The sequence below is a fragment of the Poecile atricapillus genome, chromosome 8 (assembly GCF_030490865.1).
Source record: "Poecile atricapillus isolate bPoeAtr1 chromosome 8, bPoeAtr1.hap1, whole genome shotgun sequence".
NCBI lineage: Eukaryota > Metazoa > Chordata > Aves > Passeriformes > Paridae > Poecile > Poecile atricapillus.
The window spans coordinates 17,357,085-17,482,738 of NC_081256.1; the positions used below are offsets into that span (position 1 = coordinate 17,357,085).

General features: G+C 50.1%; 6 protein-coding genes across 14 annotated transcripts; 3 read left to right on the forward strand and 3 right to left on the reverse strand.

Moving 5' to 3' along the window:
- Positions 1–38,647: 38,647 nt before the first annotated feature.
- On the forward strand, positions 38,648–61,886 carry MASP1 (MBL associated serine protease 1). 3 transcript variants are annotated; one of them, XM_058843631.1, is made up of 12 exons: positions 38,648–38,902; positions 41,309–41,534; positions 48,170–48,347; positions 48,609–48,740; positions 49,192–49,388; positions 49,673–49,820; positions 50,317–50,435; positions 51,293–51,371; positions 55,665–55,802; positions 56,778–56,852; positions 59,311–60,043; positions 61,324–61,886. In XM_058843631.1, the coding sequence occupies exons 1-12, from the start codon at positions 38,898–38,900 to the stop codon at positions 61,550–61,552; spliced, it is 2,259 nt and encodes a 752-aa protein (XP_058699614.1). In that variant the 5' UTR covers positions 38,648–38,897; the 3' UTR covers positions 61,553–61,886. The 3 variants fall into 3 exon arrangements, with proteins under 3 accessions (XP_058699614.1, XP_058699615.1, XP_058699616.1); XM_058843632.1 differs by having other exon boundaries at positions 38,649–38,902; positions 59,311–61,886; XM_058843633.1 differs by lacking the exons at positions 55,665–55,802; positions 56,778–56,852; positions 59,311–60,043; positions 61,324–61,886 and adding an exon at positions 53,007–53,548 and having other exon boundaries at positions 38,772–38,902.
- A 4,523-nt stretch (positions 61,887–66,409) lies between these two features.
- Positions 66,410–68,720, reverse strand: LOC131581424 (receptor-transporting protein 1-like). The gene is made up of 2 exons (XM_058843642.1): positions 68,609–68,720; positions 66,410–67,543 (listed from the first exon to the last, which is right to left on the reverse strand). The coding sequence occupies exons 1-2, from the start codon at positions 68,710–68,712 to the stop codon at positions 66,697–66,699; spliced, it is 951 nt and encodes a 316-aa protein (XP_058699625.1). The 5' UTR covers positions 68,713–68,720; the 3' UTR covers positions 66,410–66,696.
- Positions 68,721–75,820: 7,100 nt separating this feature from the next.
- PDCD1 (programmed cell death 1) lies at positions 75,821–89,452 on the reverse strand. 2 transcript variants are annotated; one of them, XM_058843644.1, is made up of 7 exons: positions 89,329–89,452; positions 88,555–88,680; positions 82,674–82,769; positions 78,531–78,863; positions 78,091–78,252; positions 77,491–77,525; positions 75,821–76,668 (listed from the first exon to the last, which is right to left on the reverse strand). In XM_058843644.1, the coding sequence occupies exons 3-7, from the start codon at positions 82,735–82,737 to the stop codon at positions 76,450–76,452; spliced, it is 813 nt and encodes a 270-aa protein (XP_058699627.1). In that variant the 5' UTR covers positions 82,738–82,769; positions 88,555–88,680; positions 89,329–89,452; the 3' UTR covers positions 75,821–76,449. The 2 variants fall into 2 exon arrangements, with proteins under 2 accessions (XP_058699627.1, XP_058699626.1); XM_058843643.1 differs by lacking the exons at positions 82,674–82,769; positions 88,555–88,680; positions 89,329–89,452 and adding an exon at positions 80,877–81,224.
- DYNLT2B (dynein light chain Tctex-type 2B) lies at positions 85,440–90,545 on the forward strand. The gene is made up of 5 exons (XM_058843645.1): positions 85,440–85,597; positions 86,058–86,191; positions 87,776–87,845; positions 89,432–89,495; positions 90,096–90,545. The coding sequence occupies exons 1-5, from the start codon at positions 85,530–85,532 to the stop codon at positions 90,141–90,143; spliced, it is 384 nt and encodes a 127-aa protein (XP_058699628.1). The 5' UTR covers positions 85,440–85,529; the 3' UTR covers positions 90,144–90,545.
- Positions 90,546–92,971: 2,426 nt separating this feature from the next.
- On the forward strand, positions 92,972–112,453 carry PCYT1A (phosphate cytidylyltransferase 1A, choline). 5 transcript variants are annotated; one of them, XM_058843634.1, is made up of 9 exons: positions 92,972–93,121; positions 99,790–99,930; positions 102,643–102,742; positions 104,236–104,352; positions 106,285–106,436; positions 107,219–107,297; positions 108,007–108,149; positions 109,157–109,345; positions 109,916–112,453. In XM_058843634.1, the coding sequence occupies exons 2-9, from the start codon at positions 99,814–99,816 to the stop codon at positions 110,120–110,122; spliced, it is 1,104 nt and encodes a 367-aa protein (XP_058699617.1). In that variant the 5' UTR covers positions 92,972–93,121; positions 99,790–99,813; the 3' UTR covers positions 110,123–112,453. The 5 variants fall into 5 exon arrangements, with proteins under 5 accessions (XP_058699617.1, XP_058699622.1, XP_058699618.1 ...); XM_058843639.1 differs by lacking the exon at positions 92,972–93,121 and adding an exon at positions 93,801–93,890; XM_058843635.1 differs by lacking the exon at positions 92,972–93,121 and adding an exon at positions 95,675–96,970.
- A 1,013-nt stretch (positions 112,454–113,466) lies between these two features.
- SLC51A (solute carrier family 51 subunit alpha) lies at positions 113,467–121,145 on the reverse strand. Of its 2 annotated transcripts, XM_058843641.1 has the most exons (10): positions 119,394–121,145; positions 116,030–116,751; positions 115,736–115,830; positions 115,196–115,350; positions 115,006–115,079; positions 114,777–114,935; positions 114,535–114,646; positions 114,287–114,433; positions 113,982–114,087; positions 113,467–113,857 (listed from the first exon to the last, which is right to left on the reverse strand). In XM_058843641.1, exons 2-10 carry the CDS (start codon positions 116,062–116,064, stop codon positions 113,721–113,723), a joined length of 1,020 nt encoding a protein of 339 aa, XP_058699624.1. In that variant the 5' UTR covers positions 116,065–116,751; positions 119,394–121,145; the 3' UTR covers positions 113,467–113,720. The 2 variants fall into 2 exon arrangements, with proteins under 2 accessions (XP_058699624.1, XP_058699623.1); XM_058843640.1 differs by having other exon boundaries at positions 116,030–121,145.
- Between the last annotated feature and the right edge of the window lie 4,509 nt (positions 121,146–125,654).

A 125,654-nucleotide genomic window follows, 5' to 3' on the forward strand; every position in this document is an offset into this window, starting at 1 on the left:
TCCCCCTGAGGGGCACCTAAAGGATATTTGCTCACTGGTTCACTGACATACAGGCCTGCTGAAAATTGGGCAGCTGGACAATTTTATCCTCAACAAAAAAAAGATGAATCTGAGAGGTGGGTCCTTCCCACAACAAGGGCTTTAGAAAGCACCCAGCTTCACTCGTGTTCTGTCCAAGGAGCAGGGCATAGCCATGATACACACCCATATATCATGCCTCCTTGAATCCTGTAAGAGACAAGGACTGAGTGTTCTGGATGGAAAGGCAGATAAGGATTTGCATCTTCAAAACTGTCAACAACTAGCAAAACTTCAGGTGTGGTACAGGAGAGCAGGACCTCTCCAGAGAAATACACAGACCCAGGAGCAAGGCACAGAGCCCCCTTCCTGCAGAGCAGGTACTGTGGTGAACCAGTTCCTCAGCCACTTTTTCCCAAGCATTGCTCAAAAGAAGAAAGAAAGCCCCTTTTGTTGGTGGGATACCCATCTGGGAGGTGTGCCAGTTTTGCCTTGGCCTTCAGGGAGTTTCTTAGCATTGGTGAGCATTTGAAGTTCTTAGATACCTTTTTGATGTTGGGTCTTCATTTCTATGGGTTTCCAGCCTCTCTCCTTTGTGTAGCCCTTTCAGACTATAAATGTTTCAGAGCAGGAAGTGTCTTTTATTATGTACAGCACCTAGCACCACAGAGCCCACTTGATGATGCCATCAAAAGCCCTGCTACATACCAGCAAGGGCAAAGAGGATGCTGAATCAAAGCAGCTCTCATTAGCAAGCCAGGCAGGGAATGCTGGAGGAACTGCCACACTTCGTGACACGCTGCATATGCACCCAAGAAGTCAAGAGCTCTTTTCAAAGCTTCCTGACGTCCCCCTGTGATCTGCTTGCAGGATGCTAACAGGGCCAGCAGGGAAGCGATGTCTGACAGACACAGTTTCTGATTGCTGTTGTAACCTAGAGTGCATCAGTAGAATTGGGCCCTGGGTCCATCTCTCGGTGTTTGTCCATGCTCAGCATCTTCATGTTGCTGTGACAGAGCCTCCCCTCCTAGGTAATCTTGGAAAGTTGTGGTGACTTTGGCTTAGTCTTTGGGAAGTCGTTCTGGGGAGTGTAAAGGGAAGAATCCCGTAAGCAATTAGCAGGAGGAACACGTGCATTGCAGATGGTTAATCTGCCTGCTTTCATGTGAACAAAGGAGAAGTCCCTTGAATGAAAGGAAACGGGTAACTTTAATGCAGGCTACAGTAAATGCAAATTAACTCCACAAATAAAGAAGCTTTTCTTCTTGGAGCCAAGAAAACATTTCTCAAAGTCTGTATTTTAAATATACAATAATCTCTTTTATACCTCAGAAAGCTGTCCCTGCCTTGAGCAGTCTGATATCTTCCTTGCAGACAGTAATCAGTCCATCACCAGTGCTCAAGGATGAATATTAATATTTGATTGTTCTTTTTGTATCCTGGCACATCCACTTGCAGGGCTGGAACCAGACTGACTTCTCCTGCAGCCTGCAACCTGCCTGGCCTCAGGTTTAGGCTGGAGTTCAAGAAGGGGTTTCACATCAAGTTCTGGAACATCCAAAGACCTTGGCATAGACCTGCTGCCCTCCTAAGCACTAGGGTGTATCAGTTTCAATCCACTGATCCATGATGCTGTAAAGACCCCGTACCAATTCAGCTTGCTCCAGGGAGCTCATCCCTTTGGAGGGGCTGTGCACCTCTTTGAGAGCACCTCAAGGTGCTCCAGGACAGCCTGAGAGCCAGGCAGAGGCAACAGCTTTAATCTGAGACAAACAGAAAGTTTGGGGCATTTCTTCAGCAAGGGTGCCCATGGCAGTTATGAGCAGCACTGCTGTGCTCTTCCTTCACAGCAGCACAGAGGCAGAAAGGTGCCTTAGTGAACACTCTTGGGCTGAGATCAAATTCTCTTGAGGAAGGAAAATGGCAAGGGGCACAGCAGCCCGCTGCAGCTGCGAGAGCCAGGTCTGTCAGGCTTCCTAGCCCCTTCAAGCACAACAGATTTGTAAGTCAGTGAAGCTGGTGGCGTTTGCGAGGATTTGGTTGCAGATGGAGCAAAGAAAATCCATCCCAGGAGCAAGCATTTGCAATGAGAAGCAGAGTGTGTGAGAGACAGGGAGGAGGGATCACAGTGGGGGTAGAGGAAAGGACACAATGCAGAAGATTACTTTAATTTCCTTCTCCTTCAGGCTCTTTATTAACACCCAGCCAGATCTCTCTCTCTGGCTGTTGCAGCAGTGGTAGGAGCCAGGCTAAATGTGATGGCAGAGGGGTGCAAATCAGGGGAAGAGAGACCAAAGCATCTACACATCCTGCTTCTCTCCCAGCAGCCATGGGATCAGATGGGGCTGGAGGGGACATGGGAAAAAAAGACCAGTGACAAGCTTCTGTTTCTTGTGACCAATTCAAGTGACCTGCTGCAAGCACAAACCTGAGAGGTGCTAATATGTGAAGATGTAATTTTCTGGTCAGTCCACACCTGCTCAAGTCTGTACATCACCTACTGCCAGCACGGCTGTGCCAGTCCAGCAGCCACTTGCCTCCAAGGCTTGCCTGCAAGGTGGCACTCATGGCCTGATCCTGAGCTGGACACACAGGCAGGGAGGGAGGAGAAAGCCTACAGAAGCTCTGGCTGATTCTGGGGCTTAAGTCCATCCTGAGGCTGTAGAAAAGGGGATGTTGTACAGAAAACAGCAGCCAGTTTCAGCCCTCAGGTACAGAGCTGCTGCTTCTCCCTTGGCTTCCTAGAGATGTTCATGTGGACCAGCTGAACCTTGGAGTGTCATGCTGCCAAAGGGCTGTCAGTCCCCCCTGCTGAAGCTTTTAAAACTTCAGGCCATTTCCAGAGAGGAAGAGATCCTAGAGAAGTGAAGTCCCCACAAATGTTGTGAGCTAGTAGATGTGACTAAGCTGAGGAGGGGCTCCTGCTATTTTTTCCACCAAGGCAGAGCAGCTGGAGCTCAGCCCCTTGGTCCACAACAGAGAATACACACATATACACAGAGAGACGAGCACACAGGCACAGAGCCAAGCTGGGATGCACTTTAGGCAGATTTCACATCTTTCTGGATGCCAGAGAGTGCAATTGTGAGAGATGGAGGCACAGGAAAGATGGCTTGATACGTGCTCAAAGACAGCTCTAAGTCATTTCCAAGATAAGAACACATATAAGTGAAATAAAGCCAGGACTGAGGGAGATGATAAGGAGAGGGAACACTTTCCAGCTCTCCTTGAGGTGCCTCAGCGGGTGGGCAACTGAGCAAGTGCCTGGAAGCCTCCACTCCGTCAGGGGCATGGAAAGTTAAAGCACCACCAGCGAGACAGGCCCTGGAGTATTAGTGCTAATAGCCATCTCAGCCAAATTAATTCAAATTGCGTTCAGCCAACCATGAAAGCGTTGTTGGTGGCAGCGCTTCCCCATCCGCTCACATTTTCGTGAAGTAATTAAAGCCATTAGAATGTAAACCAGCTCTTTTGGCTTGGGAAGGAAAGAAAGCAGGAAGGGAAAAGGGAAGCTGAATGACAGCTTAGCTAATTCAGCTAATATTCCCACTATTTCCGTATATACTGATTAGTTCCCATTCTCCAGCCATTTCCATACCGATGCAAAGGCTCGGGTCCTCTGCAGAGGTTCCTACATATCCATGCAGCAGCACACCCTGACCCCAGCTCAGCATCCCCCTCATGGAAGATGCTGGCAATTGGGCTTTCTTTCTACCAGCCCTCACCCCTCAAGCATTCACATCCCAGGATGCAACTCTGTCTTCTCCCCCAGCAGGAATCTGTGGAAGGAGGAGAGATAGCAAACAGGCTTTGTGCTCAGAGGAAAGAAACCCTGCCATGAACCTCTAAACAAATGGACATAAGCAGTAGATTTCAGACAACCACAGCACTCTGGAAAGTCATTTAATGTCTGAAAAATCCTGCACATGACATTCAGCTGGGACATAAATTGCCTCAAGTGATGAAGCTACTTTTTCAGTGTCTATTTATTGGGCAAGCAAAGGGAAGCAGCATTGTGGATGGGCAGAGCTGGTACCTGGGGCTTAGTTCTGGGCCTGCATGCCAGAGGGCAGGAAAAGTTCAGGGCCAGCAGGACCTGCAGTGAGGGTGGTTTTGTGGCAAGTCCAGGTTAGACAGAAATGAGCTTGAAAGTAGAGAGGCAAAAGATGTCCAGCAAGGTGCAGAGGGCTGCAGGGGAGAGATAAAAATGGCAATGCCAGGAGGAAATCCGGCTGGACCTCAAGGTTAGTTGTCAGCTGTATCTAAGCTGTATCAGCTGGTCTCAACTGATGCCACTGTGGCTGGGCCAGTGCCCAGGACCCTGTGATCCTCCCTGGACAGTGGCTGGGAGCTGCTGTGTCCATGTGCATCCAGGGCAGATGCTGCCTGCTGGGCTGGCCCTGCCTAGGGACGTCTCACACTATCCTGCTTAGATAGGGGTGGAAAAGCTCTGTTCACTGGTTACAGCAGCAACTGTCCTGCTGCTCATACAGCTTTTTCCTACCTTCCCACCACCTTCACCCTCACCATCCCTGCTGAGGCAGCCCTGTGCCATGGCAGGTGTCTCAGGGTTGCAGTGAGGACATGGGCAGCACAAGCTCTCAGTGAAGCCAGAAAAGCAGGACTAGCCCCACATATTTTCTGTGTGGGCTAGAGCCATGCACAAAGTGCTGTGATGGACAAAGAGGGCACAGTACAGTCATTCCAATACCTGGAGAGAAGTTCTTTGTGGAGGTGCTCTGCCTGTCTCTGGCTCTGTAGTGTTTCCCTCAGCAGCCTGCCTCTGCTCCGTGTAGGCCATGCAGGGGTGTGGGTATTCTGACATTTATTTTCAAGGCAGAGGAGTTCAAGAGCATCTGAGGGACATATTTTTTCTGTGAACAACAGTATATTTTGTCTGTGAACAACAACAGAGTAATTCCCTCTTTGGAAGGACCTTGAAGGAGACCAAGGGGCAAGTAATTTTGGATGCAGCAGCTATCTGGGGGCTCTTCTGAGCTCAGCCTGTGCTTTATTGGACCATCTCTCCCTTGGTGGACTTTTCTCAACATTTCAGAGCTAAAAGCCTGGCAGCATCATGCAGTCTACAGGACCCAGAATGATTTAAGTAGTTAGGCCTGTGATCTCTCACACTGGCAGGTTGGAGCATTAGAATGAGTTCAACCTTCCCAAGGGATCAGTCTACCTGAAGGATGATTTGCCCACAGACAAGCTGGGCTAGGAGCCTTGTGAGCACTGCTGCAACCAGCTCAGCCAGCTGACTTTGCATAGGATTGACCTAGGAGCACCTACATGGATTGTCCTGTGTGCCAGACACAGCAATGGGTGGCTGTGGAAGGCTGCTGGAACTGAGTGAATGCAGCTCAATGACAGGATAGGGACTGAGAAAAGTACTCTTTATCCATATACCTGGACAGCAAATAAAAAATCCATTCAGGAAGCAAAGAAGCAAATTTACTTCTAGGATTACCGAGATAGCAGGTACTAGTGCAAAATCAAAGGGGTTTGCCCAAGAAATACAATATTATTGATCCTGAGGGGAACAGGGAGTGCCTGTAGTGCAGTCTTGAAACTGAGGTTCCCACCAGCAGCTGCTCTCGCACACATGCCCCAGAGATCTTGGAGTAAGAAGCACGGGGAAGCAGCAGGAGGAGGAAGGAGCTGCATTTAACTGGCAGATCTTTGTAGTGGAATTCCATTCCCAACTCCCCCAGCACAGCCCCACTGCTGCTCCCACAAAGTGTGCCTCGAGGAGCACAGCACAATGCATCCATCGGCCAGGCTTCATCCCACCTGGGCCTCCTGCCGCGATGTGGCGAGCAGCACTTTGAATCAGGCAACATTAAAATAAGAGAGATCCATTTTTCCATTGACATCAGCAAAAGAAAAAAAAAAATTAAAAAAAAAAAAAAAAAAAAAAAAAAAAAAAAGAGAAGAAGAAAAAAGAAGAAGATGACACCAATTGAACCCAATGGGCTAAATAGCATCTTTCACTCAGTTTTCTATGGGCTCACAAAACTAAGGGAGAAAATTGAAATCTGTCTCTTTCTGTCTCCTTTTCTTCCTTTTCTTGTAATAATTCCTGGTATGCAAGGCCTTGTGCCAGGGCTGGTATTGTGGGTGATGAATCCTGAGTCAGGCGGCGGGGAGGTTTCTGTCCTATCAGCGCACGCTTGCCATGGTTTGGGATAATGTGCCTGCGGCTTGTCAGGTGCTGATGGGGAGCAGGAGGGGTGGGGGGATGAATGCATTTTTGATTGCTATAATTGCCACAGATTGGGTGCTTGAGAGGAGCTAATTAACAAGGAGGCTATGGGCGGATTATACTTGCAGAACAGAATCCCATGCAGATCCTTTCCCTTTGTGCCACATGTATGAGATCATTGGTAGGTGATTATGGCTGTGAATACGGTGCTAATTTACTTTGCACGTCTGACGAAAATCCTGTACATAATAAAACGCGGAGGCAACTCAAAGTAGCCCAGTTCAGAGGGGAAGGACGGCCTTGCTGTTAAAACACTGAACCCAGAGCTAAGCTCCTGAGGTCTCCTGCTTTCCCTGAGTAACCGCGGGGGTGTGACAGCTCTTCTCCCTGCCTCAGTTTCCCTCTGTACCAAAGGGAGAAGGTACTGTGGATGTTTGCGAGGCACTGTGCACCCTGTCAGGGAAGATGCTGTAAAGGAAAGAACAGAAATATCATCATACCACGGGAGCAGATCAGACAGCGCAGCAAAAATAGCAGCCAGAAAGCTGTGCACTTGGAAAAAATACACATCTTCGTGAGGATTCTTGCTTTCAGAAGAAAGGAATGTAAGCAGTAGCTCCAGCTGTTTCTGCAGCCTCGGGATTAGGAAGAACTGACCACCCTGGTCTCGCCTCTCTAACCTTATCTTACCATCATGTCTCCTACATTCTCACAGGCTTCCTGGTGCCCTGAGGGAAAAAAAGGATCAAAGGTTTCTCCTTAAACATAGCCCTCATCCAGCTGGAGATGTTTGGGCTGGGGTTTAACCCAGGCTCTGACTTCGGGGCAAGGCTACATTTGTTTTCCCCTCTGGTACCTGGGCACTCATAGTGCCTGAAAATCAGGAATTATCCTGTAGATTCTGTGCCAACACACAGCTGGAACATCACCAGCTAGGCAGGGAGAAGAGTTACTGGCAATGGATGCTGAGCATCCATCCATCCATCCATCCATCCATCCATCCATCCATCCATCCACATCCATCCACCCACCCATCCCTCTCTTTGTCCCTGCAGGTTTTAAGAACTGGTTAACCTACAATACCCATCTTTATTTGGAGAGCTGGTGAAGGGTTTCCCCAGGGTCCTTTCACTGCTGTCAGTGCTGGTGGGAGTTAGACTGGACAAGCCTGCAGGGCTTTGGTTTTTCCAAGCAGGAACACTTTGCTGGGAGTCAGGCAGCTTGATTAAGTACTGGTAGACTTTTTTAGAAAGTTGCAGTATTCCTCACAAATAAATCACATCTTTACATTCAAAAATGGAAGTGATATTTATAGTATTGGATAATTTTCACTTGAAATATTTTCTGCATTTTTCAATGGAATTTTTTTTTGGTGGGGGGGCATTAAAGTCAGCATTTTCAGAGGAAAGGAAACAAAACCATTTTCCAACCTTTTTTCCTTTAAAGTCAGCATTTTGGATTCCAAATTATGTAGAGGGGTTTAGACCTTTTCCTTCCTCAGATCATTTTAGCATAGTCTTTTTTTATTAAGGCTACTGTTTCCATAATAATGGCTACCCGTTGATTCCAAAATGAAAATATCACTTGCAGATCTCCTAATAGGAATACAGTATTTCATAATATTTCCTTAGTTTTATTTCATTTTGTGCTTATTTACTGTGCTCTGGATGTTAACTCCTAGAAAACAAAACTCCACAGCCAGCCTTCTCCTACAGTCAAGAACTACTCACCTAAATTTTACATTTAAATTAATCAAGACCAAGAGAGAAACCAATCTGTCTGCAGGTTTAAAAATACTTTCAATGTTGGACTCATTTCAACAACAGGAAAGGGTTTTCTTCCAGGAAAAAAAGCTCTTTAAAAATGGATTTCCACTTCTGTCGTGACTGAATTTGAGGAGAACAATCCATGAATGAGAAAGAATTGTTCTGCTGAGGGAAGAGGCTGCTGCCTATTAGCAATCTGGGCTGCTGGAATCCAGGGAGATAAACTGGAGAGGAAATACTTCATTTATTGAGAGACAGAATTGACTGTGAATGCTTTCAGACAAGGTAACAATTGAACCTTGCTTCTGTAGAGCTCCTCTGTTCCTACAGGGATGAGCACAGAACTTCTGTGGACTGTGTCTCACTGCAGAAAGGAAGAGTAGCCTAAAACATGAAATACAGAGAAAGGAAAATGCAGCCAGGATAAAACCCTATTCTGAGAAGGAACTCCAGTTTCTTGCCAAAGCAGCCATTTGTGATACTCTGGTCCAGGTCTGAGTTTTACTGCTGTCCATTTTCTGACAATGTCTCAACCCCAGGTTTTGCTTTGGACCACTTCAAACAATGTCCCTCATTGTGCTAAAGTTTCTCTCTTTCAACAAACCCTCCATTCTTCTTCCATCCCCTTAGCAAAATATTTTCCATCCTTCCACGTCAAACTCTGGATATTTGCCTTTGGAAAGTTGGAGAGTGGAGCAGATGGAAGGCAGGGATCAAACCCAAAACCATGGAGTCACTTCCAAAGACAAAGTGGTGGGAAGTTCAGTGGGACAGGGGAAATGGGTAGAAAGAGGACACTTAAGAGGATGGCATAAGGGTGTTGGCCTTTTTTAATCACTCACATTGAAACATTGGCATGATTTTCCCTAATTTCTATGCAAAATACATATCTCTGGTGCTGAGGAGAGACAGGTTGTCACAGATGTGGAACAAGCAAGGTAGAGATACTGGCAGAGCGCACTGCTAAAGGATCAACATTAGCATATTGGCATTTGGGCTGAGGCCTTATCTTGGGCTGACTTCTGAATGAAAAGTAATTCCAGGTACTCTCCTTCTCCTGGAGCAGTCAGTTATTTTATTATTAAGACAGACTGACTTCTGTCCTGTTGAGCTCTGCTTTCCCCCACTGAATGACCAGAGAGGCCAAGTCCTGCTTGGGGAGAGAAGGGGGCAATGGTGGAGGCCCAGCCCTGTCTCCCACAGCAGTGGCAGGTACTGAGGCACGGGGGTGGCTGATAAGGGACAGAAGGGGAGCAGAAGAAAGGCCCAGTGACGAATTTGGCACAGGCAGAAGTGCTATCCAGGCAGGCAGGCTGGCAGTGCTGGAGTGCACAGCCCAGATAACAAAGACTTGTCCCCCTGTGACCACCTCCCCCACGATGTCAGGGTGCTGCTGTCCCCTCCGTCACTGCCCCACATCCCCATCCCCAGACATGGCTCCTGGGGGAGGCCAAACTGCTGCTCCAGCTCTGGGTCCCTCTCTCCAGCCCCCCGTCATGTGTAGACAACATTTCTCCCTGCTGACAGCTCTCCCTGGGAGATTCTGCTTCTACAAAGGGCTCTTGTCCCTCCCATCTTTAAATAGAGTCCCATTAAATAGTATAAAGTATTTATTGGCCAATGGGTAAAATGAGCAGGTTTCTTTATGCCTGCAATGATCATTAATGAAACTTTAGGGTCCCTGTTGGGACCATGGAGCAGAATAAATGACCTCCTGCTAGTCATCATCTCCCTGGCTTCTAGGACCAGAAATGATCCAGCTTCATTTAAGGAAAATCAGATTAAAAACAGATTAAAGTAAAAGCACCTCATGCCCCTGTTCTGATTTAACTGTGATGAAAAACAGACCATGGAGTAACTTTATAATGGGAGGAAGCTCATTTAAATATTCCCCTCCCAACAGAAAGAGATTTAAGAATTAAATGAATGAGGAGATTTTCCTTTTAATGAGATTAGCCTTTTATAATTGTTCATTATGGACCACTCTAGAGATTTGGAAGAAAAAAAGTTATACAACGTACCTGGAAAACACTGCATTAGAAACCAGCCAACCCTGCCCCTTCACCATCAGTTCCAAAAAGTGAAATTCAAACTAGTTTCTACTTACAAATCACTCATCTCAAGTGGCTCCAGCTCCTCCAGATCCTCTCTGCAATTACTGGCTTTGTAAAGAAAGTGAAACAGAGGTTTGAGATTAGCAAGCCTTAATACATTTGCTAAAAATTCTCCCCTTTTCCCATGGAAACACATTTATTTTTGACTGTCAGCTGTCTGGCAAAGCCATGTGATTTCATTTCATCTTTCCAAAATTCAGTCCTACCTAAAATAAAGGCTGGACAGAGCCGCCCCTTCTGGCTTGGAAATGCTGGCCCAATTCAGAGGCACTGTGGGGAGGTTAGACCAGAAGTTTTGTGTCTGAACTTGAAGTATTTGACTCTGAAGTCCCAGCTTTGGACTGTAGAATAATACCAGAGTGAGGACACATACACATGTATTATTTCATCCGTCTCTGACTGTGATTTATGTTTAATGTCAGGCTCTTTTAGATGAGCTGAAACTAATACTCATGGCAGGATTTGCTGACAAAATGGGACTGAGCAGCTGTTTGCTCCATTCCTGTTGACAGCACCAAGCAGCAAAGGAGATCAATGGCTCTCTTTGTTTTCTTCATGTGCTGAGTATTCACAGCAATCAAAGTCTTGCTCCTTCTCCTTATCTCTTCACCTGCAGTGGCTGCAATGGACGGGCATTTGGCCATGCTGGTACACAGGGCTGCAGGATGCATTTGCACCTTTCCCACTGGGGCCCCTAGATGCCTTTCCCATCTGTTCCATTACGGTATGAAAAGTTACTAAATGCAGGAAAATACTCTATTCCCAATTTGGCTGCCTGGGAACTGGCCATGTCCTGCTCTCCCTGCAGTCAGAGGGGAGATATGCACTTCCAGAGGATGTTCTGCTCCACTCCAGGAAGGAGTTTCAAGGCAGATGGGATGATGATGTGGCAGGACACCACTTTCTCTTGTCCTCTCCTGCAGGACCAGCTCAGAGCAGGCTCCTCATTGTCAAGGCCTGAGGTCCAGAAAGCTGGATCAGGTTTTGAGAAGGCACAGTCGAGTGCAACCACACAGTGCAACCACTGGCTGTGGCACTGGGAGCTCAGGCTGGGTGACCACAGCCATGCCCTGGAATGCTCACAGGGAATGGCCAAACCAGCTCACCAAGGCCATCAGCCATTTGGCACTTGGCAGTGGTCAATGTCTCAGTGGCTGCTTACCAGGCTGCCAGAGCTGCTCAGCCCATTTCTGTCAAATCATTTGGTTCTCAAGGCAATATTTTATTCCAGTGTCATTTTGTTATCGGAAGTCAAGTCCATTTCTAGAGCCATCAGTAATAGTTTACTTTGATTTATACTTCTTTTCCATATTTTCAATGGCAGACTGTTTTCAAAGGATCTCTGCTACCCACTGACTGCATTCCCCTGCAAATCTGTGATGGTACCAGAACCAGGCAGAAAGGGAAAAGCCTATTAATGAATCCAACCTCTCATTCCCATCCACCCACCATCAGATACTGTGTGCTCCCTTCCATCTCATCAGGGCTTTGGAGATAAAGAGGAACTCAGCCTAACTTTGGCCTTGAATGCATACAAATAGGCTTTATGTTAATATTTGCAAATAGCTTCTCGGAGGAGCAAGACATTTCCCAAGCTTCCCATCTTCTGGGGTTCTCCAGGCAATGGAGTGGGACAGATGCAGTCATCAGCACAGACCAGGGATGAGGGCAGAGACAGAATCACAAATATTCTGCTTAAATCACCCAGCTGATGGAAAATTTAGAAGCCCTGTGAGGTCTTGGCACTCCAGAGCACTCTGTGGGCAGCCTCCTTAGTGGGCCTGGGCAATATTATCTGCTGAATCAAGGGGGTGTTTTTGTTGAAAACCAGACCTTCAGGAGGACCAGAGCTATTTGAGAATTCAGGTCAACGCATCAAAGAGTCTTGGTGAAAACAAAAGGATCGTGTTTTGAGACAGAATGTCTAAACATATTCTCTATCTTTCTTCCCCCATTACAAAGTAATTTTTTTTTTCTTCAAAAATTGCCCTAATTTTCTGGAGACACTATAACAAAACACAGACCAAGAAATCCATCTGTGCAGGACAGAGTGAAGATGGGGGCTGAGTGGAACCCACATTTTCCTATCTTTGCTTTTACACAGGGAACACGGAGGGCTCAGTGAGAAGGGGCTGCTCTCATAAAGAACTAAAATAACCCCTTTTATCTCACCCAGATCATTCTCCACAGACAGACACTGACCTTCCCATGCTGTTAGTGAGACGCTTCCTCCCCTGGAGCAGGTAAGGATGGAGTAGCTGGGACAACATCCTGTCAAACACTCCTGTAGCTAAGCCTCCAGGGTGTGCATACAGGCTGTTTGGAGGCTCCAGATCACCTTTTGTTTCTGGCAAAGAGAAGGAATTGTCATGTTCATTGCTGGGTTGGCAGTGTCCTGCCCCCTGCCCTGCTCCCTTAGCTGGCTGCCTGGTGACCGACACCTCTGCTGGCCCCAGCCCCATTGCATGGCAAAGGAGAGCCTTTCACTCCTCCCATGCTGTCACCCTGGCACCATCTACCCCTGCCAGAGACGTGGAAATAAAAATAATAAACAAAGCAACCAACACGGCATGTGGAGGCTAATGTACCATAATGCTCTGAAACACAGGCAGCTGCTGCCTCACGCTGAGCACAGAGGATGTGTTTGAAAAATGTATCTTCCTCTGACAGCAGTTATTTCAACATTATCTTTCTCTTTTTTTACTTCAAATAAGACATTTGCTTTCCCCCAGCTCTGAATCTCCATATAGAGAAGAGCAGAGGGCAATGGGGAAAGGCAGGGAAATTACACTTTTTAACATAGCCTAGGCTGGTGGGATTTAAATCATGAGAAAACAAATGGAATTTAACTGCCTGGCTGAAGTCACATTCATGTTGTGGGTATTTATGGCAATCATCACTAACAACAGGAAGAGATTAGATGTTGCTGAGAGCCTGAGTGCTGTCTGGGGAGCAGGGACTGACTCTGTCAATGTGTGTGATCTTAAAAGCAAGGACGGGATGTGTGCCTGTACACACACATCCCTGCAGGTACCCAGGTGTGTGGGGGATTGTGCTTCGTCCCTGTGCTCAGTGGCCATTCCAGAAAGGCCTTTACTGGGCAACATCAATTTCACACTTTAATCTCAACTTCCACCTGAGATTTGATGAAGAAAAGGGAGCTCATTTTATTGGAACTGGCAGAGAGTGACTACAAGATTAACTCCAAATGTAGATGTGGGTGTACATTAAACGTCTCCACCAGCAGAGACGTGTGCTCATTTTCTAGCTAAGAGTGAGTCTAAATAGGAACTGTAATGGATATGGAGAGGCTTTTGAGACTGGAAAGGCAGTTTATCTCAGATCTCAGAGCAAGCTGTTTGTCTAGTTGACACATGCAAACAGTGCTTAGGGTTTGCAAAGTGTTGTACAGTCAGAGAACCTCACCTCTAGCAGCTGCCCCAGGAGCCAGGTGAGCACACAGCATCTTGTCCCTGTCCCCATGCTTGGAATGGGTCAAGACCCAGATTGCCCTTTCCCTGCAAAGTAGATTTGGCCAGGAATGCAGCAGCTCCCAAATACTGACTGCTGGTATTTTACTAACCTGAGCATGTGTCCCCAGCCAGCTGAGCAGAACCCTAACAGCTCAGTTCCCCAACAAAACCATCTCATCCTTACTCTAGGAAAACAAACCACAAACAGCCAGAACCACTGAATTGTTCCAAAGGATAAAATTCACTCAGAAATACCCCTTTTCCAATTCCCAAGCAAACATGTCCATGTTAATAAAGCAAAGTGCTCTCACCCAGAACAGCTCCAGCAGGAAAAAGCATTTTAATGGACTGACTGGGAGGGAAAATTGACTTGCAAGAAGAAGAGTCCTGGCTGGGTCCCCTGAGCCTGGGCAGGGGCACGGTTTAGAGACCTGTTTTAATCAAATTGCTTTTAAAGAGCAGAAAGGGAAAAGCTCTCTGACAAATTTGACCTTTGGGCACCTCAGAGATGAAGGCACAAAATGTATGATATACTGGCTCAGAGGAAAGAAAACAGGGTGGGAATAGGAGTCTCATTTTGGGAGTGGAAAGTAAAGGAGGGAAGAGGACAGACAGATCATTTGCTGGCTGGTGGTGTTGGATTCAAACCCATCTCAAGGTTCCAAATGGGACCCATAGGTCATCCCCAGTGGGAGCAGCATCAGCCAGCTCCCTGCTATGATCTTACTCCATGCTTGGGTTTATTTGTGTTGGAGGTTCTGCAAGGAAAGACAGCCCTGAGAACTCACTGCACCCGGGGGGAGCCAAACAAAATAATTAGCAACAATGTCAATGAAAATAAATTAAACATGCACCAAAGGAATGGGAAATCTCCACTGCCCACCTCTGCCCCCTGCACAGCACTTCACAGTGGGGAGGTTGGAGACAGTGGCTGGTTTAAAACTCTCTGGTGCAATGTGGATATGGAAATCCCAGAGGCACCAAGCACATCTGCCCAGATGGGAAAATCAGAAGTTACAGCACTTGGGTGGTATGATAAGTCATTTTTTGCACCCCAAAAAACAACTCTATTGTGGGAGGAATGTGTCAGTTGTAATTTTGCAACTTAATGAAATAAATCAACCAGATGGAAAGATGATATGAAGATGAGCCCACACAGTCTCGTGGGAACACAAAGGCCACATGAAGCCAGCTGCTGGGAAATCAAGATCTTGTCTGGAAGACTTGGGAGCCCCCTTTGTGGTAATGACAATGAATTTCCCAAGTGAGGAAGCATCTTTGAACTTTCTCCAGACACTGGGGCTGAGGTTTCAGGAACACATGGCCACAGAGCCTCAAAAGGGCAGTGATACCAGGGGACTGTGGATAGTGTTCTGCTCCTCACCTGCTGGGATGTCTCCTAAGGGGAGCAAGACCTGAAAACCTAGGAGGCTGAAATTTGTAGGATGAGCAGGGAGCAGCAGCAGGAAAATCCATGCAGAAAGGTTGGGAGAAATGGCATGGCTTAACTCTGCAAAGCCGAGGAGACACTGCTGTCAACTGAGTAAACCCAGACCTGAAGAGTCAGAGTAAGATTTGGCAAACTGCTGTCACATAAAGGAGGAAGAAAATGCATGGTAGTTAAATAAGGAGCACCTTTCCACAGCAAAAGCCCAAGACAGAACATAGTTTGGCCAAGGAAATGGAATGCTGCCATCCTAAAATAAAACCCAAATGTCCACAGCACCCAGCACTGCAGAGAGGAGACTTTACAGCAGCAAATTGATTTCCAGAGGCTCCCTCATTAATTTTCATGGCACCCAGAATGTGGTTTTAGAACAAGCAGAATTATTAATGTTCAAAGTTACCCAAGCACTGTCAGGAGCACAAGGCCCTCTGAGAGTCAAAGCAGGGCTGACAAACTGAGGAAGAAAAAGCCAGAATTGAGAAAATGCATTCTTCAGGGTTCAGAGGGGCTTGTCCTTGGAGGCAGGCAGAGGGAGAAAAGCAGGAACCTTGGAGAAAAGGTCCTGTGCTCCCTTGATAGCTCTGCTGTTTGGAAGGAATAAAATATAACAGACACTTAGCTTTTAAAAGGAGAGAAAATTGTCTAATTGCACTAATTCAGGGCTGCCCTGCTTCTGAGCCACCCTGGACTTTCAGGGAGTGGGACAGCAGGCACTTAAGGAGGGCAAAATATTCATAAGGGGTAGAGCTCACCACTTGCTGGCAGCACTGCTCTTGCTCTTGAAATCACATCTGAGCTTCAGTGACATTCCAGCTAATTAACAAGAAAGCCAGCCCAAGTCTCCCTGATTGAAGTATTGGTCCTGGACAGACGTAAATCAGTATCCCAAAACCCTCCTAAATTATCTCCTGGCTCACAGGGGAGGGAGGATGGGAGCCTTATAGATGCAAAGGTATCTCTGTCTAGCTTTCCTTCTCCTGTTTTTGCACACAGAGCCTCATTCCCAGGCACCTCAGTGCTTCTGGGCTGCCCCATGCCCACAGCCTCCTCCTGCCTGCCCCCAGCTATTCCTAATCCCAGCCACTTCTTTGCATCTCCAAACACAAGACCCAGCCATGGCGAGCTGAAGGATTTTGCTGTGCCAGGGGATACTCTTTGGCTGGCACCACATCGCCTCTGATCTCGCCCTGTTGGAGCAAGAGAAAATAAGTACCATTTGTTAACATGCCAATCGTTCTTTACACTGGCTGATTAAAAAATAATTACCCGCAGCCATTATTGAGCACTCTTGCAAATGAGCTGTGGGAAGCTGTGACCGTGTGCTTAGCACACAGTGTGTTTTGCTTGTTTCAATATTATTTTAATTAAGTATCTGGGTAAAAGGCCTTTCTAATGTAACTTTCTTTTCATAAGAAGAGAGCGGGGCTCCGTGCTTGGCTGAGCGGTGACGGACTGCTAGAGCCCGGCATCGCTCCAGGCTGCTCCCACTCTGGTGACACAGTGGGACACGCTGCTCATTGGAATTCGAGAGGACTAATCTTAGGCAGACCCATGATGGGAAGAGAGCTCTCTTTACCCTAGGGACATGGACACAGCATGAGCTGTGATAGCTCTGACAGCTCATCACCCTGAGACCAACCAGCCTGGACCACCTGGTTTGGTCTGGGATGTGGACAGGATGGAGATGGTGACTCAGGACATCCTCTGTGGATGAGGGACTTTGGGCCACCTCTCCTGCTGGCACATGGGACCAGAGGAGAGCTGGGCCCCTCAGCCAGGCGAGAGGAGAGGATCTCAGGCAGAAGAGCTCTGTGGGAGCTTCATCCCACAACAGGACCACACACCTCCAGCACAGCTCCATTTGCCAGGGACTTCTTTTTATTCTTTCCACAAAAGATTTTGCAAAGGGAAAAACAGAAGAGGTGGAGGAAAACCCACGTGTTCTGGTCGCCCATCCACCTCCTGTAGCTGCCTTTGTGCATGACTCAAAGCAGTCACATCAGACAATTCCACCTCTTTCTTATTTACATGTTTTCCACTTTCTGCATCCCAGCTGGAGCTGTAGTTAGCAGAGCACATGGCCACCATCCATTATTTTGGGGGGTGTTTGCTCTTTCACATCAGCTTACATTCTTTCACGTAACATTTAAGCTGCAGCACTGGTATCAATTGTCTGTTGTTTGCAAGCAAATTAACCCAACAAACAAATTTCAGATCCTCAGCTGGTGTAGAATGAACATGACACTGGAGAAATTGAATTACTGCACAGGTTCAAGCAGCACAAAACAGCCCTAGAACTTCTTCTTGATCTTTCTCTTATCAGGTGAAATTCCCTCTCCAGATATTTCTAGTGGGATAAAAAGAAGACCCTGAGCAGGTGCACTCTGAAGTCCCTCTCAGACCTGGCAACAGGGAATTGAAGTTGTTGCTGAGGCCTGGGTTGGGTCCCAGTGACAGGTTCTGTTTCAGGGGATGCAAAACCTGGGGATAAATGAGATTATTCAACACAAAAGGACATTTTTTCACAATGATAGTGATTAGCCATTGGAATAATCTTCTCAGTGGCAGATTCCTCATCACTGGGCACTTTTAACATTCAGCCGGAGACAGAGCCAGGCCATCTTGTCTGGGCTGTGGACGTTGGACCAGATAATCCCTGAGGTTCCTTCCCTGGTATTCTCTGATTCTGTGAAGTTGTGGAGAAAGGTGCAGCCACAATATAACAGACTCTCATCACTTGGTGAGCTTGCAGCAGGACGGATAAATGATCTCTGACTGATTCTTTCAGAGTGAGACCAGTCATGTTCTACTCCTGGGGCAACACAGCAATAACACGGCTTTTTGATCAAATGGACACTTAACATTTCCCCAGACAATTCCTCTCTGTGAGTTGAGAAGTGCAGTAATTCCAATAGACACTCCAGCAACCTGAAACCCTGAGCTTCAGACTTTGAACAGACTAAATAAAAATCAGAGGGCTTTTCTCTTGCTTCAACAAAAACATATGTTCTCACCAGACGTTTTTGATGGGAAAAAAATAACACATTTCCCAAACAGCTCTAGTTACTGCCGGCAACTTCATTTCCCATCTCAGGCACTGCTGTGGCAGGAATGTAAAAAGCAGAATTGATTAGACCAGATTAGGCTAGATAGGGAGCCTGGTGATGAAAAGCTGCTGCTGCTCTCTTTGCGTCCATTCTGGGCCATTAGCAACCTCCATCCCTGTCACCGAGGGATGCTGCCCCATTGCTGAATTCTGCTCTAAGTAGCTATTCCATGTCTCTCAATTTCTCCCTGCAGTCTCTGTTTTCAATCACATTTTGCTCCCATGTGTCCTTCCCCCACTAGAGGTGGAGCTCCAAAAAAATGGCAAGGAATTTCTGTACATACAATTTGGCAACACACTTTGAGATCCCTTGGGATAAAGATTGCTAGATTGGTCCACTTTACTATCACAAGGATGATGATGACTATCCATTTTCCCCTGAAAGCCTTTTTTGTTGGTTTTTTTTTCTATTTTTTTCCTTTTCTTTTAATGCAATAACACTTCCTTGTAGCTTCCCCAGGGAAATCGATCTTTCCAGTGTAGCTTCACACTAGGTCACCTACAGCTTATTTGCACCCTATCAAATAAGCTGGAAAGAGCCATTTTACCAGCCCCTCCTGTCTTCAAGATAAAACTACTATATCTTATTTGCCAGTGCATTAAGCTGGCTGAGAGTGGAGCAGGTTGTGGATGCAGTGCAGTTTGCACTAACTCTCTCCTTTTTTTTCTTTTTTTTTTTTTTTTCCCTTTCCTTGGATAATTTCACGGTCCATTAGTTTCCTGTAGCTGCTTCCCACAAACACACGCGCATCACCATGGTGTACGAGCTTCCCTCTCACTGCCACAGGCACCGGGCAGAATACACACGTAGCTGCCACACTTGCTCCAGGGGCACGGGAAAAGCAGCTCAGCCGTGTCCAGGGCGGTGCAGAGCAGGATCCCCAGGGATGCTGATCTCCGGAGCACACGGAGGTGAGGAAGGGCTGAGCTGAGTGAGCTGAGTCCTCAGTGGGTGAGGACTGGTCCAGACTGACACTGTCCCAGCACACTGTGCTTTACCTGACACCCACCTGGCACCCACTGCATAGAAAATGGGAGAAGGATTAGAGGGGGTTTTCCCACCACTGTTTTCGCACCATCCAGCCCTTCAGCTGCAGCAGGAGCTGGAGCATCCCATCACAATCCCTGGCCAGAGCAACCTCTGGGCTGCCCCAGCTCACCCTGAGAAGGCAACAAACAGGTCCAGGGCACCACAGCCCTTGCAAAGAGAGCAGCTGAAGCCTCATTAAGACTCCTGCTCTGGAAGACACAGTTTTATGTCTCTTATTTTTAAATCACCTGGAGAAAAAAATAAACAAAACCTGTGCATGAGGATTTTGCAGCTGCATTTCACTGTTCAGCTCTCAAACATGCAGATTTGGGGAACCACTTGCCAACAGTGAAGTCTGTGCTCAGAAGATGTGAGTCTGCATTTTCAGGGAGAGACTTCCCTGTCCCTCATGGAAAGGCTGGAGGCAGCAGAGTGAGCAGCCCCCTGGACAGGTGTGGAGGGGACTGATGAGATTGGTGTCGCTCCAAAACAACAGCTTTTACTTGGAGTTCACTTTCTCCCTCTGACAACTGAACTTAGGGAAGAAAAAAAAAAAAACGGGGCCAGAGCAGTGAATCCTTCAGGGAAAGGATAAAAATAAACAAAAAAAAAACCAAAAAACCACTCCAAACAACCCTCAACAAAACAAAGGAAGGGAGGGGGGAGATCTGATGGGTCTAACACACAAAGAAATGTTATTCACAGGCATTATTGATTAAGTTTTCCTCACCAACACATACATAAATACTTATCTCTCAAATGAATAAGAGGTTCTGTAATGCTGGAGGGAAGGAGGAAAAAGATTATTGAAAACATGAGGGTCAGAGAAGCATCCGGCTGCAACAGATGCACAGAGAAGATAAACGAAGATGTCTTTGTCAACACATTGGTCTGCCAAAGACCAAATGTGATAGAAGGCAGAGACTTTCAGGTACTGGAAACCGTGCTTGGAGTTTGATAACAATGAAATAGAGACCATGGAGCAGATCCTCACCCGGGCTAAATCAGTGCCAGAAGCCTCATCACAGGGCAGCCACATTTATTTACACCACCTGAGCATCCTGCTGGATCTGGACAACGCAGCCCATTAGCAGCAGGGCAGAAGCAGAGATTTATGACAACCTCTGTAGGGCACAGGAGAAAAGAGAAGAGCAGCAATGAATGAGATCAAAGGAGAAACAGAGGAGCGGTGGCTCTGGCCCCAAACCTGCCTGACACCCTGGGAACCCTCCCTCCCCAGCACTGCCTTGCCTGCTGCCACACGGTGGAGCACACAGCTGTTCCTGGGATGGTTGGGACATCGAGGGACTGTGCCAGATCCAGGGACACCAGACCTGGCCCATGAGCCACCCCAGTGTCACGTGTGGCACCGTGCAAACCAGGGCTGGGACCCACACACCCCCCTCAAATGAGAGGGAGCAGAGGAAGGTTTGGTGCTGAGCATTTGGGGATGTCAGCCCAGAAGCTCTTGAGCCAGCTGTAGGCTATGAAAGACCATCAGGATAATCTGTTCTGGCATCCAGCATCCCCATGGGATGCATCCTGCCTGGAATTCATGTCTCCATCACCATGGCTTTCTCTCTGGACTGCAGGATTGTCTCAGGGATATTTCCAACCCACTCAGCACAGCTCAGGTTTTACCTTTCTACAGCTACATCTCTGCATCTGCCACCATGCAGGGCAGAAATGCCTGGACCATACAGGCAGGATTTTTGTTGAATAGGACATTTCAGTGGGCGTGTCAATAATGAAGTTAAGAAGTCAGCTTCCCCCAGCACAGTGATTTAGCAAAGGGGTGCTGGGCTTGCAGAGGTGCATGAGTGCAGGATTGAGGGTGCATGTGCAGCTGGAGACACGACAGTTCTTCCAGAACTGGTGCTGGTGCTTCAGGTCCTGGCCATCAGGTCTACCCAGCTGTTCCCAAAATCAGGTCCCCCCCAAGCTCTCCCAGCAGGTCTGCGGATTTTGCTGTTATTACACACAGACACACAAACACACACACACACAGACACACACAGAGGGTGCTCTGCCCTCTTTTGTGGCAGCAGCCACAGACAGGCACTGGTCTGTCTAAGGTCCCCTACTCATCTTCTCGTACCTCAGCTCCTCTGTCTGTGAGCAGGAACACAAGGTCACAGGTTTGCTGCGACACCTGCCAGTAGAAGAAAGGAAAAAAACAAACTTCAGGTCCTCTCCTGTTCCTCCAGCACAGGCAGCAAAGGCGGCGTTACCCCGAGGAGTGGAAGCTCAGGAGCTGGAGCAGGGCAGCCTCTAGTGGCTGCAAGCCAGGAAATGCGGTCCCAAACCCGTGTGGAGGGATGTTTGCTCCCCACAGCATCCACCTGTGCTGCGTATTGCCCCATAGCCCAGAAATATGGGTCCTTGGGCTCCCCCTCCCTCTTTTACCTTCCTGCCTCCCTGCTGCCACAGCCACCTCTCAGGTGCCACTTCCTGCTCCTCCAAACACCTCTGACCCCCTGCTCTGCCCAAGCAGCCAGAGGTGCCAAGAGACACGTCCCAGACCTCACAGATGTGCCACCCATGTCCACAGCAGCTGTAGCATGCCTGGAAATTGTTCCATCCCCAGCAGAGATTTGTCCATGCAGCTGATTGTGGGTAGCTGTTGGATCTGCAGCTGTCCAAGTGCTGGAGCTGGCTGTGACAGTGAATCCATCCAAATTCATTAATGTTCCATTTGGAGAAGCCTGGCCTTTTCTCCTGCAGGGAGCTCTGGCCCTAGGGGATGCCCAGGGGCCTGCACTGCGTGGGGAAGTTCTCCTCAGGAGCTCTGCTGACCAGTCCTAATCCAAACACTGCATCTATGGCCAGAATCACAAACGCCTCCTTTGCTGGCTTGAACTCCCTCTGTCAACAAAGCTTTGTCTTCCAGGTCAAAGATTCATGGTCTAAAGTCATCCCCGGCCTTCAGCTTCCCCTCCCCCAGGATTTAAAAATGACTAGAACAACCAAGCAGGACAAAAATTCTCCTCCAACAGCCTTTTGGCTTCACCTCAGCATATCCTCACTCCCTGCCTCATCCCAGCTTTACTGGTGAGTCAGAGCTCTCCATTTAATACCTGAGCACTGGGGCAGGGATCAGGAAGGCAAACAGGAATCAGGGTGTTTGTGGGACATATCAAAGGACAGACACCCAGACAGACAAACATAAATCTGCAGATAAGGAATAATGGGAGTTATTTGCAACAAATAACAAATGTTGGACAAAACATTTTCCTGACCATGTTTTTCAGGGTGTGAGTGGCAAAGGAGCACAGCATCAGTGCAATAGGCTGCCTGACTGCTGGCTGCCAACTCTGCAAGCAATTTAAACACAGCTTATGTCAACACATTTCTAAAATGAAAAAGGGGTGGGGAGGGAAACCAAGCAAAGAGGTGATACTTCTGATATTTAAGATGCATGCACCTGTTCCCATTGCAGCTGCTGAGGAACCCATCTGCCATCAACCTGCCCCACTGTGCTTCCATTGGAGAGCTCAGTCTGTGACGTAAAATTCAGGGGCATGGCAAGGGTATATCAAAAGTAGAAGCAAGGAAATCCCTTGAGGACTGGTAAATCACTTTCATGAGTGCAAGATTTTCCTCCCCACCTGTGGCTTTGTCTGTTTCACCAGGAGATGCAGTCTCCTAGCTAAGCAGCACAGCAGCCATGCAGAGCATCAGAGACTTTGCTGCTGCTCTGGACATCACATGGAAAGCTCTCAACTGCATCAGAGCCAGGCTTTGTAGCTCCCAGATACTCAATATTTAAGTTAAGGAATGAACAGCTCCTAGCCTACACGTTTATGCAGATTGTCATTTCTTAATGAGAAGGAGATGCTCATTAGTGGGTGTCTACAGAGGAGACCCTAATCCTACACAGTGTCTCCTACTTAAAAACAGGAGTCAGACAAACTCAGCTTTGAGATACTGAAAAGAGAGTGAAGTTGATCATTGGTTGGGACTGGATTGTTACAGGGCCGAGAGCATCTCCTGTTACAGGTTTATAGTCCAGACAAGCTGGGCTGCATCTGTGGAACATGGATCACTTGGCCAGAAGCAGTCAGGGAGCATTGACATATCAGACTAATTTTTGCTTCCTCCTGCTGAATATCACCTTGTTTCTTTTGACTGTTTCTCCCTGTTTTTGGAGGGGGCAAAAGAATGGCTAGAATTTCCCCCAGCGACTGCTGGGATTATTTCTTAAACCCCAGCTCCTTCTTGTTGCTAATTTGTAACTATCCTGTTCTGAAATAATCTCTGCTCTCAAAGGTGAGACACTTTGGAGTGACAGGTGACAGCCACGCACCTCAGAAAATGCATCATAGGCAAGTTAAGGCAGGACAATGCCCAAAACAGCACTGAACAAGTTATGGGGGAGGAGTTGAAAGCAAGACAGGAACGAGATAAAGCCTTTCATCCCCTGCGTTCACCAAGACATTTGTCCCTTCTTCATTGAAGCAGGTCTCCTCTGGCCAGCAGCACCTGCACCAAAGGACCCGAGTCCAGCTTCTCCTGGACAGTGTGGATGAGGACAGCAGCTGAGTGGAGTGGGAGGTGTTTTCAGCCAGACTTTTGCCTCCAGGAACACTCAACATTGTCTGTGCTGGCTCCTCAACACCAAGGCAAAGGCAAAATTGATGGCTGTGCTTCTGAATGGGATTTAAACATTAATAATGAAGAGGGGACACATCTCTGCAAGGCACATTAGCAGCCATCCAGGGCTTCACTTGGCTTAGATGGTTACAAAATGGTGTGTGTAACACCAGGGTCCTCTTGTGATGGGCATCCACCTGTCAGGAGTGGGATGGAGATGTGAGAGAGCCTGGCAGAATCTTACCTCAGCTGTACCACATGGATCCTGTCTCTCCTTCACTCCCTTCCCTTTAAGCCACAGTGGGTTGAGGTATTTGGTTTTTCAAGAGCATGGAAAGATTGTGTTAGACCCACACCTCTCCTGATGTTGCACTGCTTTCCATCTCACACACACAGATTACTTAATATATCCCTAGAATTTCCTGTCCTTCTGAGGCTGTGTGTTTGGCTGTTTAAAGGCATGGATATATTTGTCTTGATCAAAGCAGTAGAGGGACCAGTGCAGATTTGTTTCCATCAGATCAGCTGGCAAAGCCATTCAGAGGAAGAGCGGGAATTGCATCCAATTCACCCCATTCATCTGAAAACAGCATGGGGGCACAATAAAATCAGAAATTCACTGGACAGAGGGTCTGGCAGCTCCCACAACATCTTCCCCTGACGTCAGCACCGAGACCTTCACCCATTCAGTGAGACAAACAACCCACGCACCCTGTTCCCCTGTTCCCAGCAAGTTCAAGCTGCAGAGATGCTGCAGACAAATGAGCTCCCCATGAGGCTGGTTTGGTCACAATCAGCTCACACATCCAACACCTTGGTGTCCCCAGACACTGAGACACATTCATTATCTGTACTGAATTGTGGCAGAGGTGTTCAAAGGCAAGGCCTCCTGGCCTGAATCTGACAAAGTGTCCTCTGAGTTCTCCTTACTCATTTTCTGGTCGCTGAGCTTCTGAAGTCAATCTCAGGCCACAATTTTCAAGCTGTGTTCTATGATTATGAGGCATAAAATATCCTTTTTTTTTTTACTCAAAGCTTAGAGTAACAAGAATCTGTCTGAATCCAGATTCCAAAGCTTTGGAACAAATGCCCATTCTTGCAAACATCACAATAAAATTATGTGAGCAAGCGATACTTGAAATAACACCCAATTTATCTTCCTATTTCCCCTGTGTGATTATGGCTTTCATTTTGCTGGGGTAAAGAACCTTGAAAACAAATGAGTCAGTTTGATTTTTGTTTCATGGAGGAGTTCATTTCCTGGCTCCTTTGCTCACTTGCGACTTTCAGCTGACGGTCTGCAGTTCTCTGAAAAATTGAAAGACTTTTGAAATTTTGGGCTCTGTGGGACAGGAGGGTGAGTTCCCAGAAACCACTTGCCACCCTCCAATTCTGCAGTGGCATTCCAGTGCCTGTGGCACCTGAAGCAAAGGAGCACTGCCCTCCCACCTTTCCTTCCCAAAACATTCCCACTGCTGAACTCAACACAAGAGATGACTGAGAGCCTCAAACTCTAGCAAGGTTTACCTGACACATTTAAAGTGTAAATAGCAAAAAAGCCACCTCAGCACACATGGTGTGCTATGGGGTGGCAGTGGAAGCTTGCAAGCCCTTACTCCTGCTGTGTAACCCTGACCACTGTGAGAACACAACCACAGAGCATCATTTACCCCTGGGAAATTAAAGAGGACAGAGTCTTTCACCTCATCCTGAGGAGCAGCATTGCACCCTTGGTCTCAGGCTTCCTGACTTGTTTTTCAAGGTGACTCGACACAGCCCAAGGACTGTGGAACCCTTCCTTTCTCCAGACCTTTGGCTATTTTCCTCCCTCACTAGGTTTGTATTGCGAACAGGAGCCTATCATCCTTGCCAGGAAGTTAACTGTGTCTCAGAGTCAAAACTGGCACTGAGCACCTCTCTCCAGACCTGCAGGAGCAGCCCTCCATATCTCCAGCCAAGGAGGCACTTGAACACCTCATTCTCCTCCCCCAAATCCTCAGCACTTCTTTTCACCCTTGCAGCACAACCACACACTCACACAGTCTTGCCCCATCCCATGAGGAGATGTGGCCAATTTTGCATTAAAATGAATGTACATACATAGAAGTTCTGATTCAAACACTTTCATTAGATTTAGTCACTGGCTTCCAAATACAAAATGATGGTGACACCAATTCCTCCTCAGCTTGAGTGACTAATTGCCACACAGAGGCAATTAGGCTTAGTTAAATGATCCATGTCCCTTCAAAATAATGGTCTGTCGAGCTGCATTCTCCCAAAATAACCTGGGATTGACTTGACAATCAAAATATCTGTTTCTTCAAAATTAATACAAACCCTGAGTTCCTTGTTTCTCCACAGTGCAGCTGCAAAATGAAAGGGCTTCTTCACTGTGCTTGGGGGAGGATGGGCTGCACCAGAGAGGTGTGAACAGGCAGAAGAAAGCATGAAAAAACAACTATCACCAACCACTTGCTGCTGGCAGAACACAGCTGGAATTGAGCTGGATAGACTTCTCTGGCCTTTAGAAAACCTCTATCCAGTCTCCAGCACAAAAACTAGCTGGAATGCAGGAAGATGGAACAGACAGGCATCTCTGGCCACCTCCACCAGACTGTCACAGAGCCCCCAGGCCACCAACACGAGCTTTGCTGGTTGCACTCTGGGGGTAACATTCCATTTCTGGGAGTTCCCCTCCAAAGAAGGACTGCAAACCAAAAATCTATGGCCCTTGAGGTGATCCTGCAAAATCCAGAGCACCTTCAATCCTGAGAAGTGCATGGGCCACCTCATGGAAACACTTTGCACAGAATACAGCGCTGACAGGACTGTGTGACACTGCCTGCCTCGGGGACACTCAGGAGATGGGAGAAGAGTTTCTCCAGGATTCAGACAGCAGATTCCAGAGCAACCTGCACTTCCCCATCCAATATCCTAACCCAGAGCTAATAATGACCAACCCTCAAGTTTGTTACCTGTTGGCCTCCAAAGGAATCTCTTACTAATTAAGTATAATGGGTTAATTGGAAGAAACCACACGGACCTCCCTAAGAAGCAAGCCCCAGGAATGAGCTCCCCTCTATCCCTGTGATCCCATACCACCCCATAAGAAGTTTTTTTAGCACACCCACTTCCATGGGATCCCAGTGAAGGATGTTCTGGCAGTTTAGCTGATTTCTACATCACCCCCAAATTGTGCCAATGAAGTTTCCATCCACTCTGCACAGCTCACTGCACCCAGCTCTGAACAGGGAATGACAAAGTAATTAGCCATGTTAATGGAAGCAAATATTCCATCCTGCCTGTCTTAATCCCTCCCCCCACCCCCGAGGGCTGATGGCAGAAGGTGCCACAGAGCCATCTAAGCACAGCTTTTAACTTGTCTGCATCTGCATCCCTCTCACTCACACCCAGCCTTCCACAGACAGCAGACACATGAAGCTGGCTTCTCAGGGACTTTCCCAGGTGGATTCTCGCATGCCTCAGGCTGTTGAGTTCACCCCTTGGAGACACCAATTTGGGTATTTCTCTTCCACTCCTCTTTGAACTGAAGAGGAATTTAACATCTTTGAGACTAGCAGCTGGCTAAAGGTGCCTGGTGCTGGGGTGAGAGACAGGAGGCCAAGCCCCTTCACTCATTCCTGGGACATGAAGCTGGAGAGGAAAGATTTCACATTCAGAGCAAAGTACCACCTAGGAGGTAAGAAGAGTCACTGCCTCCTCCTGAAACATTGGTCCATCCCACACAATTTCCTCCTCCCAAAAACTGCTTAAACCAGAGTGGACTGAGGACAGACGTCCCGGGGAGACTGACCCTTATGTTTGTGTGCTGGATGAGCCTTTGCCAGCAGCAGCAGGTGGGGGAGGGATCCCTGAAGTCCGTGTGATGCTGTGCACGTGGCAGAAGGGAGTCAGACCTGATGATGCCACAGGTCTCCAACTCCTGTTCTTTACAGTGAACTCAGCTGCACAGTCAGTAATGAACAGAAATAGCAACTTACTACTGGGAGAGATTTTTCACCAAACTGTCATTTCATCTGTGACTGTCTTGGCTGATCTGCAAATTACGAGTGCAAAATACCTCTGAAGAGATGTGGGAATAGAAACAGTTCTCCACTGTAAAACTAAAAAAAATCACTGACCTTTTAAAGGATAACTGGTTATACATGCTAGTGCTCATAGCATGTTATAATCACTCTCCCCCAGCATCCCCTCCATGTCACAAGGAGATTAATTACTTGTATTTCTCATTTTTCAGAGAAGAAAACTGGCCTATTACTACTTCTCTCTGCTCCACAGGTACCAGCCGCTTTAGCTCTTAGGCTGAATGGATCAATGTGTCCACTTAAGCTCAGGATGGTTGCTTTCAATTTACTCCTAAATCCAAGGCTTCCTTAAAACACATGCAGTGGCTCAGCCAGGCCTCCTAGCTCTGGGTCTCCAGCCCCTGATACCCTGGGGCTCCTACAAGTTCCCAGACTCCAGCAAGAAGAACCACAGCTCCAAGCACAGATGGAGGTGGGCAGGAAAGTGTTAAACTGGGAGCTGCACTAGCTCTCCCCCTCCTGCAGTGGAGACTTCATCCTTTATTTATGGGACAGCCTTCTCTGGATACAAGACATTTAAATTTTTCAGCAAGGTCTATGTCCCATCACCCAGGGCAGTTTAAATTTTCACTCATCATGCACATACATCGGTGCAGGCATCAGCAGGGGGATAGTAATTACAGCAGGAAAAGGATGAAAATAAGAGTCAGTTCTGCAGTGGTTATCCCCTATGTAAAATGGAATGATGTACATTTTACAGGATGAAAATGATCAGCCTGTTGCACTCAGCACTGCCTGAACAGAACAGAGACTTTGAAGGAGCTCCTCATTAAGGTGTTGTCTCAGCCAAGGGACATTGCAGCTGGAAACAGCCACTGAACATGAGAAAGCCCCAGGCAGCAATCAGCTGGTTGTGAGCAGGATGTGACCAACAACTTCTGATTCCTCACCAAAAGGCAGCCCAAGAACAGAAAGTTCTTTGGCACAGGGGTCTCCAAACAGAGCTGTAACCTGGGATGTTTCCATGTAGGGTGCTGACATCTAATTCTTAAAGGCTCAAATTTTCAAAGACCTTTGAAAAGCCAGCTCTGAGACAGCAGGAGAGTGGTTACAGTCCATAGGAAGTCCTCAGGCTTGCTGCCTCCTGTCACCAGCCACACCAAGATCAGAAGTCACCACTGCCTCAGCTGGCAAAAGAGATGATTGCCAGACCATGTCTGCTCAGACAGATTGGCTTTGTGTGTCAGAAAAGGTTCAGGCTCCCAGCAGAAGCTCCTGGGCAATTTGCATGGCTCAATATAACAATTTGCTCATGGATAATGTAATGGGAGAGAGAAGAAATGCTGTCTGAGCGTTAAAGAGGAGAGATGGTCATTGCCTTGCTGTCCAGGCATCACTCCATGGTCATTTTCCCACATTTGATTTAAGTGACTGTTATTGCTGGGGGAAGAGACAGACTCTGAGCTGCACAAGGACACGTGCCCAGCCAGAAGGGAGGGTAGAGAGCACAAGGGCTCCAATTCCCTCACACACAGCAGGGCTGCCACAAGGACAGAAATGGAACTCCCACATCACAGCCCCCCACCCTGCCCCATCCAGTGGAGCTGCACATTTGTCTCTTTCTCACCTCTCCCAGACACTGCCCCACATTAGAGAGCTGCACATCCACAAGTGTTGTGGATTCCCTGACAACTCAGCCCAGAGGAGTCCTGCACAGAAACTTCTGCTCACAGGCCACTGTAGCAGAGGGAAAGGAGATGCCCCTGGGAACCCCACTTGGCACTTCTGGAAGCGGAGGCAAAAACTTTGTTTTTCTTTCATGCACTGGAAGGCCTCTAATTGCACTAGACTGTTTCTATGAGAAGGATGTAATTAAAAGTGAATGGCTCCAAGTCTTTTATCATCATGAATATTAAATAAAGATAAACACTACATCAATATTAATTTAAGCAGAAACAGAAAATGAAAGGCAGGACTTGATCCCAGCTGACACTTCAGCATTTTATAGATGAAATTACGCAGCTGGGGGGTGAAAAGAAGACTCCAAAAACCAACCAAACAAAAAAAACCACAAAACATTTCTGACCTTGGCACAAAGCAGATGGGACAGGCTGGAAGTGACAGCCACCCTGTGCTGTGCCTTCCTTTATCACCCAGTTCCCCAAAGTTAGAGGAAGGTACAGGTCATTCCCAGGCTGACAGTTCCAGCACTAAGGGGCCCAGGAGCTGGGATTCAGCTCAGCTTTGCTCACAGCACTGGTACACAAGTGTTTGTTGGAGTCACCCCATGGATGCAGTCCAAACTGGGTGCTCCCACTGAGTACAACAAGAGCCCGTTGTGCTCCTGCGGGGTGATCCAAACCCTTTGAGCAGACAAACCCCTCCCTTTGCTCTAATATGTTCAAGATTTTTCTCACTTGGAAATGGATCTAAAGACACATTTTCCATCCAGCTTCTCCTTCTCCATCCCTGCTCACACTTTTTGTTTCTCCTGTCAGCACTTCCCTGGCACTGATGAGAGATGAAGCATATCTCACCACCAGCACCTGCTGGAGGCAGCTGGACAGTTCCTCAGTCTCTTGTTGAGGCTGCTGGAGTCTCATCAGCGACTTGTCTGTGTGGGTTTGGTATCTTTATTGCTGTTTTTAGCATGGTAGCACACAGAATAGCACCCACCTACGCTAGCTATAGACACAGCTTATCCCCTGCACACTGGACCCTCTGGCCTCCACTCATCACAGACTGGCTTTCCCCAGGCAGCCCAGACTGAGAGCTGAACAAAGCTTTGTGAGTCCCAGCTCAGCCCCCACAAGTACTAAAAGATACCATTAAGGAGAAATCAGACACAGCCGGCTTGTGAGGAAGTCCTTGGCAAGTCAGGCTTACATCCTTCTCCTGCAGGGGGTCACAGGCACCCCACCCACACCGACAGGACCAGGCACACCTCCCCTCACCCAAACTGCATCCCTCAGCTTTCTGAGCAGCTTCTCATACTCCTGATGGAAACAGCAGAGGAGGGAGACAGAGCAATGGAATCGTGGGGAAAGTCTTCCCGAGGATAACAAAAGGACCCTCAGATTTTCTGTTTGCTATTTATGCAGTTTCCAACTGGTCTGAAGGCAAAACCAGTGCAGTTGTGTCAGACCAGCGGGCACCATTAACCCCCGGCTTCCAGCCATGCTCAGCACCCTGCTCTGAGATGGGAGCACGCTCCAGAGCCATGCCCCGAGGCTGCAGAGCTTTCCCTGAGATGTAAAACTGATGTTTAAATTTCTTCTGTTTGTAAACAAGGGCACAATGCGTCTGGGTCGCTGCCTGGCGGTGGCTCAGGCAGACAGTGGCTTCAGACTTCTCCCTTCCCCAGTCTGCCCCGTCCTGTCCCCTGCTCTGGGTACCTGTACTCTGCCCCAGAAGTGGCCACGTCCTGGCAGCAACTGAAATCACCTCTGTGCAGTCAATCGGTGATGCTACAAATGTTCAATATCAATTTTTTGTGCTCAAATACACTCCAAAAGAGCTCACTCATGAATGAATAATGCAGAAATTGCTCTCCACAAATTCAGCCCAGGGCACCATCCCTCTCTGCCCACTGCTTCCCTCAGGAGAAAAGCTTCTGCTTTTCCCAAATCCATGGCTCATCATCAGCTGAATTTTTATGTCTTGGAGGGGTCAGTTGGAGCATGAGTAAGAACCAAGGTGTGATTTGAATGGCATTGTAAATGTGGTTGTCCCTGAAAGCACAAGCCACAGCAGATTTTGACAATAACTAACAGCCTATTGCTGGGTCTCATAGATCCAGGTGAGTTGTTGAAATCAGCCCCCCACCCCCCCATACTCCTGTCTCCAGCTATGTGATCTATAAGCTGTCTTCACCTCCAGCCTACAGAACAGGTTATGCATTGCCTGCCATTCTGCACACCTCCTGTGGTGGGTGATTAACGGGTTCTAATGAGGGCAGAGCTGCTGCTTGTCGATAATCCTCCACAGCAAGACTCACAAAGCCCTCATGAAGAATGACAGCTCCCGAGCTGGTTCAGAGCAGTGCACAGAGGCAGGCAAACAGCTCACAGTCCTCTCCTGCATCCCTCAATCCCTGAGTCCTCTTCTGCAGACAGTCCCCCCGTCTGTGCATAGCCACGAGTTTCCAGTCCTCCTATTGCCGCTCCAGGGGATGGTGAGTGGAAGGGTTAAATATCCAGACCTTCCTTGGGTGGGGTGCTCGGAGGGCTGGGGCAGCTGGCATTTTAGTTGGCCACATGAGAGGCAGCAGTTCAGGAAGCACATTTACCAGTTAGTGGCACGATGGCCTCGACATTTGTATTGTCATTGTGGCTCAGCCCTGGACAGTCGTCCTCACCGTGAGAAATTGGGGTAGGGGACATCAGGCCTCTGCCATGGATGTCACACTGTGTGAAAGGTGCAAGGCACACACCCAGCTGTGGCTGTGAGGGGCAGGGGTCTCCTCAGCAGTAACACGGCGTGCACCAAGTTCAAACGATGTGTCTGAGACACCTTCTCCTTCTTGCAACATCCCCATTCTCCTGCCTTGCCTTCCAGCCTTAGCAACTCTTCGTGAACCCGGCTGCCATGTCCCAGCCCAGAAATGGGAAGCAAGAGGAATGATCCCTGGAGTGACTGGAAGGGCCTACAAACATGTGGGTTTCCATGCTGGCAGCAGCAGTTTCCCCCTGTGGCCAGGAGGAAATGAGTCACTTGGCACAGATGTCTGTACGAGCTGCCTCATCACTGAACCACACCAGCACCAGGGTTTTCCCAGCAGTCTTGGCCTCACCAAGTCCAGAAGCAGTGGAGGGCACCATGACATTTCTCCATACATCAGACCTTCTTTAGTTCATTTTCTTTCCAGGCCGCACTGCTTGAGGTAGCCAACACCGTGAGCACATCACCAGCCTTAAAAATCCATCCCACCACAGGCACAGACAGGGGCCTGAAGCATAAATTTGCATTGGTCATGGCACACATGGGCAGTGTCCCCAGCACCAGTGACACACAGCTCCACCAAGGACCAAATGGCACCCCCAAGAGCCACCACTCATGACAAATTGCTCCCCAGTCACCATTCTGCTTGGTGCCATTATAACCTAGAGCCCATGGAGCAGGCGGACCCAACACAACAGTCTCAGGCATTGCTCATTGCTGCAGCTGACAAAGACCTGCAGGCTTCCACACCCATCACATCCTTAGCACCATGTCTAGAAGTAACTACAGCCACCCAGGAAAGAGGACTTCCCCTTCAGGGAGCTTTGGGAAGTCTACTGGTCCTGAAAAAAAGTGGACATTCTGTAGCAGGAAGCTTTGGCCCAGGGCATTGATTCTCAGGCTTCCCAAGAGGAGAAAGAGGCTGCAGTTAGGGTAGAGAGTGACACCCCTGGAGCAGGGTCTGCAGACCTGAATGCTGGGAACTACGAGCTACAGGGAATTGTAGTGAACCCTGGGCATGTGAGCGGGGGCTGGCACTATCAGGACCATCCATGACTCTCATCATGGTCCAACACCCACCAGTTTCAGCAAGACCAAGCTTCTGGAAATGAAAAAAAAAGAAAAGGAAACAATGCTCTTGGATTTTTCTGTGTCTTTTTTTTTTTTTTTTCCAGCAAAACAATGTCCTGGAAAGAAACTCTTGACTGAGCTCAGCCAGTTCACATTATCTGTGCTTGGGAGCACAGCTCAGCCTCCTCCAGTGCCATGGATTTGCTATCATCCCCACCACCCACATAATCATTTCAGTCACACCACGCTCTGTCCCACTGCAATTTCACAGCTCCTCTGTCAAGGGGAAATCACAGCGATTTGGGCTTGTCTGAAAGTGTTACAGCTGCACTCTGCCTCTTAAGAGGACACTGGTTTGCACAGAGGGATTGGTTGTGGTGTGACCCTTGCAGGGTGCAGAGCTCCCCAGTGACTCATTTGTCACCAAAAGTGCTTGGATGAACAAAGGATGCTGAGTCTGGCTGTCTAGGGATGGAAAACATGGCCCTTCTCATCCCAAGTGCTCCCCTGAACTGGGGAGAGTGTAGGGAATCAGGTTATGAGGTTGGACCAGGTTTCAAAGCCTGTCTCAACCCCAGGTTTTCCCTGGATCCCTCAAAATAAATTTCAGAGGTCTTTTTCTCTCAAAGATGTGCAAGAGATGCTCTTCTGCTTGTCTCTGTGGCTACTAAGTGCCTCAGCCCTTCACAAGTCTTGTCCTTCAACAGCAGTGTAGGCTCAGCCAAGCCTGTATCCTGCCAGGTGAGTGATGCCTCAGCACCTCAGGTCTCGCATTGTCAAAAGCACTCACAGGCTTCCTTTCCCGTGGAATACAAAGGGGAGCAATGACAAAACATCCACCAAAGTCAGTCCCAGCACACACGGTTACACAGCAGCACAAAGCCACAGATCTGGCAGCAGTCAGGAGCCAGTCATGCAGGGCTGGGATCCAGAGAAGAAGAGAGATGTTTGACTTGGCCAAAATATGACACAACCTCCTGATTTCTCTGGTTTTATTTTGACGTTATATGCATTCCCCCCCCCCCCCCCCCCCGTGCAGCCTTTTGGGGTCACCCAAGCATCCCTCAGTTTCAGTAGAGAGGGGAATGTCTGGCTGCTGAAACAATCCTGATCATCTCATCAGTTGTGAACGTGCTGTGACAATCAGGGTGCATGCAGAGGCAGAGAATGGGACAGAAAATGGGAAAAAGGGCTCAATATTTCCATCCACAGAATTATGGATCTGATTTTCTCTCACAGCTGAACAAAGCATCGATTTTTTTTGAATAACTGAGTGCATTAGATTTTTTTGAAGTACCTTCCAGTAGAAGCTGTGTGGTACCTCAGCAGGTCGCCTCTGCAAGGGACTGTGGCATGAGCCTCTCTGCAGGGCAGGTGCCAGAGGAGGGCCAGCACAGCCCAGGGACACGAGGGAAGTCCCTGTCACCTGTTCCAAAAGCCATCTCACCTCTACGTTTTCTCCTTATGGGCAGAATCAGCCACGGGAAGAGCGGCCGGGAGCATTTTGAGCGCATCCCCGGAGCGCGGTGTCGCTCGGAGCAGAGGCTCAAGTGCCATCTAGTGGCACTCGGGGCCCCGAGGGACAGACCGCAGCTCCGGGCAGCGAGCCTGGTCCTGCCACCGCCCCTTCCAGCCGCTCCTCTCTTCTCCACAGACACCCTTTGCCATCACCCCACAGCCCCCTTTCCCCACCTTTGTGTAGCCTTCTCCCTCGATCCCCACCTTCCCTTTTTCCCATTGTCTCACATCCCCCTTTCCCGCACATCCTCCCTTTCCTCCAGGTGGGATCCGGGCTGTGGCCACCTCCCCCGGGGCTGTGGCACCGAGCACAGGCTCCAAGGGCAGGCACTGCAGAGCCGCTGAAGGACTCATCACCTCCAGGCTCACCAAGCAGGGAAATGGCTTTGCTATGTTCCCACTCCCGAGTGTCTCTGGTGTCACCTCCATGCTCTGCCGTGACATCCCCGAGGTGACTCTGGCCGCCTCCCCAGCACTGGAGCTGCACAGGAGCTGCAGCAGAGGTGCTGTGGGCCCCCAGCAGCTCCCAAAGGGTGGCTCCTGTGGGACCTTGTCAGTGGCAGGAGCCACGAGGGGGCTCCAGGAACCCATCAGAGATGGGGGAGAAATGCCAGGAGCAGAGCCTGCATCTCCTGCGGGATTGAGATGTTGAGCAGAGCTCACATTTCCTGGAGAGTGAGGCCTTCTCCAGCATCCCAGGTGGAGGAGAGCAGAGGAGATGCCACAGCTCAGAACAGGAACAGGATCTGCCAGCACTTTTATCCCTGTCACATACATCATGACAAGCAGCAGTGCACAGGTTGCAGTATGCCCAACACAGGGCCTGAGAGAGGCTGTGGTGTGGGCTGTGCTGGCCTGATCCAGAGGGCAGCAGGGTCATAAACTTTTGCAGGATATTGGTTTTCAATGTATGACCATTTATACCAGCCCACAGTCTTATTCCTGTGGGTCCCCACTTATCCCTCACATCTGTTTTACCCCTAATCCCACTCAGTGTTGGGGTATTATTTCAAGGAGATTATTTTTCCCCAGCATTAAAGAAATGCTTTGGACAGCACTGCTGAGCTCAATCCTTGCTGACCATCATGGACATGCAGAAGTAATTCCAGAAATTATCTCTCCAAGTATGGGAGACATTGGTGAGAAAGCAGGTCCAAGCCTGTTTGCTGACCTGTCACAGTCTAACTCCACTACTGCACCAGCACCTGGGGAAGAAAACACTCCTTCCTAAAAACCCAGCATGCCCACTCTGGTCACTGCATGGTGAGACCTCAGATAATATTTTTACAAGTGCCCCAGGAAGGTGGGACAAGGCTCCACAGCCCTGGCATCGGTGATAGTTGTTAGCGAGCTGGATGTTTCAGGTAAAGAGCAGGTAACAGCACACAAAACCCTGCCTGGATAGCACCAGATCCTCCTCTGGTGACCTTTTTAACCTTTCTTCTTCACAGACCCTTCACACAGCCGTGTGAGTGGCCAGGCCTGAACAGCTTCTGCATCAGCTTCCCTTTGCAGGTCCTCATCCGCCTCCCCACCAGCAGACACTGCAGCACAGGGTTTATGCTGCTACAGAGGGCAATCAGGGCTGATCTGCACTAACACAGGGAGGCAGTGCAATTAGCCAGGCCAGCTCATTAGGGCTTCAGTAGGACTTATTTGGAGATCAGAGTCCCTTACTGGAAGATTCAGCAATGTAGGTGTTGGGGCTGGAGCTTGGAGCAGGAGGCAGTGGGGATGCAGGAGGCTGCAGGTAATTTTAAGTACCTGGGTACAGCAGAATTGAAGTTGTGGCCATGCAGACACTGCCCCTCAACTTTTTTTAGGAGCCCACAGTGTCTCAGGAAAAAATTGTCTAGGAAAAAACTGAGTCCTGAGCAGGTGAGTATGAGTTTCCAGGGAGAAATTATTCTTCACACCAAGAGGATTTCCTGGATCAAGGAAAACAGCTAGGATTCAGCAGCCTAGCAGGGAAATCAGCTCAGATGGCTGCTGATGGGATCTGCAGTCTCCTGCCTCTTGGTCTCCTGCCTTCCAGAGCCTACATGGTGAGCATGGGTGTTCTAAGCCCATGCTGCATCCACCAACATGGTCCAAAAACCTGCAGAGCTTCTGTTACCACCTCACACTTCCCAGTCCAGCCTTGAAGTGTAAACACTGACTTTGACCTGAGGTGGTCTGTCTTGAAAGAAGTATCAGCAGGCAAAGAAAATCTCACTTCAGAATTAATATTGCCCATGAATTAGAGAAGCCATTCCAAAAAGCTATAGAAGGCTGTCGTGATGGAAAAATGAATGCATGAAGGACCCACCCTGCAGAACAGGCAGGGAAAAAATAGATCACAGTGTATTCAGGGCTCAGACAAGACCACACTTGCCTGCAAAAATAAATCCTTGCATTTAACACATTGCTTACATATTAATTAGTTTGATCAGCTTGCCTGGGTGTGTTAGCATGAGTGAGAGCTCATGTCTGTTTAGTGATAAGCTGTTAAAACTTCCCAAATAAAGCTACAAATTAGGCAGACTGAGATCTTCCTTTTATTCAGGGCCTTTCTCCTGTTTTTCTAGTGCTTTTCCACCCATAATTTTCTATTTTATTTCACTGTGTCTCTTAGGTACCATTTCTTTCTCAGTGCAGAACCAGACTCATGGGAATGAGAGAAGCAGCTTCTGCATGGGAAGCCAAGGAACTCCCCCAAAACACAAATACAAGAAATGGAAAAAGAAAATTTTATTCTTTTCACTCTATTCCCTTCCCTTCTCTAGGATTGCTGGAGGGGCAAAGCCTGTGCAGAGGCTGGAGGTACCATCGCCCCTTTAACAGCAGCGCCACAGCCTGACATCAGCGAGCTGCGGAGTCCGGGAGGGCTGGGAGCTGCTGCTCCAGGAGTGCTGCCAACACATCCCTGCTTCCCTGCCTCTTCCCAGCTCTTGTTTTTGTGTGCCTTTTAACATGCCGCATGTGTATCCGTGCCTGCCGCTGGATATCTGTGTGGTTTACATTAACCAGCTCGAGCTGAAGTTGGTAAACAGCTATTAAAGTTTTGCTCCTCATGTGTCCAAGGAGATTTCTGAATGAGGGAGTCGCTTGCATCCTCTGACGTCCTACGTGTTATTCCCTTATTTGCAGGCCAGATAGATCTTCTTCCCACTTAGCTATGCAGACGGGAGTTTGGGTTGGTTTGTGCCTGGCACAGGGAGGGGAGATCAATCTCCCGTGGCTTAGCAGGGAGTGTTCATGTTTTTACCTGTTTCCTGAACAGGCTCAAAACCTGAAACTTTAAAGTTTTCGCTCCTGAGCAGAGTCCACTTCAAAAGCTGCTCTTTTGCCCTGGGACAAAATACTGGAATCTGGCAATTCCTTCAGTTCTACAGGAGGTTGCAAATTAGGGCTTCATTTTATTCAGACTGTCACAACTCCAAAGTTTCTTGGAAGCCAGATCCCCATCCCAAACGCTGCTCGGCACTAAGCAGAGATGCTTAAAGCAATTTCTGAGCGTCGGTCCCAGCAGCAGCACCACCACTAAAGCTATTTATCCCCGCACAGGTTTTTGGGAGGGGATTTTCACACATTCTTGTCTTCTGTTTTTGCTGGAGCCTCAGACCCTATTGAGAGGCAAATTTTAGCCATCTGGCAAAGCAGGCTGTGAGGGGGAAAAAAAAAGAGAGAGAAAACACAATGTGCATGGGCACACACATACACACACACACACACACACACAAAACTCTGGAGATTAGGGAAGACAAAAACTCGGCTGAATGCTGGAGCGCAGGGCAGCCCCGCGGCGGAGAGGAGGGAGAGGCGGGCGGGGAGGAGGGCTCGGATGCGGGCAGGTCTGCCTGCCTGCCTGCCTGGATGTGGGGAAGGCTGCAGGCACGGGAAGGCGTGACCTGCATGGAAAATGCCAGACAGCTCCAGACGCACTCACACATAGGCGCACACACGCTCGCAAATCTCCGGACAGAGATAAGGCGGACAGCGGAGCGCTGGGAAAGAGGCGAAGCCGTCCCCCGCAGGCGAGCCATCAATCCCCCGCACCGAATCCGCCGGGAAAGTCTCCCAGCAGCAAAATGAGGTGAGTTCCTCCGCGGGGCTGAGCTCCCGCAGCCGGCGGAGTCAGGGCACGGCCGGGCAGGGGGGGCTGTCCTGCTGAGGAAGGATTCCCGAGGATGACCGCGGCTCCAATTCCCGATCCCTGAGCGAACGAGGCAACGCTCACGGCCCGGCTTCGTGCCGCAGCCCAGCCTGCATCCCGGCAAAGCCAAAGGGACAGCCTGGCACGGGCACCGCTCTGCCACGGCCGGGGGAAAAGGTACGGGCGAGGTGGGACCTGCTGCATGCGCTTCTGTACATGGCACGGTCATTTATCACTTTCACATGAGGTTAAGACTTTCCTGTCATGGGGAAGAAGTTTGATGCTGTTTTGCCTCCGCTGCTTCGGGGAAAGCAGAGCCGCAGAAGAAAACAGCCTGTTGAAATGGAAATGGAGGAGGTGATGCCCATTTACACCAGCTCAGCATCCAGCCCCATGGATGTACTCTGACTAGAGAAGTAACAGTTTTTCCCTTCACACACTTTTTGTGGTTTCAGAAAAGCTGTCAGAAAAGGGCATGCTCAACCTCACTCTGTTTGAACGAAAAAATCAATCCAAATTTCTTAGCTCCCACTTACTTTTCTCTGTAACGAAGAGCTGAGAAAAGTGGTGGCACTACACAAATGAACCCCAGAAATTTACTGCCCTGGTTTTGAAAGAACACAGGTTAAAAATAATCCACTAATGCAGCTTCAATTTCCCCACTAGCATATCTAAATCAAGCCCTGATTTTGAAACCAGGTGTACGTGTATGTGTGAGTAGTTCCAATGTCTGTTGTTGCACACCTACAAGCCTTTGCCAGGCCTATTTAGAAATTTTCATCTCTAATGGCTCTTATTTCCTGCATGCTTCTTTTCTTTTGTATGCTCCACTATGTGTAAAGGGCCTGAGGTCCTCTCTTCTTTCTGGGTCCTATACAATGGCACAGGCTTTTGTGTTCACACCTCCAGCACGGGTGGTGTTCTCTCCTTGCACAGAGGAATACTCAGTTTGTGCTCCCTTTCATGTCAAATGAAGCTCGAGGCTGGCGTGAAGTGAGCTGGACCACCACAGATTAACCTGTTCTCTCTGCCCTCCTCTGGGGTAGATAAGTTGGTAACATGTTGGGACAAACTCTTCAGACCAAGATTTCTTTAAAAGATGGGTTTGATTGTTTTACGGATCTCAGTCTCTGCGTGCTTCTCTATTTTGGAGAGAAGAGAAGAGAAGAGAAGAGAAGAGAAGAGAAGAGAAGAGAAGAGAAGAGAAGAGAAGAGAAGAGAAGAGAAGAGAAGAGAGAGAAGAGAAGAGAAGAGAAGAGAAGAGAAGAGAAGAGAAGAGAAGAGAGAAGAGAAGAGAAGAGAAGAGAAGAGAAGAGAAGAGAAGAGAAGAGAAGAGAAGAGAAGAGAAGAGAAGAGAAGAGAAGAGAAGAGAAGAGAAGAGAAGAGAAGAGAAGAGAAGAGAAGAGAAGAGAAGAGAAGAGAAGAGAAGAGAAGAGAAGAGAAGAGAAGAGAAGAGAAGAGAAGAGAAGAGAAGAGAAGAGAAGAGAAGAGAAGAGAGATTACAACGAAGAGAAAAGAAAAGAAAAGAAAAGAAAAGAAAAGGAAAAGAAAAGAAAAGAAAAGAAAAGAAAAGAAAAGAAAAGAAAAGAAAAGAAAAGAAAAGAAAAGAAAAGAAAAGAAAAGAAAAGAAAAGAAAAGAAAAGAAAAGAAAAGAAAAGAAAAGAAAAGAAAAGAAAAGAAAAGAAAAGAAAAGAAAAGAAAAGAAAAGAAAAGAAAAGAAAAGAAAAGAAAAGAAAAGAAAAGAAAAGAAGAGGTAGAGTGTAACATGCAGGGCTGCAAAGCTGAGGCCTGGTTCCATCTTTGCCCAGCTGCAAAGATGTTTATTGAGAGGTAATGATCCAAATTTGGCAGGATAAGGCTCAGCAGTAGTAGTAGTAGTAATAATGATAATGATGATGATGATAATAATAATAATAATATAATGATACTTAGCAGTTATTGTCATGATGCTTTCACTAAATCGATTTAGTGAGCATCATTATTTTATTAAGCATGCTTATGTTTATTCTTCCATTAAATGAAGATTTGCCCACCAGAGCTCCATTGGTTAACGGATGTGTTGCCAATGGCTGCTCCTCCCAGAAGCACGGGAAACACCAAGCTCCTGCTGGCACTTCTGGCTGGCTGGGAGCTCTGGAGGTGCCTTTGCATCACTTGTGGCACCTGTGGTACCCACCTTTCAAAGGGACTTTCCCCTCATGGGGGCCACATGCAGATCCCACCTCCCAGGGGTTGCTCATGGTGCTGTACCTCCTCTTGCACGATCCACTTGGGAAAAGAGATGAGCCTTCCACAGGTATTGTCACTGCCAGACTTTCATTTCATCTCCTCACGTGTGTGTTCCAGGTGCCCCCTGGCCTGGCCCTTCTGTGCCTTGCTGCTCTGTGTGGCAGATGCTGTGGAGCTGACAGACATGTTTGGGGAGATCCAGTCTCCCAACTTCCCTGACTCCTATCCCAGTGACTCAGAAATGACGTGGAACATCTCTGTGCCTGATGGATTTAAAATCAAGTTGTACTTCATGCACTTTGACTTGGAGTCATCCTACCTCTGTGAATACGACTATGTGAAGGTGAGCTGTGACATCTGAGGGCTGATGGTGGGGTACACAGCTTGGCCAGCTGAGAAAGAGTAGTGCTGGAAAAGCTGGGAACAAGACAGCTTTCCCCATTTTATTTGGCTCAGGAGCTGTGAGTCCAGTGGAGCACAGGGAGAACACAGGTAAGCTGGCAGCATCCATTAGACCAACAGTGAGCAGGACACCAGAGTCAGAGCTTACCCACAGAGGAACAAATTTCTGAAAGTATTTGGGCACCTAATTCTTACTGCACCCAATGGGATTTTCACACCTATGGGCTGATAAAACACCTGTGGCTAAACACCAGTTTGTGCCACTCTGATGCCAGCAAGGAGAACCCCTGAGCTGGGCACACTTTGTCACCCATGGCTGTGGGTGCCTCTTGCAGCCAGCCTGGATCCCTGGCCACACTTTGCAGGCTCTTGGGACACCCTGTCCAGCCCCATGTGAAGCAAAAGGGAAAGGTTAGACCTGAGCTTGAGGCTGCTATGGAGGTTTCCAGGGAGCTGTCATGGCAAAACCTAAAATATTTCAGTCTGCTTCACTGCTGGGTGGTAACCCACCCAAAACTGTGATGGCCTCACACTGCAGTGCCGCAGCAAAACCTTGCCTTTACACCACAGGTTTCTCCAAGCCCTTCTCCTTCACATCCAGGACAAGGGCAGCTCTTCATATCTTTGAAAATATTCAAGTGTGGTGCTCCTGGCAGACCAGCAGTAGCAAGCAGGTGCTTTCTAGGTTGCCTGGCTGAACATACCTTACATCATCTCCCAGAACAAGCTCCACCCTGCCCCTCCACACAAGAGGCAGGTGGAGCTTGCTCCCAGGTCTGGAACCACAGAACTTGGCCCTGGTGCTAGCTGCCAGACAATTGGAATTATTGTTTTATTCTTGCCCTAAGAAAACAAAGCAAACATTTGTGTGTTTTTTCCTCTAGGATCTGTTGTTCCCTGCTTTAATTTCCCCTTTGTGCTGGCACTCACTCTGTTACTAACAGCTCTCATTGAGGTTTGATTAGCTCTTTCTGCTTCTCCTGGATCTTCTCCAAGCACAAGGGCCCAGGGACATATATAGAGATATATTGCTTTAAAACCCCAATAAGCTCAAGGAATGGATTTCTTGGAAACTTTCCCCATTCTAAGCTTTACCCCTCCTCCCACCCTTCACCCCTGCTCTTTTTTTCCTTTTTCATAAGGCTCTCTGTTATTTGGCCATGGTGCCAACTTGGCACCACAGCTCTCCCTGCCCCTGGATTTCCATAAGAAGGCGGTATTTTTCACAGGGATTTAGATCTCAGCTGTATAAATTTGCTCGGGGCTGTAACTCAGCTTGCAGAGCCTCCACCACAGAATTACATTTGAAAAGTGATGAAAATGGATGGATTACAGGAGATCCAGAGGTTACTCTGCTGGCTGAGGGTTCAATCTTGATGCTACTAAACCACTGGTTTAGAGAACATTAAGGAGAGCAGTGAATGACTCCGTGCCTCTTTTCCTTCTTGGGTTTGTGTGTCCAGCTCTGCCTGCACTAGTGCAAGGTGTAAAAACAATGTCAGTCTCCTCTTTGACAGAGGCCACAGTGCATGGCTGTAGAATATAACTATAGACCTGGCACATACAGGTGCTTCTCTGTAATATTCTGCTGGTGCCAGTGAGGAAGCTCAGAAACACAGGCAGCTCTCTGTGTTCCATGGTGCTCAATGGATTCCCCATCTCTGAACTTGTACCACTGCTTTCTGAGCTCATAGGTAACGTTAATCTCTGCAGCACCACCTGCCAGAGAATTGGACAGGGTGAATATATTATTATATTCCTCTGTGTGTGAAGAAACACCTTGTTTGTTCATGGTTTTCATCACCTTGGCTGCCATAAGAAGGAGGTTAAAAAGGGGCTGAGAAGATGGAGACTCAATTCAGGACAGGCAAAAAGCGCCTGTGCCCTGGCCTTTGCTGCCCACACTCCTTGGCTGCCCACACCGAGCTCTTAAGCACTATAGAAGCTCATCCCAAGTGGCAAGCTCAGGGTGATCTGAGCTGTAAACCTGCACAGACCTCTGCCTTCAGGGTGGTCTGCAGAAGGGAACAGTTTCCAGAGCTCTGAAACAATGGCTAATTAAAACAATAGCTGTTTATTTATATATATGCGCATGCACACTTGCGTGTGTGTATATATATATATATAAAAAGAATGTGGATCCTAAAGAAGTGCTCACAGCATGGGAGGCTTGTTTGTGCAAATGGGGATGGTGGAGAAGGGGAGATGCACTTTAGTAAGGAAGTGAGGCAGGAGGAATGGGAGGAGCAGCTATCCCCAAAATATCCACCTGGAGAAGCCCCCTATGCAGGTAGAAAACTTCAGTCACATGCTGGGAAGGCAAACTCTGGGCCTCAGCACATGGCATACAGCTTCTCCTCAGGTTTTGGATGGCTGCTGTCAGCCACCTGCCAGGTGCATGTGGACAGGGATGGAGCAGCCACCCACCCTGGGCTGCCCTCTTCCTGCTCCTTCCTTTTGCTGTGCTGCTCAGCAGGCTTTGCCCAGCTCATCACCATCCACAGGGAAGCAGTTTGGGGGTTCCTCATTTGCAGAGGGTTTCACCATGGTTTGCAAGCCTGCAGCACTGGCCCAAGGCACCCAAAAAGCCACAGCCCTGACTAGAAAATCAGGTTAAGTGACTTGAACAGTGTCACTGAGGAGCACTGTGGCACGGAGATGGGCAATGAAATCCTGGATTCTAAGGGGCCATCATGAGTAAATCTCCAAGCTTCCTTAAGAGATCTGAACCTGGGGACCTGTCTATGAGGTTTTGAACATGACTCAGTCAAGCCCTGGAATGAAATCAGCCACAAGAGCTTGTCAGCTAGCTACAGCCTTGATTGGAATGAAGATGGGGGACACCCAGTCAATGAGGCACTGGTTGGGGAATGCAGGATCAGGGAAAAAGCTTGTTTTTCATTCAGGGCACCACATGCCCAGCCTGGGACTGCAAGAAGGGTGATCAGGACCCATGTACACCTTCCTCTGTTCAAACAAGGAGAAAAAGCACAAACCAAGGTTTGGCATGAACTGGGGGTTCAGGAGGAAAGCATCCTCTTTTGGTCCTGTCAGCCAGCCCCAGCCAGAGGGTCATTCGTTCCGTGGGAGTGTGGGGATTCAAAACTCCAAAAGGAGCACTTGGATCCCCAGGAGGCAGCTGGGAGAAGAGAGAGCCCAGGGCTTCGCTGCTTGTCTTCCCCATCCTAACAGGTCTCTACAGAGGGTGTCTGATGGCACTGGCCACTCCCCTGTGCCGCTGGGGACAGTGCAGGGGGAGGAGGAAGACCAGGGTCTCTTTTCACCCCCTGCCTGGGTCTGTTTTCACCCCCAGCCTCTCCAGGGAACAAGCCTTGCCCAGAAATAGAGCATGTGGGTACAGCTGCCATGCGGGAGGGGACAGCCAAGCCAAATCCACAAGCACAGGAAAGCAGCCATCCTCCTTTGTCACCTATGGCAGGGCTGCCACCTATGTTCCCATGGAAATTCAGGGAAATTTCATGTTTGTGTATGAAAGGACCATTGATGTATCTTGGGGAGAAGATCTCCAGGACACTTAGATGTAGGCTTTTGCAGGGGCTGTCCCTGCTTCATTCGCAGCACTCAGCAGCAGCTGCATTGTGAGAGAAAAGCCCCGTTGCTCTGGGTGTTGCCTTTTTGCCACTCTGCGGGGGCCACCGTGCCCTGCCCTGGCTCCGAGCGTCTCCTCCCCATGTCATGTTCCCAGTGTCTTCAGCCCAGCGCTGCGATTTCTCTGCCTAATGAGCCATTTATATATATTACAAGTGGTATGTTTGGCCTTCATCAGTCCAATTAGTGCATTCCTGGAGGGCTGGAGAGGGGGGGCTGGTGGCGGCTGTGTTTCCGTATTGCCGACTGCCTGCTCCTCTCCGGCAGCAGACACCGAAGTGCCGGGCCAAATTCCCCTCGGTGTTTCTGGCATTTCATTAACCCCCTGGCTGCAGGAGGCACCTCCACAGCATCAGTGCTTCCCGGCATCCCCAAGAGCCCAGCCCTGGGGCAGCCCTCTTTTTCCTGCCAGCCAGGGCATCCCAGCTCCTGCCCCCGAGGGGGGAATCAGTGTGGGGCAGAGAGGGGTCCCGCAGCTTGGGACACCCCTTAGACACAGCACCAGCCAAAATGCAGAGGCATAGAGCCATGGCCAGAGAGGGACTCCAATCTGCCTCCATCCAGAAAGGCAGAAGTCTTAATGAGGTACTGAGGATGCAAGAAGAAACGGGGAAGACAGCAGGAGGCATTGGCAAGGGTAAATTTAAGGCATAAGGGTGTCGCTGTATTTTATTTTTCAAAGGAGGATTCTTTCAGCGTATTTTTATAGGGAATTTATCTGTGGCAATTGATATTTCCCTCAGGGACACATCTTCTCTAGTGAAAACGTCGACATCGTGACCCGAGAGAGAGAAACTCCAAACAAACAACCAGGATTTAATTACCAGCCTGCTCGCTGGATGTAAATGATCTACAAGAAAGTATACAGTCCCCAGCAGAAGCAGCAAATATTAACCAGGGATGATGACCTCTCTGTTTAGTTTACTGCTGAAGGGCTGCCTCTGCTCCCTGTGGCTGGGGCATGGGACCCATCTCAGATAAGGGGCTGTGGATACCTCCAGTGAGGAGAGCACAGCTCTCCCGGGGCCCATCCTGCTGCTCCAGGGCTGCATCCAGGGATGCTGGGGGCTGGCTGGAGCATCCTCCAGCTGAGACACAGGGCACTGGGAAGATTTTCCCGCACTTCAGGAATGCTGTACTGCAAGTCCTGCACTCTCTGGGGCTGAAGGCGAGGAATGGGAACCCACACGGTGGCTCTTGAGCCCTGGCAGAGGTGACAGCCCACCATCCCCACACAGAGCAGCTGGCTGGAAATTCCTCCTTCCCACAGACTTCCGTAAGAAAAAGCATTTTCTGTGGAAGAGGCTGTGTCCCACGTGCTGGTGCAGCTAAGTCTGCACCTCAGGGCTGAAATGCCTTTTTCCTTCGCTTCTGGTGGTGGCACTCCCGTTTTTCAGTCTGAAACACTATTTCATTTCAAAACAATCTTTCAGATTTAAAAGCAATTCTAAAGCACCACAGTATATTTCAAAGGGATTGAAACCAGATGGAGCCCAAATTGTTTTCTTTTTTTGCCCCAGAATGCTGCTACAACAAAAAAAAAAAAAAAATTCAATTGGGTTTTTGTCCCCAAAGCAGGGTGCGTGTTTTTTCTCAAAATTCCCAAAATTTATCATCGGAAAGTGTCTCTCTTTTCTGGCCAGCTCCAGCTTGTATGAGAGGATGGAAAATATCTGGAGGCAATGTCAAGGCATGCTGAGTTGCCATTTCCATGTTGGCTTTCCCTGGTGTGAACGAGTTTCCGCCTGTTTGTTCAGCTCTGGGAAATTTCCCTCTCAGCCCCAGACCCTCCCCAGAAGGCACATCTTGAGGGTCTCTAGGTGCAAGGGATGGAGTCAGAGAAGGGTCTCATCTTGCTGAGGCCAAGCAAGCCAGGGACAGCATTCCAACACCTCCAGGACCCCATGGGCCCCAGAGCAGATGACTATTTTCCCCAGGCATGTGCTGGGGGGCTGCGGACTTCATTACAGCAGCAATAGTGGTGGCTTGGCTCAAGCGGTGGTGGGCTGGCTGGTGGTGTTCATCACATTCCTCTGCCGAGGCTTATTCATATTCAAATCCCCTGGGGGAGAGCAGGCAGGGTGCTGGGAACGGCCTGGGAGAGGTCGGGGTTGAGACAGGGGTTGGGGATGGGATGTGTAGGAGAAGGAGGTGGATCAATGCTGGAGAAAACTGCCATGATAAAGGAAAGGAGAGGGTTTGCAGGGAAAACTGAAAGTTTTTCTGCAGGGATTACAGTAGTTTAAGGCACAGATAAGGCAGTGTTTTAAAGGGATGCACACAGAGACTACTGAATGTGCTGATATGACAATAGGGCATCCTGGCTCATCATTCCCATTCCTCAGCCCTCTGGGTGCATGGTCAGAGTCCCAGCAGTGCCTGGAACTACAGCTCTGGAGCCAGACAGAGAGCCTGGGTGGGAGGGACAGGACCAAGTTTGTCCAAGGCAGCCCAGGGAACAGAAACAAATTACAGCTGCTGCTTTGAGCTGATGCAGAACCAATAGGCAGGGACTCCTCTAGGCCACTCACACAGATGCTTGCTGTCTGGATCAGTGTTTGAGCCATGGGAAGAGGTGAGGGGAAGCATCTCAGGTACCACCAGCTCTGAGTGGGAATGACACAGGCAGCCCAGGGCTGATTTTCACACCCCTTCTTCTGCACTGCAGCCCCATGTCCTCATCCCACCTCCCAAATGGGCTCCCACCCTGCATCCTCCCCTTACACCCCCCAGCTCCTCCCTACACCTGCTCTTGGCATCTCCCTCAGAGGTGCCTCCAGGCAGAACAGGCAGACCTGAGTCCCTGTGCCCCATGGAGACACTGGGGAGTCCTGGCAGGGGACAGCCTGGGCAGGCACAGGCAGAGGTGTGAGCTCCTGGACACAGAGGATGATTCTAATCCCAGCCTGACCTCCCCAGGGAACACACAGCAGGCTCTCCAGGCTCACCCCTTCTTTCTGCTAACAGATTGAAACTGAGGACCAGGAGCTGGCAACCTTCTGTGGCAGGGAGACAACGGACACAGAGCAGGCTCCAGGGCAGCAAGTGATCCTGTCACCAGGGCCCTACATGGGGCTCACCTTCAGGTCTGACTTCTCCAACGAGGAGCGCTTCACCGGCTTTGATGCCCATTACACCGCTGTGGGTAAGCAGCATTTGAGCCTGCATGGCCAGATTGCTAGGATACAGAACCAGATTTGCAGGGACCACATCCCAGGTCAGCCTTGGGTTCCCTGGCAAGAGAAGAACTCATGTGCAGCCCTTGGGCCATGTGGGACTCACTGGGTGCTCATGCGACCCACCAGATGGGATAACAGATTTCTTGGTGTTGTGGCAAATGTCCCCATGAGGAGTGACATGTGGACAGCTGCAGGGTGACTTCCCTTCCTTGTTAACTCCATTCTAGATGTGGATGAGTGTCTGGAGAAGAGTGATGAGGAGCTGGCTTGTGACCATTACTGCCACAACTACATCGGCGGGTACTACTGCTCCTGCAGGTTCGGCTACATCCTCCACTCCGACAACAGGACCTGCAAAGGTACCACAGGCACAGCCCTGGCACAGGGATGGGCACAGAGGGTCCCTGGGTAGGCATCACACCTACCAAGCACAGGCAAGACAGCACTTTTTTGCTGCCAGGAGGGATGGGGTGCTTCTTCCTCTACAAACCAGTAGTCTGGGACTCCTTCTCCCAGGGGCTGTGCTCCTCAGCTAAGCTCTATAGACCTCCTCAAGTCACAGAAATTAAAAGGTTTAGTCCCTGCTCTGAATCTGCATCATGTAGATTAGCTGGGACTAGCCCTCAGCCCAAGGCTTCTGTGCCATGAGCATATTTAGAAGTTGGCTGTGTGAGATTCTCCCTGCATGGATGCATATTTGGGATCCATGGATCCACCCAACAGACCCCACTCCTCTGGGAGGATTCCTGAGTATGGTCAGGGCTGGGACATGACTGTCAGGGCCCTGATGGAGCCATGGCTGTGTTTCAGTGGAGTGCAGTGACAACCTCTACACCCAGAGGAGTGGGGTGATCACCAGCGCCGACTTCCCCAGCCCCTACCCCAAGAGCTCAGACTGCCTGTACCGGATCGAGCTGGAGGAGGGTTTTTTCATCACCCTGAACTTCGAGGACAGCTTTGATGTGGAAGACCACCCCGAGGTGACCTGTCCATATGACCACATCAAGGTGAGCTGGGCTCTGCACACTCCACCTCTTGCCTTTTATGTGCTCTGGTGATGGGATCAAAATCACCCCAGTCCAAGCAGGGATGATGGAATCAGCATGAGCCCTGTGCTCTATTGACCCCGTGTCTCTTACCACATCTGCTTGTAACCCTTCTAGCCGGCGGTGACCCTCTTTCTGTTCACATCCCCCCAACACATGGTGCTTAAACCCCACTTCAGCCCCATCCACTGGCCTCAGGGATCAAAGAGCCCCCTCCTATCACCCACTCATCTTTGCCTTGGCAGATCAAAGCAGGTCAAAAGGAGTTTGGACCTTTCTGTGGAGAAAAGTCCCCAGGACGCATTGAAACCCAAACCAACAGCGTGCAGATCCGCTTCCACAGTGACAACTCTGGAGAGAACAGGGGCTGGAAGTTGTCATACACAGCAATTGGTAACTCCTGCTGCTTTCCTCTGTTTTCTGGGCTTGGGAACAGGAAGGGCTTTATAAAGCCTGCAGGTGAACACCATGAGTTTAGTGGTCCATGATCCTGTCTCCAGCAAGAATCTGTTCCAGAAATCATGATGGGGAAGGCATAAAATAATACAGAGCCCTCCCTCCAAAGGGTTCTTTTTTACCCTACAACAACTGGGCTCTGAAACAAGACCATATTGTAAAGCAGAGCAATTTTGGGCAGGATAATTGCACAAGCTACTGTTATTAGCTCCCAGATTTGTAATGCTCAAAGCCAGAGAATTACAGACTGAAAGAAAGACATGGAGCCTCCATGCCTTCTAAAAGAGCCTGGCTGAGCCATGCCAGTGTAGACTAAGAGTGAAAGCAGGGCAGAGGTGCTCAAATTCTGCTACATGGGCTGGGTGGAAGGGCTGGGGCTTTACATTTGCTCCATTTATTCCTCTGTTTAACTTAATTTGCTTTTTATTCAAAGGAAACCCATGCCCACTGGTGCAACCACCGATCAATGGGAAAATTGAACCTTCTCAAGCCAAGTACACCTTCAAAGACCAGGTTGTCATCAGCTGCAACACTGGATACAAAGTGCTGAAGGTATGGATTGACAACACAGAGCTGAGAATATGGGTAGGAAGAAGAGGATACTTCCTCTCAAAGCCATTGCATGTCTGGCAGAGTGAACACGATCACACATCATCCTCACCCCCTTCCCAGGGGCAAGGAAAACCCCTTCCCTGACAGCCAACACCTTTTCTTTCCAAAGACACAGAGGAAAAGAGGACATAGCATTTCCCTGAGCCACCTCTCAGCATCCCTCCTGAGCCAGTAAACTCGTAAAAGGTCAGGCCTGGCACCTCTGCCAGAGAAAAGCTCAGCAAAAGCTCTGAGGCAGCTGCCAGGGCTCTGCCTGCCCCCCACCTCAGTGGGCACTGTCTCAGTAGCCCTGCAGAGGCCAGCCTCCACTGCCTGGGAGGTCCTCGGGGACTTGGGGACAGCTTCAGCGAGTCAAGGGGGGCAGGATTTTGGCAGGCTCTCTCTGGGAAACAGCTGAGAACCACAGAAAGAGTGGCTGACTCATGGGGTGGCTGTCTTCCCTCCAAGCCAGTAGCCCACTTTGACTTCCAACACGGACTTGGGTATTTCTCTGATCTCCTCCCAGTCCCATCCTCATGCAGAGCTGCCTCCTTATCCATCTCGTCATTTACAACAGGAATAAGTGACTCCAGTTCTTTGGCTTTCAGCATGCCACTGAGTTGCTGGCAGCAAGAAAACTCCTCAAGTTTTTCATTATGATTTTATTGCAATTTTTAGCTAAAAAAGTTCTCTTCCAGGGGATGCTGGATATAACTTGACTAAATCACCAAGAAATTCCCTTTTTATTGAGAGATTTGTTTCTTTGCCTTGAACAATGGTAAGGTTTTGTGGTTTTTTTGTTGGTACCTTTTGCACAGGATAACGTGGAAAGTGACTCCTTCCAGATCGAGTGTCTGAAGGATGGCACATGGAGTAACAAGATCCCTATCTGCAAAAGTAAGGACACCCTTCCCTACCCTGCCAATGTCCTTTTCCTGCCAAAATCATTTCATGCTAATGGAAGCTGCCCTGCCAGAGTGGAGTTCCTTACTCAGAGACACGAACCCAGCCAGAGAGCCTACGTAACCCTGCAAAGCTCTTTTGGCTTTTTCTTGGATAACATGACGGGGCTCAGGCCAAATGCCACAAGCAGGAGATTGGTGCTTTTATTTAGATTACTCATATAACTTGATTTGTGAGCCACTTTGCTGTCTCCCTGTCAAAGAAAGAGCAAGCCTGGCTCTTGAGAACTGTCTCTGTCAGGTAAGCCTGGGACAGTGTGGGATAATCTAGTTCCTGGTTCAAATTTCCTTTCCAATGGAGGCTATTAAAATGCAGGGCATTAGAGAGGTCCCAGGTACCAGCCTAAACTGGGCACTGCTCAAGTAAGTGAGCGGGGAGAGAAAAAGGTCCAAATGTTTACAAACCTTAAAATGGGAGAAAAGGAAAGAAGAAAAGAAATACCATTTGAAAGGAAGGGTGATAATCTTCTTTCATCTAACCCAGTTTTTCTCTCAGCTGGGGCTCGGGAGATGTACCTGATCACACCTTTTCCCTTTCCCCCAAACCTCTCAGAGCTCAGGGAGGCTCTCACTGCTACTCAGTGCTGTAAGGCTGGCCTGGAGAGGAGAAAAGCAGCAAACATGGTCAGAGATTGTCCCAGGTCCTTCCAGGAGAGGCAGGAGAGGATGCTGTCTAGTGGTGTTGGGATCCAGGTTCTCCTCATCTGGGCAGACTCTTTTTCTTTTAATAATATTGTGCATCTTCCCTTGGCAGATACAGTATATCTGGAGTTCTAATTCATGTTTTTTCAAGCCAAATGGAAATTGGGAGCCTCTCAGACTTCATAAATAGATTAGTACCTGAAAGGTCTCCTTAAAAACCACTGGAGTCAGTGATGCCTCTGCCCTACTGAGGAACTCCCCACTCCAACACTCACTACCACAGATTCCTATTGATTTTATCCAGCTTGAACAGAGATCAGAGAAAAATTTGCGTTGTGCAAAATTAGAACAAAATCTAGGTACTTTTAACACCATTTAAAAAAAAAAAATCCTTTTTCTTTTTTTCTTTTTTTTTTTTTTTTTTTTTTTTGAGAAAATTTAAATTATTACCTGCATTGTTTCAGCTGGGCTGGAACTATTTCCTTCTTGTGCAATACGACTCATCATACTAAATTTCTAAGACCTTTTTGGTCTTAGAAAAGCAAAGAAGCCCCTAAATAGGAAATTTAGCCCTCCAGACTGCAAAGACTCACACCTCCCCAGCATGTCTGTGAGAGGCAGGGCACAAACAATGCAGAAAATAGAAGACTTCTCAGCAAAGTGGATAAAATCCAGCTCCATAGCCTGGAGAGGCTAAAAAGACACCTGTGTCCAATGCCCCCAGGTTGCCCTGGCTGCACAGAGCGAAGGGGTCCCCAGCAGGGCCATGGCTCCACTGGCATCCACGGCACCCTGGCACGGCTCACTGGGAGCTCATTAATGATTTCTGGTGTTTTGGGGGCTGGGTTTCCTGCATGTCTCTCTCTGCTCATCTACTAATTGGGCTTTCTCTCTCTGCTCTCCTCCTTCCCCTCTGCTTTCGGTGCAGCTGCAGATAGAGCCGACAACCAGACAGAGGGAAGAGCCGGCTCGGAGCAAGTGGCCGCGTGAGGCTGGCGCCGGCCGTGCCGCCCCGACGGGCAGCCTGTCTCGATGCCCCTCTGATCTGTCCAGTACCCAGGGCAGGTTCCCTTTCCACTGGCCTGGCTGCCAAATCCATCTCTGTGGCTTGTCTAACCGGCATGGCACTCTTAACCCCCACACGTGGTGCTTTGTTAACTCCATCTCAAGAAGGGTGAAGGAAATTGGCATTGAGTCCCCCTTTCCCACTGACACAGTGCCCCACGGGAAGGGACCCCAGCTGGCCCCAGCACCGCTGCCTGGGGACCATGTGCTGCTGCCAGCTCCCAGCATTTCTGCATTCCTCCCTCTCCACTCGGTCTCCTGGGGAGCCTCAGCTCCCCCTCCGAGGCAGCCGTGCAAGGATCGTGGCACGGCCGCCCGGTTGGTTGGTTGGTGGGTTGGATTCAGTCTCCCAATGTCCTTCCTCACTGGCCCAGTGTCACAAATAAGAAACACTCCTTCCTCTCCTCTCTCCAAGAGTCCTGGTGCCTTTCAGACCCCCCAAACAAGGAGGCCTGGAGGATGGGTTGGCACCACCAGCCCTTTCCTGCAGGCACCGAGCCCTGGCACTGTGACAGGGGGATGGATGTTTCTCCACTTCCCCTTTGCTCCCCACAGCTGGCCTGGCAGAGGTGAGGATGGACTGGCCTCAGGCTGACTGCAGCTGAAGGAGGCCAGAGCCTGGTATCTGGCCCCATTCACATCCCCAGGAGCCATGGGCACACACCCTGGACTCCCTGGGTCATTGGAGGCTCCACTAGGAGGGTGCTGGCATGTGGACCAGAGGCTGGGAAGGAAGGAGGATGAGGAAGTGTGTGTTTGGGACATCAGTCCACTTCTGGTCCTACAAAGACAGAGATGCTAAATGCCCCTTTCCCGGGGGAAAACTCTAGAAAGGCTTATAGAACGAATGCTCTCCCCTCACCCTGTCGGCAGGACCTGGGACACTGATGCAGCAACACCTCTCTACAAAGGTCCATTCTCCAGGCATCAGGCCTGCCCAGGTCTGAGGGACACACAGGGCTGTGTGGGCCAGTGAATGCTGCCTTGCAGCAATAAACAAGCCCAGAGCACAGATGCAGGCCAGGATGATCCCCTGACATTCATTCCGTCTTTCCTGCAAGGAAACAGGTACACAGAGTCTCCACCCAGCCTGCCTGCACCTACACACTCATCCTATCACTTGCTGTCCCTACAGACAGTGGAGGGGACCCTGGTGAATGGTAAGCTGCAGTATTTTGCCATAAACCAGGCTTTTTTCACCCAAGGAATTAGGCAATCCTGAGCAGTGGCACATAGCCCTGGTTCCAGCTACTATGTCTATGAATTCTCTCTTTATTAGCCTGTATCAGTTAGGACTGCTGTCCTCATTCCCTTCACATCCTGGAGCACATGGGAACCAACAGACCTCACATCATCCCTGATCCACAGGACCTGCTCACTGCAAAGTCACCATTTCCCTACTCAACCCCTCATCCTAAACATAGCAGAACCCAGCTCCACAGCACTGCATTTCTTAGCAGGATCAGACCCTGGCTTCTGCCCTCCACTGGGGCAGGTCACCCAGGATGGGGTAGGGGAAGGCTGCACAGCATCACCTGAATATGCTGTCAACTGCCCATGTGGTAGGAAGGCTCAGCTCCAAGGAGGTTACCCCTGGATTTGGCAGATGAACCTCCCACAGCCTGGGGTCCTCACTGGAGTATTTGGCACAAGCCTAATAGGGGGGACAAGCTGTGGGGAGAGGCTGGGCAGAGCACACTGAGGGATCATGGGGAGAAAGGGACCCATGGGACAGGCCATGGGGAAGGGCAATGGCACCCCAAAAATCATCTCACTCCATCACACCCTTAGTCAAGACCAGGGACTGGTGAAGCAGAGCCAAATCTGCTGATGTCTTGGGGGATGGAGCAGGTCTGGTCTCACCCACACGTACAGGCCTCACCCCTGCCTGCAGACCAGCCAAGCCACACTCTCAGTGTCCTTCACAGGACAGCCAGGACCCAGGGTTGTTCCACCTGATCTGTAAATGCTCATCAGCACAGTTCGGTGAGCAAGACCAGAGCAGGAAGGACAGGGCTGTGCTCTCAGCAAAGAGAAGCACCCCGATGCACAGCTGGTGAATCACTGCCTGCGTCTCCCTGCACACCACTACAATGCAGAGACACACTGTGGGACCATCTCACAACAGACCTCACCTGCCAGAACAGGTTTCTCCTCTCACTGGTGTAGCAGAGAGATCTTGCACTACATGGAGGGGCTCCTGGGCCCAGGGCCTCCACCAGTGCGAGCGGTGTTGGTCACACAGCCTGGGGGTGGGACATGCTGCTGGTGTTCCACAGTCACACTCATGATCTGCCTGTGCAGGGTGGCCTTGGGAGGGTTTCACAGAGCCAGGCTGCCCTGCCAGGACAGAGCCTCCTGCAGTGCCATAGAGAAAAGGGATAGAGCATTATACAGGCCCTTGGTCCGCCCTACAAGACCACCATCCCATGCCAAAGGCCAGCACTGCCTTGCCTGCTGGCTGGCTGAACACCCCAAGATACAGCACAGGGTTCAACCCCCCTTCTGTGTTGGCTTTCAGTTGCTGACTGCAAAGCGCCGCCGGAGCTGGAGCATGGCTTTGTCACCTTCTCCACCAGGAACAACCTGACCACCTACCAAGCAGCCATCCAGTACCACTGCCAGCACCCCTACTACCACATGGCCCCCAACAGCACCGGTGAGCAGTGGGGCCAGGCCATGTCCCCACGGCACAGTGAGGGTGGGCACATGGGATGCAAGTGGGGGGAGCTTGGGATGGCAGCTCCAGGGTGTTTTACAAGCAGCAGGCTGTGGGTGTAGCCTACACATACCAAACCCTTTGTCTGCCCTGCCTGGACTGCCAGACTGGACAAATCCTGCTCCACAACGAGGTAGGATGGAGTTGGCCCTGCTGGCTGCTTTGCCTGAGTGTTTCACAGCCTTGGGAGAGCAGTGTGGGTGTTCTGCCTTCTTACCCTGCCATCTGCTCCCTGCGGACTACAGGATTTTCTGTCTCTGTGAAAGGAGCTGCTACTGGAGAGAGCACCAGGTCCAGCAGCCTCTGGAAGGGCACTGCAAGGCTTATCCCAGCACCCAAATGTTCAGCACAGACAAAGTTGAACAGACAGCAGTGGGGTCATTTCAGACTGAGTTTATCCTGTCAGCCCCCTTGGTGCATAACTACAGAAAAACCACAAGGTGGTTTATCAAGCACCACAGTGCTCTGTACCCTCCAGACTCAGTTCTGGACAGTGGAAAGGGTGCATACACAGCCCAGCCCTTCTCCCTTCTCCTCCCTCAGCAAGAAGCCAAAAGAATTCTTCACATTCTTGTCTCCCTGCTTTTATCTCCCTGCATATGGTCCCAGCATCACATAAGAATTAGCAGAATGGGCATTGGCAGCATTTTTATGTGGAGGTAGCTGCCAGCAGAGGCTGAGGCTATAGCACAGCCCTCCAGACAGCTCAAGGCAATGAAATGGAGGATGGAGACATGTCCCTGCATGGGGGCAGGGCTACCATGGTCCCCCGGGAATGGAGCACAAAAAGGGAGGTCACTTCCTGCTCTGAAAAAGGGTTCAAAGGGCCCTGACAGCTGGGCAAGGTCTCCTCACTGGAAAGAACAGTCCCTCACGCCAGGACCAGAGCTCAGCTAACACTTTGCTCTCTTCCAGCCACCTACACGTGCGATGCATTGGGGCAGTGGAGGAGTGAGGAGCTGGGGACCAAGCTGCCATCCTGCCGACCAGGTACTGCTGCTGGCTGCCTGGTTCCTGCAGCCAAGGGTGACACGCAGGGACACACAGGGAGGGGCTGCTGCCACGCTGCTCCTGGTGACAGTGCCAGCTATACATCCCAAGTGCCACAATGCATGGCCAGGAGGGTGGTGGGGACAGAGGCTATCTCAGCAGGCCCAGACTGTCAGGGTGCAGTGGTGGCACCGGGGTCACAGCCATCCCAGCTGTCTGGGCTCCCCAAACTCCCCCACAAGGAAACCAGCATCCCACTGGCCATGTTCAGCCCCCAGCATCCCTGGAGGTGGTTTTAGCCAAGAGCAGAACTTTACCTGGCTGTCATCTGCACTGGATGTGTACACATCCAGTAGCAATTATCACCTCTTCAAGCCTTCCAGAAGCTGCTTTACAGGGAAGGAAAAGTTCCAAGTCTTTGAGCAGTGGCAGAAATGTTTGCAGCCAGCAAGTTTCCAGGCCAGGCACCTGCTCGGGATTAAACAAAATTCTCTGGGAGAATTTCTGGCTGTAGCCAAGCATGGGGCCAGGCTGGCTGGCACATCAGGGGCCTGGAGGCAGCTTGGGTGTGGATTGTAATGGGATGTGCAGCAGTGGCTCTCCAGAGGGGTGCAGGGATCCGGCTGCTGTGCAGCAGCTGCAGCTGCAACCACCCTGGGGTTCAGACACTGGCCCAGCCAATGGAGGGTATCTGCTCTCCAGCCATGCTGAGACACTGCAAGGCTAAAGGAAGGACTCCTAAGATTCCCTGCATCCCACAAAACTCCAAGACCAGGGCTCTGGCTGCTCTTGTTGTGGCAGCTGCTCTGTGCATCGCTGCTTGATGTTTCAGCCTGAACTAATTTGAGCCGGGAGCATACAGGGACAGCTTCGGGGCCATAGCTGCTTTCATGGGCCATTTCCAGGCCTTGTGATTAGTGACAGGAGTCAGAAAGACTTCAGGAAAATGGAAAATCCCAGAGAGAGGGTGACGCTCTCCTGAGATCGGCATCTGCAGGCAGCAGCTGGCCAGCTGCTCTTCAGATCTTCCCCTGTCTCACGCACCTCCCCATCAATAGGAGCCTCTCTTCCAGGCTGCTCCATGCCTGCCTCTGCCATTAGTGGGAGCATTTGCAGCCTGGTCAGCATTTTTGATATGTAATTTAATAGAACAAATATTTGGCTGGATGTACTTCCTCTAAAAGCATCTCCCTGGGACAGCCGTCAGCTTCAGTGCAGCAGAGCAGCTGGGCTGGGACCCAGGAATTCGTTTCCTGAGCGTGTTTTCTATTCCTTTCAGCACTGGGAATGACAGAGGTGCGGAGCACACACAGAGACACATTCACCATGATCCCTCCATGCTAGAGTTACATTTTTTCTAGAGACAGACCCCAGCCTCAACAAATCCACATTATCAGCTTCCAGTGCTCCTGTCCTGGTTCCAAGACTGATTCTCACCCTGACCCCACCACCTTGAGGGTTCAGACCCTCTGTTTGTGAGGCTTTGCATCCTCCCCTCACAGCACAGGTGGCATTGAGGCAGTTCCAGCACTTTCCATGGAGGATATGGGGATTTTTTGCAGACTGAGAGGGATGAGAACAGCACTTGAGTTGCTGTGGTTCAGGACTCTTCCAGATGTAAGACAAGCCCAAATGGACTCCCACAACCTCCCAGTGACATCAGCATCCCCAACCCACCTGAGAATCCTCCTCCACAATGCTGCCACAGGCAGGAATCAGCCCCACCACCAACAGCCATGTCCCAAGGCTTTAGATCCCTGGGGACAGGATTGTCCCTCCCCACCCTGTCCATCTTCTTAGAGACACCTTCAGCATCCTGATTCTCTTGTCTTCCTAACACCATGTCTAGATAAAGCTCCTGCAAGCAAAGCAGGCACCATGTCAGGGCTCTTCAGGCATTAATTCTGGGTCTGTTGAAGAGCTGAGCAGAGAGGGTCTGTTTTTTTCTGGCTGTCAGGATTGTGAGTGATGAGATGCAGGAGTAAAGCCCATGGTGCTAGGCAACGTCCTATGGCCAAGCCTTCTCCAGCCACAGCAGCTCCAGGAGGACAAATGCCATGGCTGTGAGAACACAGACCTCATGACAGGTCTCAGAGTGAGGGGTGAGACTGGGTTGATGTCAAGCTCCCACCATCATTCCCCTGGGTCTCTTGGCACACTGAGCAGGAGTCAGGCAAGTGCCTGAAAGGTCTGGGAAGGGCTGGGTGAGCTCACAGGTTACAGTGAGGCTACAAGATTACTCATTTGGCCTTTCTGCTTCTTAAATTGTGTAGATCTAGCCAAATCACTCCAGAAACTGAAAATGGAAAGAAAAACAAAACCTAAAAGGACAAAAGAGAGAGTTTGGTTGGAAGATAACCACGTGGCATAACCTACAGGGTTTGTTTTTGGGGTTTTTTTTCATTTGTTGCCTAAATAAATAAGCTGGAAGTAACTGTCCTGTTCCTTCTGTCCCCAGTGTGTGGCCGGCCAGCTCGTCCTCTGCCCGGCATCATCAAGCGCATCATCGGCGGGCGGAACGCGGAGCCCGGCTTCTTCCCTTGGCAGGCCCTGATTGTGGTGGAGGACATGTCCCGGGTGCCCAACGACAAATGGTTCGGCAGCGGGGCCCTGCTGTCAGAGTCCTGGGTGCTGACGGCCGCCCACGTGCTCCGGTCCCAGCGGCGGGACAAGACCGTCATCCCCGTCTCCAAGGAGCACGTCACCGTCTATCTGGCCCTTCATGATGTGAGGAACAAGATGGAAGCTGTCAACAGGACGGTGGAGAGGATCATCCTTCATGAGGAGTTTGACATCCAGAACTACAACCACGACATCGCACTGGTCAAGCTGAAGGAGAAGGTGACCATGGGGAAGTATGTCATGCCTGTCTGCCTGCCCCAGTTTGAGCATGAGCTGGAGGGGCCTCACCCCAACACGCTGGGGCTGGTGGCTGGCTGGGGGATCTCCAACCCCAACATCACGGTGGATGAGATCATCAGCTCAGGCATGAGGACCCTGTCTGACATCCTGCAGTACGTCAAACTGCCTGTGGTGCTGCACGCCGAGTGCAAGACCAGCTACGAGTCGCGCTCAGGCAACTACAGCGTGACCGAGAACATGTTCTGCGCTGGCTACTATGAGGGGGGGAAGGACACTTGTCTGGGAGACAGCGGGGGAGCCTTCGTCATCCAGGACCCAGGAACGCGGAGGTGGGTGGCCCAAGGGCTGGTCTCATGGGGTGGCCCGGAGGAGTGCGGCAGCAAGCAGGTGTATGGTGTGTACACCAAGGTCTCTAACTATGTGGACTGGGTGGAGCAGAAAACAGGCTCCTCAGAGAGATGGACACTTCTGGACCCAGAGCTGGAGAGATGAGTGACTAAGCAGCCTGCTGCCACCGTGGCTCCCTTTCCTCTTGTTGTTATTGTTTAATGTGCTCCAGACTCGGGTCTTTCGCAAGCAATAGCCACGATACTCCACGCATGCCAAGCCCTTGCCAGGTCATTTGTTTCGCTTGGTCCCCCATCCCTTTGCTTGCGTTCTTAGGAAATGCTTGCTAGGGAGCTGGAGGGAGGGGGCAAAGGACAGGATCTCAGCTGGTGTCTTCCGCATGTGCTGCCCATCTGCAAACCTCACCCACACTCCAGGGAACTGCCCTCCGAGCCAGGAAAAAGGCACAGCAATTGAGGCAGCGTTTCCCTGACACCAAAGCTTTGTACCGTGCACAGGGAATTGTCCCTACCCCCAGGACTCTCCAGCCAATTCTATCCATCAAAAGATGCAACTACAGAGCTTCAGAGCCTATGGACAGTGCAGGAAATCCATGTGGGCAGGCCTGGGCCTCACAGGTTCCCCGTGCTGGTGAGCCCCTTTTCTGTGCAAGGAGTAATGAGAAAGTCCTAGGAGTTTGCCATTATTTTTATATACAAATTAAAGTCCCTTCCTGGTGGCATCTCAGATGATATCCACCTGGTTCCAAAGATGTAAGGATGCATCCACATTTAGCTCTAAACTTCAGCCATGGCTGCCAAGACAGCACCAGCCCAAACAGGATACCTGTACTCCACCATGTGGGATGAGTGACCCACAGAGGACACGAGGACATGGAGCAGGGTTTGGACTCAGCATCACCCTGACCTCCAGCCACAAAAATTTCTCCAGTCTTCTATCACTTGAAGCCCTCTCTAGTCCCACCCTGAGATTAGCTCTGTGGTTTCCAGCCACAGCAGACCTCCCAAGGAAAGTTTTCCATTACAAGACAGCTTCACATTGGCTGTATCTAATACTTATTTTCAGCAGAATGATTTCATATAAAACATTCTTCCTTGGCTTTCATCTCTTTCTCAGGGGCCTGGTTAGTCCTGCATGACAGTTTATTCATTCTTGCAAGAACCTAGTCCCTTTTAACTGCTTTTGAGGCCACTGATCTAGCTGATTTACAAGTTACCAGTGATGTTCAGTGTTTGCTCATGGCTCTTGTGGCCTATTGCAGGTGTCCAAATCCTTCTAGACTGACTCAAACCCACCAAACACACCAGAAGTATTCATATCTCCCCAGCTTCCCTCCATGGCCCATGCAGACAAGTCCCAACAAGGAACAAGGTCAGGTGAGCTGTCCTTCCTTCAGCAGGGACACCTTCTCTTCTATTTGCCAGCAAAGCCCTCCTATAGCTGTAAGCAACATGCAAAAATTACCTGCTGTGCTCTCTGCGTGTCTGTAGCCTCCTTCAGACCTTTCTTTCTCCTCCTCCTCCTCCTTTGGTTTTTCCATGAAAGGAAGAAGCCAACAGTGGATGAACCACTCTGACATTTTGCTATTATCCAAAAAGCCGGTTGTAGGACTTGTAGAGGAGCAGAAGGCCTAAGGATGGTTGAACTTGCAGATACACTATGAACTGTACTCTTGGCTATGTCATGTAACTGCAAGGTATTTTTTAATATATATGTATTTCCTTTTTTTATATATATTACATTCTGTAAAATATCTGGTGTCAGGTAAGGATGGTTCTCTCAGTCTTCCTCCTGAGAACAAAATAAAACTTTTGTATGTACTGAGCTTGTGCTCCAAGGCTTTTATTCCAAGAGGAACACGGTCAAGTCTGGTTGCTGATGTCTGCTATGCACGCCTGCACTCCCAGGAGAATCCTCACACCATCCCTCACTCCGACGGCTGCTCAGCCTTGGCCTGTGCAGCTTCTTGGGCTGAGACAGACCCTGAGCAGCCCCTGAATACAAATCACAAAAAAAGGGCAACAGAGGAGGACCTGCCTTCAATTATTTATAGCCTTAGCACATCACTGAAGATGAGGGTAGTGGCAGGAGGAGAGGGCTGCAACCTGTTTGCTGAGAATAGCAATTAAGTCTGAATTCAATTGACATGAGGAAAAAAATATGAGGTGTGTGACTTTTGCTTTAATAGATGTGAAAAATCAGCCCATCCTCACTAGTTGTTGGACTGAGAGCATGTCCTCACAGCAGAGGACCTGCAGGGAACTCAGATGTAAGCTGAGGCAGGGACAAAACTCTGCCAGACATCTCTGTACCAGAGACTGTGAGAATCTACACTCTGGAGGGAGATTAAAATGATGGGGACTGTTTCCTCCCTTGTGCTGGGTTATTGATCCCTATTTTCCAATGGCACAGAACTGAAAAACAGCACGAGGCTCCTCTGTTTTGATGGCAGGGAAGAGGGTGGTGGGTCTGGCTCGCTAACACATCCAGAGACATCACAGGAGTAAAGGAGAGGAGAGAGAATAAGCAAAATAAAGGCATGGTCCCCTGAGCATTAAACCATCGCCTGTAGGATCTGAGCCCAGACAGCCCTGGGGCACATTAAAAAATATTGCTGTCCTTTAACAGATCACTGATAAACACACTCTCCCCGCCTGCCGTCAATAGCTTTGCCGGGAAATCCCCGAGCCAGCCCAGCCCTCGCCCCCTGCTCACGAAGCTGCGGCTGCCGAGCGCCAGCCCCGAGCGCCCCTCGGGCTCTGCGGTGGGCTGGGAACAGGCAGCCGAGGAGAAAAGGGAGACTAACAATGGGCTTCGTATTTTCTGGCACCTCGCAACCTGCCAGAGTGGTGAGAGCTTCTCTCCAGGGAGACAGGCGCGGAGACAGCTATTTATCAGTCTGGCTGTGGTGGAAAGCCAGCAAAACATCCCTGGGTGAAGTTTTTCGCTGTCCCTGGCTGTGAGCACCAGGCGCGAGCTGAGAGTTGCTGTAGCAGAGCCCAATCTCAAAGAGACCAGGGGGACAGACAGGACCTGCACAGAACCCACAGGGAGAGCATCCTTCTTCCCTCATCCCCTGGGATGGGCTCGCTGGGGGGGCCTGGCCAGGCCAGGAGTGCTTGCTCTGAACCCCAAAAGTGCCAAGAGCCACAGAAAGCAGAATTTTGAAGGCAGTTTGCTAAGAAACTAGTAATGGGCACAACTGCATGTTGGAAAGGGGTATCCTGGAAAGGACCCCAAAAATGAAGCCATGGCTGAGAAGCCCATGTATGCACAGGTGGCTCTGAGTACTGGAGAGGAGATGAAGGGGCTGCATGAAGGAGGGGACATGCTTGCACAGGATGAGGACACAGGTAGGCAAGAAGGCAGCAGCGAGGAGGGGACCAGGGAAAAAGGAGCATATTCATACAAGGCCGTGGATGGGGGAGCACGGCGGTGTGTTAGAGACTTGAAAGAGATAGGTCTGCCCTTGTTAAAGAGCAGAGAGACTCAAGCAGGAAAATACCAGACTAGCAGACTAGCAGACTAGCAGACTAAATCCCCTGCAGGGATGTAGTCTCCACCAGAGTTGGTATCTCAGGCACAGGCGAGGGAGTTCCCACTCAGCAGCTGGGCGGCTGGGGAGGCTGCAGACAGCCCAGCCATGGTAACTGGGGCTGGGAAAACCTCAGCATTGAAAGAAGAGAGCTATGGGCAATGGCAGCGAGAAACTTGGCCAGATCTTTACTTCATGGCATAGCACCGGCGGGGCAGGGGCGGGCTGCTCCCAGCACAGGAGGGAGGGAAGCTGGTCCAGGCTGCAGGATCAGCTTCACCAGAGCACAGCTCCGGCAGAGCCGCAGCAGAGGCACTCATCAGAGCCTCTCAGCCACAGAGCAGTCCCGGACCCACGCAGCATGGGCTTTGGGGGGACCACGCTACAGGGAAGCAGCTGGTCACAGAAATAGCAGGGAGGGCATCCCCCGTGTGAGGAATGCTGTCCCGTCCCAGTGCTGACGGGTCACTGGTCCCAGTGGTTCCCAGTGCAGTGCCGGAGATCTGCAGCTCCATCTGGTGGCTCCGTGGCCAGGGCTGCTGAGGCTGCAGAGACAAGGCGCTGGTGAAGGGAAGTTGGTGGAATAAAAGCAGGCCAGAGCACTTAAGAAACCAAATCCACGCTGCGTCTGGACCACACAGCGTTTTCTTGGTATATTCATTTTTTTTAACCAGTAGCCCTCATATCTGCAAATACGGACGAATCTTACAGTAGCAGAAAAAGCCTCATAAAGGGCCCTTCAGGATACAGCAGGGAGGAGAGGACAGCACCTGGGAAGCAGGTGCAGCCAGGGATTGATGCTGTGTGAGCCACACAGAGTTTGGTTATTTTTTTATCCTCAGCCCAGCATTCTTCCACTAATTCAGTCAGGAAGTCTTTGATATCATACCCATCTTCAACATCAAATCATTTGCAAAGCCAGGAGAGGATGCATACAGCTGCTTCAGTGGTTCTGAAGGTCTGCTCCTTGTTGGACTAATGTGACAGACAGGCCTAAAACCAATGTCAGTACCTGAAGTAATTTGAGGGCTGTTCAATTCAGCTCTTGCTACTCAGATAAGCAACAGGTTCCCTGGTGCCTGTGTTTCAGCTCCTCCACAATTCATGACTCCCAGAGAAAACAGCAAAGAGGGACTCAGGAATGTGTTAGAAATGCCCATTTAACCCCAGCAATCAGCATCCTAGCCCAGCAGGTGCCTGGGGCCACTGAAGCAGAGTAAGCCAGAAGGTGAATGGAATTAATAGGAATCATTCACCAGCCAGGATCACTGGCCAGCCTCTCTGTGAGAGGTAACAAGCAAAAACAAAAACTATTATGAGAATGGTGCAAGCACACCAAGGGATGGTGTCTCCTAAATTGCTCCTAAACCCATCCAGGGCTCAGCAGTGAGCTGGTGACTGCATGCTCATCACTGGCACCTTGCTTCCCCAGGGAATGGCTGCATCTCCTGGATTCTCCTGTGGCCCCGTGGAGGTGGATTTCCCATGTGCATCCGTAGTGCACTCCCAAGTGACAGCCCTTGCAATCCTCTCTCTCACAGGGCACACCATGCACCCCCACCACCACTTGCTCACCCCAGGATCCCAGAAAAGACAGACTTTGGTAACCATGGTTGTGTTTGAGGTTTGTGATGTACAGGCTACAGGCTATTTCAAAAGTTTATTCAAGTTGCTGTGGTTTAAGCCCTGCCAGCAACTAAGTACAGCACAGCCCCTCACTCAGTCAAACCACCCTGCCCCAGTAGGATGGGGAGGAGAACTGGAAAAGGGTAAAGTCTGTGAGTTGAGATAAGAACAGTTCAATAATTAAAACAAAGTTAATAATAATAATAATAATAATAATAATAATAATAATAATAATAATAATAATAATGAACAGAGAGATAAAGAGAGAGAGAGAGAGACATAATAAAGACAAGAGATGCACACTACAGTTGTTCACCACCCTCTGACCCATGTCCAGCCCATCCCCTGGAGCAATCAGCCCCTCCTGGACAACTCCTCCAGTTTATCCACTGAGCAGAATGATTTATGGTACGGAAAGTCCTTTGTGCCAGTTGTGGCCAGCTGTCCTGGCCGTGCTCCCTCACAGCTCCTTGTGCACCTGCTCCACTGGCAGAGCAGGGGAAACAGAGAAGTCCTTGACTTAGAGTAAGCACTACTTGCAACAACTAAAACATCAGCCTGTTATCAACATTATTATTCCCATATTAAGTCCAAAGTACAATGCTGTAACAGCTACAAAGAAGAAAACTATCTCCATCCCAGCTGAAACCAGGACACAAGCACTTACAAACCAATTTCACCTCATTTTTCTGGGCTAAACTTGTGGCCACAGGACATGCTGTGCCTATGGGTAAGTTCTACAGGAACCCACCTCCCCTGCAAGGAAGGTAAAAGTCAGGGTTAGGCTGCATGGGGACAACAGCACATTTCCTCCCAACTTTATGACACCCATGAGATCCCTAAAGCCCTGCAGCATGAAGTAGCAGAAGGCAAGAGTCCACATCTTCCCCTTTGCCCAGATCCTGTAGCCCAATATTTGCAATTTTCTGATAATTGGGGCATAATTGGAATTGCTGCCACAGCCTTCTTGCACGTGCCAAGTTTGGGCACCCTTTGTCCCCTCTGCAGGGTACCCAGACAGCTGGCCAAAGGCAGGGCAGACTGGGGATGTGCCTCCCTGGAAGCAGAGCTCCACTGGGAGATAAAAACAGCCCCCAGCTTCCTTCTGAGATGCCCACACACACCTAGAAAAGGCTTTTGAGAAATGAAAAAGCACAAATGCACCCTTGGGCTGAGGAGAAGGAGCTTGTTTTATTCTTGCAAGTAATAAACCACATCCTGTGCATGGGGTAGCTGGGAGATTCATCCTCATACAGAATATGTCCCATAAGAATCCATCAGACCCACCAGTCTTCCAGAGGCTGTGGGACAAGGTGCATGGCTGAGGCATCCCAATTGAGTTCCCATGCCACCAGGAGCTGGGGAGCTTGCTGAGCCAAGAGCAAGGGCTGACCTTGGATACCAAATTTTCCAGGCAGTTCATCAGCTTCCTTAGCCATCACCCCAGTTCCTCTTTGTGATCCCCAGGCCTCTCTACCTCAGGGTCAAATAAAGCACAACAAAGATGATCAGTGCCAAAACACAGAGCAAAGAGCCACCGATGCAGCAGCATTTCCAGGAGAAGTTGCTGTTCGAGGATGAGGGGTGGTGGGTTGAAGCTGCATGGGGCCTTAAGTCCTGGCCTTTCAGGGGCTGAGAAGTCCTGGACACATTTGCATTCCAGGCAGCCCATTCTTGGGCTGACTGCGACTCAGTGCAATGGGTTCTGGCTTTGCCCACACCAACGAAAGGCTTACAGACATCTGATCCTGGGGATGACCACGACTCAGTGCGATGGGTCCTGGCCTTGCCCACACCAATCAAAGGCTTACAGTCATCTGATCCTGGGGATGACCACGACTCAGTGCAATGGGTCCTGGCCTCCCCCATATTTGTCAAGGACTTCCAGACATCCGATGCCAAGGCCAGCCATGACTCGGTGCTGTGCATCCTGGCCTTGTCCTCATCCCTCACGGGTTTCCAGGCATCCTGTGCTGGGGCCCTCTGTGACCTGTTGCAGTTGCCGAGCTGGCAGGCCTCACAGTGGGCACGGTCGTGTGGCCCTGTCACCGGTGTATCCACCACGACTTCCAGGAGGTCAGAGGGCTGGACAGGTTTATTGTAGAAATACTGGAGGATCTTTATTGCCAGGTTGTGCAGAATTGTCTCCACAGTCTCCAGGCTGAACTCAGGATCTTCCAGCCGGGAGTTGGGGCAGCGCCTGCATTTCTGGCGAAAGATTCTCATCCACACTGTGCCCCAGCCTTGGGAGTGGCACATGTGGAACAGGATGTGCACTTTGGCAGAAGACCACTTATGAAAACACTGGGAGCACTCAAACCTGTCAGGGCAAAGAGAAGACCAGCTCATCCCAGGTGCCCCACACTGAGCCAGAGCCTTTCAGCACAGTCAGTAGGGATGAGGGTTAACACAGACAATGGACTTACTTCAGTCATGCAAGCTTTACACCTAACTGTCCTCCCCATAACAGCATGTTGCCAGTCTGGGAAGTTCACCACATATGTGAGCTGAGGGCTGGCCCCAGCATTAAAGATTTCAGAAGCCAGGTTGTCTGCTGGGATCCTGGCTCCACTGCCAAAAGCAGGGGCCCTTGGGGCGGGAACCATCAAGTCCCTATGTGGGATTCCAGCCCCTCACCCATGCTGGCTCATCACAGCTCAGGAGAAAGCTAGCATCAAAACCAAGACTGGGTAACAGAATAAAAAGGAGCAAAATAGAAGGAAGGTGTGGGTGGAAGGTGCAGGGCAGGTGAAGATATATCTTGAAGAGCCAAAAGGTCTGCAGCCCACAGCTCTTCATCTTGCACAATCTGCATGGGGCCTGGCAACCAAGGTCTCCATTTGATGCCGCTCAGGCAGAGTGCCTGAACAATGCCCAGGGTGGGAATGTTTGGGATAGGGCTTTTTATCAGCAATGCAGAGCCACAGCCTCTCTCTGCCCAAGGTGCCACAGCCTGGTGCAGGTGCAGGAGCTGCTGAAGCATTGCCCCATGTCCCAGCACACAGTGGTTCTCTCTCTCCTCATCCTCTGGGTGCAAACCCAGAAGATTTGGTTCTAGCGAGATATAATTCCCCTTACTTGCTGAAGGAGCTCTTTTCATCTTGACAACAACATAGAGAAATTCTGGCCAAATAACATCTGCCCTTTGGCCCTATGGTGTTGCTGAACTATTCTCCCCTCCAATTACCATGTTTTCCAGTCTGGCAATAACCAACTGAGATTCAAACAAAAATTAAGAAACCCTTCACAGCCTCATCCACCTCCAAACTCCCCCTTTTGCTCAAAAACCTGTTTCCTTCAAGCAAATTTTGAAAATGGGAAAGGTCCACATGGCAACCCATCAACCCTGATCCCACTCCAAGTGGGACTGCCAGCAGCCCCTTACCTCCCAAGAGCACAGTTCTGCACAAACTCCTTCCAGCCAGGCCTGCAGTACTGCACCTGCAGGGAATCATCCTCCACAAGTGTCCATGGATCTGTTATGTGCATTTCGTCAATCTTCACTGCAAAAATGCCCTGCCACGTGGTCATGGTTCCACTTGAAGCTGGGGAAGAGGTAGTGACCAAGCTTGTAAGTCAAGCTTGCAGCTTCTCAATGCTAATACACATGTGCAACTGCCTTTTCCCTATACTTTTCCTCTTTGTACAATGTTTTTGTGCATGGAGAGGGGAACCTTTGCTCCTGCATGAGCAGCACCGCCCCATCCCAATCTCTGGGTCAACAGTCTCTGCTGACACTGCACCAGATCTTGGCCATGTGAAATGGCCCCTAAAACAAGGACAAGGTGGTTTTCCTCAATATATATAGGTGAACCCCTGAGCTTGGAAAGCCACAGTGCTGCTTTGTCCATAGGCAGAAAGACTGGAAACAAAACCCCCTACCAGGCTGCCCATGCCCATCACATTCATGGCAGTGGGGAGAACTTTGAAAGATTTGCCCAGCTTAGGAATAATGAAAGCGAAACCCATCGAAAATGCATGACTCAGCAGCTGATAAAGCTCCAAGATAACCTTCTCTCTCTCAATAGCTGCCACCAACCATGGGCTATTTTTATCAACTTTCAGCCAATTTGAGCAGAAAAAGGCCTAACATGAAACTGCAGGGTGGAAAGTTGGGGAGGACAACATGGTAAGTAAAACCAAAAGAGATGAGGTGTGCTCTGAGCTGAGGGCACCCAGGTAAGGTATAAACAGCAGGGCTGGGGCTGCCTGCAGCCCTCTGCCTCGCAGATCACCCCTCCTGGGGTGCACAAGCCCCCCAGGAAATCCCGTGGAGAGCAATGCAGGACAGAGAGCAGGTTAGATAAGATATCAAATGATAACAAGTCTTGAGTTTGAGAAGGATCTTGATAAGGCAGGTTTAGGTCCAGGCAGTCCATGCAGGTAAATCCTAGGAACCACAGCCTGGCAGGGAGGCTCTGATCTTTGCTGCTGGAAGGGAAAAGCCATCAAGTCGTTTGTACCAAGAGCCCTATAACACCTTCACAATGTGCGCTGCCCCTCCTGTGACGAGATTCCAGGGCAGACCAAACCTTCAGCTTCCACATTTTCCTTCTATGAGGTTCCTTCTGCTCTCAATTACACCTTGATACCATCATCTGGAGCAGGACTGGAAGGAAAGAAAGAGCTTGGAAGCAGAAAAGCCTAGACAAGGTCTTCAGGAGGCTTATGAAGAGGTAGAAAGCCCTATCCTATGGACAGACCCTGAGTCACCCCCATGCTGAGTCCCCTGTCATGGCTTCATTGGGTCCTGCTTGGGCTGGGGCAGTGAACTACAGGCAGGACAGTGAAGGAGGGATCATCCCACCAGTGTTTTCAGTGTTCACAGATGGGAGCTGGGGGACATCCCTGGCTCAGAGCTGGTGCATGAGCAGGAAGAGATGAAGCAGCAGATCATCCCGGCCTCCTCTCATTCCTTTCCCTGGGGCCCCCATATCTATAGGTTCATTATAGAAAACCCCTTCATGTACCCTGCCACAGAGGGGTCTTCAGGGCTGCAAATCTCATGGTGCAGAAGGTGGGAGCTAAGTAGGGAAAGGGTTGGCTTCACAGCTGGCACCATGGCCCATGGCACAGGGACCCAGCCAGCAGCACAGTGACCAGGATGGAGCCCCCACCCTGCAGCATCTGCCTGTCCCCTTGACCCTTTCTGTGTTATTGTCCAAGATTTACCTTGGGGGGGTTGAATGTAGGAAAGACCTAAAGGTTTTGACACCTTCCCTTCACAGCTAGGGCATGCCTGTGTTAGACACCTCCAGCTGTTTTGAGGAGGAGGAGCCCCTCGGGGACACAGCCCTGTCTCTTGACGCTCTCATATTCACCCAAGCAAACCCGATCGCTTCATCTGGGGGATGTGTGGTTTCAGCTCTTCCTCCTTGAGGCTGCTGACACAGGGCAGAGGGATTCTCCCCTCAGGACAGGTACCACTCCCCACACTTCCCACCCCAAGGACCAAAACACTGTTCCTCTGGCACACTGCTCAGTGAGGATACCGTGGCATACCTGGCACAGGAACAGGTCCCTGCCTTCAAAATCTGACTGTGATGGAAACCAGTGCCCTGTTACGTCATGGTAACACAACTCAAATCGTGACCCACAATGTGCTGAGCCCTCACAGTCATCTCTGAGACAGCCAAGTGCTGGTCCCTCTATTAAAGCTTTTGACTTGCTTTTACTAAAGGGACTTTCCCGAACAACCCACAGAGACAAAATTGCTTTGGCATCCTGTTCCATTTCACACACACCTCCTGCGTCTGCCCAAGCATCTTTCTACCAGGCTTATCAGTACCTTCCTGGAAACAAAAGCTGTTCCTACAGGATCTCCCCACAGCCTGGCCTCAGCAGGGAGTGGGAACAACCTCTGTCCTGCACACAGCATGACCTCAGTGGGCTGGCAGCCCTTGCCAGGGTCAGACTCTGCCAATCCTCTTCATTCCAGCACACTGGCCATGGCTTCTCCGTGGGATGCATGAAGGAAGCACTCAAAGTGCAGCCTGGGTGGAAATTTCCCTGCTGTTTTTGTACAGCATGAAATTATTTTTGACTTGACTGGGTGATCCGCGTCTGTGTGTGCAGGAAGGTTTCCCAAAGTTCTTTCTCCTCCTCTTCATCTCTCACTATTCCAGTGTGCCAGCCTCCACATTCCCCACTCTTCCAGCCAAGGGACAAAGTGCCCACATTGCCCATAAGGACCATCCTCAGCCCACATGTGCCTCATTCCTGCTGAGACATCCATCCTTTCCTTCGGCATGGGTCACGCCATACCCTGGTGGCTCTATCCTGCCAGCAGTCCCTGGGAGGAGCATGAAGAGACATTCAACCCCAGACCTCAGGCAGGACTGCAGAGAGGAACATCCTCTCAGCAGTGGGGATGCTGTGTCCTTGGGCACATCAAGGTTTGCAGGACAGATGAACTGACATCTAAGCAACAGGGCAGAACCCTAAACATTTCTCACTGCTTGCTTCATACCGAGGCTTTTTCCCACTCTGAAGACTTCCCTCATTTTTTCCTGTGCTGAACACACCCAATTATTTTCCATCATTCATTCTTTCAGGAAATTTTTGCTCTTTTCTCCAGGTCATCAGGGTGAACCCATTTTCTAACCCTCCACCCAAACAGCCCCTACACCCTCCTTCAATAGCATCTTGTTTTCATGTGAGCCAGGCATCCCCAGAAAATCTGTTGGATGTGTCTGCTGCACGAGCTATTGATAAATGCTCATGGGATTGAGCTTCTTGAGAATCCATCCACCCACAGTGGCAGAATTTTCCATTTCCTCATTTGCTTATGAGAATGTAATGTAAGGCATCACAAAGATAGCATCCCTCCCGCTTTCCCTGTGGTATCCAATGTGACACGCTAATGAAGGGAAAATTAGGATGGTTTGACACAAGTTCCTGCTAAATCTGTGTTCTCAGCCCCAGCACTGCCCTGTCAGTGTTTGTCACTTGGTGGTAATTTGTTCCAGCAGTTTTCTGAGTACTGAAGCAGGTTGACTCATCTAGAATTTCCCAGATTCTCTTTTTTCTGCTTCCATGAAGCAGATGGTGAATTGAGCATTCATATCCTCCTGGGACATTGCTCCATGACAGTTCCCTGTGCCTTAGTCCTCATCCAACCTTGATGCAGTTGACAGTGAATGGTTGTCAGCCCATCGTGGTGAAACCCACCAGATCTAGGGACAAGCAATTGTTACAGGCTCCCTTCCATGCTGGACTGTCTGCACAGCTGAGCCCCTGGAGCAGAAGGGCCCACCTGTCTAAGGGTGGCTTTGAGGAAAGGAGGATCAGTTCCTGTGGAAATGGGGCTATGCCCAAGCTGGACTGTAAAGAGGGCACATTGCCCCATCATCCTGGACTTCTGGCATGGAGAGGGACGCTGAGTAATGGAGGGAGATTTAAGGGGGCAAATGGATGTGAAGGTTTGGGCAGGTATTACCCCACATGGGCTTAGGCTCCTTGTTCACCTGGTGAGCCTTGTGATGGTCCCCACAGGTGTAAGGAGCAAGCTCAACCCCCTCCAACAAGGCTCTGCTCCAGTGCCATGGGCAGTGGATTTGGTCTTGGGACAGAGAAGTAGGCAAACAAAGGACTCCTGCCTGGCCCTCCAAGCCCCAGGCACCAGGGGGACTGCCAGCTCCCTCACTGAGCATCACATCCCACCAAAGGGAAGAAGAGAGAGAAGAAGAAACTCTGGAGACAACCCAAAGGAAAACTAGAGAAAGTGGAATGAGTGCGGTAGGAGGAAACAAAGATGCTCTGTAAGGCTACAACAGCTCAGTGACGGGTAGGGTGAGACTCTTGGTGGGACAGGATGGAAGAGATGTTGTGGACCCAGACCCTTCAGGACACACCAGAGCTGTGCAGCCTGGCCATGGTTAGGGGACCGGGCAGTCTGCGCAGCAGCCCACCCCTCCTACCACCAACCACAGCACCCACCACCTCGCTCCAGGCTTTCTCTTCCAGGAACAAGTTACTTTCCCAGACACTTGAGGCCACAGCAATGCTCCCACACCACAGTTCCTGACAGATCAGTCCCACCCACAAGACATCCCATTAACCCAGGGGACAAATAATCCACACACCTGATGCATCACCCCCAGTCCAACCTCTCCTAACCAAAAACCTCCGAGACATCCCAGTGACCAGGACAGTGCTCCCTTGAAACTGACCCTACTGTCCTACAGCCTGACCACCCCTTCTCCCCTCAGCGTCAGTATCCTAGTGTTCAGGAATGGCGCCTTGCTCATCCATGACATGGCTTTCCTCAAAGGCATGGCTGCAAAGTGCAGGAAAGGATTTCCTTTCCATCTTCATCTGCCTACCCAGTTCTCCCAAGACATGGTTTATTGAGTTCAGGTTTCCTGAAGAGATGCTTGCTCACATGTTGTTTTCCAACCTCTTTTAATCAAGGCTGGGGTGTATAAGGAGCCAGGCTGGCTCTCAAGCACCATGTAGGAGGTGACTTGCTTAGGTATGGCCCAGGCATGTTGCCACACATCCAGCTTTCTGCAGATGCTGAGAGGGATCAGTCCCAGCTCTCTGAGGTCTCTCAGAGGGCCCTGGCCATTCCCCATCATCAAAACCCTAGTGTGGGACTAGGGTGAGGCTCTCCAGAGGTCTCAGTTGGTGTGTGGTCTCAGGGGGCTGATGAAGCATTTTGGCACTGAGATGGTGGCAGCCACTCCTCGGGTGAGCGCTGGGTGCCCGTGGTCGGAAGTGGTTGTTTTAACTGCCAGACCAGACTGTACAGGAAACGCAGCAGCTCCAGCACCCAGAGCCTCCCCCTTGGCTGGTCTGGTGTCCCAGCACAGCAGAAGCTGTGGCACACGGATGGGGGGCCTGAGGGGATGTGTGTCTGTGGGGAAGTGGTATTTGGTACAGTAACTGTGCAAATCTGGGGGTGTGCACTCAGATTTGTCTGGTGAGTTGTTTGCACATCTGTGTGCTCATGAGCATTTGTGTGTGTTTGCATATGTGTGCATGAAGAGCACACAAACACAAACACACTCGACTCCCCATTCCCAGGAAGGAAGTTGGGGTATGGGGTCTGATACCCAGCTCAGTGCACTGCTTGGTTTGGGGATGCTCAGCTAGCACAGCCAGTGCCAAGCCAGGTGCAGGGGAGTATAGCTCATGTCTGTTAGTGCTGGCATCCCGTGCTCCACGAAGGGATGGGAGATGGTGTCTGGCATGCCCACCACTCACCCCACGCATCTTCCCAGCCTTCCTCCCTGCAAGGGGCAAGACTGCAGCCAGGCTGATGGGAAGGGAGGGGCACAGGCACTGCTGCAGGCTGGATGCTCTCCCATCCCAAATGACAGTGGGAGATGCTTTTGCTACACCTCCAACCCCACTGGATGGCTCAGGAGCCTCTGGTCAGCTGCAGACCACCATCCAACCAGAGAGGAAAGGACTCAGCCCCAACTGCACCTGGAGGAGTCATAGCTGCAGCCAGGGAGTGCAGGAAGTGCTGAAGATCTGGTACCTCTGCTGCCTGAGAGGTAGGATGGAAAATATGAAGCAGGGTCCCCCCCTCTCAACAATGTCAGTGTCATGTTTAAAGGGAAAGCAAAATGCGAAACTGCTGACTGAGCTCCCATTTTCCTGCTGAAGCTGCCTCCTGCCTCAGTTTTCTGCGCTCTGCTGTCCACAGCAGGTCTCTGACAGAGCAGCTGGGGTAAGGAGCTGGACTCCTGCTGGTAAAAAGCCCTGATGGGCTGAACCATGAACTGATGTCAGTGAATGGCATTGGAGTTAATGGCACTGCCCATGGAGGCTACTGGGAGCCTTCAGCACTGCGGGCCAAAGTGGGCAGCACATCCACTGTCCTACCCTGAAGAAAGGCGTAAGCTATCCCAAATGGATATTTATCTCATCTAGTCCCCTCTGGAAGTTTCTCATGGACTTTCCAGTCCCCACAGAGTACAAGATATGGTGCCTGGCTTGTCTCACCCTTTCCCCCAGTACCCAGGTTGGCTCCCACAAGGCTGCACTGGTTTTACTGGGTTTAAGGGAAGAAGACACCTGCTGACAGTGCTGCCAAAGTGTGAGATGCAAGCGACTCTTCTCAGTTTTCACTGAGTTTCACACTCCCTGGCAAGTCTCTGCTGCCTCCAAAGCCACTCCTTACTGGGGTTTCTCTTCTCTCAAGCAGCTGTCACTTCTTTCCGCTCTGGTTTCTGGCAGGTAGCACATTTCTTTCAAGAGAGAAAGTGGAAGTTTGAAGCCAAAAAGCTGAACGAGCACCACACTGTGAGCTTTGCCCTGGCTGATGGCAGCCAGACCCCTGGCACAGCAGGGATGCTCATCCCCATGGACTGGGTGAGTGCCCCAAGACAAGCCTCATTAAGGGGGAGTCTTGGTTTGCAGCCATGCCTGGGTGACCAGCTCAGACAGGGGCAAGGAGAAAATGATCATCAACCTCTCTAAATTCTAAAGAGCAGCTTTGTGGAAGAGCAGCTTGCATATCTCACGGAGAGGCCCAGGAACCACAACAGATGCTGCCACCTCCCAGCTCTGCCCTGCACTGCAAGAGCCGTTATTTGCCTGCCCACGCACTTGCCATCACAAGTCAACAAACTCCTCGGATCAAAATTCTTTATTCACCCCATGGCCAGATCTGACTCCCACTTGGGGACGGAGGAACACAAGGGTAGATTAACCCTCATGCAGAGGAGGAAAATGCCTGGAGACAGGCAGAAAACCAGCTGCCTGCTTCCCAGGGATTTCTGAATAGCGGAACATAGGTCAGCCTCTGCTCCAAGCAAGGAGAAGCTTGCAAGAAGCCTTGGGCTCCCATGCGCAGCATCTCACAGGATTCACTCCAGTTCTGACCTCCAGCATTTTCTTCAACAGTCATGCTTTGATAGTTGGTTCAGACATGGGGCAGGGAAGCAGCATGGCCACTCCAGAGAGAACCGGGTGGAGGTAGAAAACCGAGGCATAATGTAAATCACCTCTGGGACAGACCTGTTGGCATCACTGCTCTGCCCCAGCCCATCCTCCCTGCCCTGAGTGAAGAGGCAGCACATGGAGCACAACAGGGACCTTCCTCATCCTGTGGTACCCACTCCATGGCCACAATAACATCACGGCCAGGACTGTTCAATATCGACTCCAGCAGCATCTCTGTTGCTTTAGTCCTGATATGCTGGATTTTTCCCAGAGCGAGGGACTGAGGCAGCCTGTTCATACCCACACCCTGGTGAGGAGGGACCCTGACCCTCAGCAGGGCTGTGATGGCAGCTGTCGAGTCTGCTCATCCAGGTGTTTCTTGCTGCGCTCTGGTGTGACGGGTTTCTCCTCGGGGAAGATGATGGTGGCATATTCAGTCTGCTCAACCAGCCGAGTCTTGGAAGGCACTGGGGTGTGTTGGTCACTCTGAAACTCCAGCACACCATAGTCCACAGTGGATATGGACACCACGGGGGGCTTCTCTTCCTTCTGCAAGGTAACCCCATCGTGGTGGTTCAACATCTGGAGGTACCCACCATCCCCAGTACAAGCCCCTTCTTACAGCAAGTGCCAAAATCAGCTCTGAAGCATCCTAGAAGGGTGAGAATGATACACAGCAGAAAGATGCACAGACCTGGGGTAGAACATGCAGAAAGGAACCACATCATGAGCCTTGGGGTCTCAGCTCTCTACCTCTGCAGGCAGGCTGGACTCTCTACATGCCCAGCCATGAAAGACAGGGCTGTGTTAGGAACCTTTTTCCCACCTCTCATTGGGCTTCAAGATAGGGTGGTGTGCAAGAGAAGAGCCTAGGGCTGAGTTTGCTCAGCCCAGAAATCAGAGAGCAAAGGGCAATCTACTCACTGCCTTCAGCCATCTAATGAATGGGGTTGGAGAGAAGATGGAGACAGATCCCTCCTACAGGTGCCTGGCTAAAGTGAGAAAAAAACAGGCACCAGCTGTAGCAAAATAAATTTTAGCTTGATATATTGAAGGGAAACATCCTCCCATTTTCTATAGCAACACAGTCCACAGTCCGCTTGTCAAAGATAAGCCTGCTTTGAAGAGGAATTGGACTAGAGAGTCTCATCCTATCTTGGGTAGTTTTATTTTGATTTTGTGATGAGATTGTGCTGCTGCAGGTGCAGAAAAGCAGTTGTAGCTGTGCAGAAAAGATCAAGCAGCAGCAGAGAAGACAGAAGTGAGACGCTTGTGAAGAGCTGATAAAGGAAGGCCCAGCACCCTCCTCAGCCCAGCAATGCCACAGTGCTCTCCTGCAGCACAGCAGAGTGACAGAGGTGGAAAACTCACCGCTGGCATGTTTTCACTTGGTGGTTTCTGCACATCTGCTAAGTAAAACACTTGGTTAGAGGAGGTTTGTGTGCCACATAAGCTGCCCCAGTCCCACCCTTGCCCTAAAGAGCACTGGACACCACAATCTTTTTACCACACATCCTCCTTGTCCACAGGGTTGAACACCCTGAGCATTATAAGGACAAGTGAGACACCAGCTCACAGTCTAGGGTTTAATTTGGATTACTGGAGTGCAGCAGAATTCTCTGTGAGAGTCCCTGGGTGCCTGTGGCATGTCTGAGACAACGCCCTGTGCTGCAGCATGGTGAGGTGCTCCAAAGGTACCTGGGCAACGTACATGGGAGGGATTCAAGTGCACCATTAAGGCACCACACTTACGAGTGGTGTAGAGCCACTACACATAGTCTAGGGGCTCTGCAAAAGGCAAGCAGGGCTCAAAGCACCCCTCTCCCCCAGGCATAGAGATATCTGTCCCACAGGGGTATTCCACAGCTGAGTTTAGCACATTGAACCAGTCCATGTACCCCAGGCAGCAGCAGACACCTGGCTGACCCCAGGTCCCACACTGGATCTGCATGGCCTCCAGGGGAATCATACCTCCTCTCCTGTACATCAAGGTGAGGTAGCCAAAGATCAGCAGCACAACCACTCCAGCCAGCAGGAGGATGCCCAGGAGCATGGCCTTGATGTGCTCTGGGGGGTTGCCTTCCTCCATCTCCTGCTTGTCAGTGGCATTCCTCTGGGGGGCTGCTGCTTCTTCTAGGGAACAAAACAGCAGGTCAGAAATGTAACATGGCCTCTACAGTCCTTGTAAAAAGCAGGAGGGGAACATGAGGGCTGTCCTTAGAAATGGCTGAGTGCCAGGTAGGCTGTCATAGTCCCACTACTCCTCCAGGGGGCAAAGGGGATGGGACAGGGCAGGACTGTGCTCTCCTGACCTATGTCAGGCCCTCTGCCAGCAAGTTACTGCCTGCCTTAAGGCCTGGAGCTACAACGGGCTTGGGACCCATCCCATCAGCTCAGTCCCCCAGGCTGACCTGTGACTATCAGCTGGGACCGTTTGCTCTCCGTCACTTTATCAGGCTTAAAGAACGTGATCAATCCGCAGAAGTAGGAGCCTGAGTCATTCTGGTGGAGGTTCAGGATCTCAATCTCAAAGACAGGAGTGTGGTTGATGAGCCGGTACTTCCCTGTCTCTGTCATGGGCTTGTATCGGCTGATCCCAGCAGTTTTTTGGGCTTGGCTGTGGTTGGTCTCCTTGTACCAATTGAGACTGTACTCTGAACCAGTGTCATTCTCCATGGAGATATTGCAGAAGAAGGTGGCTTTGTCACCTTCAGGGAGAGTCAACTTTGCTGGGTAGATGGTCACTATTTGGGAGAGAGGAAACAAGGAGCAGATATGGTTATAGCAGGCACAGGGCTCAGAAACAGCCATATCCCTGTGTGGAAGCCAGGGATGCAAGCCCAGTCCACATCATCACTCTGGGACATGGGCAGGTACATCAGCCCGTGTCTCTCCCATTCCAAATGTGTGCCTGCTGGCTGGAGAGGGACTCTCAGAGATAGTAACTATATTGTGAAATGGTTTCAGCAGACCAAATTGTGCTCTGGGCTACCTAAAATTAACACTGAACACCTGTACCAGGGAAAACAGACTTTGCGGGTTGTATTCTTTTTAAATATATGCTGTATTTTAATGTCTGAGTCATCCTCTCTCCAGCTGAGGCTGACTCTGAAAGTGAGCAGAGGGACAGAGTCCCAGGTTGGAGCAGTGCCCTGTGGTGCAGCCCATCACATGCCTGGCTGCCTGCTGGAATGCCCTGGCTCTCCCCACTACACCATGCTGGGAGCTCAGGGCAGGCAGGGGCTGCCCATGGGACAATTATTTGTCATCTCCAGCCTGAGACCACCTGACAGGGCAGAACAACCTGGAGCTTACAGTGCCATCCCCTTGCAGGGGCCTGTCCCCTCCTTATGTGCGTGTGGGCAGCCAGGCCCTGGGGTTCCAGCTGGGTTTGCCAGGCTGTTCCCAACACAGAATCCAGTCAGCCACAGCCACAGGCTGCTCTGCTTTAGCACCAGCCCTGCTGCTTCACCTCATTTCCCGCCCATTATCCCGGTGGGTTCACCCATCCTGCATGGTGGGAATGCTGCAAACACTGGCCAGGCACACAATGTCCTGCTTCAGCCAGTCCCACCCAGCAGAGCATGGCAGCTGCTGTATTAATTTCTGCTCTGAGCAATGAAAAATGGGAAGAAGCATTTTTCACAGGGGTCACCTAACCAAGTTATTCAAACCATCACGGCTTTGAAAAGTCCCTGTCAAAGGAAATTTACCTTCCCTTTTCAGAAATCACCACTGATAGCAGCCCCAGGGCTCGCAGGCAGAGTCAGAAAGTCCCTCCCATCCCTCCAACTCTGGCCATATGACCATAACCTCAGCATCACCAACCAGAAAAGAAACCTGGAAATTTTGTGAATAAATACAAGATCAGATGGAAAACTGGGCTGAGAAATGAGGGATGAGACCAAATAGGAGGAGGGAGGGAGAGAAATGTCCCCTTTCCCACAGGCAGCACTGGCTGTGGTGGTGTCCACACCAAGGGATGGAATTTTTGCCATGTTTTTGATTTCTTGTCTTTAATAGGAAATATTTGGCAGGTTCAGTGATTTATTTATTTGGCAGGTTCAGCACTTTATTTCCTACTAGTGCCACTGCCAACAATGAATGAAGCGTTCAGAGGACTTCTGAAAGTAGATGTTGGGTTTACATGTATTCCTGTATCTTCCCAGCTCCAGAGGTTACATCTGCTCCAAGGGACACCCAGCCTTCTTCCCACCCTCAAGGCAAAAAATACATGAATCCCCCAAAAAACAGTGTGCTGGAGGGTAGGGGAGACACAGCTTCACCAGAGCTCTCACTCATCCTGCCCAGACTCACACTTTCCCTTCAACCTCTCCTCCCAGAAAGTTCACCCAGAACAAGGAGACACTGGATCCCTCAGGATCAAGCCCAAACCAGGAGTTGCAGCCCAAAGGTGCAGACTGAAGCTATGAGAGCTAGAAAGAAAACCCCACACCCCACTGGCAAACCTATAAACTCAACACCAAACTCCAACCACCATCACTGTATCACAACACAGCTCTGGTGTCAGCACTGTGGGCTGAGGACCTGTCCCCTTCTCCATCCTTTAATCCCATTTCTGCCCCAGGAATTCCCAAGTCCTTTGGTTCAGCTGCATATATCCAAAAACTTTGGGTTTTCTGCCTTCTTAATGCCAGAGCTAATTTTCAAGTACAAAGCTCCCAGCCCCTAGACATTTTCCACCAGCCACAAACGACATGGCCATGCCAGTGAGCACACCACACTCCTGTACCTACCCCAGTGGCAGCAGGTCAGCATGGGCCCACAGCAGAGCAGGATGAGGATGGCACAGAAGTCAGCCAGGGCCACCTCCACACTGCCCCATGTCTTCTTTGAGGCATGTGGAGCCATGGTGAGCTGCTCTGTCCCCAGCAGGTGCTGTGCCGTGTGTGCTGTGCCGCTCCCACTTCTCTCTGTGCTTCCTTCCCCACAGTGGCAGCCTGTTCTCTGTCGTGCACAGTGAGGGCTGGGTGGAAATGAAACGCACCCATCTCTGCCCCAGAGGGAAACCCGGGCTGCCTCCCGCCCCCCGCTTCCTCCCCATGGACGCAAGGATCAGCTGAGCCAGACCTGGGCCCTTCCCCTCCCTGTGTGCTGCTGGCATGTTCCCACACAGGTACCCAGCTGCCAAGCAGCGGGACAGGCACCTCTGAGCCTGCATCCTTTTGGGGAAAACTCCCAGGGATGGAGGAGGCAGGGACCAAAAGGAACACGTCCTCAGCTCTGAGCCTGGAAGCTCATAAGTAAAAGCAGTCTTGGGTTCCCAAGCATCCACAGGTGTTCCCATTGGGTTCCCAAGGCAGTGGGGTTGTGGGACATGTGGCAGTGGGTAGACAGGGTCTGAGCAGCCATGGGGCACCAAGGGCTGCTCCCACCAGGAGCATGGGATGGAAGATGAGGAGGAGGGGGAGGGAGGGAGGATGAGTTTTGCCTCCTTAGACGTGTCTCTTTTCAGATTTGAGCAAGGACAGGTGCCAGGGCCTGGGTGCTGTTATTGGGGTGACATTTGCAGAAGACTTCTGTAATTTTTTGCCACCCATACTCCTCGCTCACCACACTGACTAATACTGGCATAGGAAATAACCAGAGGTGAAAGCACGCTCCTCCGCTTCTCTAGAACACAGCCCAGTGCCCCACAATTTTGGAAAGTGTCAGGGGAAAAATAATAACTGGGGAGAAGGATGTGATTCTAATGATGACTTCATTATTTTTCCAAGCTTTCAGAAACAAGCTGTGGGGCTGGGGCTTGCTCACCTCTCACTTTTAAACATGTCCCTGGCAGGTGAGTGGGCTGGGGCAGCCACCCCTGATTTCACAGAGTCATGAAATCATAGAATCATTGAAATTGGTAAACACCTCTAAGACCATCAAGCTCAGACACTAACCCAATACCACCAGGATGGCCAAACTGGGATGGCCAAGAAAGGGGTTCAGAGCTGAGGCAGACAGGGCTCACCCTGGGAGGGTGGCTCAGTCCAGCCTGTCCTGGTCCTCTTTTCCAGTCTCCCCCTGGCATTGCAACATCACTCCTTTCTCATGAGCTGCTGGCCCTGCTTGAGCTGCAGAGCAAGGTGCCATGCCCACCTTGTCACCTCTCTATGCCACCAGGCCAGGAGCGACCATGCTGCCTGGATGGGTGGCAAAGGGAGTGCTCTCCACCATGTGCAAGGGTGCACATGGGTTTTGACTCGGACATCACCTCTTCCGTCATAATTTCCCGGATAGGAAAAAAACCCCAAACTAAACTACACTAAACTGAACTCCAGGAAACAAGGAAGCTGACAGCAAGGAGGCTTTTTCACCTTGAGGCTCTATGTCCCCAAATGGTGACACCAGGCACTTGGGCCAGGTGTGGGGAGGCTTGTTTGGCACTTGCCACACATTTTGGTTTCTAGAGGTGGAAGATGTGATCAGTATCACCACCAAGATCACAGCTCAGTGAGCCAGGGATAGGCAGGAAAAACTGGCTCATCCTCCCCACCCCATGCAGCAGCAGCAGAGGGCTGATTAGAATCATAGCACAAATTGCTCACACTTTCCAATGCATTTGAAATAGGTATAAACTGGTAACCAGGGCGGGGAGGCTGCCGTGTCCATGAGAAACCAACAACGGCAAGATGCTCTTTTCTCTGAAAAAAAAACCAACACAATGATGAAAAGAATAAAAGAAAAGATCAAGCTGCTAGGAAGCTGCCGTGGAGGAAAGTGAGGTGAGCAGCAGTGCCAGCCTCAGGTGTCAGCATTGCAGAGGAGCCTGGCCCCAGCCCCACAACAGCCCTGGGGCTTCAGGCAGACTTTGAACCCTTCCTGTACCCTGCTGGACCAGCACAGCTCACCCTGGCTCCTCCACCAGGTTCTCCAGCATGAAGGAAAACAGCCTGGTTCTGACCAAGATGCAGCTCCCTGCTCGTGCTGGTAAATTCCCTCCAGCCCAGTGAGGTGGATAGTACATCTTGGGTTTTGCTGACATGGTCATCAAAAGGTCCTTTGGTGCTTAAAAAAAATATAAATTCTTTCTGTGAACTGGAGCATGGCAAATTGCATAGAACAGTCCTTTTCTATTTGGCCACCAAAAGATGAAAACAAAGTCTAAAAAGGAAGGATAAGCAGAAATAAGTGAGAAGGCAGTTTGTTCTTGAAAACTAAGAAACAGCAACTTCAGCAAGCACTTGTCACACCAGTTCATTGGAGCAAAAATGTCATGGTTTTTCTCCAGCCAGAAGCTGGTGAGTTCCATCAACACAGCTGTGACCCAGAGGAGGTCCTGGTCTTCTTCAGTCATCACTGCTGGGCACAAAGCTATCACCTGAGCACTCACCTCAAATGGTTGAGTGTCAGCCCCAAAATGGCTTAAAAGCATCTGGGGTATTTAAGGAGCATTGAAAAATTGGAAGAAAAAGAAAGCTGTAATCAAACATCTCTGATGGAACTGACTAAAGCCCAGAGCTGCATGACCTTGAAGTCCAGGGAAAGCATAGCTTCCCAAGTGAAAGGGGAAACACAAACTGCCACAAAAAGATGCTGAGGAAGAGAAGCCCACACATTCCAAAGATCCTTCCCACAACGGTTTAACTGAATTCACATTTGTGGGTCTGACCCAGATAGGAGCCGAGTGGCTGGGGTGAGAAGAGGAAACGGTTCATAGTGTTTGCAAATAAACAGAGTCTTGAGGTCTTTCAGATACTTCTCAGAAATTATGAAGGTCTCCGCAAATGATTTGCATGAGCAGCAATATCTGACCCTGTGGGGACAAGCAGCGTCCTGTGGGTGTGAGTAAGCAGCGGTAAGCAGTGAGCAAGTAGAGGGATGGAACAGAGACACGAAACTGTTTCTTTAAGCAGAACCCTGCAGGGCCTGGGCAGAGCAAGGGTGACTGTGATGGGAAGGTGCCACATGGCTATGGCAAGGGACCAATGTCACCTCCAGTATGGCAGTGAGTGTTCCTGCTGGCAGGCAGAGCTGACACCCAGCCCAGGGGCTCTAAGGATTCTGATGGTCCATCTCTAGCAAGACGTGCTGGGAAAGTCTGTGGAAACTAGGAGCTGCTGTTGCTCAGGGTCTCAGCAACCTATCCATGCTCAGAGCAAGTTGGGGCAGGATCTAACACCAGTTGGGATGTGCTTGTGCATCCCAAGCAAAAATCTGGCAGTGGTACCCCTTTCCTCCTGGTACAGCCTCACACCTCCTGCACTCAAGGGGCACCTCCAGGCACGCCCAGCCCTGTTTCAGTTCATGGCCCCCTCCAGCCTCTCGTCCATGGCAGCAGCAACACTCCACAGCAGCGCTGGCTATGCCTTCACACTGTTTCCATTCGGAGCTAGGTAAGGTACACAGGGACCTTTCTCAGCCGTGTCATCCGCTGCACGTGGGAAACACAATCGATCTCAAAGATTGCTGCTTTGAGATAAACTGCAGAGGAAATAGAATGTCAGCTTCTCAGCAGGGGCAGCGGCACATGCAGCCTTCCCTGGGACACACAGCGGCTATGGGCAGGGGAAAGGGCACAAGGGCTAGGATTTTGGGAAGCAAGAATTTTAGGTCTTTATGGAGAATTTAAGAAGTTGCTGGAGGAAAGGAGCAAGGCTGGGATCTCCTCCCTGATGTCTGGGATGTGTGGTACAGAGGCAGGAAGAGAGCCCTCCACGCCCTGGGCAAGGCCGAGTGCAGGGGCTGTGGCTGCTGGCTGGTTTGGGGCAGGAGGGGGCCCAGGGAAGCACCCAGTGCAGCCAGGCTTAGCCCACTCTCCCCCCATCATACCTCCAGCCACAGCCCAGGCAGCAACCTCTTCAAACCCTTTAGTTACACAATCACAGAATCGATCATGTTGGGGAAGACCTCCGAGATCACCACATCCAAACTGTGACTGACACCACCGTGACAACTACAGAATGGCACTAAGTACCATGTCCAGTCTTTCTTTAAACACCTCCAGGGACAGTGACTCCACCACCTCCCTAGGCAGTCCATTCCCCTTAAGTATTAATCACCCTTTCCATGACTACCTTCCCCAGCTCCACCGCCCACCTCTGGACTTGCTCCATCACCTCAGCATCTTCTACAATCCACTGTAAAAACTTTACAATTATTACACTTACTAAAATAGCCTGCAAATATTACCCAAATCATTCAGCACTTATTTACCAACTACTTCACTGTACAAGTCTTCTCATTGCAAAAACCCGACCTTTTGATTTATTTATCTATTTACGTTCCCCCTCCCCACAGAAGGACAGCCGAGGCTGTAGCGACACGAAGCACGGGCGGCGGCAGGGCCCACAGCGGCGGGCCGGCGGCGCGGGGCGGGGCGGCGCTGACGCCGGGCCGGGCGGCGGCAGCGGCGGAAGCGGCCGCGGTTGTCCCGGTAACCAACGCCGGAGCCTGCGGGGGCCATGGGCGAGCTGGGCCCGGACGAAGGGGCCGAGAACACGTACAGCCTGCGGCCCGGCCTCCAGCACCGGTGAGGCCGCCGGGGAAAGAGCGGGGGGATGCGGGCTAGCGCCATGAGGGACTTTGGACTGGGGCGCTTGGGCCCCGGGAATGTGGGAGCTGAGCTGGGAATGTCGGAATGGGCGTCCCTGGCATGAGGGGCTGGCGTGAGGCAGTGGCGGGTGTTGGGAATGGGGAGCACCGAGAGTTTGGGGGTTGGAGGGCACCGGGCTCCCAGACCAGCTTTGACACCCACCCGAGTTGGGGGGTACTGTGCTGCTGGAGGGACAACTTCCAGTGGGGCTGGTTTCACCCCATTGATAGATGGCTTTTAGCAATATAGATAGATTGGCTTTTGGCAATATCTCCATTTTAGCGGGGCTTTTTTTCCCCAGGTGGCATTATGTATGTTTCTATGTATTGTGTGAACTTTCTGGGCTTTCTGTTGCCTTTTTTTTTTTTTTTTTTTTTTTTTTTTTTTGCCATGATAGATTTAAATCGTCCACAGTAAAAGAATGCATCCATGCAATACTGAAGGAGAAGCTGGCCAATGTACAGTACATCCCAGAAGAAATGCCTGAGCTTACAAAGTCTTTATCAGAGATAATAAAAGACAGACTGAAAGGTAAGGTTTGCTGGGGATGTAATTTCTTTTCTTGCTATGTCCTCTCACTTTCGACAAGATCCCTCTTTCTTCCTTTATTCTTGAAACTAATTCATTCCCCATTCACTGACTCAGGTCTGCTGGTATGAAGCAATCTGTCCTATATAAGTACATTCCTTGCCTGAGGAACTGGAGATCCAATTCAAGCAGACAAGATTTGTTTTCATATAGCTTGGCAGGTGTGTGATGTCAGCCTTGGAGTGTCTGCAGGGGGAAAAAAGCTGCATTAGAGAGAAGAAAGAAGTGATGCTTCATTGCTTCTTGCTTCCATAAACAGAACCATTCCTGCTCTTTTTCTGCTGTGAGTTAGATCAGAGCTGGAATAGCAGTGGAGATCAGAACAAGGTTCAGGGGGCACAGGGAAGGGGGAGAGGGGCAGTCAGCCAAGGAGGGGTGTGACTACAGCCTTACAGTGCTGCAAAAAGGTCATGCTGCTGCACAGGATGCTCTCCAACATTTTTGAGTTCAAGAAGAAAAGTGCAGGCACGAGCAGGTGTTTCCTGAGTTCCGTGCTGGAGCAAGTATATGGAGGTGTGTGCTGGCACAGACACTTTTTTTCCCTTTCTCCTGGGGACAGGCTGGTGCTCCATCTGCTGGGCTGGCCTGAGGTGGTGGCACAGCCACGCGGTCACCCTTGGCAGGAGCTGTGGGTTTGTGCTTCTCCCAGAATTAGACATCTGCTTTAAAGCCAGCAGCAGCTGTAATCCCTGCACGTGTCCATGCTGAGCTCCTCTGCACAGGGATTGGGTTCAGCAATGTGTAAGCACAGTGGCAGCAGCCTGAAGCGAGGTTGGCCTGGGGTGGCCACTCTTATCAGCTGGCATCTCTGATAAGCACTGATGTGTTGGATGTTAACAAAGCCAGCCTGTTCTGTTCAATCCTCTAGTGGAAACAGGGTGTTGGAGTCCTCCTGGGACATCGCTTTGTTGAAGACAGACATTGGGTTCTATATTTGATTTTAAACATGCTTGTTCTGATTTGGCTTCTGGAACATTGCCACGGCCTGATTAGATCTGGCCTGTGCCCCAGAGGTACTTCTTTACTGTTGTGAAACAAAAGCATGTCTCTGAAGACACAGCTATTCTGTGGCCTTTTATACCACTCAGAAGCAAAGGAAACACCTGTGTGGCAGAAGAATCTCACAATACCTTTGCATCAAAACAGTTTTAAAATAAGACAGTTTTTTTTTCAAATTGCATTTTGTCCACCAGCAGCCTTATTTACGTTCCATCTGTGTGGCCAGTTCTTGAAAGCTGTCAAAGCAGAATGCTGACACACAGAGTGGCTGCTCAGGGGTGTCTTGTGCCTTAGATGCATCTTTTGATGGATGCCAACTTACCTTGTTAACCCTTCAACTCCAGCAAAACCATGGTACTCCATACTAGGAAAATGAAGCTTTGCAAAGCAGTCTGTCCACTTTGCTACTTGCATAGGCTCGTACAGCCACTTGCATTATAGCCTGAAATCTTTAGCTTTCAGGGTCATGTTTTGGGCTCATATTTTTAAAAAGTTATAGCTCTCACTATTATTTTTTACTCTCTCCAGAGGAAGGATTTGACAGATACAAGATGGTGGTGCAGGTTGTCATTGGAGAGCAAAGAGGAGAAGGAGTGAAGTAAGTTTTGCATCTTCTAATTGTATTTCTATCATGTTTTTTGGGTTTTGGTGTGGTCTTTTTATTTGGAAGCTGCTTCCAACTTCCCTAGCTACAAAGGTCTGTCTGCAGATGGTAAAGTGTAAATCACTTTTCTCTTAGTGGCAACTTGAGTGCTTAGGTTGTGACTGGTTGACTTAGCCAGTGATAATTTGCCCTATGGTGGTTCTTAGCAAGCTGAAATGCTGAAGATCATTTTTGAGGAGTGTGGCAGAAGCATTTTGTGTTGTATTCATGATGAATTAGGGTACACCCCCCATCCATTCCCAAGGCCCTGCTGGAGCACAAAAGCCATAGTAACTCACTACTGTCTAAAGCCAGAAAACCTTCCATAAGCATTTCATTTACATTTTTCAGAAGTTTCAATTTCTATAATCCTGCTGCAATACTGTCATGGGAACCAAGCTTAGATTCCCATGTGGGTGCTGAATACTTGCAGTCAGCTCCAGATGCTTGCAGCCAGACAAAAGAATTCTTCTTGGCTGCAGTAGTGGGCTGTAGCTTTACTTGTGGGTAGGGAGGAGACAAAAGGGAGCAGCTCACAAGGTTTATGTGCTTTATCTGCTGGGCTTATCTTTATTATTGTTACTCCAGCAGAAGATAAGTGCAGCAGAGTTGTAAACAGATCTGCTGCCTCCCTGTTCTGGAGGTCAGAGTGGAATATCTGTACCTGCTGCTCAGGTTTTTGTCAGGAATGTCTGTCTGCAGGCAGACTGCTCCAGAAGTTCAAGGTTCAGGTGGTCTGATCACAATGGGAAGTCGAGCCACACAGGCTGACAGAGCACTTGGGGAAATCCTGCAACAGACAGGAGGCAAGATTGAAGCACAATCACTAACATCCTTAATGCAAAATACACCTCAGTACAGTTAGTCATACATTATGATGGGACTGTGCCCTAAAAGGAATCCTGTCAGCTGAGGCGGACTGGGGCAGGCAGGGAGTGGGACACTTGCAGCAGAGAAAAGGGAATGTCACTGCCTTTAGACAATGCAGCAGCAAGGTCTCATATGCAATATCCTGTTATGGTCTGGTTGTTTGTCCTCAGGGTAGGGCTTGGGTGTAGAAGTCCATCAGGATGGTCAGGGAACAGAGGGTATAGATATGAAAAGACTTGAAGAGGTCGTGGTCTCGTAGCACAGCATCTGCCAAGGAATACGATAGCTCCCTATAAATAAGTTGGGAGTGTGTACCATGAGGGTGCAGGAGGTGAAGGACAAGAACAAATAAGCTAAATTAGCCACTGATATGCATAGGCCAGAAGTCAAAGTTTCTTAAGCACCATAGCAATGAGGTTTCAAGCCCTGCCACACAGCGAAGGTGTCAGGGTTGAGAGTTGATGGGTTTGAAGGTGGAGCACATACAGAGAGGATTACAGCACGTGGTAGACTTCAGCAGTAGAAAACAAGGCTTGGGATTCAGGAGCACACTTCTCAATTCCATTACCTTTAAAGCAAGCTCAGTTTGGTTTTCAAGGGAAGTATCTGTGATCACTTAGGCCATTACAGGTGAACTCTGGGTAATGTCCCTTTCTGATTCCTTTGTCTAGCATGGCTGCACGATGTTTCTGGGATGCTGACACTGACAGCTGTGCTCACGACGTGTTCATGAACGTAAGTATGGGCTGGATTCCCGCGGGAAGTGCAAGTGTACTTGATTTTGTATGAGAGGCAGAGTGACCTTAAATATGGAGCAGAAAAGAAACAACTACTAGAAGGAAGAGATCAAGATAATTGAAACAGCCTGATTTACATCCTTATTCACAAAACATACTTAGATATAACGGTCAACATAGTAGAAGTTCTCTCCTGAGTAGGTAACACAGTACAGTACAAAAGTCACTGTAGTCACACCATTTTACTGGTGGGGAGAGAAAGCACAAGAGACAATTTTTTCTTACATACTCTGCTGAACTGCAGTCATGGAGCATGGCTGAAATCCAGGACTGAGCCAAAGTCAAGGTTTTACTTAATTTTTATTTTATTTTAAACTGTGGGTGTGTGGATGGAGGAAATTGAGGCACTTCTGGCATTCAGATGCACTGACCTGGGTTACACCACAAGTGAGGTGAATAAGAAACTTGAATAAAAGACAGAAAGTTGCAATATATTACCATACAGTTACGCTTTGGTCTAAATGTTCCCTGAGGTTTGCCTGTTCCACTAGACTAGCAAAAAGCTTGCCTTGACTGACAGTCTTTCTGTTTTTCCCAGGACAGCCTGTTTTGTGTGGTGGCTGCATTTGGCTGCTTCTACTATTGAAGGTGACAAACATTGCACAGAAGGATGGACAGTGGGAAGAATGCTTTGGAGTATTTTTTATTTAAGTGCATAAAAGCATCATATTCTTCCTTTAGTACATAACACAACAGTTCTACAAAGCATGTCCTACTCCTGTTCTACACACTACAATATTCCCTCTTCCTTGTGGATATTGATACAGCTTTAAGAACAATATTAATATTATTATTATGTCCTTTATTTAAATGGCCCTTTGTTTTTTATATGGTGTTGGTTTTGTCCTAAAAGTGTATTGCCAATAGCCATTGCTTCTAAGACAAACTCAACTTCTGTCTCAAGAGGGTTCTGTTACTTTTATTTTTATTTCTATGAAATTAATGAAATATTTATTTAAAAAAATATAATAAATATATGTATTTAATATTTCTTCTCCTGTGGCATTGTTTTCCACTCTACTGCACTATCCTGGATAGCTTGTCTGCATTTCTCAGGTGAGGATTTTGACAATTCTTTGTAAATTAATCCATAAAGCTGACCTCTGATTCTGGTTATCCAGATTTGTTCCTATGACTCCCACAACAATTGGGCTATGAATACCAGCTGTGTCACGTGAGATGGTGTGTAAGGTTGCAATGCAAGATGTAACCAAAAGTATGTATTCTATTACCATCTGTTAAAACCAGGTGGGGCAGTGTTCTTTATCTCTTCCATGATCCATCCCTCATAACTCCAGGGGGATATCTTCTGTTAATGGGCCATTGAGTCTCACTGCATGACTGATAAAATTACATCATCCCGTTGTGAGATGCTCCACCCAGGGGGAGGAACCAAGCATTCCTACCTGGATATAATCTGAGAGACTTGGAACACCACACTCAGCCTTTTTCCACTGGATTCCCAGAGGAAGACCAGATTGTTATACATCACTACTGAACCTTCAGAAGAAAACTGCACCCTTCTACAGGATTATTTCAACAGAACCACATGTCACTCTAAGGAGACTGCAGCCACTGTTCAACCAGACTGCTACCAACACTCTGACCAACAGGATATCAGGTAGTATTCTGACTCTGTCAGTGTTTTTTTGTATTACTGCATTTTATTTTAATTTTCCTATTAAGCTGTGAGGTTTTTTTATATATACTAGTAAAGAACTGTTATCCCTACTTCCATATCTGTTGCCTAAGAGCCCCTTAATTTCAAAATTATAATAATTTGGAGGGAGGGGGTTTACAGTTTCCATTTCAAAAGAAGCTCCTGCCATCCTTAGCAGACACCTCTCTTTTCAAACCAAGACAGATAGTATTAACTGATGGAAAGTCGAGGTATTTAGGACATTAGGTCAGGCCAGCAGCCCACACACCCCATGACTGCCACTCCTCCCTGCAGTAACTGCTCCTTGGTTCAGTGCAATTTGGCACCTGTGGATGCTGTGAGTGATGATTGCTCCTCAAGCTCTTCAGCATATACGGCACTGATTTCTCTGTCTCTCTGTAATTGTTTTGGAATATGAGGGTGGATGTTTGGAGACCAACTTTGCTAGGACTCCAGCCTCTGAAAGACTGCAGTAGATCTGCAGAAGAATGTTAAAGCTTCTCATCTGCCCAAAACTTAGAGGATGAGGTGGGTTCCTGACAACAGTGCATCTTAGCATGCCTGTTGGAAGATGGTGGTGATGCCTGTTCTCTCTCTGCTGACAGAGCAAGCACAGCTGAACCATTCCAGTGGGATGAATGGTTTTTAGAGTGCCAAAGTGGGGTGAGGTGAACCCTGAATCCCACCCTCACCAACTGTTACAGCAGAACACACCCTCCCCATGCAGCTCGTGGAAGCTGGGGAACTAAAAAGTTAGGATGCATCACCTAGAATCCCTCTTTCAGCTACAGTGCTGGAGGCAGCACACTGCTGGTTCTCTATTAGTTTGAAATATTTTGATTATGAGCCTTCCTCTCCTTTTCCTCTGGTGGGAAATAGAGGGTGACTTCCCTGACTGCTTTGTTGCTGCCTGTGGCTGTCACCCATTAAGGAACCTGCAGAGAGATGCAACAGCACTGCTCATTTTGTGCACAACCTGGAAGTGTGACTTTGGGGAACAGCAAAACCGTCCACACAACATTTTCCAGGGCATGGTATGTATGACCTCAGACTAGTTTTGAAGCTTTTATAAAGTCTGTGGCTTCTAAATCACAACGTTTCACCTTGCACTTGCTCCATTTTGGAGGGGTTTAATGGCTTCTTCACAAAGGTGTTGTACAAAGCAAGTGAGTAGATTTGAGTCTGCAATCATTCAGCCTCACCACCAAGGGATGCTGTATTTTCCCTGGAGAAAGATTGAGCTACTACTGAAGCACTGCACGATGTGGACACGCAGGGCAGCTCTCTCCTTCCAGAGCCGCGGGAATTCACACTGGATACATCCATACACTGGATGATCGAGGAGAGACTTCATCACAGTCTCCCCTCCTCACGCTGGGAAGCAGAGGAGCAGGCAGTGATCTCTGCTCTGTGGTGACAGTGACAGACCCCAGGGAGTGCTCTGAAGCTGTGTCCTGGGGGTTCAGGTAGGGTATCAGGAAAAAGTTCTTTCCCCAGAGGGTGGCTGGGCACTGACCGGGCTCCCCAGGGAAGTGGTGATGGCACCAAGCCTGGCAGAGCTCAAAAAGCCTTTGGACAAGGCTCTCAGGCACTTGGTGTGACTCTTGTGGATGGTGCTGTGCAGGGCCTGGAGCTGGACTCGATGATCCTCGTGGGTCCCTTCCAGCTCAGGCTGTGACGCCAAGAGCCGTGGGGCAGGACCGTCGCAAGCCGGAACGGAGGTTCCAGGGGCGGATTCCCGGGACGCGGCTTCCCCGCGGCGGCCCGGTCCCTTCCCGTGGTTCCGGGCGGACACGCAGCGGCTCCGCCCGCGCCCCGCTGGCGTCGGCGGGAGCGGGGCGGGGCCGGAGCGGCGGCGGGGCCGGGGCCGGACTCAGCGGGCTGGGCTGCGGAGCGGCGCGCTGGTAGGGGGCGTCCGGAGGGAGCGGGGGGCTGTCACCGAGGGGGCTGTGGGTGCAGGGGACAGGGAGCGGAGCGGTGCCTGTCACGGAACCGGGGCTGTTGAGTGGGTTCGGACTGGCGGCACATGAGGGCACCGCACGCTCCCCGGTCAGGGGTCCCTCCCCGGGCCCCTCTCGCAGCGCGGTGGCCGTGGCACAGGCTGGGGGCTTCGGGAGGTGCTGGCCGGGCGGGACGTGGAGCGCTGGCTTTGGGCAGGAGGGCAGTGTCTGCTGGGGTGGTCGCGATGCGCTGCGTCCCCTTTGTGGGGGCTTGGGCAGAGGCCGGGGCTCGGGCGTGATCCTCCGAGATGGCAGGACTGGCAGCTGAGAGAAGACAGAGGTAGACAGGCCAATGGGAAACTTTTGTAGTGCATCCTGAGCGCTTGGAACGTGGGGGTTCCGGGGAACATCCCCCCGCCCAGGGGACAGTCAAGGCCTAGGGACGACAGTGAGGAGATGACCCTGGCTGCGGCAAGGGAAGGTGTGACCCAGCCGCTGCGTAGGCGCATATGTCCTCTAACCCGCTTTTTGTGTCCACCGAAGTCCTGACTGCACTGATTAATGGTTTTGTAATTGGACTTGAAGTCCTCAGGAATTCTGAGAGCTGTGATGCTCCTCTGTAGTCCTCACTCGCTGTGGAGGGAGGTGCAGGAAGCTGCAGGTGGCCTCTCTGTCCCCACCCTGGGATGCTGCGCACCAGGACCCTGGCAAAGGTTGGGGTGATCAGAAACAGGTAATGCTGGGTTTCCATCTGCAGGACCCCAGGGTCTGAGGACTGCCACTGTATTTGGTTTTGAAATTCAGATGACAAATAGCCAGGCATTATTTCCTGAAGATATTTGCCATATATACACACTTACTAAAATTCCTGATTTTGAAGTTTCTCCCTGCAAGATCTGGGTTGTAACACTCTTGAAATCACTCTACCAAGAGCCACAAACAATAACTGTTTCAGTAAGGAATTGGTATTGGTCTGTAAACCTGCTAAAGGAGGTTTACACCTCCAGTCTCAAAAAGCTCTGTTGCTAATCCCTAAAAACGAAACAGTGCAGAAGTCAGGTCAGAATGGCCACCTATTATCATACTTCATTATCCCTGACAGTATCTTTTCTGGTATTCTGCATAAACTATTTCTGCTGCTTCACTCACCCAGCAGAGGCTGTCACATGTTGAGACATTGAGTGCCTGGAGGTACCCAGAAGGGCTGTGAGTTCACAGAGGTCTTGACAGCAGTTTCTCTTTTTTATGTGTGTATTACTTAGCAACACTATCTAGGTGACCACACTGAACTGTCTTCTGTTGTGGTTAGGACAAATTATCTTAAGCCGTTTGGGACTTTGTTGGTGAGAAGCAGCATCTTTCCTTTGATGGCAGGACATGGATACCAGAGCTTGTGTATGCTCAGGCTCTGAGTGTTACCAGTGCCAGTAGGGGATGCAAGGCCTGGGGGTTTGTTTTAGCAGGTATAGCAAAGGTGTGGATGCTGTTGGACCAACGTGTGGCTGAACAGGAATCCTTTCCTATGTTCATGTGGATTTTAACACACTGTGGGACAGCTGCTTTTGTTGATCTTGAGCCAAAGTAGCTGAAGCAGCCTGTGTTTTACAAGTGAATGTGACTGTGCCAGATCCTGCAATAACCTTTCTAAGGGGCTCAAGGGCTCGATCATCCAGGTAGAGCAGATGCTGACTGTGGGGAGTGTCGCAGTCTGTCTGGAGGTGAGCAGGCTGGGTCATAGCCAGCAGCACTCTGTTTCCAGGCAGATGCTCTGCATCTGGAGACTGGGACAGAGCTGGGCCTGGCAAGGCTGGGCTGGGCATGAAGTTGCCTTGGAGATTGGGCAAGATTTTTAAGCACTGATAGAAGAGAGATCCATGATGAGTCTTCTGTGATTAACCTCTCCCAGGTCTCTGTCTCCACACATCTCCACAGGGACACACCAGTAAGGTTAATTGGAGACTGGGGGTTGCAGATGAAGAACAGGGGGGAAAGGATTCTCTTCGATGTATGGTCAAGGAATGCAGAGGAATGCAGGGTCTCTTCGATACTTTATAGCCTGGCAAGGGACTTATCTGAAGTGACAGGACTTCTCCCGTTTCCCTGAGGCTCTGCCTTACATGCTGTCCATGTGTCAAGGCAATTCTCTGCAGACAGCTGGCAGAGTGCAAAGTTTAGTAGTGTTGCCTGCAGATGAGTCAGCAGAAGAGAAGTATCTTGTTCCTGTAAAGTGCAATGATCTTGTAGGCAAAGCAGCACATGACAGTCACATCTGACTGTGCCAACGCCTCCCAAGTTCAGAGGGACGATAGGACAGCCTTGGAGCAGGCGGTGCCACCCAGGGAGCTATGGGTGGCCCAGGGCCTCGCTGGTCCAGCTTCCAATCTTGTGCTTTGGGTCCCTGGTGGGAATTGAGACAGCCTTGGGCTGGAGCATTTACTGAGTTGTTCCAGCAAGCTGGTTTTCAGTTTAAGTAGCAGCATTTATTTTGCTTCACAGGTAAATCTGCAAGTGAGAAGCAGCAGAAATGGCAGAAGAAATCCTGCTACTGATGTAGGTTTGCAGTTACTATTCTCCAAGAAGCTCTTCAGGACATCAGAAAAAAAGGCAGATGGGCCAGGTCCTCATGCCATCAGTGTGCTTAGAGTGCAGAAAGATCTGACCTGCTTCTCTGGTGTAGTGTGATGCTGGAGTTCTGACTCCACCAAGACTAAAAAATGGCAGCACTGTCCATAAAGGTGCAGACAATGAGGTAAAGCTTTGGCTAAACAGGAAGATTTGCTGGGCCTATTCTGACATCTTCCACCTGCCAGAGGTGTGAACTTTGGTGTTGTGGTTAAATTACAACTCTGATGATGGTGTAGTTAACTGACACTAAGGGAGAAGTTTTAAATTCCTTCCATGCCTATATATATTTTTCATTTCTAATAATCAATGCTTGTCCTTTTTCCCGTCCCAGAACTGACTGTGTTTCAGTGGGATTCAGTGATTCCCTGACAGGAAAAGCAACTCTTTTCCCATCTGGCAGTCAACTGCTCCTCGCAGAGCCTGTGCAGGTTTCTCTTTCAGTGAGTTAGCTGGCAGGTGATGCAAGGCCCTTCTTTGATACAGGATGCACCAAAGAAATAACTTTCAGGAGAAAAGCCTAGAGTAAATGTTTTATAAAGTAGTGCAGAGACTGTGATATGCCCATGGCTTTTCCAAACAAGGCATTTCCAGCTTTGCTCCTTTCGAGCAGTTTCTCGTATTCAGCCATGAACTCAATAATGCAGGAGGGTGACACCTTAAAATAGAACAATGTTAATATTTTACAGCAAGGCTCTTTCTTCTGGTTATGCTTGGTTTCTATCTTGGAGTGTTCAGAATGAGCTTTGAGAGTTATCTTCTCTTTCCTCTTCCCCATCTGCTGCAAATGTAATTAATTTTAGAACAGGCAGTTTTTTATGCAATTGGGGAAGCAAAGCTGTGTCCTCATGTGTTAAACTCAGCTACAGATGCTGGATCCCATTAGTGGTAAATAATTGTTTGGGATGCTATTTTAGTCACCTGGGTCAAAATGAAGCATTCTAAGATTAGTAGGTTTATTGCAGTAAGGTGTGGTGTGTTCCCATTTTTTATAAAGACAAGGCTGGTGGTGGGAGGACTTCCCAGAAATGTACTAGCCGCAGGACAGAGGTATTAAAGTTCTGAACAGTGGTAAAATTATTGTTTCATTTCTGCATTTATTTGAGTAATGTGTCACTCACGAGTCACAAGGTGCACAGCCCAACTGTCCGGACACTGCAGAGGCTACTTCAGCAACATCTCACCTGTAAGGTCAGAGCAGACAGAGCTTATTTTTATCCCACCCTTGAAGATGGTTTCTCACTTGGTACATTGGCTAGGGCTGCTGCTGTGTGGCTGATGCTGTCTCACCACTGCTGCTGATTTAATGCACAGTGAATAATGGAATCTCCCAAGTTGGAATCTATTCACTTAAGTTGTTGTTGCCATCATTTAACTATCTGTGTATATCCTGAGAAATTGAAAAGTTAGGGTGGAGGAGAGCAGATGGTTGGGTGTGGGAGGAGCTGGAAGAAGCTTGAGTTTTCTTCTGAGCTGGGACAGTGCTGCCCTGTACTGTAACCTGCAGTTCTTTGGCTGGCCATGAGATCTGCACCCAGCAGCAAGGGGCTGGTGATAATTCAGTAGAGACTGTATTTGTGTGCACTGAAGTCTGGTTGCTCTGATGAGCCATGCTGTTGTGGGAAGAGCTTCACCTGGTTGTGTGTGGGGCTGCTGTGTCTGTGCTTCAGCGCCAACCCCACAAGTTTTGATGTTTTGCTGGGCAGTGGTTCAGAATGTCTGCATTCAGCACATTAACAGACCTTTTTAATTCTCTCCCAAGGGAAGGAAAGTGGTCAGAGACCAACAGGTGACTTGAAGCACAGTGACATTATTTTAACCAAATAACAAGAAAATTGGTTGCTGTTTCCCCTGTGTTTCCATGAATCCTGGGTTTCTTGAACCAGAGACAGATGTTTGCTGCTTTTTTCAAACTTCATGGTTTCTGCTAGGACCACGGTGGTAAATGACTGACACAGAGTGTGCTTGCAAGATGACACCTTGCCAAATGTAAGAATGACTTGTGTCATACCCTGTGTTTTTACAGAGGCACTCTGGAAAATACTGCATTTATAGCAATATATTATTTATACTGCATTTATAGATCTCACCTGAAAGTTAAGTGTTTGCTTAAATGTTTGAAGACTTGAACCTGAGGGTTCCAAACTTTTTTTGCCTGAGGTTATGTTTGCACCCTCCCATATGTTTGTTCTCAGGAAATAGTAATTCAATTACTGGAATGGGGGAAACGGCAAGCTTGACTCACAGGCATTATGGAGTGAGTGCTGGATGGGTCACACAGCTCTGGAATGTCCTTGTGGCTGCTCTTGACTCTCACTTTTATCTTCTCCACAATTTTTTTTGGCTCCCTACTGACCTAAGATTCTCTTTCCCTGTTCTTAATACATTGTGGTAGGTCTAGCAGAGCAGCCAGGGATACTTACATGTGTGTAGCCCCAAACCAGTTCAGCTGTGTCTGACCCTAAAACTGTTCATAAGGTATCATCATGCTGATGCTCAGTAGGGAGGGAGAGATATTTGCATCTCGTTAAACTGCATTGGACTTACTACTTTGGAGCATTCCTTAATCTTGAGTCATGTGTGCTTGAGTAAGTCCGATCACTAAATCTGCTACTTAATAGCTCTTTCACAAAGCACACCCTTCTTGGCTGCCAAACAGCAGAGCTTTGCCAGTGGCCCTTAGCGAGGACAGTCCCAGCTCATCCCAAGTAGAACACTCAGCAGAGCCCCTCTGCTCCTGAAAAAGGTGATTATTCAGAGGGGCATCTGCTCTTTGTCACACCTTGCACTTGCCCCACCTAACATTCCAGTACACCCACTGCATGTGGGTGGGGAGACGTTTTAAATTCCACACCTCTTTAAATTCCACCACTCTTATTATTAGGGAGTTGAGGCACGCACCTAAGGATCGTTTCTGGGTGGAGGGGTCATTCTGCTCTCTAGAACAACAGGCCAGAAGTGCCATGTCCTACACTGGAGAGGTGCACACTTCAAGTTAATGAGAGAGATAATGTTGCTGTTTAGTTTTTGCAAATCTAGCACCCATTTCTAACTCCTGCAGCTGCTGGAAATGGAATATTCACTGTCGTGCCTTCGTATAAATCTCTATTTTTGCTTCAGCTGAGTTACTAATACTCCAGCCCTTTTGGAAAGGTACAGTGATTCCAGCCCACAGAACAGATAACTTTCTTCCTTATAACTGTCACAATTTCTGTCCCAAATTGGTGGTATGTCTGTTCATCAGAGAAGCAGTTCAGCTGAACCACCACTAATTGCAAACTGGTATATAAAGTGCCAGAAGTAAGTGTGGCCTAATGTGGTGTCAGCAGCTGCTTCACCATCTGCTGAGTCACCACTGCAGTGGGGACAAGGGATGAGAGTGGAACACGGTGGCAGCCATCCCCAGGTGGGCTGTCCCCATTGGGGAGCTGCAGCTTGGTCTTACACAAACGACAAAGCAAACAAAGCCTATTTAAATTCATTTAAGTTACTAGCCCTTCCCTTGCCCTTATCCTTCTGCACAGACCTTCATTCTTCTCTTCAGGACTGTACAGGGATGCAGCACACTCAGCAGGTGCCCTGGGGGTGTAAAGGATAAAGAATCCAAATGAGAGCTGGATGAGGGCTGAATGTGAGCTGGGCATGCCATAATCCTTAGGTTGCCTTTTAGATGCAAAAATAGCATTACTAACCTCATAGTAATGATTTATAATTTGCATTGCAACTCTTGTTTCAGTGTCTCTCCAGCCAGCTGACTGCTGCACGCTTCTCTCTGCAGAACAGCTCTGAGTTGCATTAAATGATTCAGTATTCCCACCAGGCACTGTTTGTCAAGTCTTGGCAGCTGATGCCAAATACAACTGGCTAAGCCCCTTGTGAGGTGGCTGTGTCTTTGCACTGACCTTCTGTACACTGTGCCTGCAGTTGACTGATTCTGTTTTGGAAGAACTGAGAAATATCTCTTTTATTTTTTTTTTTTTCTTTTTTCCCTCTCCTTCATTTTGTTCCAGTGCTTTCTGGACGTGCTTGGCAAGATGGAGCCACCGACCTCCTCCAGGCTGAATTCCCGAAAGAGAAGAAAAGATGGATCAGGCCCTAATGGGGCAACAGAGCTGGATGGAATCCCTCCAAAAATGTCCCGACGCTCACTTGTAAGTAAGCAGAGATAAGAATTTTGGGAGCCTGTGGGATGAGGACACAGAGCTGTAACAGCTCAGTACAGGTGGTGGTTTGTCTGTGGGCAGAGAAAACAAGAGGGGGCAGGGGATAAGAAACAAATGACAGTAGCTCTCCGTCTTGCAAATCCAGTTTGGAATCTTCCTTTGTTCATACTAATAACATACTTAAAACGTGGGCTTAAATTAGGTCTGAGGCAAGCATTGCTAAGCTGCTTTTGTGGTGTGTCCGGCTTGTCACTTAAGCTGAGCCAAAGAGGCATGCATTTAGAGAGCCATGGAGAAGTAAGCATTTCTCATAGGTGGGTTTTAAGTGACCCACTGAGAGAGAAGCACATAACAACTGCAGGAGGGTCTGAAGCCTGTAAGCACCTGTAGAAGTGATTTGTGATTTGTGATGCTCTGATGCACTGGAAAGATCACTGTTCATTCCATTTTCTTGGTCTGGAGAGAGACCACATTTTTGTTGCTGGTACTTTGGGAGTGTCCAGGAAAAAAACACAACAAACAACCAAAAGGATTTATTTTCTAGATCAACCTTGGGGTGGCTTTAACTAGCTAAAACCAGTAGGATCTTTTCTGAAGGGGGTCTGATCCAGTTAGTGCTACTGAAAAGGGCTGTCTTCAACTTGTCCTTGCCACAATATTGCGACAATTGCCTTTTTATAGTTCTTCTCTGCCCTCTTCCTGGAGCTGTCCTGTGCCATCACGTGTGCTCTAGTTGTTCTTTTCTTATCTCTGTCAAAAGCCAGCTACCATCCCTGCCATGTCATACCAGGGTCATGGTCCTTGGAAAAATGTGGTGATGTGTTGCAACTTCCCTCCTCGATGACAGCGTTCTGCTCTTCAGGAGGGCTTCAGCCCTGTCACACAGCACTGACAGTGGTGATGAAGTAAGAGCAGCACCAGCAGTGAGAACTGAGGAGGCAGGCACTGGGGAGAGAGGCTTGAGCTGTTGTGTAACTTATCCCACAGAATCTTTACATCCTTCACTGTTGCAAAAACCTACCCTGTCCCTCTTAAAGATCCCATATATTTCAGTAAGGAAAGAGAAGTGTGCAGGTTATATATTATTCCATGGGAGTCACTTGCTCTTCAAGTTCATGTCTGTCCTCTGTTAGAAGTAAAACATCTGTGAACAGCACAAGACAAGTAATATCTAGCCACTTTCTGAGCTTCCTGCCTGTTTTTTAGCAACAGGGCAAACACAGTTCTGGTGAAAGATTTTTTATTTCCTTTTGCAAAAGTTTTATTTATTATAGTGAGAGTAGTAGTGTTGCCTAACTGTGAGATTACCTTGAAGCCTTTTCCACTCCCAACTAAGCAGCTGTTGGCAGAATATTCCCCTGAAGCTCAGCAGCAGATGGTGGCAACAAACCTGTTGTATTGTGCACATCAGGTTGAGTTTTGACCCTCACTGGCCCTGCAGGAGAAGGGCAATACTCTGGCAGGACCTTCTGAGGACATGTCTCTCTGTTCCTCTGATAATTTTGATAGGGCTTTTTTGTGCTTTTATTCCTAACTTTGTATCAGGTATGTGTCAACTAAACTGCCAAGATTCTGGTTTTATAGGGAAGTCCTAGACTTAATGGCAGTGATGAAAGACCTGCAGGCCTTATCTGACAGCAAGGATCCTGGTAGAGGAGGTACTGTGTGAAACGTGGAGCCCTCAGTAACTTAAAGGAGATGTTCAGCAGTAGCAGTTCATTTGAATGTAGTGGTCAGTGGTTGTTTTCCTGTGCATTTCACTATAAGCACTCTAATAAGGAACGACACTGGCCAGAACAGCAGTGGTTTTTGTGGTTGCAGTGGTGCTGGACACTGCCATGATTCTGCAGTGGGACAGGAAGCCAGAGAGGAAACTGCAGATTAGCCTTTTTCAGCTTGAAGGTATTATTGTAATGATTTGCAAGCTTGTTTCCTAGTGTTCTGACTCAGGAACAAGATGTCCATTGCAGCCTTACACCTTCCAGCTAGAAGGAAATTGAGCTGTTTGTTTTGTAATGGGAAGGGCAGATGTTTCATTTCTATTCAGAGCAGACCAGAAATGATGCCTGGACTTCAGCTGTTGCTTAAATGTACTATGTGGTCAAGCTAGCAGGCTAGAGGAGTTTTCTTGCAGCAGTTGGAGTTATTCTGCCACAGATGAAGATCAGTCTCTCATTTGTATGGCTCAGAAATGGTGGCAACACACACATTCCCTGGGAGTTAGTGCTGCAGTTAGTATTGCTCTTCTGCTCTGTTCCTATACTCAAATCAAGGAGCTGTTAGTTTGTACATCACAGCACAAACACTGTGAGGAAGAGCAGAGTGATGGTCTTGCCAGAGTGGGCACAGCTGGAGTTGTGACAGTGAGGCTGGAAGCTTGGCTTGTGCTACTGTGAGCTGCTGTTTGTCAAAAGTCTGACTTTAGCAGCTGCAGCTCTGATTCTCTGATTTTCTTGGTCCAGTATAAATACGGTCTTCTGAACCCTTCTTTTCTCACTCCGTTCCTCTCTAAACTCAGGATAATCAGCCTGCAAGGCTGTTTTGAGGTTTTGCACTAATTAGTCTTTAATACATGCGTCTGAATTGTGCAGAGGCACAATGAGTCACCTGTTGACTAGGACACTGCCATGACAGTGCCTGTGAACTATGAACTGCCTTCGCTTTTTGCACTCTCACAGTGAAACTTTGCTGGCTGTTTAGGGGCTGAGGGAGCCAGCTCCATTCTCAGATGAAGTGGAGATCGACTACAGCAAGCCATACATCAGAGTAACGTATGAAGAAGCCATGAGAGGGACCCCTTGTAAGTAAGAGCTCAGACTGGAAGGGAATTGTATAAATGTTGGGTTTGGGGGGTGTGGGTATGATTGGGATATCTCTGAGACGAAGCCTTGGACCAGGTTTACAGCCAATGACTTAGGGAGTGCTTTGGTGATTAGATAACTGTTTCCATGGGAAATTTGGCCCGTCAGTACACCTGAAATTCGAGTTTGTGTGAGGGCACTACAGATATTTGTTTAAAACTCTAGCTGAGCTACTGACAGCCATAGAACTGCACACTTTCTGTAGTACTTTGTCTGAGGTAGCTTAAGGTTAAGCACTTTAAAAGTCATATTTTCTGCAACTTGAAGCAGGCAAGTAAAACAAATTTATATCTTTGTCCAGAATGTCCCATTCTAGCCTGGATTTGAATTAAAGTCAGTGTCATTAAACACCACAGGCCAGCCCCACAACAAGAATGTGTCCTATTATTCTCTAAACCAGGCTGGGAGAAGCACTGTCCCCTTTGCAAGTCCAAAGGGGAAGCAGAGGCACAACAGACTCCTGAAGGATGACGGCCCTCTCCTGCCAAACCAAGTGTGCAGACAGCACTTCTGTCTACCTGGCTGCTACTGAGAGATGAGCCAGCTCAGACTGAGACCTGGCTGTGGTTTCCGGCCAGAGGTTCTGAAAATCCAGTGTACTTCACAGTCTGCATTAATTTCCCAGATGAAAATCTCCAGAGTCGGCACAACAGTCTCTGATTTCAGCAGTGGTAGCTCTCCTGCCTGCCAAGACTAAAATACAGTGCACAATTCCTTGTTGCTGTTTGTGTCTGTGCTTAGGAACTGTAGCTGCTGTAGGTACAAAGGAAAGATAAAGATATCCCATCCCCTTTGCAGAATATGAATGAACATTCATAAAGGTCTGCTAGGACCAGCCCTCTTCTGGCATACAGAAAGCTTTTGCAGACACAGAATTGTGTCTGCTTTTCTTTGAGTAGTTAATCTGTGTTTTTGAATAATGCCATGCACTGCATATGTCTGGGGGAGCTAATGATGCTGGTCCCTCAACCAGACTGTGGCAGCATGTGAAGAGGAGGATGCTGTAAAGGTCTTGAGATGCCAACCTGGCAGGCAGGAGGAAATCAGGCACCTGTGAAACATTTGAGCCAGTTCCCCTCTGCTATCTCACTGTTGTGCAAAAAGTTAATTCTGCATTTGGATTTCCATAGAAGGGAAATGTTCAGGGTTTGCATTTCCCTTGCTCTCCCTTGTTTAGGTGATACATGGTAGGCTTTCAGTCCACTTTTAAATGCATTTGTATTTCAGCTCTGTGCTCAAATGCATTTGTTTCCACATGGGAAGGCAGAGAGCCAGGCATTTATCTTCACAGTTCTGTTCTGATTATTCTGCTGCATTCTGTAACATCTCCTAACACCTCCATTACTTTCAGAAGGTCCTTAGATGTGTGTGAGCAGCAGCTGCTTCTCCAGGAAGGCATATTCACATTTGTCTCTCTGTCTGTTTGGCACAGTGGATCGCCCTGTCAGAGTTTATGCTGATGGAATATTTGACTTGTTCCATTCTGGACATGCCCGGGCTTTGATGCAAGCAAAGAACCTCTTCCCAAACACATACCTCATTGTTGGAGGTAAGGAGTGACCTTGTTGACTTTGGCTGTTGCAGGAGTACAGTTTAGCTCTGTCTGTGGTTGTGCATACAGGGGTTTTGTCTTGTGGCCTCAGTGACTCTCACTGCAGACACTTACCCTAAATGTTGCTGGAGTCTTATTGCAAAATGTTGAGGATTGGATATGTCTGCAGAAAGATATCCTGTACCAAATGAGTGCTTAAGGAAAAGATTTTTGATCATGCTGTTTTAATTTGAACCCTCTATTTTGTGACACGTACAGGTGAGTTGCACATCTGAGTATCAAAATATACTAGAGATAAGTTGAGCATCTACTTTTGACTCATAAAAGAGACAGCTGAAGTATGAGTCCCTCCATGGCTGCTTTTTTCACCTCTATTGCCCTGCAAGTCACTCCCCGGCTTCAGTTTCCTGCTGGAGATTGCTCAGTGCCAGACAGATCCCACTGGAAGTGTGGAGATCATGGTGGTTTCTTGGGCATGTGCCTGGACACCTGGAAGTCAGTGAGGCCTTCCTTCTTCAAATAGAAGTTCCCCATTTTGTCTGTTAGGTCATAGGTCTTTAGATAATGCCAGGAGTTTCTGGCTGAGTGTCTGAAGGGATCTATCAGAGGTGTTTCAGCCAAGCTCCTTTAAGAATGTATCAGGAAAAAAGATACCCATCCCTCTTCTGGCTGCTGCAGTACATGGGCCCCTGTCCAGGCAGTGCCTCTGCCCATCCCTGCACCCATGCTAAGGGCACATCAGGCTGTGCATGTTGTCTGTCAGGAGCTGACCCCTGGTCAGGCTGCATAATGATGCCAATGTATGAGAACTGAAAATACCTTTAACTAGTTTTCTCAACTCCCAGTGTCTTCGTGAAGCAAAATGAAATTCTCACCCTGCCATAGAACAGTTATAACATCCTTGGGTGGTCGTGTCCTTACCACAGTTATTGCTGAGAGCATTTTAATAGTGGTATGCCTGCACTTCTTATGTGCTACAGTAGTGTCTGGGAGGGGAAGAGAGGGAAGAGAGCTGAAACAGTTGCTCCAACCTACAAACTGCCCTGAGCTTAGAAATCTTAAAGGCTGAAAGACATCCCCATGTACATAAACACTACAACAAACAGGAAAATAACTTCAGGTCAAACTATTAACATATTAAAATAGCAAGGAGTGTAACCACATTCCGTGCCTCTAGGAGACAGGTGAGGAGGAGGGCAATGAACTGCTCCCCTTTCACCAGGACTGAAGCTGCAGGCCACATCCCAAGCGAACATTAGCTCCAAGCAGGGAACAGTCTCCCCCACTCTTTATCATCTGTTTGTCTAGAACATAAATATATCCAATATCAGTGAGACTGGTAATGCCTTGTTTACTTTTGAGTTTGATAATCAAATAGAACTCCTTCCTCAATATCTTACATTGCAGATTATGAAGAGTTTTTAATTTACTTTTTCATAGAACATAATAATTAAGCTTGATCCTGTGAACTCCCCCTTTGTTTTAATGTATCTTTCCAAGAAATAGGCTGTGGTATGGCATTTTATGAAATCAGAAGTTCAGGCAATAAGTTTTTTCAGATTCCAAGCCTGAGACATCCATTGCTTTAAACACAGATTTCTGCCCAGCAGACCCCCAGGTGCCATTTCTTACAGAAGAGTGGTCTTCTGTGTTGGCTGGTTTTCTTGATAAGTGCTGTAAGCTCTGGAGACCTTAAAGGCTTGGGGTGTGGGTCGCCAGCTTGGGCAGAAATTCCCCAAACAGTCTGCCCAGAAGTGTCCTGCAGAGGTCCCAGTTCCTGATGCTTTGTGACTGGAAAGCTGGGTTTGAAACACCAGCCTCTGTCAGCTGCTGGCATTGTCTGGTTCAGCGGGGTGTGGGCAAGGTCCTTTTACTGTAAATCATTGGGATAAGTGCCTCAGACTCAGTGTTCTCTGCCTGTTTCTCCAGTCTGCAGTGATGAGCTGACCCACAACTTCAAGGGTTTCACGGTAATGAATGAAAACGAGCGTTACGATGCTGTGCAGCACTGTCGTTACGTGGACGAGGTGGTGAGAAATGCACCCTGGACCCTCACACCCGAGTTCCTGGCAGAGCACAGGGTAATTTGTGGTATCTGATCTGTTTGGAATTTTGATTAGCCTCTCTGTTTACAGCAAGAATTCATCCTTGGGTTGACCTCTGCCTGAGCAAACTGTTTCTGTTGAAGCTCCTTAAATATAGAATGAACTGGGTTATGGGAATTGTGAGTTTCTTGGAAGTGTAGTTGCTGAGCTGGCATGTAATGCTAAAATAAAGTAGAGATTGTGACACAGTGAAAAAGCCTGAGAGGGTTCTCACTATTTCAGGAGAAGTCGGTGCTGGTTACTGATAGGTGTGAAATGCAGTAGGGAGAGGATTACATGGGTTAGAAGGGATTTCTGGGGGGTGTCTGGTCCAACTCCCTGCTTACAGCAGGAGCAGCTTAGGTATACATCAGCTTCCCTGCCACAGGAGGCCAGACAAGTTGTCTTGAAAGCCTTTTATCAGCTGGTGAGATAAAGTGGAAGGAATCTCTAACATCTGTTGAACAGCTTTGGGAAGTGAAGGAATCTCCAGGGGAGCTTGCTTAGTTTACCGTTGTTGCCGTTAACAAGCCATTTCTCTGTGGAGTTTAGAGCAGCTGTGCCCTTATTCCCAGCCTTTTCTTTCCTCTCTGTCATTGCTTACAATTCACAGGCAATTGCCGCTGAGAACACAACTCTGTTGTGCTGTAAGAGGGAAGTGTCTTGCTGTTCTCTCTCACACCCCTGAGTGGAGGTGTTGAGCCGAAAGTTTCCATCTTTCAACAGCAGGACATCTGCACTTTCCAGATAAAATGTTGACTTGCTTTTTAAATTTTCAGATCGACTTTGTTGCACATGATGACATCCCCTACTCTTCTGCTGGCAGTGATGATGTCTATAAGCATATAAAAGAAGCAGGTGCGTCCCCCTCAGGTTCTCCAGGGCTTCCTGTCAAAATCTTCTGTAGTTTTTCCTGTACCTCTGTATTGCAAGATTATGTCCCTCTGGGAACAAGGTCTGTCTAGGAGGCTCTGGTGGCCAGGAAAAGAAGCTCTGGGCCCTGCTTCATAACACTAGGACTATTCCATGTCCCATCCCAAGCATGGCCCAGCATTAATTCCTAATTTCAATCTAGTTATTTTAATTGAATTAACAGCAACCTCTTGAAAATATACTACAGTTTGACTTAGAGATTCTCACAAATGGGGAGTCTAATGAACTTAGCAGAGGGGCACCTCTAGCTGTTTGCTGTAAAGTTTTTATATGCAGCTTTTTTATATCTATCCAGACTCAGCCATCAGAGTGTTATATTTCCATCCATTAAAATGTAGGACCCCTTGTCCTGTCCTTGCCCCACACTATTCTGTGTGCAGTCAATATTTAAACCAGCTAAAGTGAGGACCTTTTCATTAGAATACCTGGTATTTTGACAGGCTTTTGGCATGTTTTGGTCTTACTTAGGCATCCCAGAAAGGATGGCTCTGGTATTGTACATTTAAGGACAAAGATGTGTGAATAATTAGGAAGTGAGCTCTAGACAGGATAAATCGTTTTCTAATAGAGGTGGCAGCAGCTTTTTGCCATGTGTCCTGCTCAAGCTGTCCTGGGTCCTTTTCCCCAACTTCAGGCATGTTTGCACCAACCCAGAGGACTGAGGGCATCTCCACATCCGACATCATCACGCGCATCGTGCGGGACTACGACGTCTATGCCAGGCGGAACCTGCAGCGGGGCTACACGGCCAAGGAGCTCAACGTCAGCTTCATAAACGTGAGTTGAAGTGGGTCTCATCACATGCTGCAGGAGCCAGAATCTTGCAAAGTGTGAAGAGAGTCTTGTCTAGTGATAGCACAGTCCTGCCATGTGCCAGTGAAAGGCCTGTCTGCAGAGCTAAGCATTGTCACTAAACCAGTGTCCTTGGAGTAGAAATTAGACTTCCTGAAATCACCTCAGGGACCCACTCAGAGGAGCTGGGGGGCTGCTAATACTGCTTTCTTGTCAGTGATGTCATGATGATGTCTTACCTATTGAAAGAGCTGAGGAGAGGGTGTGTGGCAAAATGTATGTTTTCTTGAATGAATAGTGAGTGTTTCTTGATAGCAATTGCTGTCTCATCTCTCTCCTCGTCCCCCAGCCACCTCCTTAGGGTAGAGTAATTTGTTAGGATAAAATCTGATGCTGTTTCCACTGTGCTGTTGCCTTCCTGGAACAGCAGTGCTTGGGTAGGACAGTAGGATATGCCCTGATCCTGTGCTGTGCAGCTCTAGCCCTCAGAAAGAATACATGGCAGAAGACATTTTTGATGTTGGAAGTAAAGTTGTAAACATTTTTTTTATCACTCAGATACTGTGCCTGTGAACAATGAAACAGGAGAGGTAACAGCTGCTTGGCCTCTCTTTGGCACATAACTCTCCCTCTGTTTAGAAATACCCAGCAGAAAGACTGGTGCTGTTGTGGTATGCAAGAGAGACCTACAGCAAGTCATTCTAATCTGTGTGCTGTATAAATATTTCCTTCTTCCATGCGCTCCTATTAGATAGTGCTTATCTCTGGCTTTAGTTTTGCTTTGTGTACTGTGCCAATGCCTGCCACAGAGTGTCTCACAGCCTCACTGTGTCTGCCATGTAGTCTAGGAAAGAAGTGTCATGGAAGTGAAGTGTCACCAGTCTAATGGGGATGCTGAGTCTCAAGCAGCAGTTCAGTGTAGTAACACAGAGAAGAGATGGTCTCCACTCAAATCTGGTGAGCTGTATTCTGATCCACCACTCTCTGTGCAGGAGAAAAAATATCACCTCCAGGAACGCGTGGATAAGGTGAAAAAGAGAGTGAAGGATGTAGAGGAGAAGTCAAAGGAATTTGTCCAGAAAGTGGAAGAGAAGAGTATTGATCTCATTCAGAAGTGGGAAGAGAAGTCCCGGGAGTTCATCGGCAATTTCCTGGAGATGTTTGGCCCAGAGGGAGCATTGGTAAGGAGTTGTTCTGGGAAAAGGGGAAAGGGAATTTTGGAGACATTAACAGACATTTTAGGGCTCCTGCAGAGTCTGCACAGGAAAGGTTTGGCATTTGTTGCAGTGCTCAGTGTGCTGCCAGTCTCCAGACAAGTGTCCCAGGCTTGGGCAGCCTATTTTCAGGGAGTACTCACCATTGCCAAGGAGATAATGCCAGTTATATTGTAGAGTGAAAAACTCCTCTCTCCCACAATCTGGCTTGTAAACTCCAGTTTGTGCCCTGCTGACCACTGAGCTGCCAAGAGGCTGGTGGTCACTTTGTCACTGGCCTAAGATGAGTCTGAAGCTACTTGTTTATGCCAGGCTTTCCTGCACTTTTGGGTGAATATCACAGGCATTTCTTGGAAATTAATGATGATTACACTGAGTGCAGTTTCCAAAGCCCAGAGTGATGCTGGGGCTTTTTCTGCTCTTAAATAGCGTGAAGTTCTGAAGGGACACAACTCAAAATGCTGCATGGGCTGTAAGTAGTGTCCATTTCCATGACTGTGTAATCCATGCTAACTGTCCTTTTGCTTCCCTCACCAGAAACACATGCTGAAAGAGGGCAAGGGCCGGATGCTGCAGGCCATCAGCCCAAAGCAGAGTCCCAGCAGCAGCCCCACACACGACCGCTCACCGTCTCCCTCCTTCCGCTGGCCCTTTTCCACCAAGACTCCTCCTTCCTCACCTGCCAACCGCACCAGGAACGAGTCTGCAGTCACCTATGACATCAGTGAGGATGAAGAGGATTAACCTACCTGCCAGGATTTGCTGCAGACCGCTAATCACTGAATCCTAAGTCCAGACCCACTGGGGAACTCTAAATGAGCAAGAGAGCCATAGGAACAGGGCTGATGGTGAGCACAGGGCCTTGGAGGCACCCGTTGCTCTTAGCAAGGGCTGCTGCCTGGAAGCACATTCAAACCTCCTCTCCCTTCTTCTCCCTAAATCCTCTTTTTATTGTTTACGTTCTAGCGGTTTCCAGGGTGAAGATGGTTTTTATATTTTAAGAAAATCTTTGTTTAAAGGGCAAAGAATAGCACTCAAGCGTGGCTTTTGTTTTGGTTTCTTTTCCCTTGTTAAACCTCCAGGCAAGAGGGAGAGTGCGAAGACCCATCTGTCTTCTTCTTTCCTTCAGCTCCTCTGTTTTATCCCCCCTACCCCCAGGCACTATCTGTGCCACTGCCAAACGAAAGACCCCTCAGTTCCTCAACCAGCATGACCTCGAGAGCACACACAAAGCAGTGGTGTAATGAGGCTTCTAGGAAATAGAGACATCCCTACTGGGCTGGAGCCGATAGGAATCTATCCAGCAGACCTGTAGTGCTCGCATGGCTCTTAACTGAGCTTCCCAGTGTGTTGCAGTGAGGACGTGCTGGGCAGGGGGTACCAGCTTGGCACGCAGGAGTTACACCCGGGAAGGACTTGCAGCACTGTAGAGTGGCACACCCCATAAAGTGCACAGCATTCATGGCTCCAAACAGTGGAGGGGCTGCAGGGGAAAGGCCTTTCCAGCTAATCTTAACAAGACTGCTAAATCCTGAGGTAAAATTGAGCCCTGAGTTGCTGTTGGAGAGAAGAGAATGAATCTTTGCTTCAGAGCACTTGCTGTCATGCATTTCCTTGAGTGTGTGAGAGGCCAGGTAGGAAATGAATGTGTGTAGTCTTTTGAGAAATTCCTTGTTCCAGTCTGTGGTGTGTTACATGTTTTAGTGTCTGTCCAAATGGTCCCTCAGCACTGTGCTCTGTGTGTGTTTGTGTTTCAGTTGCTGTGCTCTAGGGGCTGGAGGAGTCCTTCACACTGGTGCCATGAAGTCGCTGCTCTAAGGGCAAAGCAGCCAGTTCGCTGCCCGTGTCAGTGTGTGCAGCTGGACAGATGAAGGGCCCCAGTCCTGTGTGACAGTTACCTGGCTTGTGTAGTACGTGCACAAATCCATGCCTACTCACTCTGCTCCATGAGGCAGAGTGGAAGGAGCATCAGAGAGTGCTGCAGCTTTTTAAGGTTATTTAAATACACAGTGCTCGTTTGAGTCCATGGTCCAAGTTGTGCCTGCTGTCATGTCTGTGATACACACTGAGCTTTGTGGCCTGTGGGTCCCCAAGGGGACTTGCCCTCCCCATGGCTGAGCAGAGCAGGTTGGTGCACTCTGTTCTGCAGCTAGCACTGAAGAAATTTGCCTTGCTGTCTTGTAGCTGTGGAGCTTTTCTGCCAGGGTTTGGTTCTGTTACCCACTGTCTCTGGGTGGAGCTGCTGGGCTGAGTTGCCTGTATCCTGTGGTGCTGGAAACAGAGGACAGCTCAGACCCCTGTCAGCAATGCTGCAGGGAGGTCTCCAGAGCAGGATGTGAGGCTTGGGGAGCAGCAGATGCAAGGAGGAAACTCATCAAGTGCTGCCACAAGCTCGGCACGCTGTGATGCTTCCAGAGCACATGGTGGCCCTGTGGTAGGAACAGGCTGCAGCTTCTTTCCAGCTTTTGTCTTAATGGTCTTTTGTCATGCTGCCCAAAGGGCTTGACAGAGGTTCTGTGCTTCTCTTGAGGCCAGAACCAGTATGGGAAAGGGTGTTTTGGGGATCCCTAATCTGCCACTTGGACCTCTTTCAGCAGGGATGTGCACAGCTGTGGGAGCATGGCTGGCTGCTGTAGATTTTAAACTGTAAGGAGCAAATAACAGCCACATGGTAGAATCCAGTTATTAATCCTCTGGTTTATGAGTGGTAGAACACTTTGTATCACCCACATTGTCTCTTCCCTTATCTTCCCTTCCTCACCCTTCCCTCAGTACGAATGTTGCGGTTGCTTCCCTGAGCCAATTCACAAAGGCCAGGCTGCTTTAGAGCCTTACTATTGTTTTAAACACAAGTTATGCAACAGTGTTCTGTAAGTTTGGGTAACCATGGTGTTTTGGATGGTGGCTTGTTCTGCAGAGACCTTAACATACTTGGTCTCTCTGCAAAATCTGGGGTGCTTGGTAAGAAGCCAGCTGTGGTTTTACATGTAGCTTGGAATAACAGAGCTGTTTTCTTGTAACCAATAATCTCTGCTTCCTCCTTGCACTGAAATTAAATTGGACACTGAAATCCCAGTCTAGTCGTTTGTTTTTTTTTTCCTTTGCTTTTTTTTTTTCTGCTGGATTCCTTGACCAGTCTTTTCCAGCACTGTCATGTTTTACCAGGAGTAGGTAAGAGCTTGATCTTTCAGCAGAACATGAACCAGGTTCCTCAGGATCATCTCATTCCCACAGATACACCCAGTGCTGCTGCTTCAGGGCTGTCCTGCGTACCTCTGAGCCATCCCTCAGTTTTCAAAAGAAGCATTCAGAAGAGACATGAAGTAAAAGATGGAAAAACAGTGGAAAAACAAAACTCACTACCATGCAGTGAAGAATCCTGCAGAGTTGATGCTGCCAAATCTAGAGGCATCTACTCACGTGAAAGAGCCCTACTTCACTTCTTCAGTAGATCTGGGGTGTGAGCTCCAGGGAGAGGATTTTCTGATGGCCAAGAACAGCAGCAACAGGACAGAACTGAGAGGTACCAGGGATGGTGGTAGAAGAAAGAGCATTGGAGAGTGGCTACAACTTTCTAACATGTGATCTGCTCATTTGAAACCATGGTCTGAGTTGTGCTTCTGGTGTCTATAATGAACACTTGGGGTCAAAAGATTACCCAGTGGTTTCTGCAAATTATCATTGCTCCTGATGTCCATCCCCATGTCTAGAGCAGATACTGGTACTGGACCAAGTCTGGTTAAGACAGCATTAACTAATTGCTGGTGTTACAAAGGTGCTTCAAGGCTATTTCCTTTGCCTGGCGCCTGACTGGCAGGTGTGGATGCTCCCTGTGTGTTTTCAGGAGCAGCCAGTGCCATCGAGAACAGGCCACAGGGACAGGTCAGACCCATCCTGATGTCCTGGGAGAAATCACCATTGACCTGGGTGTGCCTTGGCTGTGGGACCTCAGCCAGCAGCACCCAGAGCTCAGTGACACAGCTGGATGTTGGGCATCCCACAGCAGTCCCATGCCATGGTTGTGTTCATCTGGGCTCCATCCTGGAGGATGGAGTCATCTCCCACCCAGCCTAGGCAGAGATAATATCAACCCAATCACCAATGCAAGACTCCAGCAAAAATTTATCTTTACTCAGTGCTAGACAAAAATCTCCAGGCTGGAGGTGGCTCCATGGACCACCTTGGCTTATGGATTTTTTCATTCTGTCCCAAGATGCTCTTTCCCCTTCTGCCTCTTCTGCTGCCAGCAGCTCCCCAGAGTCAGGGGAGGAGAAGGTTGTGCAGGGTAGACCAGCCCCTCACCCCACTGTGCCCCTTGGCCCCCCCAGTCTTTCCTTCCTGCTCACGCCTTGACATCAGTGCCGGCGGGTGCGAAGCTGACGGGATGGTAGCCAGGCTTGTCATCCTGCTTGCGGTAGTACATCCGCGTCAGCACCGCCAGGATGAAGGTCTGTGGGATCAACAGCTGCACATTCATCTCTGGAAGAGGAGAAGGGTCATTTGAAGGTGCCTCCATCCACCATGCCCACCCCCCATGCCATGCCACGTGATGGAGGGGCTTGGCTGGGAACATGTGGTGCTGCTCTCCCATCTCCCGACTTACGCTGCGACCTGGCCTTGGAGGAGAACGGCGGTGAGCAAGCGATGCTGCCACTGTTGGCCAGGATGCTGAAGATGGCAGGCTGGAGCGCCGTCAGGAGGAGCAGGATCTGTGACCACCAGCACCCCCGTGGTGAGGGCTGTGCTGCTGCCCTGCTCCCAGCCTTCACCTTCCCTGCTGTCCTGCAGCCAGCGGGGCTCTCACCCAGCAGTGGCTCCTGTCCCACCATCTTCTCTCATGCTGCCTCACCCCATCTGTGCTGCAGGAGCCCCTCACCTAGGAGGGAGCTGGGCAGGACAGAAGCTCACCTGGAAACAGGTGAACTTGCCCTGCATGTTCTGCTCAGCCAGGTGCAGCCGGGCCTGCCGGAAGAGGATGCCCAGGGCCCACAGCCCAAAGAGGGTGGAGACACCAACCAAGGTGTTGATCCAGAGGGCCACGCTTTCCGCTGAAATCTGGAGGGGACACACAGAAAAAATTACTGGGCTGACAAAGCTCAGGTGGAGGTTTCCTGTCTAGGTCATCAACCTGCCCATCCCTGTGCTCTGGCACTCACGTCAGCAGGGTTGTAATTCCCATCGGCAGCCAGGATCAGCCCCAGGAAGACAGCGACTGCCCTGAAGAAGGCATACTGGAAAGTCCCCAGGATCATCAGTTTAAGCTTTTTCCTGGCATAGTGAGAGAGACTGGTAGCACACTGAGCTCCCCAAGTCCCTGCCCAGGGACGTCTCTTCCAGCCCAGCGGAAGCAGGGGGTGAAAGCTCTCCAGAGGCAGAAGTTTATCCCAGACCCCCTCACCTGCTCATGGTGATTCGGGGCAGGCAGGGGCAACAGCAGCAGCACGGCCCAGTGCTGACCACCATGGACACACCCTTCAGGGTGCTGAGCAGCGCTTCCTTGCCCCCAAAGCCCTCCACCATGACCAGCATTAGCAGGTAGAAGCAGACAGCAAAGTACCTGGGGAGGAGGAACGCAAGTCAAGCCCTGTGGCTCCAGGGTGGCCTGTCCCAGGGCGGGTGATACTCACGCTGTGGTAGCCATCTCCACCACCATCATGGAGCGCGGGAACCACAGGCCGAAGCAGCTGACCACTGACACAACCTGGGGGACACATGAGCTTGGCACACTGACACTCCCCCTTCCTGTGGGCTGGCATGCCTTGGGTAGCCCTGGACCCCCAGGGTGATGCCCCCCAGCACCCCCGCAGCCCAGCTCACCGTAGGGGCTGAGCTGCTCCAGCAGAGGGTCTTCATCTTGATAGGGCAGCGGATCTTGCGGAAGAGGTACGAAACCTCTTCCACATAGATCACAACTGACAGCAGTGTCATGATGGTGCAGAGGCCCAGGATGATGAGTTGGGCTATGTCCAGCTCTGCCAGGGAGGGGTGAGAAGCTGTCTTCATCCTGTCCTCACTGGGGCCACTACTGCAGGGAGCTGCTCCATGACCCACCACTCGACAGATTTAGGAAGCTCTCTGCCATACTCTGGGCATGCCTGTCTATGCCAGAGCTGGCCCTTCTGTGCCACTGCTCCCTGTCCCATGACAGCTGCCCCAGTGCTGGCCCTTCCTCGGATGTCCCCATCCCTCTAGGAAGGACTATGAGATGGGAGGCTAAGACCCTGGCACCAGCCCAGTTGCTGACTTCTGGGACTGTTCCGTGCCTGCTCTTGCCACGGCCACCCTACCACCTTCATTCCTGTCCTGCTCCTGCCAGCGACAGCAGGAGGGTCCTCCCCACCCCGTCCCCCCACCTACGGTGCAGCAGCTGCCGGGAGGTGGGCGGCAGGGAGAAGCAGGCTGCCGGCACGCTGAAGTTCTTGATCAGCATCTCCACCAAAGGGAGGGAGAACCTGCGGAGCAGAACGGGAGTGCTGCCCGGGGCCGCGGGGACACGGGGACAGCCAGCCCCGCAGGGTCCGAGCAGTCCCCTGGCTGGCTTGCCTCACCGCCAAGCGCCTCCCTTCCTTTACAGAGGGATCATCCAAAGTTCTGATCCAAAACGTTGGATTTGCCCGGCTGCAAAGCGGCACGGGGATCTCCAGCACTCACCTGGGGTCATCTGCCAGCTCCAAAGTGGGATCCATCCTGTTCGGCTTCTCGCTCGCTCGGTCCCAGAGGCTGTCACCGCCCGCCTCAGCTCCCCCGGCCGGCCCACGGGGTCAGAGTCCCCAGGGCAGGGACCGCGGGACGATGCCGCGCCTCGTTCCAGTTTAACCAGAGCCTCCAGAGCTTCCCTCCCTCTCCCGCAGCTGCGGGCACCCATTGGCGTGGCCCCGCGCCGTCCCGGCCCAGCGAGTGCTTTGGCCGCCAGGTTATCGACCCGGGGTGCCGGGAAGGCGATTGTCACCCGGAGCGGCAGCCCTGCGTGTCCCAAGGCCTGGGGCGCAGGGCAGCCGTGCCGGGGTGACACTGCTGGGCCCGGCCGTGGGCTGCTGGTGCCACGGAGGGGCCGGGACGTGTCCTCGTGTCCCCTCGGCAGCAGTGTCGGGGTGGCAAGTGGGAAGCCTGGCAGCTCCCGCTCTGCCCGGCGGGCCCCGGGAGGACTCTGGGCGGCTCAGCTCCAGGGGCTGAGCTCTGCACCGAGCAGCTCCCACGGCACTAGAGGGCAGGGCTGGCCCAGCTCAGAGCCCTGGCCTCGGGACAGCAGCAGCACCCCGGCCTGCGGAGGGAAAATCTGAGTGGGGAGCTGCGGGCTTAGCCAGGGAGAGCAGTGTACCCCAGAATCCTCGTGGGTCCCAGGGGTGTCCACGGCTCCGGGTGTTCTCCCAGCCCTTCAAGGAAAATGAGTTCTGATTTACACTGGTTTCCTTGTAACCACTACCCTTGGCCCCTCTGGCAGGGGGCTTCAGCTGCATCCAGACTGGCATCGGGACCCCAGATGGGTGCTCTGCACCTTGCTGGAGGAACAGGATGCTGCTGTTGTCACAGGAATGGGATGGGGGAGGAGGGGGTCCTGTGAGGACTCTGCATATCCGAGATCCTATGGACACCTGGCGCTCCCCTCCTCTCAGCCCCATTAACCAAGCCCCATATCCCTGTCCCTACACACTGTACATACCCTTTCCTGCCCTATATGCTGTAACCTAACCTGGCACACTGCGTGGTGCACACCCAACCCTCTGCACTCACATACACACACCTTACACAAGCAGACCCCTCACCATGGCTGCTCCTGGCCCCACAGGGTGCATGGGACCAATGGGGGCCCCCCACCCAGCACCTCTGTATCACCAGCATTGCCTGTGGCTGAAGAAACACGTCAGCTCCTGTGACATCTGCCATGCTGGCCTCTATTTCACTGCAGGCTATGTCATGGCAGTTCTGCTGTCTTGCTCATCCACCTAGTGCTCATCCCTCTGTGGTCCATCAGCACTGGGATGATCTGCACGTATCCCTGGCCCCAGGGAAGGAGAGCCCAGCTCCAGCACGCAGCCACACGTGCTGCACTGCCCAGACACATGCAGGAGCCTCTTTCCCTGCCTGGTGTAGTCCCAGGGCCAGCACCACCCATGGGTGCCCACTGCACAGGGGCACATGCTGGTCCCCTTGCCCAGCACATCTGTGTCTGGCTGTCCCTGACTCACTGCTGCAGCACCATGCTGATCCTTCTTGCCACTCAGGTAGCACCTGAGCCTGACTGAGCCCTGATCCCCTGTGTTCCCCAAGCACAGCATGCCCCGAGATGCAAGGTACAGATGTGGGGCATGGAGCAACCTGCCAGCCCATGGGGGGGATGCAGAACATGGCTGGGCCCCAAGCCCAGGGCAGAGGGCAGCCCCACACATTGATGCCCTGCATGAGTGAGTCCCAGCACACATGCACAAGTGTGCAAGGAGAGCACCATTGCTGCACACTCCCCTCTGCTCCCCACTGGGGCTGGATGCACCAGTGACACCCACAGCACTGACCTACCTCCATCAAGCCCCAGCCCCATCACCGTGCCCAAGAGCACCCAGCATGGGGCCAGGACACACCCACACCCTGTTGCACTGGGGTCTGAGTGTCACCACCCCAGAGCTGTCCCCTGGGGACACGGAGGGTTCTCGCCCCTGCAGCCCAAGGTGCTGAGCCCTCCCTGTGCAGGCAGGACAGGACGCGCCTGTGACTTGCTTGCTTCAACCTGCCCCAGGAGCTGGCGGAAATGGGTGTGAAGAGGGGGAATGCAGTGGGATGGGATAGACCAGAGTCCCCCCAGCTTCTCCATTATCCCAGCCCCTGTCTGTGCCTGGGATGTATGGTCCTGAAGCCATCAGGGTCCGCAGCCACCCTTGTCCCCCAGTCAGCCTTGTCCACACAGGCTGCTACCATGCCAAAAGCTGGCAGGTGAGCATCCCCTGCCATGGCCCTGGGGGTAATAGATGGGTCAAGCTGCCACCAGTTCTACCTCAGCCCCACACCTTCAGGATGCTCCAGGGCAGAGCAGCCACAGGGACTCCCTTTCCTGCCAAAAACCGTTTCAGCAGGGAAGGAGGAAGGATCACAGATGGGAGCCATAAACCCACCAGCCCAGAACAAGGGGTGGTTTGAAGGTTTGTGGTCCACTCAGCATCAGGGTGGCTGTTTTGCCCCAAGGAGCTGGCAGAGAAATCTGCAGCAGTGCTGGAAATTCTCCCCATTTGCTCATTTAGCTTTTTTTTTTTATTTATTTTAAACAAAACTTTTTGACTGTGGAAATCCTGTTCCCCCCCAAAAATAAAGCCAAGCAGACCCTCTCAACATGCCAGCTTCACCCACACTGCTGATGTGTCAGCATTCCCCAATACTTGGAAAAGCCCTTAAAATGCAAATATTTGTATGGGGTTTAGACAGTTTTCCACCCATCTCTAATTCCCTGTGGTTATGGCTAGAAGGGCTGACCTCAGTGGGCACAGTGGGCTCCCAGCTGACCATCACCAGCTTCCCCATGGCCAGGACATGGCAGGGAAGAAAACTCATCTATATCCTTGGTAGGAGCTGCTAGGAGACCAAAATACATTCTTTCTCATACTCTCCCACCCAGAGCCTGAGGCCACGCTGGATGATTTGGATGCTGGGGAGTGAGAACTCCACTCCCAGCCCAGGCTGTGGGCCAGCCACACAAGTGGACAATAAAGATCTGCACCTTGAGCTTTTGGTGATCCGTGGTCACTGCTGTCACAGGACACAGGGGGATAGACCCTGCTCAGCAGGACAGAGCAGCCAGGACGCTCCCTCTCCCAAGGGACCTCCCACACTCTGCCCAGTCCCTGAGCCAAGCAGGAGCAGCCCCCTGAGAGCACTGGCACCCCATAGCGTGGGGGGATCTCTGGAAGCCACCTCTGGGGAAAAACACACTCCACAGGCACCTCTTCAAAGGGATGCCCATGCTTTGCCTGGCAATAGATGATCCTGTTTGCTACACTCCTGGGGTTTAGGAGAGAGTCAGTGTACCCACCCTGCCAGTTTTCCAGCAGCACCCTGCCGAGACACTGGGAGCAGGAGGGTGGGCACAACTTGAGAAATAAATAAAACGCAAAGGTCTATGAGACTTGTGAAAGGACAGGAAAGCCTTTTACAGGGTTCTGGCCCTTTTAAGCCCCCCTCAACCCTGCAAGCATCACCACGGTAAGGAAATTGCTGCTGAGTTAGGTGGTTGTGTATGAGGGGTGTGGACCCTGCTGGCACTAGTAAGACTGTTACCACCAATGTTCCAACACAACCCACAACTGCCCAGCTCCACGGCCTTGGCTGGACCCCTGCCAATCTGTCAAGGTCACAGTAACACTGGCTACCAGGCTGGAGATAGGTCCCAGGACTTCAAGCACCCCTCTGCAATGGTCAGTGTGGGACAGTGACAACACCCCCAGCCCTGGCCCCAGCACAACAGGAATGGGGCTGGCTCCCCTCAGCCCTAGGTCTGGAGCTGCCCCACTGATAAGGATGGCAGGGAGCCCCACCCACGGCTGGCCCATAGATAAGGCCCAAGTGTGCCCCACTGATTGCCCTGGGAGGCAGCTGATGGGGTGGGAGCCACCGTTCCTGGGAGATATGGCCAGGAAGGAGCAGTGGGTGATGAGGGCAGGGAGGCTACTGCAGGGGAGTGAGACACTGGGTCCCTTCTCTGGGCAGGTGAAGGTGCCCTGGCTGCCCTGACAGCACACCTGGGGTAGGAGAAAATGTGGACTCCCTGGCAGAGCAACATCTTCCCACAAATCCTCCCCTTTCCAGTGGGGACCAGTCCTCTGCTGCTGGAAAATACTTCCCAGTGCCCTGCAATCCCAAAGGGCTGCATCACGATCCTGCTGCTAGGCAGAGTCAGGGACCCCACCACACCTCAGTTTCCCCAGCTGTAAAATGGGGCGTGAGTCCTGCACCATGAGGGTATAGAGGGCTCAGTCTCTCATTGCTCTTTGCCTGGGGAAAGATCCATGCCAGGTGCTATTCATAGACCAAGCTGGCATTTCAGATGAGGGGGATACTGCCCTGGAAGCCAGCTGGCTGCCTCCAGTCTCTGTCTCAAGGTCACCAGGAAAAATGCTGGCCCCAGAGGGGTTTGGGGTAGGAGTCCTTCCAGCTGCAGCTTCCCCTTCTGGGCAGGGAAAATCCCCTTTTTTCAGCACAAGGCAATAAGGATCATTCCTGTTAGAGACCCCAGCCCTCAAGTCTCCTGTGCAGCCATGAGTGATGGGACATTCCCAGGAGGGGCAGTGATGGTGGGGTGAGAGCAGGGGAGTGCAGCACACGGGGGAGCACAGGGCAGAGCCGGGGATTTTTGCTAACCAGAACAGCTCACTGTTTCACAGAAAAGCCAGCCCCGGATGTCTAACCTTCTCGGGAAGCAGAAGTGCTGCAGAGGGTGTGTGGGCAAAATCTCCCCATGCTCCAGCTCTCAGAAACACTGCTCAGCCACAGCTGGGGGACCAGATCCTCTTCACAGCCCTGGTGACACCCCCAGAGACCCTCCTGTTCCTGCCCATACAGATCTGGGAGCCACCATGGACACTGCATTCCTGACTAGGCTCCCATGCTGACAGGCTGGGAAGAGAAGTGAGACACTGGCACAACCAGGATGCCACTGTGTCTGTCCCAGAGCACCTAAAGGGGTCACCCCACAGGGAACTGGCTTGTGAGCCCTCAGCAGCCCAGCTGCAGATCAGGTCAGCATGACACCTCTTCCCAAAACTGCTGAGACCATTTAACCATGTGCATATATTCATAGAAAAGCCACACATAACATATACACACACATCTATAAATATGTATGTGACTTTCTATGCTATCTAGGATCTTGTACAGTGCATACAAACCATGATGAGCTGGGATGGGTGTGCACACACGAACAGCTGTGAAACAGCTTTTCCCCACAGGCTGACTTATTGCCCATGCCGTAGCCTCAATCACGCTTCCAAACCATTCCTGGGGTACTGGCCCACACAAGGGTCCCCCGGCCCCACAGATGACCAAAGGGGCTCCCCAGGGCAGGGGCTGCCCTCTGTAATGCCCAGCATTCCACAGGTCATCCCCCAGACAGAGAAGAGGATGGTGGGGCCTGTCACTGGTTTGGGAGGAAGGGGAACCCACCATGAGACAAAAGAAGCCCAACGGAAGCTGGATGAAACCTTTCTATGGTCTGGACTGAGGCCATCAGAGCAGCTTTGATGGCCCCAGCCTTCTCCTCCTGTTTCAACAGAGCCTCACAGATGGGGTACCTGATAACACCCCCATCTTCTGTCCAGCCCTTCTGGCCCCCTTTCTGTTTGCTTTTCCTCCCAGCAGCTCCACGTCCGATGGCGCTGCACTGGGCCAGAAGGGAAGTGACCAAGCTGTGGGGCTCAGCATGATGAGGGCTTTGTGTCCTTCAAAGGGGACGAACAAACGGCCAGCAGTCCCAGCCCGGCTGGGGGGATCCTGCGGAAATACCGCGGTCAACACTCTTGGGAGCTGCTTCCTGCCCGCGCCAGGGCTTTGGATGCAAAGAAGTATTTTCCTGCCGTAAGGTAACATCTGCATTTCCAGTGGGTGTCCCAGTGACATGCCTCTGCTTTCTTAGAGCCACCCCCAACTCTGAATGAAAAGGCACCTTGTTTGAAAAAACAGAGGAGCCTTTTTCTACCACAGCTACCTAAAATAGCCACGTCACTGCTGATGTTTGCTTTTGGTGAATGACGAGGTTAACACACCCTCCGAGTGGGCTGTGAGCGTTTGCTTTGGTCAGGAGCTTTATTTTCATACTCGTCTGTCTTGCAAGAAGCTCACAGGTGAAAATGCTGAGACTTTAAAAAGTCAGATGGACAAATATTTTCCCAGAGAGCCAGCAGAGACACAGTATGTTTGTGGAAGGGAGGTGCTGCTCCCCTGATGACCCTGAGCCTTCCCAGCTCCATGGCACCCACCCACCAGCCTCGGCCACCCCATGGGGTCACCCACAACCCCTTGAGTCAGGCACAGGGAGTAGTCCCACCTGCTCGGGGAAGCTTCAGCCCTTGGTGGGACTTCTTCAGCTGTCCCTTGATGATTCTGCCTCCCATCACAGGTGGGAAAGCATCCCAAGTACAGCTCAATGGGAACCAAGAAAAACACCTTCCCTTCCTGTCACATCTACCAGTGCCAGGTCCACACCAGGGTGCTGGGCAAGCACTCCCACCTGCTGCCTGCTCCCTCCTGCTTTGGCAGGCAAGGAGGCAGAGGGATGGGAGGGGATGGGCATGCCTGGAGAGGTGGGCATACTCATGTTGGGTGCAGGAGTGGGTAGGGGTGTACATATGCATATACACATGTGTGTGCCCAAACCTGTGATGTACATGTGTGGGACATATTTATCCACCTGGCTGGCATCCACACCTGTGAGCACAGCATCCTATGGGGTGCAGGGAGCTGAGGCAGAGGGTGGTAGGGGCCCAGCATCACCAGTTCTTGCTGACAGCCAAGCAATACTCAGCCCTGGACAAGCCTCTCCTGGGTGTCACTTCTTCCCCAAGTCCCTGCTGTGGGATAAAGCAAAGGGACAAGGCCTTTCAGCCCCAGTCTCCAATGATGAGGAAGAGAATGGAGGGCTGGAGCAGCACTAGGAGAGGTGCACATCACGCTGGGCCCATTTGCCCTTTTTCTATCACTGAGTAATAAATAAAACCTCCAAATTTTTATCTGCCTTGAAAGCCATAGGGATGTGCACAGGCAAAGAAAGCTGCCAGAGAGGGGTAATGGCACTGAGCAAACTGTGATGGCATAAGGCTGAGGAGGGAGCCTGCACTGGCACAGAGGGCTCAGCAGCCCCCGGGGCAGTTCTCATGGACATACTGAGCAGAGCTAAAGGAGAGGCTGGTGCTGGAAACAGTCCCTGCTGACCTTTCCTTTACAGACCACAGATGACTAAAAGTCAGGAGCTAAAACCAAATACAGCCCACTATTCACTGGAGGAGTGAGGAAGAGAGTAGGGGAAGTTGTTTCCATTAGTGTGACCAGAGAGCTTTTCTAACTGCAGGAAAGACTTTGACTCTCAGGCCACATCAAGACAAAAATACAAACTGATTTTTTTTTTTTTTTCCCCTAGGGTAAAACTAGCTTTTACCAGTGAGCAAGGGCCCAGCCCTGCCATGTCTGCATCCCAAAGGGTGCCTGCCAAGACAGGGGGGAACAGGCAAAGTTTTTCTTCCTCATAGCCCACCATGGACGTTTGCCCTTGAAGGGGACCTGGGGGGACAGTGCCTGCCAGGGACAGGACGCTGTTGCAGGGCAGACCAGCAGGCATGGGAAGGTCAGCAATTTGGCTGAGGCAGCTGCTTATCTTGTTCCAAGAGCTGGGAGAGCCACAGGCCTTCTCCAAGCACGCACCTCCCAGGGGATTTGCCCTTGAGGCACTGACCTGCTTCTACTGTCCCAGGGAAAACAAGTCCAGACTCACTTTTATATCGACCATGTCTGTTGTCTGCCCGTGCCTGGCAGTGGGGGCTGGCTGCAAACTGCAGCCCATGGGTTTCAGCTCAGCCCCTGGGGCCCCACAACAGCCCAAGAGATAGGCATGAGCCCCCCAGAGCCATGTCAAGCACCTGAGTGATGAAAGCATCCCACCCCTGGCTGCCAGAGACAAATTAAGGTACCGTGGTTTGAACATCACATCTCACCCTCTGCTCCATAAATAAACCTATGAGGCACATGGCATCCCCTGGGTCCCCATGGCACAAAGCTGGCACACAGCAGGCAGGCACAGGTGTCACAGCTGCCACCAGTGCAGAGAAGAGGCAATTAGCAGGTAGTGAAAAAGCTCCTGCTCTCCCTGTTCAGCCCCCATTGTGCAAATCCTGCCCCAATTAAAGCCCCCTCTTTGCTTTCAGATATTGCTAGGAGAGAATAATTCACCCTAAAACAAGGTATTTCCAGCAGGTCAACAAGACAAAGCCAGCTCTCAGTTTGCTAAAGGCTCTGGCACCTGCCTGGGAGCATTTAATTACCCTGACAATGGCATCAAGAGAAGAAGGGCCATGAGACCCCTTCAATCACAAATTCACAGAGGAGGCAAGGCTTTGCCTGCTGCTCCCACACGCCTGGGGCCAGAAGCACCTGCAGGCTGCAGCCTCTTCCCAAGAGCAGAACTATCATCCAGCCCTCTTAGGGACACCTTTTTCCCCTCAGAGCCTGCAATGCCGCACAGGGTACTGGCTTTTTTATGTTGTGCTTTTCCTTTGTCCTTTGCACCGCTCTTATGCCAATAAATGCACATTATAAAAAAACAAAGCAGTGGACAGTTCTAATCTCTAAGTCAACATTTACCCTTATCACAGAGGGTGGCTCCCACTGAGCAGGCTCAGGCTCTTTATCCAAAAGCAGCATGTGCAAACGCTGCAGAGCAAATCAGAAACAAAATATTTCTGGGCTTTCCAGGCCCTTTTGGGAGCACAGGAGTGAGCATCCAGGGACTCTTGCAGGACCAGATCCTGCCAGAGAGGTACAGCAGGCCCTGCAGGACCCAGCTGGGCAGGGACATGTCCAGCATACCAAGGGGATCACTTCCACCATACCTTCATGTCCTTTCATGGCTCTGTCCAGGCACTGCACAGAGCTGTTTCCAAGCCTGTTAAGTAACAGTAACTTTCCTTCTGGCCACATATGCTTCTTGAGCAAAGCACCACAAATTGTGGACTTCTAGGATTCTAACCACCAAGTCTGGAAGGGAAAAACCCCAACAGCCCTCAACTGTGGCAAATGCTGATTCAAGAGAAGTGCTCGCAAAATTGCACATGAAGCACTCAGCAAAAGTGACCTGGAATGCCTGCCTGGTGGTGCACTGAAGGAGGAGAAAGAGAGGCTGTGTGCTGCACTCCAGATACAGATCAGCAAGCGCCTGAACAAAACAGACCAAGGGAATTCATGAGAGGCCCACGTTTTTGAGGAAGAGATCCACATGACTGTGTCCCAGCTCCTGTATTCTCTCCCTGCTGCTTTTCTTTCCCATTCCAGTTCCCCTTGCTCAAACCCTTGGCCCCTTGTGCCGGGGCCAGTCCATGGGTAGCCATCAAACACACGGGCTTTTTCGGCAGTGCAGAGTGAGACAGACCTTTGATGTGTCCCAGGGCGGCCACGCTGCATCCCCCTGCTTTTCAAAGGCCGGTCCTTGGCTATTGTGTTCACATCCTGAGCTTGTTTGTACACTTGCTGCAGCGCCCCAGCCCCGCAGCCCCCCTGACCCCCAGATAAAAGCAGAGCTCACGGGGCAGAGCTG

Excerpts from the sequence above, each read along its gene's own strand:
- MASP1 (XM_058843631.1), top strand. Across the intron at positions 41,535-48,169 it reads GTGAATACGACTATGTGAAG|ATTGAAACTGAGGACCAGGA; the intron begins GTGAGCTGTGAC and ends TTCTGCTAACAG. Across the intron at positions 48,348-48,608 it reads TGCCCATTACACCGCTGTGG|ATGTGGATGAGTGTCTGGAG; the intron begins GTAAGCAGCATT and ends ACTCCATTCTAG.
- LOC131581424 (XM_058843642.1), bottom strand. The coding sequence starts at position 68,712 with ATGCACATAACAGATCCATGGACACTTGTGGAGGATGATTCCCTGCAG. Across the intron at positions 67,544-68,608 it reads CAGAACTGTGCTCTTGGGAG|GTTTGAGTGCTCCCAGTGTT; the intron begins GTAAGGGGCTGC and ends TTGCCCTGACAG.
- PDCD1 (XM_058843643.1), bottom strand. The coding sequence starts at position 80,991 with ATGGCTCCACATGCCTCAAAGAAGACATGGGGCAGTGTGGAGGTGGCC. Across the intron at positions 78,253-78,530 it reads GTCCCAGCTGATAGTCACAG|AAGAAGCAGCAGCCCCCCAG; the intron begins GTCAGCCTGGGG and ends TTTGTTCCCTAG. Across the intron at positions 76,669-77,490 it reads CAAGTGAAAACATGCCAGCG|AAGGAAGAGAAGCCCCCCGT; the intron begins GTGAGTTTTCCA and ends GTTACCTTGCAG.
- DYNLT2B (XM_058843645.1), top strand. The coding sequence starts at position 85,530 with ATGGGCGAGCTGGGCCCGGACGAAGGGGCCGAGAACACGTACAGCCTG. Across the intron at positions 85,598-86,057 it reads CGGCCCGGCCTCCAGCACCG|ATTTAAATCGTCCACAGTAA; the intron begins GTGAGGCCGCCG and ends TTGCCATGATAG. Across the intron at positions 89,496-90,095 it reads CTCACGACGTGTTCATGAAC|GACAGCCTGTTTTGTGTGGT; the intron begins GTAAGTATGGGC and ends TGTTTTTCCCAG.
- PCYT1A (XM_058843634.1), top strand. The coding sequence starts at position 99,814 with ATGGAGCCACCGACCTCCTCCAGGCTGAATTCCCGAAAGAGAAGAAAA. Across the intron at positions 102,743-104,235 it reads AGCCATGAGAGGGACCCCTT|TGGATCGCCCTGTCAGAGTT; the intron begins GTAAGTAAGAGC and ends TGTTTGGCACAG. Across the intron at positions 107,298-108,006 it reads TAAGCATATAAAAGAAGCAG|GCATGTTTGCACCAACCCAG; the intron begins GTGCGTCCCCCT and ends CCCCAACTTCAG.
- SLC51A (XM_058843641.1), bottom strand. The coding sequence starts at position 116,064 with ATGGATCCCACTTTGGAGCTGGCAGATGACCCCAG. Across the intron at positions 114,088-114,286 it reads GCAAGTTCACCTGTTTCCAG|ATCCTGCTCCTCCTGACGGC; the intron begins GTGAGCTTCTGT and ends TGGTGGTCACAG. Across the intron at positions 113,858-113,981 it reads CTCCAAGGCCAGGTCGCAGC|AGATGAATGTGCAGCTGTTG; the intron begins GTAAGTCGGGAG and ends CTCCTCTTCCAG.